This window comes from Vipera berus (assembly GCF_964194415.1).
Source record: "Vipera berus genome assembly, chromosome: 1".
In the NCBI taxonomy this organism is placed as follows: Eukaryota; Metazoa; Chordata; class Lepidosauria; order Squamata; family Viperidae; genus Vipera; species Vipera berus.
The window spans coordinates 207729737-207873915 of record NC_138202.1 but is presented as its reverse complement, the minus strand read 5'-3'; the positions used below and the strand labels follow the sequence as shown (position 1 = coordinate 207873915).

General features: G+C 39.8%; 4 protein-coding genes across 8 annotated transcripts; 2 read left to right on the top strand and 2 right to left on the bottom strand.

Moving 5' to 3' along the window:
• Nucleotides 1-29003: 29003 nt before the first annotated feature.
• On the bottom strand, nucleotides 29004-63567 carry COG6 (component of oligomeric golgi complex 6). Its single transcript, XM_081323611.1, has 19 exons — nucleotides 63342-63567; nucleotides 59574-59717; nucleotides 57338-57409; nucleotides 56830-56888; nucleotides 54231-54342; nucleotides 50641-50723; nucleotides 50380-50450; nucleotides 48889-48982; nucleotides 43864-43992; nucleotides 43680-43771; nucleotides 43361-43425; nucleotides 42954-43045; nucleotides 41460-41577; nucleotides 40516-40647; nucleotides 38841-39008; nucleotides 36377-36484; nucleotides 32783-32836; nucleotides 30708-30787; nucleotides 29004-29412 (listed from the first exon to the last, which is right to left on the bottom strand). The coding sequence occupies exons 1-19, from the start codon at nucleotides 63513-63515 to the stop codon at nucleotides 29265-29267; spliced, it is 1995 nt and encodes a 664-aa protein (XP_081179737.1). The 5' UTR covers nucleotides 63516-63567; the 3' UTR covers nucleotides 29004-29264.
• Nucleotides 63568-71327: 7760 nt separating this feature from the next.
• On the top strand, nucleotides 71328-98449 carry LHFPL6 (LHFPL tetraspan subfamily member 6). Of its 2 annotated transcripts, none has more exons than XM_081319302.1 (4): nucleotides 71328-71612; nucleotides 73414-74012; nucleotides 95396-95494; nucleotides 98297-98449. In XM_081319302.1, exons 2-4 carry the CDS (start codon nucleotides 73616-73618, stop codon nucleotides 98413-98415), a joined length of 615 nt encoding a protein of 204 aa, XP_081175428.1. In that variant the 5' UTR covers nucleotides 71328-71612; nucleotides 73414-73615; the 3' UTR covers nucleotides 98416-98449. The 2 variants fall into 2 exon arrangements, with proteins under 2 accessions (XP_081175428.1, XP_081175429.1); XM_081319303.1 differs by lacking the exon at nucleotides 71328-71612 and adding an exon at nucleotides 72406-72591.
• A 4309-nt stretch (nucleotides 98450-102758) lies between these two features.
• Nucleotides 102759-119037, bottom strand: NHLRC3 (NHL repeat containing 3). The gene is made up of 7 exons (XM_081314986.1): nucleotides 118921-119037; nucleotides 114324-114476; nucleotides 109021-109174; nucleotides 106874-107074; nucleotides 105326-105417; nucleotides 104767-104879; nucleotides 102759-103321 (listed from the first exon to the last, which is right to left on the bottom strand). The coding sequence occupies exons 1-7, from the start codon at nucleotides 119023-119025 to the stop codon at nucleotides 103093-103095; spliced, it is 1047 nt and encodes a 348-aa protein (XP_081171112.1). The 5' UTR covers nucleotides 119026-119037; the 3' UTR covers nucleotides 102759-103092.
• Nucleotides 119038-119193: 156 nt separating this feature from the next.
• On the top strand, nucleotides 119194-142860 carry ESD (esterase D). Of its 4 annotated transcripts, none has more exons than XM_081315032.1 (9): nucleotides 119194-119330; nucleotides 128444-128516; nucleotides 130042-130130; nucleotides 131641-131739; nucleotides 133638-133762; nucleotides 135149-135268; nucleotides 137537-137635; nucleotides 138637-138804; nucleotides 142570-142860. In XM_081315032.1, the coding sequence occupies exons 2-9, from the start codon at nucleotides 128449-128451 to the stop codon at nucleotides 142648-142650; spliced, it is 849 nt and encodes a 282-aa protein (XP_081171158.1). In that variant the 5' UTR covers nucleotides 119194-119330; nucleotides 128444-128448; the 3' UTR covers nucleotides 142651-142860. The 4 variants fall into 4 exon arrangements, with proteins under 4 accessions (XP_081171158.1, XP_081171157.1, XP_081171159.1 ...); XM_081315031.1 differs by having other exon boundaries at nucleotides 128441-128516; XM_081315033.1 differs by lacking the exon at nucleotides 119194-119330 and adding an exon at nucleotides 127657-127796.
• Nucleotides 142861-144179: the final 1319 nt, after the last annotated feature.

The following is a 144179-nucleotide window of genomic DNA, read 5'->3' as shown; positions in this document are numbered from 1 at the left end:
CATACAAAGCAAAAGAAAAGAGTGACTAATGAAGGAAGTGCTGGCTAAGATTAAATTTTGCAAAGGAATTGTTAGCCAGATGCCTTTGAGTAAAATGTCAGAGCTACAGGGCCATAGTGCAGAAATAGAAATTGAGTTTAGTAGATTATTTAATATCATCATTGGTTGTTTTTGTCCTTGTTTTTAACTTTGCCACGGAGACATCCACAAATTTACACAGTGCCTCCTGGTTTGGATGGCGGTGATGAGGAGAAAAAGTCACACAATGATAATAAGTAATCTGAGCTATTGTGTTACTTTTTGAAGGTCACTCAAAAGACAGTTATTCAATGTATTGTTTGCTAATAGGGTAATGTTTATAGTGTGATGTAGACTCAACAATCTGGGGTTATTGTGTTTTGGGCAATGCCTTAACAAGAGCAAAAATGTGTTTATTATTCCCTCAAAGTCCAATATAACTATATAAAGCATGTGTAAAAAAACATCCAACCATGTTTTCATCACTGTTATTTTTCTCACAACTAAGCGCTGTTGCTATATACAGTACCTTTAGACTGATTTTGTGATAAATAATAAAGCTTATACATTTGGGGAACACTTCCAGAAGGGGTTTAATCCAGGTTACTTTAGTTTAAAACAGAATTGGTCATGCAACACTTTTTGGGTAGCAAAACTTTAATCACCTGCTTTATTTAATAATGCAGAGTTATTTCTTTCAAAAGACAGGACCTATCTGCTTTATTAATGCATTGCGCAGGATAGGACTCTGAATTTTCACACTGTTGGTCTAGACTGAAATTGAACTGCACGAGCATGACAGCACAATCAGAAAAGTAGAGGCACAACATTTGATGAATTTTGAAATTCACAGGAAGGTTTATTTTCCAAATTTGTACCAGGATAGTGTAAAGCATTCAGGAGAGATGGTCTACAAAGAACATTGCTGTGAACAAAACACTCCTGAAAACACTAAAGCAGCTGTATCCATAGGGAGACTCAACTCAACTCTTTGAAGATTTCTCCCAGTTAAGCCTGCAGTCATAGTCGTGTACAAAAAACACTTCTGATGGGGCTGGGACTGAGTTTAATGACGAGAGTAATTAATAAAAATATCCTTTCTATATTTTCTTCATGAGTTTTGCTCTTGAAATCAGATTTCTATCCAGAATATGCTTTGAGAAAATTTTAAACATTAACCGTTATTGCTAAGTAAGGCTTTTAAAATATTATCATAAGATTCTTCCTCTTTTTACAATGAAAAAAAATCATTTACTTATTTTAGAAACGTTTGCGGCTGCTCATCTTACACATGAACTCTGGGCAGCTGACAACAAGCTATAAAAACAACAACAATTCTAAAAATGAAGCAAAGACCAAAATGAAAATAATCAGAGTACAACAGCCAAGACCACTGTCTAACAAACTAAGCCACTCAAACCAGACTTATATTAGGTTCATCTCACATCAGAACCTATTACTGTGACTAACAATGGGATTAATTACACTTAAATCGCAAATATCTGGAATGATTTGTTGTGAAATTTTAGATTCTTTTAGTTTCAGAGCAATATTGCATATTACTATATGTATTATATTTTTGTGACTGTAAACTGCCGAGAAGGGAAGGGAAGGGAAGGGAAGGGAAGGGAAGGGAAGGGAAGGGAAGGGAAGGGAAGAGAAGAGAAGAGAAGAGAAGAGAAGAGAAGAGAAGAGAAGAGAAGAGAAGAGAAGAGAAGAGAAGAGAAGAGAAGAGAAGAGAATTCATGAAACCTGGATAATATAATTGGTATTGTTTTGATATGCGATAAACCTAAAGGCATCCCTCAAAGGGAGGAGGATTATGACATCTAAATGGGATGCTGCTCTACTCCTGGTTTCCAGGAGGTCATTCTCATGATGTCTGGTTGGTCCAGGCCACGGTGAGAAAAACTGCAGAGGGAAAGTACCTCCAAAAAGGTGAGTTTCACCCTATCATACAATTTCCAGTTTCTACATGGAGAAGCTATAAGACGCTCATTTTATGCTTCACAGCCTCTGACTAGGAAATTGTACATCTCATATTCATTTAATTCAGGCTTACCTCAGGTGTTTGGTGCCAACTACATGAGATTTAGAGTTATTGAAGAAGTTATTAATTAGATCAGATTCCTCAAGCCAAACCTCTTCCAGATGCGTCAAGTCTCAGAATTCCCCAGCCACTATAGTCATGGTTGACATTGCCAGGAAACAAGGCCCACTGATCTGGATAGAATTTACTGTGGAAAACTATATTTCATTAATTACTAGTTGGCTGTCTATTGTGTCTGCTACCAGAAACAGTATACTCACATCCTGTTTTGGGCAGCTGCTGCTGATGAACTTTTCATGACGATTTGTCTGCCGTGGTGGAAAGACAGTGCTGGTCTGATCCCATAAGGTGTTTACATTCTAATATCAAATGTGTATACCAAATGTGGAAAAAATAACAAAGGAGAAATAAGGCCTACGGTATATTATGCATCTATATTTAAAGCCCTAATAACTAAGGGATTGGTGTTGACCCCGGAGAAAGAGGCACAATTGTTCTTGACTAGAGGATCAAGAAGGCAGAAAAATATTGGCCATAGTTGAAAATAGGGCCTGTGACAGCCTAGATATGGTACAGAGCTGAGGCTTTTCCACAGCCTCTTAGGCTCAGCATTTTTAAATTAGTTCATCAGGTCAATGCCTTGGGTGAAGACAAAGTAGAAAATGGCTTCCTCCAGTTTAGTAATCAATTTCCATGAACTTGTGCATTGCAACAGTATTCCAGTCAATGGGGACGTTCATCTCTTCAATGCCACTGCAAATCCCCAGCCCTTCCATGGTGACTTCATCATCCAAAGTCCATTACAAGTACTTACAACCATTCATTTAGTGACCATTCAAAATTACAATGGATCCAAAATGATCTTGACAAACTTGAACAATGGGCCCTATCCCATGGGCCCTATCCAACAAAATGAGTTTTAATGTGGAGAAAAGCAAGTTTTACATTTAGGCAGGAAAAAAAATCAAAGGTTCAAGTATAGATTAGGGAAGACCTGGCTCAAAAAACAGCAACTGTGAGAGGGACATTGGAGTCCTAGTGGACGATCACTTGACTATGAGCCAGCAGTGTGCAGCAGCAGCCAAAAAAGCTAATACAATCCTGGGTTGTATAAACAGAGGCATAGAATCAACATCACACGAAGTATTAGTACCGCTTTATAAAACCCTAGTAAGACCACACCTGGAATACTGCAACCAGTTCTGGTCACCTTACTACAAAAAAAGATGTTGAGACCTTGGAAAAAGTTCAGAGAAGAGCAACTAAAATGATCTAAGGCCTGAAGACTAAAACATATGAAGAACAGCTGCAGGACTTGGGTTTGACAAGTCTAAAGAAATGAAGGAACAGGGGCAACGTGATAGCAGTATTCCAGTATCTTGCCACAAACAAGAGGGCGTCAAACTATTCTCCAAAGCACCAGAGGGAAGGACGAGAAACAATGGTTGGAAACTGATCAGAGAGAAGCAAACTAGAATTAAGGAGAAACTTCCTGATAGTGAGGACAATCAACCAGTGGAACACCTTCCCTCCAGAAATCGTGGGCGCTCCATCACTGGAGTTTTTTAAGAAGAGACTAGACATTCACCTGTCTGAGACGGTATAGGTTCTCCTGCTTGAGCAGGGGGCTGGACTAGAAGACCTCCAAGGTCCCTTCGAGCTCTATTCTATTCTAAGGAATACGCTCTCCTACAAAAGTTACTATCAATAATTTTACGAACAAAACCTACTGAAGTTATATTTAGCAGTTTATAAATCCAAATTATTTTCATTTTCAACTGTTTCCCTACCTCTCCTTTTTATGCCATTATAGTTACAGTATTCTTTTCTGAGATTGTATCAAAAGCAAGTCAGAAGCTTCCATATGTCTTGAAAGCCAGTTTAAAGTTAGGCATCATTTCGTTCCTGCTGCAACCCATTAAAATACAAAGAGGCTTCAATTTGTTGCACGTTAAAAAAAAAAGAATTAAAAGCCACTGTTTTGGAAAAGGTAAGCGCTTTGTGCATGCATCCCACTTCTCACAACATGGACCCAGGAATGGTTTTTGTTAGAAGCACATCATTGAGGTTTATGGCATTTCCATGATATGTGATTTATTTACATATACATAAAGGCTGAGCATAAGGTGAAGGTTCACAGCATTAACGCTTCACCACTTCCTGTATTGGAAACAAGCAATAGAGATGAGTCAATATTAGTGATATGATTTCATGCTGGAATGGAAAACGGAGATTAAGCATTAGAATATTTTTGGTCTGTCCGGAATTCACGTTACCCAACCTGTTCTTATCTGGTTTCTATCCATTATTACTGTTAGAAGCCATTTTCTGGGGGTTATCATCACCCTCAGATTTTTTTTCTTATTGCAGACATTTTAACAGAAATATTTCCATAATTTAAATATCACTTTAATTTTAAAAATTCAACATCAATGAATGAAGGCGTGTCCCCAGGATAATGTTTGCAGGATCCAACCTGGGTTGGTCACCGGGACTGGAGATTTTTCTTCTGAGCTTTTGGACTCCTGCTGCAGCCCATTCTCAGGGAACCTCTCTCTAGCTAGAGATGATTGGTTCACTCAGCGTCAGTCACTATCTGAGAAACCTGAGTTGCACAGGAATCAGAATAAGGCACTTGATTCTTTCCATCCAGTCTCCAAGACTCAGCAGCTCCCTACTTCATTTTACGATTCATCTTCAACACTGTCTGATCTTCTGCTTTGTGCACTGTGTTCCGTCACCTACGTACATCTCCATTTCTACTCAAGTGGAAGGAAGAATATATTACCTCTTCCCATTATTTCTCTCTTCTCGTCAGGATCCTACTGCCCATTAGACTTCTAGATTGGACTGAGGGGAACTAAATTATAGAACTAAAAAGAATGCTCAGCTTGGTTCCCTCCAAAACCGAATGTGTGAACTTCCATTCCCAGAATGTACCAGCTCTTTCACTACCATTTGGAGATAGTCTCTACTGGGGAAAGTTGCAATAGGATCATCTCAATTTAGCCCTCAAACCTGTAACACCTGTTCAGACAGAATTATTCCTCTGCTATTTCTCCATGTAGTCTGAAGAGAATGCAGACAGACATCTTTGGATCTGATTTACCTTCTGCAAATATGACCTGAAGAAGCGGTGATTGTCTACATTGTGCTGAAGGTGAAGCTCCAGGAAATGAAGAGCTTGCAGGAAGCTTCTGGGTAGCTCTCTGAAGGATATCTGCCTCCTCCTTGAATCATCAAGCGGAGGGGAAATCCCTGCCAGTGCCAACAATATGCTACAATCAGGGTTTATGCCTTCCCTTGAACTTGCTGCTGTTGTGTGGCTGGTGTAATATCCTGAAATATTTTGGACTGGTATATCTTGCTGGGCAGAAAAGAATATTTCTTTTTCTTCTTTAAGGTTCTCGATTTTTATGCATGTGTCTGCCCTGCCTGCTAAGTTTTTTCGAAAGCTCCACAATGATTGCAGCCATCTCAGCTGTCATTGTGGGCCTGCTGCCAAAATGAATAAGTCATGTAAACTGCTGGCAGATATATTATGTCAATAAATAACTGCTCCTGATATTGCTTGATTTAACTAGCTAGGCCTTGCGGCTCTTCTCAGGTAGTCACTCTTTCAAATATATATGTCAACATTTCCTGCCAGCAGGTAATTTCTGCCACAGGGTCATAGGATTTTCAATACATTGGTGTCAAGAGTGATTATATGCGATGTTTAGTCTAAATCCTCTTTCTACCCTGGGTTTCCTCTCAATCTGCTTGCATGTTGATGCCAGCAAACCTGCATTGTTGGAAACCAATGTATGTGGGTGCATTTCAGAGAAAACAGGGACCTCTGAACTCAGGAACTGAGAAACCTGTTTTGTAATAAGTTAGTTGAATTAGTTAGTCTTCTTGACAGTGATTAGTAGCAACTCCCCATGGTACCAGAGGTTCTTGGTGTTGAACTTAATATCTTCTACATGCAGAACAGGTACTCTACCATTGAGCTACAATCTTCCTCCACAATCTCATACCTGACAGCTTAAGTGGTTTAGCTACTTCTCAATAAGTAATATGAAATATGAAAGCACCTTCTGTTTTCTGTTTGGCACATCCAATATATTCTAGAGGCATCTCAGTAGTCCACATGTGGAGGAATCATTTTGTCACTGGACCCCATCCAAGTCAGCAATAGATATCATTCAGCTTAACCCCATGAGAATGTAGCGTTGGGATGGGCTCCAAAGGAAATGGTGACAAAAGCTGTTAACTAGGAGCTATTCCCTTTGATCCCAAAATTGCATTCGCTCCATTCCAAACATATCTGTGAACTAAAAGATACATAGTGTGATGTTGTGTGTATTCCCCGAATTCTAGACTACTTTCTCCCTGACTTTATGACATGAAGAAGATAGCCGGCAAAAAAGAAGAAGAAAGAAGAAGGAGGAGGAGGAGAAGAAGGAGGAGGAGGAGGAGAAGGAGGAGGAGGAGGAGGAGGAGGAGGAGGAGGAGGAGGAGGAGGAGAAGAAGAAGAAGAAGAAGAAGAAGAAGAAGAAGAAGAAGAAGAAGAAGAAGAAGAAGAAGAAGAAGAAGAAGAAGAAGAAGAAGAAGAAGAAGAAGAAGAAGAAGAAGAAGAAGAAGAAGAAGAAGAAGAAGAAGAAGAAGAAGAAGAAGAAGAAGAAGAAGAAGAAGAAGAAGAAGAAGAAGAAGAAGAAGAAGAAGAAGAAGAAGAAGAAGAAGAAGAAGAAGAAGAAGACAACCTTGTGTGGTGAAGAATCTGAGTCAGGGATAGTTTTTTAGTCTCCAACTCTCAAGTTCTAACCTCATTTGTCCTGGGAAGAGAGCAAAATATTGTATATTATAAACCTAGGACTGGGCCTGTTCTCAGGCCCAAAACAAAGAAGGGCATCTGGTGATCCTTCCAAGCTAAGTTCTTTATTGTTTTAACACCTATAGACAAAATCTCGCCAGATTAAAGACTTTATTATCTGCTTTTACAACTTATTCTGTGAACTATGAGGGAAATGCTGTCTTTCTCTTACGCATATCTGGACTGAATTGCCTCTTACTCCTCTGGCATGCACCCCCTTCCACCTGGCAATCCACCTCCTTACTACATTGCATCACATCTGGAGACCATACGGCCTTCCAGTCCCCATGTGTGGTTCCACAGACACTCAGCCACCCATCACTTTTTTTTTATTTTGACAGTTTTGAGTTATGGGGTAAAAATGTTGCTTTTCTTGCAAAATTCTACAGAGCCTGTTTCATCCCTACCCCCACACATACACTGACCCCCAAAGTGGAGTAGGGTTTCTTGGTTTGGGAAAAAAAGGTTAAAGGGCAAAAAGGGTTACAAGATGGCAATGCCACAACCTGAAACTTTCAACACCCACTCCATTAAAACAGTCCAAATCTTTTGGTCATGATCTGCCTGGATCTCAAAGAGAAAGTGCTGCCCCCTGCAGTAAGACCACCATAAAAGAATAAAACACTAAGGGTGAGGAAAAGAGGAGAATGCTATAAAATACAAGAAAAATTGAAACATACACGCTTCCGTAATCTAATGGGAATGTTTATTAAATTTATTGGCTGACCATCTTACGAGAGGCAACTCTGAGCAGTTTACAATCATTTAAAGACACAAACAACCATAAAATTGGAGCTGCCTCATTCATATTTTAAAAATGCTGTTTCCTGAACCCATATATATTCATTTTTAACATTGCCACTATATAAAAATTGCTGTATTTCAACTTTCTCACTATTGTTTTGCTTTGGGCTGGGGAACAACTGAGATAATTGAAGTCAGTCTGTCTGTCTGTCTGTCTGTCTGTCTGTCTGTCTGTCTATCTATCTATCTATCTATCTATCTATCTATCTATCTATCTATCTATCTATCTATCTATCTATCTAATCATTTTTACATGGGTAAATCAGCCCTTATCTTTCTCCGGGGGTTATCCTCACATCCCTCTAATCAAGAGGCAAAGTTGATTCACTAACCTTTCTTAAAGGACAGCTCCTTAGGACATTTCCTTTATCTCATCGCCAGCTTGCTGTAGAAGCAATTTTGCTTCATCTTTAGTGGTTCTAGTTTGAGGGGGTTCCATCTTTTCCTGACACAAATCTCGCTTTGTGAATCATCTACAGGGCATTATTGCCAATGGGGACAAAAAAATTGAAATTTGCCCAATTCCTATTGATCACTTTACACTGGTGCCAAGAAGCCTCTTTCCTTCCACTGGTCTTCCACGGCTTGTCCTGCAAGGCAAAAGACAAGACACCTGGAGTCCGCAAAGAAACCAACCCACAGGATGCTGAGCCTGACCAACATTTGCACATTAACTGTTATATAGGTGCCTGCTGAAAAAACCAGGACAAATCTCTCTTGATCAAGTGCTAGTCCTCAGAGATGTGTGTACTTTTGTGTGGCCGTCATAGGCCCCTTTCCCCACTCCATCCACAATCCCCTTCCTGTACAAGAAAATTATACTTCTGAATATTCCAAATCCCACAGTCAGAATCCTCATTTCTGGGGGCGGGGGGGAAGACGTCAATCATTCTCAGTCATAGCTGCCTTACAGGGATGGCCCAGCGCTATGGACAGCATGCTGTGCTCTTGCATGTGAGGCAGGATACCAATACATCAAATAAACAAATCTGTACTACATTCAACTAGAATGCCACAAAATAGCAAACAAACTTTCAAATTCTCATTGAATGTAGATTCCATGCCTTAAAGGATGACCAAAGTACAGGGGAAGAGACAAATACCCACATAATCATGGAAAAGGTCCACTGAGCTTACTAGCATTTGCTTTTAAGTTATTTTAAATAAGACTGTGCTATTAATGTCATTAAGTTGTATTAGGTTTTAGATTACAGTTAAGGTTGTTGAGACTAAGAGCGGTTAATCATTGCCCCATTAAATTTATTTGACTTCCTCTAGGTCTGGAGATAGCAGAAAAATACGCTAGCAAACTTTGAACTGTTCTCATTATATCATCATCATCATCGTCATTACTATTATGGTGTGTCACACGGACAGATGTTAAGACTGGATTTGGCATTAATATTATTTTTAAAATGTGAAATCACAGCTACCAGTTCTTTAGCTGTGTTTGCCTCCATACACATTGAGTTCTTTCCATGAATCTGGGATGTCATAACATATCATTGTAGTATATGTGAGGATCCAAGTATTTTGGCCTTTCTGAAATGATAGAATGAAACTTTATGAATGTGCAGATTTTTTAAGTGCCATTCAAGATTTTTTTGGTATGGCACCCAATGTACTGATTAACCAGTGGGACTATACAATCAGTTTATCCATAATCTTTTGACTTCAATTTTCAGATCTTGATGCTCTGTGATCTTCAGTGCTTTATCTTCTATTCCACTATCTCAAGGTATTGCCACATTGTTATTCACATTTTCTTCCACAACTAAATTGGGTGTGTTATGAGCCAAGACTTCGTATTCAGAAATCCCACAATATTTTAACCTGATCATTTTGGGCTACTATTTCAACTCTATGTTTCCACCAATTTTTCATTGCTGGTACATGATAAATTCTATACATGTTCCAGTGAATCATTTAGGTGACTGTGTTATGTTGTTTATAACAAGTTTAGGCAATCTTGCATGAGCTGAGTATATGAGCTATTGTTTCTTCTGCCTCCTTGCACAATCTGCACTTTGAATCATTTAACGATTTTTCAATTCTGGCAATTATTATTATTGGTCACACAGTCAGCCAGATTTTTGGACTGGATTTGGTATTTTTATTCACCTACTGAGTTCTTTCCAAGGACCTTGGATAGTTTGATTATTATTATTGATATCCTGCCTTTATTTTATGCAACTCAAAGTGGCATGCAAAATGGCCCCTCCTCCTATTTTTCCCACAACAGCAATCCTGTGAGGTAAATGGGGCTGAGAGAGAATGACTAAGTCATCCAGCTGGCTTTCTTGCTTAAGGGCGGCCCAGAACTCCTAGTCTCCTGGTTTTAATCCAGTATCTTAATTACTGCACCAAGCTATACCCTTTTCTGCCTGAGTTAGGAATTGAGGCTGTCTTTACAATGTTATCGGGGACAAAGAGCGACTGGTGGATTTCCTTTGTCTGCCTCCCACCAAACATCACCAGCTGGTGAGAAAAGTAGCAATCAATTGCACTGTTAACATGGGAAGGAGATTCTGACAGAGAGCTAAATTACAGTAGTCCCTGATTTACAATAGTTTGTTTAGTGACAGTTCAAAGTTACAGTGGTACTGAAAAATCTGAGTTATGACCATTTTTCACAGTTACGACCTTTGCAGTATCCCCCATGATCATGTGATCAAAATTCAGATGCTTGGGAACTGCTTCATATTTATGACTGTTGCTGTGTCCCATGGTCATGAGATCCTCTTTTGCGACCTTCTGACAAGCAAAGTCCAATGGGGAAGCCAGATTCACTTAACAACCGGGTTACTAACTTTTCAACTGCAGTGACTCACTTAACAACTGAGCCAACTGGGGCAAGAAGGGTTGTAAAATGGGGCAAAACTTAAATGTTTCTCTTGCTAAGAAATGTGGGGCTCAATTGTGATCATAAGTTGAGGACTACCTGTAGTGGCTTTTGCTATGTGTCACCGTTTGCTTTGGTTTTGTACACAGGTTTTTCATGATTGTGTTCAACCCCTTTTGGGCCCGGTTTAGTGCTATTCTAGAATAGCAGTGTTGTGAAATAACATAGGCTCATTCTTTGTTATAAAAAATGGGATCTGGGTTCCATTCCAAAACCCCGCCCCCTGATAAGCAAGTCCTTATACTCTCCAACTGGGATAGACTCCAGCTAAGATGTTGAGTGGCATCTTTGGTCTCTCTCTTATCCAACTGGTAAGTCTGGTCTTAAAGAGTAGCTGAATGGAGGCAAGGAAAGACATTAGACCCCTGTAGGTTAGACATCAACACATCTCCTCTGACAGCTAATCCTGTCTGGAGCATGCTGCTGTTTGCCTATCTGGCATGTCTAAAAGATCCACAAAATTATAATAATTCACCCACTTTTCTCTCTTCTGCAGCACCAACACCCACACTCACATTGTGCCTGCTCTTTGCACTGGCCAGACGTCGCAACTAGAGGATCTAGTCCCTTCCCACTCTTATGTCAATAACTCAATGACTGGGGAAGTTGAAGGCCACTCATTAAAAGAGCCCAATAAGCACTCTGAACTGATGGTGATTACTAAGAGCTGCATCATGCAACACATCTGGTTTTGTTTATTTAAGATGCTTAGTGTAGCCATGTACACTATCTAACCTTAAGGAGTAGACAACTAGTTTCCTATCCAACTCAGGTTTAAAGACAAGGGCCCAAGGAAGGGAGAGCAAGCAGATCACTGACTTGCCCATCTCCAGAAGTGAGAGCAGACCCATAAGTCCTTTGTGCCCATCTTCCTGCTACGCCAGGGGTGTCAAACTCAATTTCATTGAGGGCCGCATCAGCATTGCGGTTGCCCTCAAGGGGCCAGGTGGGTGTGTCCAGGGTGGGCGTGGCCAGGGTGGGCGTGGCTAGAGTGCGTATGACCTACTGGGTGGGCGTGGCCAGCTCTACATCATTCACATCAAGGGTGCCTATGGGGGCCTGGGCAGGAGTGGGACAGATCTGAGGGTCTCTGGCAAAAGGAGGGTCTCTGGGCCAGGGCCAAGGCAGTGGGGGCCATTCCCTCACTGTTTCCAGGATGGCTTCGCAGGCCACATGAAACCACATCGCGGGCCACATCCGGCCCCCGGGCCTTGTGTTTGACATGTCTGTGCTACGCTGATGTATAATTTCTGTTTAACTGATAAATTGTGATTAACTAATAAACGCCAATGTTGTCCAAATCTGTGTTTCTATTACGTTTTAGTCCATGTTTGTGGTGAGGAAGGTCATGCATCTTTTCTGGCTGTGATGAAAAAGGTCATGATCTCTTCTGGTGAGCTACAGATGGCCACCCTATTGTCCCACCCACTCATTCGCTCCTGTTTTTATTCTCCTCTGGTCTGCCATTATCCTTCACTCAACAATTTTCTGCATCACTCTTGAAAACTAATTTACTTAGATCCAAGAATCCCTAATTAAGCAACATCTGCACATAATTGGAGAAGAGGAAGGGTCTTAGATGACCTGGTCCTGCTAATAAAACAGACAGGTTTTCCCAAATATGAGGCATTCCAGTCGTATTAGCTGGGAAAATCAAACAGATCCAGAGGACAACAAGTGAGGGAGAGATGTGTTGCATCTTGGCTTCTTTCTATTAGATAAAATTCTCTGCTAAACTTCCTGCAGGGCTAAGGATAAGACCCAGAGGTTGAAAAGGCTACTACAGGCATACTACAGTTGAAATGTGAAAGAACTGGTTGGCTAACCTCAAGTAGCCAAGCCAGACAAACTGGGATATGAGGCTGAACTATCACACCAACTCAATCCTGTGCAGCTAGCAATATTTACCATGACCCTGGAATTTAGAATGTGTCAGAAACATTTCCATTGTCCATCGAGTATTTCTTTCACCATTTCAAGCACAGGATCAAAGAGAACTTCAGGCTGCCAAGGGTCAGGAAGGTCATGAGTTCATTGGAAGGAATATTTGTTATGTGAGGTGATGTAACTTGTACAGTTCATTTCTAAAACAAGGTCAATTGGCCTGAGCTTAATGAAAAGATCATTAGTACTTCAGGTTACTTTTCAACAGGAATCTGTTCTGAAAGCGACTAGATAATGGATATATAATGCTCTGCTCCTGGGCGCAGGTATGTCCTTCCGCCTATTTCAGACTCAAGCTGCAAGACTGAAAACAGCTTTTAAGATTCACAGCTCTGCCTTAGAGATGAAAGCTAAAGAGATCATGAAGTGGGACACCACTGAGACATCAGCTCATGCACTCGTCTTTAATGTCCCCCCATCGAACAGCAAGAATGCTGCCATTTGGGTTAACGTAAACAGTTTATAATGGATAAATACATTTATATTCTGCATTTTCAACTGTTCTTCCCTACACTAATTAACCAAAATTAAAAACAACAATAATTCAACCAAATACCAGCTATCCGGTAGATACATGCAAACTGTGTAACAATGCAAAGATGCCAAAGCCAGAAGAAACACTGGGGCAGTGCATAGCAACTTACCCTCGCCAATGTCCTTTGGAGCAACTTAAATCCTTTTGCTTGAATAAAGGAACTCAACATAAAACTCTTTTAACCCAGATACCCTAGCCTAGAGCACTCTATCCCTGTTATTTTTTTTAGAAGAGCTGTATGAATTTGGCACCTGGGGATGATTGAATAGCAATGCATCAGGTGCTTATCTATTTTCTTTTAACCCTATTGGTCAGTTGGATAGTTACTGGGGGATTGTACCTTGTGAGCTTATAAGCTACTTAGAATCTTGGGAAAAGGAGCGGAAGGAAGGAAGGAAGGAAGGAAGGAAGGAAGGAAGGAAGGAAGGAAGGAAGGAAGGAAGGAAGGAAGGAAGGAAGGAAGGAAGGAAGGAAACTCTACAACTTAATACCAATGCCGAAGAGGCTTTGAACTGAACACAGTATGTTGCCCTTTCCTATAATACAATATGTTCAAAAGTGATATTTTTTTATGCAATTAACAGTAAACATAACTCTGTCCTAATGTTCAGTTTCATATTCTGTGTTGGGACCAATTAACTCTGCTGCTCTGAAGTTCCTTCGTGGGGATGTGGAGGGAACTTCTAGTCCAACTTGGATGTTTTTCTCTTGTGTATGGAATTCTCTAGCACCAGCACTGAACTCTTTTCTGACAAAGCTGTGTGTAATTGTCTTTGGAAAATGGCAAGTGAACATTAAAAAAACTGGTTAGAAGAAACACCCACCAAGTCCAGCGTTCTGTTTCCATGGTCCTACTGAACTGACCATGAAATCCCACAAACCAGATGTGAGCACAACAGCATCTTCCACTTGTGCTTGCGAGCACTTGGATCTGAGTTGGTTGGACATCATAGCTGCATCCCACAAAATGTTTATCCTGGTTGGTTCCCGAGATAACACATTTTCTGAATTTGCACAACCCTTTGAGCTATAAACTAACCTCACACAACACACTAGGGCCACAAAAGAGCTTTGGATTATTAGGCCATCTACCAGTACATGAGCTGACCTGGCAAAGAAGAAACCAACCCATCGGTGACTTAAATTTACAATTGTTGCATTTCTCACCAACCTTTCAGTGCTTCCTGTCAGCTCTTAATTCTGCCAGGCAATTCGTTTTTCTCTCCTTAGGATGTTTTTCTCCAGAAAAACTGAAAGTAGGCAGAAAGCAATGGAAATTTGGGCACCTTGAAGAAGATTCCTGTTGGAACCTAAGTAAAATGGGCTAGAAAATTAGGGTTTGTGTGTTCAACATTGCTCAACCTTACCAGATCAAAGGCTAGCATTGCTGCCCATGGAATTCTTGTTTAAATATGACATTTGTTTGTCCCCCTCAACTTCCCTGAACGTTTGCTCATGCTTAGGCTATGTATGTCCCTTGCTTCTTGTTCCTCTATTAGATTATCTGAAGAACTAAGTCGTATTAGAAGGACACATGCAGGCTGGAAAATCATTATACAGCAGCACTGTTCTTCTAAACCAGTCCCCCTTATTGGATGACACAGGCCAGATTAGGGCTGTGTTCTTATGCTGTATTTAAACAACAGCTCTTGTTGCTGATTGAAACTTTCAAAATGCATTGGGCTATATGTCCCATAATTCCCATCCACCCAGTGGTGGGATTCAGCCAGTTGTCCCCAGTTCAGCCGAACTGGTAGCTATGTTTTTGTTGCCCAGGCCCAGAATGGACTTTCGGAAGTGGCATCAACACAGAGAACCGGTTGTTCATATATTTGAATCCCACCACTGCATCCACCTGCATGCCATTGTTGTGTGATCCCACCTTCAATGTCTACCTGATTATTAAAAAAAATGTTAATAAAACTTTACATAAGTCAATTTTATTTTATTTTATTAGTTTTGCATACTTTATAATTTTGAAGAATAGTTTGGTCTTCTGCCTTTTGCACTTAAACATCAGAATAGTAATTATTACATTAAATATTTCCTCCAACTCCAAATATTCTGTTAGTAAGGCTGGCTAGCAGATGATAAGAGTGTCTGTGATGTACATTGGTAGCCCACACGCTGTAGATCAGTGTTTTTCAAACTTAACAATTTTAAGTTGTTTGGGCTTAAAAGTACTTCTGTCTGTATGGACTCTCCCTCCAAAATGAAAGAAGTAATTCTGTCACAAGAAATAATGATTTTTGTCCCATGCTAGACTTCCCTAACCTGTTGACTTCCGTGTGCATTAGATTACATTTTGATTTGACCCCGCTGATTGGAAATTCTGAGTTCTTAATTATTTAGAGTATTCCCAATTGAGAAAATCTCAACTTCTATTCCTGGGTTATGTGTCTGAACGAGGGTGTGTATGTGGCCAACCTGGAAGCCCTATCATATCCAGTAGGCCTCTGGTTTAATTGGTATTAAATATACACAGATTCTTGTCACCATCTAGTGGCAAACTCTAAAATAAGCACTATTCTTTAAGCCAGGGTTCTCTAACTTTATACTAGGGCAGTGATGGTGAAACTGTAATGTATTGGGATTTTACTTGAACTGCTTTTCACATGTCTTTTGAATGCTGCTTAAGGTTGCTCAATTGAGGTGTCTGTGTAACGGTCTCTGGCTAGCCAGACATGCAGTGTCCAAGAAGATCATTGGATGATTTGGGGCGGGAATGGGTTCCTTTAAACCTATTGGCCGCCGCCTAGTGGCCAACCGTTAAGTAGCTCCGCAGAAGCCTCTGATTCAGTTCTGTTCCTGTTTGCCTAAATAAAGCAATGTTCCTATTTGAAACCTCTCGTCTCACTTACTGCCTCCAAAGAACTCACTACACAACAGAAACCTTTGGGCTCAGCATGTCAAAAATACAAAAAATGCCTAACTCTGCTGATGTGTCACCCTCCCCCCCACAAAGCAAAAGATAAACAATTCTTTATGTGCCCCCAGTTAGATCACCTGGAACAGCGGCAGTTGGAAGCAGCAGAGTGGCTGGGCCTGAAGTTGAGGCCCAGGCTTTGGCTTCAGCCCTAGCAAATGGCTTCTGCCATTCTGCCCTGCCCCATTTATTTTCAGGCAGTGCTCTCTTTCCATTGACAGGTTCCAGAGGCCTTTTCAGTATCATTCTTGAAGCAGCTTCAGAGAATGCCCTTCTGTGGCCTCTGGACCCTCCAAAAATCATGCAAAAGCACGCTCTGCTCTCAGTTTTCAGAGGCTCCAGAGGCCATGCAATAGAAGGTCTGGAGGCCGCACAAGAGCACACCCCCATTCTCACGCATCCTATGCAGCCTTTAAAAGTTGCACAAGAATGGGGCGTGCTTTCAAGAAAAAATGTCGGGGTTGATGAACACTAGTGTGTCACCCTAAGTGTAGTGGCATGTCACCTTTGACACATGTAACATAGATTTTCTATCACTGCACTATGGCACCCTCCAGGGCAATAAATGAAACTTCGTGATACACCCTCCCCCCTGTCATCACCATCAGCCATTCAGTCATGTCCAACCCTCAGCCGCTCTATGGATCAGCACTCTTTTCATACTGCCTCCTTCAGATCCTCCATGGTCATCCCAGTGTCATCCTTTATACTGTTCAGCCAATGAATACTAGGACGGCCCCTTCTCCTTTTTCTGCTGATCACTCCCAGTATGATTAACTGTTCAATTGAGTTAGCTGACATGACGTGGCCAAAATATGGTAGCCTTTGTTTGGTGATCTTGGCTTCAAGTGATATTCGAGTGACACACACACCGCCACCTCACAGATTAATTGGATTTCATTGGGATTGTTGTTGTTGTTAGCTGCGAAGTTGTGTCCGACCCATCGCGACCCCATGGACAATGTTCCTCCAGGCCTTCCTGTCCTCTACCATCTTCTGGAGTCCATTTAAGCTCACGCCTACTGCTTCAGTGGCTCCATCCAGCCACCTCATTGGGATTCGGAATGGGCAAACAATGCACCGCTTCTTAAAAAATACATGACTTTTAATCATTTTCATGATTGTTATTAACACTGCTGGTGGAGTGGCCACTGAATATTGAACTCCATTAATACATTATATACTCTTCTGTAGATATACTTATGGGTTTAAAGATCACTCAAATCTTGCTCCAGGTTTTGTTCCTCACTCTCCCTATATAAGGCCACATTGGTATCATTCCTGCTTAGTCTGTATAAGCCTATCAGTTTAAAACAAAATGGTCTCCTTCTGAGTTGCTCAACACTCCCTCAGGTTTAAATTGACCATCCTGCCTTAAGCATTAGAAAAGCATCATTTCAAATCTAAAGATAAACAGGGACACAAACCTAGCTTGCTTCAAAGGTTTCAACTGTAGCTTGAATTGTATTACTTTGGTTACCAAGATTCTTTGCCATGCTGCTCCATTATATCACCATACAGCCTTCCAAAGGAGAAGTCACAGTTGTGGACTCATGTTTGCACTGATGAAGACCTTTCCTCACTTGCCTCTTACCACTTGTACAGTGGTAATTTTGTTTTTCTGCCAAATCCTGATGATTTTGTTTTCATCTGGTTTTCAGACTTTCGGAAAGCCATTCTCAAATGTACCAGTGTTAGATTAGTATTGTCCCCTTTATTTGAATGTTTTTGGAAGGCCACCTCAAGTGACTTGTCTGCAGTGGCTTGGAAACAAAAGTGGGATATCAGTCAATAATGGGAACAGCAAAACTACAACTCAGCAGTGGAGAAATATTGAGTTGAGAAGAGCTGTCGATGTTGACATTTGAAGACAGAATAGTTATCTTGAAGCATTGCTTCTCTGTACTCAAATAACTGCAAGTATGAGGAACTCTTAAATTTAATTTAATAATTTAAGAGTTTCTCACTCATTTTAATTTTATTAGAAGCCTATTCTAGATTTTTTTAAAATGATAGCATATAAATCTTGAAGAAAAGTATTAATGTTTCTATTAATGTTTGGGGGTTTCTGTGGACAGATGAAATATGGATAATATAATTTAATTATGCTTCACAAATTGGAGAAAGTCTGGATGGCTATGACAGAAAAGCTAATCAAAGTTTGAAAAAAAACAGGGGAGCACATATTTAGCTAAGAAATCTCTTACTATTTCTGCTGCAAATAGTAATAACAATACATTTATGTTTCTTGTAGAGGGACCAAACAGTAACACTGACTAATAAGATTAGAGACCGAGAACATCTAAAGGGTAGCAGAAGAATCTTACTTTGTGTTTTCCCCCTACTTTAAACATTCTCTGTTTTGAAAGAATATGGGTCAAATCTGTTCATATTTTAGGATCTGTATCTTCCATTGTAATATAGTTGAAATGAGGGATTTGGGATGGATTGACGAAGTCCTTGAGTCTTACCAGAGGGGAAAAAAACCTCAGCAGATAAATCCACACAACATACAAAATGAAAAAGTAATTGGTTAATAAAAACACGTTCCCCCCTTAATTCCTGCCACTTGCTACTCTTTATTTCAGGGCTGCTAGATCTAGGTTGCAAACATCTATCTGGATGGCAGCAACATTTAGATTTTTTTTTCTTTTTGCTATCTGACAGTCATCCAGATGTTTGCAGTAAAGTAAAGCTGTTAGCTTTACTTTCACTAATCTTTATAACTTATATCATCTGATCCTGAAACAGCCCATCAGTTTGAGGATTTGAAAACTGTTTTAAGGTCCAATGCCTATGACAGGATAAGAGGGCACCCATGCTTGTCAACTATTTTTAAGGTTAGTATGTCATACAAAGACAGCCAGAGATCCAAAGTAATGTTTACTATTATTTCTGCTTTGCTGCTTGTGCGGTTTCAAGACCAAAGGACAGAACAGAGAACACACATGCTCAGCCTTGCATTTTCTTTCAGTACCATCAGATACCGGAAATTGAAATTGAGGTACAAAAATGAATTGAAATAGCAAATGGATAAACTTCTTCTTCTTAGCTCCTGAATTAAAGGTAGCTTCAAAATCTACCAGATGGGCAACAAGTAGCAGTGTGAAAGGCATATAGAGTAGTTCTTCAAATAGAGAGATTTTACTATATATATAATATGCCTTGCTGAGAGGCTCTGTCAGCCAGACCTAAGATTGACTTAGTTTATTAGTCAACAATCAGTGAATGGATGAATCAATGAACCATCAGGCTATGTTCACACAAATGCTAACTCATAAAGCACAACTTGTTGCCTTTCATACAACAGGATAAATCAAAGCAAAGAAACCATCTTGCGGCTTAATAAGATGGCCTGACTCACTCACATCTCACATTATGATATACAACTCAGATACGAGATCAGGTTCGTTTGCTTTGAATTTAGCTATTGTAGCTTAGTAATCACAGTTTATAGCATATTGTACAAATAGCACCTTCAAGACATAAAACAAATAGAATTGGCATCTGCTTGAATGTTGCCACTTTTTAAATTAATGCAGCAGAAACCACATGCTGAACTGGCTGGCTATTCAACATTAGAGGCTGGACATCAGATATTTGCAGACTTGAAGTCATGAATCGGTCAGCTACATGTATGTGTTTGTATATATGTGCTCCACTACATTGAGCTACTCTAGCTCAGGGGTGTCAAACTGCCAGCCCACGGGCTGGATGCATCACCAGGAAACTGCACCTATCTCATTGCCGGCAATGGAGAAAAAACTCTGATACGTCGCACGACATCACGTGATGTTGCGAGTTTGACATTTCTGCTTTAGCTCATAGTCTCAAGCAGTTCCTACACTAATGGTAGTAGGTGGAATGCCAGGCCTATATGGCTACAGAAGGGGATCTTCCTGTGGGGCAAGTGATCAATTCCCACTGGTCTTCTTTTGTGTGCAAATGATTTCCTTCTGTCAGCTCTGATTATACCACACATAACTTTCCAACCCAGCCTAGGAAAAGAGCTTGTACTTTTTACCTCCTGCTGCAGCCCTAAATCCAACTGGACCATTTCCCTTCTGGGAGCAAAAAAATAAAAATAAAAAATAAAAAATCCTCCTTCTATAGTAGAAGCACATCGCTGTTCTGTACCAGCCTGCTACCGGCCTTGCAGAAAAGGCAACCCCTTTACAGACGGCAAGAGGCTGGAATACGTCTGCCAAATTTATTACAAAAACAAACAAGACACGAACCAAGATACCGGAACTTTGAAACACTATCTGAGCGGTTGCTTTCAGCAAACCAGCCCTCCCCACACAAGTCCTTTATAAAGAGTTCAGGGCGTGGCTTCTCTCTCCCTCCTTCCGAGAAGCCCCATTGCCTTCCTCTGTTTACTCCTACTTGACTGCCTCCTGCGTCGGGCGTCCTTGAACAGGGCCAGCTGTGGGTCATCTTCATCCACACTGTCAGGCTCACACAGCTGCGTCTCCATCGTGACCAAGTGGGAGGGGCCTGCCTGAGGGCTATCATCAGCAAGGTCTTCAACACCCCCCTCCTCCTCTGAGTCGTCCGACCCAACAGCCGAACCCACAGGCTGACCCTGAATCACAACAATCGCTTACAAATTGCCTTTTGCTAGATGTGGGTCCACAGTACCTCCAACTTTGCTCATTGGTAACATAGGAATCTTCCCTTAAAGGATGCTTAAGGACAAAAAGCTGGTGCCTAGTAGAGCAGTTCCTTCTGGAGGTTGTGGGAGCAAATTACCAGTGTGCCAGCAGATGCTCTTGGTGCATTGCTTAGAGCAGGGTTTCCCATCTCCAGCAATGTTAAACTAGCTGGGCAATTCTGCGAACTGAGGTCCACACAACTTGACATTGCTCCGGTGAGAAACACTGGCTTTGAGGACTCGGAACAGTTTTCAAACATTCCAAATTTTCCATGCTGTTAAGAGACACTGCGGTTCAGATAACTGACTGCCAGGGAATCCAATTCAAACCTGCATTGAAAGGTCTTTTTAATTGAGGGAACATCCTCCAAAACTGTTTCCAGTCTCGAGATTCACCCTAAGGCTAGTTTCTCTGGATTAGCTTGTAGAAATCAGGGATAAAGAGCAAAGAGCTGTGGATTGGAATGCAATGTGATATTTGGACAATTTGTTTGTTTCGCTCACGTCTTTCTCCCATTCGCTAGCTCCCCACTCCCTCAGTCTCTGAGCAATGGCAAACAAACAAACTACTGAAGACACTATTTGAACGCCCCTTGTTGACGTAACTGCAGTGACTTCCTGAACATATTGATTCTGTTTGGGGAGTGAAGCCAAAACCTGATGTCAGCAAAGTTCATAGGTTTTTGCTACCTTCCCTGTGTGGGTGGCTATTCAGATGTTTGTTCTCTGGAGCAGTCGGCTGACCGCATCTACTCTGCTCTAATAGATTGAATAGATGACCATTAAAATAGAAGGGCAAGCGCAGCTGCTCTTAATTTCTAACTTACCTTAAAAGCATTTGCTCTTTAGTTATTAATTAAGGCTCTCGTTCTAATAAAGCATCCAAAGAATTATTTTGTTTTGTCCAGCGGCCAACTTTATAGGCATTTCACTTTAGCCATTTATTTAGTCTAATAGGAGTTCATGACGAATACAAATTACCTCCTAGCAGAAGGGGAAAATGACTGACATGCGATGTATCATACTGGGGTAAAAAATAATTATTGTGCCATTTATTTTTCAAGGACAGGCATGTTGTGATGCTGAAGTCTAAAGCAAAGTACATTGATTTACAGGAAATTGTCCACTTTCTTGGTAGTCATTTACAAATGTACTTTTAGAGGCCCACTCAAATGCTGATAAGCTTTGTACTGGTCCAGCCAAGTCGTCTCCAATAACGTCAGAGGCTCTTTAGGAGCAGTTGTGCCTACTGCTGGCATTCAAAGTTCAGGAAAACACTACCTTTACAATCTCCTCATGTAGACAAAACCCAACTGCTTTACAGAAACCTATTTAGAATGGAGAGCAGCTTTCCCTATTCGGGTGCCCCCCTCCCCCAATAGCTATGTTTGGTAGAGATAACAAAGTCTGCAGTCCAGTGATGGTGAACCTATGACATGTGTCAAAGGCGACATGCCATGTTTTAGGTGACATGCCAACATTCAGCAACACCCAACAACTATTCTTGAAAACATGGCCTGTTCTCATGTGATTTTTGGAGGCCATAGAGGCTGCATGAGAATGAGGTGTGCGCTCGCGCAGCCTTTGGACCCTCCAGAATTCAAGCAAGAGAACCTGGAGCACCGAGGAAATAGCTGAGGATTGGAAAAGGGCTGATGTGGTTCCCATCTTCAAGAAAGGGGAAAAAAACAGATCCAGGAAACTACAGACCAATCAGTCTAACATCAATACCTGGGAAGATCCTGGAAAAGATAATCAAAAAACAGATCTGCGAACAACTAGAAGCAAACAAAGTTATAATTAGTAGCCAGCATGGGTTTGTCAAAATCATGCCAAACCAATCTTATTTCATTCTTCGATAAAGTGACTAAACTAATAGACCAGCGAAATACTGTGTATGTAGTATACTTAGACTTCTGTGAGGCATTTGATAAGATAGACCACAATCTATTCCTTGGTAAGCTAGAAAAAGGTGGAATAGACAACATCACCACCAGATGGATCTGTAGCTGGCTGACAAACCGTACTTAACGAATAGTCCTCAATGGCACTACATCCGCATGGAGAGAAGTAAGCAGTGGGATACCACAAGGTTCCGTCTTAGGCCCAGTACTCTTCAATATCTTCATAAATGACTTAGATGAGGGAATTGAAGGGGAACTCATCATAATTGCAGATGACACCAAACTGGCAGGAATAGCCAACACCCCAGAAGACAAACTCAGGATCCAAAAGGATCTTGACAAACTTGAACAATGGGCCCTGTCCAACAAAATGAGTTTCATGTGGAGAAAAGCAAAGTTTTACATTTAGGCAGGAAAAATCAAAGGTACAAGTACAGACTGGGCGAGACCTGGCTTAAAAACAGTAACTGTGAAAGGGACCTTGGAGTCCTAGTGGACAATCACTTGACCATGAGCCAGCAGTGTGAGGAAGCAGTCAAAAAAGCTAATACAATCCTGGGTTGTATAAACAGAGGCATAGAATCAAGATCACGTGAAGTATTAGTACCACTTTATAAAACCCTAGTAAGAATACTGCAGCCAATTTTGGTCACCATATCACAAAAAAGATGTTGAGAGTTTAGAAAAAATTCAGAGAAGAGCAACTAAGATGGTCAAAGGCCTGGAGACTAAAACATATGAAGAAAGGCTGCGGGATTTGGGTTTGGCTAATCTAAAGAAAAGAATAGGGGAGACATGATAGCAGTATTCCAGTATTTGAGGGACTGCCACAAAGAAGAGGGGGTCACATTATTCACCAAAGCACAAGAGGGGAAAACGAGAAACAATGACTGGAAACTGATCAAAGGGAGAAGCAAACTGGAGAAACTTCCTGACCGTGAGGACAATTAACCAGTGGAACAGCTTGCCTCCAGAAATCGTGGGCACTCCATCACTGGAGATTTTTAAGAAGAGACTAGACCGGGGGTAGGCAACCTTGGCTCTTTTATGACTTGTGGACTTCAACTCCCAGAATTCCTGAGCCAGCCATGCTGAGGGGAAGGGAGAAGTTTCCATGCTGAGCCATGCTGGCTCAGGAATTCTGGGAGTTGAAGTCCACGAGTCACAAAAGAGCCAAGGTTGCCTACCCCTGGACTAGATAGTCACTCCTCTGAGATGGTATAGTTCTCCTGCTTGAGCAGGGGGCTGGACTAAAGACCTCAAGGGTCCCTTGCAGCTCTATTCTATTCTATTCATGCTCTCATGTGGCTCCAAGGCCTCTGAAAATTGTGCAAAAACGCTGTGTCCTTTCATGTGGTTTTTGGAGGCTGCAGAAGCCACAGAAGACCATTCTTTGAAACTGCTTCAAGAATGAAGGCTTTGTTTGCTCTGGAGCAGCCTCGGGTAGGCCCCTGGGGTCTGTCAACAGAAAAGAGAACATCACTTGAAGGCAAGTGGTATGTGGCAGATTCTAGGGAGTGCCAGACTGTGAGGGCAATCATGCTGTTCCCCAAGGTTTGTATGCTTTGGAGAATATCGTAAAACAGCCTTTTTGAATGGTAACAGTATTGCTAGGGTTGAAGCCAAGGCCCAAGCCTCATCTTCAGGCCAGCTCAGCATTGCCAAGTGCTGCTGTTCAGAATGGCCTAGCTGTGTGTGTGTGGAGGGGGGTGGGGGAATATAATTGTTTTTCTTTTGCTGGGTGGGAAGATGTGTAAAACATCAGCAGAGTCAAGTTAGGCATATTCCAAATTTTTGAGGTGCCAAGCCCCAAAGGTTTGCCATGACTGCTCTAATCCAAGGCATCTGGAGATAATCAAGTTGGAAAAAGCTGTCACAGAGAGTAAAATAATATTCTGAAGAGACAGTATTACTAGATTTTAGGCAGTTTATTGTTAGCATCATCATCATCATAGTTGAAAAGCAATGCACAATCTTAGAGAAATAAAGTTGATCGTGACCAAAACAAAATTAACTATCATGCCTGTCCACAGGTGGTGTTTAGTAGATTCTCCTATAGCCTACAGTTAATATTACAAGGCTCCAGTAAAAAACTGTGACCTTACAACTGATGTCCCTTAGTAACCCATAGACGTTAGTAAGCATCACTGATCTCTTACATAATATAGTACTATGTACATAGTATTGGATATTTTGGTCATTTAGGGCAAGTTGTACATCTGCTTCTCATTGCTTTGTGATCTAATCCTGCTCACAGGCAAAGGCATGATGATGTATGTGACATCATTAATTTCACTTACTTTCCCCCATGGATGTCTACCCCATCTCATAATGGAATGGGCTCCAGTATGTGAGACAGTTCACCTTGCCTTTCAAAATTGTGAGAAAATATATTTTCTTTGTAAAACCTTCCCTCTATGTAAGAAAAAGTTCAAGACTTTTAACAAGTAAAATGTATTTACATAGATTTTAGTTTATTAACATGAATAAACTTAATGAAGTCACTAATTAAGATGACTAACTTTTATTACAAAAAAACAGACACTTCAAAGATTTGGCTTAAATGTTTTTAGTTTTTGAAGTCACAGACGTTTGTTACTTCTTTCAGCGGTCACTAAAATTAATGAGTAAAACAAATGCAATATTATTTTGCAATATGCTTTTGTTATGTGTCATTATTTACCTTTTAAACAAAGAGTGAGTACTGAGGTAGAAACATTTGTATTAACAATAAAAATTGCACTTTAAAAATCATCTCTTTCATTCCCCCCCCCCCCTGATTTTTGCAAGTTTATTTTTTTCTATGGAGATTCTCAGTCATCCAGGTCATAGTTATCATAAAGATGTTTTTTCATGAGGCAAAAACTGGACTTTCTTGTTTTTCTTTGAAGACATTTCACTTCTCATCCAAGAAGCTTCTTCAGCTCTCACTGGATGGTGGGGAATGGGAAGTTTATTTTTTGTTTTTGTTTTTTTCAAATTGCCAGCATATTTCAGCTTTGGCATAGTTCTTAAACAAGATGGCTGAGCTTGTTTCTTGAGTGGAATCCTCTTAGATTGTAGGTCAATACACAACTGATGAAATACCTCCCCATAATCAATTTAAAAACCTCATCAAAGATAAACTACATGCACATGGACAAGAAGTTTTCTGGAAAAAGCCTACATGAGTCCTGATGTTGGGAAGAGATTGGGTTTAAAAACCCATAGGGCTTTATCAAAATCACAACTGGGCATTATGAATTGAGAATAAACATGCAAGAATTCCAACAAAAATGTACAAATGCATTTTGCAGAAATATCAAGAAGTTTCAGCAGGACTGGACCCAGTTTTGTGTTAGAGAATTTGAAGCACTTAATACACAGAGCTGGTTGGATGGATGTATACACTTTGTTAAAGTTTGTATAGAATCTCTTTGGTTGGTATTTTGCATTTTGTGTCAGAGAACTGTAGCTAATACACCCAAGCTGACGGTTAAGAATAATGCTGCTGAATAACATTCACTGCATGGTATTGACTTAGTAAAGTTTGAATTGGACCTAGTTGATAGTATTGATCTCAAGACTTTTTATTCAGGAAAAGCAAAGACTAAACAAGCTGTTAAATACTTTTAAGAACTCTTTAAAAAAACAGGTGTGAATAAAATTCATTTTGGTGGGATGGGGCAGGTATTTTTACCAACACCTCCACCATTTTCCTCAGAACACAGAAGGTAGCAGACTGGGGATGCCTGGGATAGGAAGAATCAGCACTTGGTTTCTATTAGCAGCCGTTTCTCCTGAGTCAGAGGCCTTTATTTTCCCAGAATGGTATTTTGGGATGCCACATGGGGCAAATCAGTTCAAATGTCTTGTTTAAAAAAAAAATCACCAGCTGGTACTGTCTTTGGCTGATTAGACTGTTTGTTCAAACACTATAAACAGCAGCAGGTTCCTAATTTCTTCCTGCTAAATCTAATGTGTGCTGGAGTCAACTGAGCATTTTTTACTGTCCAGCGCCACCACACACAGGAAGGAGATTCACAAGGTTTACTTCAGCTCTAGGTGCAATAGCAACTTTTCTGGATCATAAATCCTTATATAATTGTGGTAGCTTCTTCTTATACAGGTAGTCCTCGACTGACAATGGTCGTTTAGTGACCATTCTAAGTTACACCGGCACTGGGGAGAAAATGACACGACCATTTTTCACACTTATGACTGTTGCCGCATCCCTATGGTTACATGTTCAAAATACAGACACTTGGCAATTGACTCATATTTATGATGGCTGCAGTGCCCTGGGGGTGGTCATGTGATCACCCTTTGCGACCTTCTGACAAGCGAAGTCAATGGGGAAGCCGGATTCACTTAACTGGGTTACTAACTGAACAACTGCAGCGATTCACCTAACCACTGGGGCAAGAAAGGTCATAAAATGGGGCAACGCTCACTGAACAATAATATTCCCAGAACATATTTTTGCTCTTCCTGGCTTTATTTTTTGGCATGGCAAAAAAAAGGCATATTATTTTGGTATGAAATATAGATCGTCATTTTGTCTCAATTTATGTAGAAGTTCAAACGTTAGAATAACCTTGAAGATTTTAAAGGTCCCTTTCAACTCTGTTGTTCTGCTATGCTCCCTAAGTTATATATTGGGAAGTGCTACTCTGGGTGTTGGTTTTGCATCTCATACCCTTTCACCCTTATACTAACTCTTCTGCTTTTCTTTAGCCCAATCTTCTCTGCTGCAGGCAAGCACTGTGAAATGAAGCAGAAAATCACCCTAATGGGGATCAGATGAATCAAGAGGTCCTTACATAACTAAATGCACTTTAGCAGATGGCACAGAATACTTTAAAAAGGTATTTCAGCTGTTACACGAAATTTAGGATGACATCTAAAATTGTGGGGGTTTTTTAGCTCTATAAAATTCTTCATCACATCCCAAATGATATTTAAAAGGACATTTACAGGATGAGAACTATTCTGGTGCTCTTTAACCAATTTTGCTGAGAAGTGTAATCCAAAAACAGTCCACATTTTATGCCAGAGAAGAAATAGGCCTCTCTATGCAATCTTTTTTCTACAGTTCCATTTGTGCCAGGAAGGGGAAGGTTAGTTGCATTAACCAGACCAACCCTTCTTGTCACCCTCACTCTCCTCTGTTCAAAGGAGGTTACAGATCTACATTGGGGAATCTGCTGCACTTGGAAATGTATCCCAGCATTTTCAAGCTAGGCGGCACAGAATTACACAACGGGTCTACAAGGAGGGGAACAGGCTTTCCAGGAAGGCATTAAATTCTCCAATATTTGGGGGACGAATTGGCACATTGGGAGAGCAAGCCACGAGCAAAGAAATTAGTGTTATGTGGGCTTACCCATTAATATTTACTTACCAGAATGCAAGCTAGCAAAAATGTTGCTTTCCATCCTTTCTAAAGCCCTAGGTGTATATTATCAATGCTCAGTTGAATCTACCTGTGCTTTTTTTTGACTATGTAAGCATATTCCCAAACAGAGCCCTCACAGGCATCCATTCCTCATTTCTATTTACGGTATTAAAAATGCTGAGACTAAATTCTGTTTTAATTTAAAGCATGCCAGCTTCCTTACTGATTTTGACAATAATATAATCCTTTACAAGATTAAAAAAGTAAAAGGGAGCAGAGGGTCTAGTTTAGTAAGTACCAAGGGAGGATTTAACACAGAGAAAAAGCTGCATTTGACTTGGAGTGAACAAGGAATTATGTATTTTCAGAAGTGTTCAATTTCTCCATATTTTGAGGTACTCAAATAAATATCAAAATCTGCTTTTCACGCACAGCATATAACATTTGTGAAACCCTGTTCAGTGTCACTCCTAAGCTATGGAATCCACACCTTCAACCTTCTCTTCTGGCTTTCAGGAAAGAACTTGAGACCTTTCTCTTCAGCTGCACCTTATTAGTTGTTTTCGTAGTATTAATAGTTTTAAATTTTAAGTGGTTGTTTAAAATTCTCCATTGGTAGCATTTTGAATACTTGACTGTAGAAAGGATACAACCTGCGTGATTTTTTTAAAATAAAATTTCTGAAAAGCTATCCCAATCCGTGCCATTAAAAAGATAAAACTCATGGAATCCAGTCCTTCTTCCAAAACTTTTACTCCCACCAGTTTTCTTTAAAAAAATTTTTTTTAACTCAATAAATCAATAAGAAAAGATTTTCTTAAAAAATAAATAAATCTGGGAGTATTAGCACTGAAATTTTAATCAAATAAACCAAAGTGTGGCTTGTGCACAGGCTCAATATAACTTACTAAAAACTCTTGAGGAAAAAAATAGGGCAATACCAATATTGGTTAAATCACCAAAATAAGAAAATGCTTTGGTTCCACCATTTATTTTACCATCGTAATAAAAAGTAATCTGAATTATGACAAAGCTTTCCCAAGTTGTAATAAATTACTTTAAATGCTGTCATGCAGCAAAGCTGTCATCCAGCAATACAATTTAACACACACACCCTCAAAAAAAACAAAAACCCATCAATGGGATTTCGGCTAACTACACATATAATTGCAACCCAAGCAGCAGTCTTCTGCAGGACAAAAACTCAGTTGTCCTTGCCTGTTTCAAACTTGTATATGTCCGGTCTTGTGTAACGGAGTCAGCGTATTAAGTCTTTTTTTTTTTTGGCTATAAGTTTAGGAGAGCAGCGACTGAACTTGATGAGGAGATCTATATAATATAGTTCCCGGGTCTTTATATGCATTATCAGGATTCATCACAGCTGCATACAGTTCACTGTAAGCTCTGCAGATCAGTTCTGTGGATTGTTTTATTATCTGCTGTCTAAAACACAACCAAAGTTAGACATATAAATATACAGCTGATGATAGAAAGTGTCTTGATGAGCAAGATCCTGTCCCCTTTCTTTGCAGGAAGAAAAAATGTAGGCCATTCTAATAGCCTTGGTGGAGCAGTGGGCTAATGCCTCCTTAAGTAACACCAGCTGCCTGCAATTAGTGCAGGTTCGAGTCCCACCAGGCTCAAGGTTGACTCAGCCTTCCATCCTTCCGAGGTAGGTAAAATGAGGACCCAGACTGTTGGGGGCAGTAATCTGACTTTGTAATAATGCCGCTTGGGGGGGGCGAAAGCCCTAATAAGCAGGCATATACATAGAATGAAGGCTATTGCTAAGCACATTGATTTGTGCTTCTTAGATTGTAAGCCGCCCTGAGTCTTTGGAGAAGGGCGGGATATAAATGGGATTTTTTTAAAAAAATAGCTCCCTGCCTCTACTCACTATAAATGAATACAACCTCTTGTATTCAGATGCTCTTGGGCAGCAATGGCTGGAGGGCCTGAGAGTCTACTCCACACAATGCAAAGTTATGTGGCTTCCGGGCCCAACTTCTTCCCCCAATTATTCAGCAGCAGTGCAGGGGCTGTGCCGTGACCTCTGAAACAGCCACAAGGTAAGTCTTTCTTTTATGAATTTTTATACACCCATCCCTATTAATGATGATGATGGAAATAAACTGATGTGATCATTAATCATTCTTCTGGGATTGCCTCCCACTCCCCCACCCCCAAGTCCCTTTTCTATATAGGTACAGTACACAATTCGCAGCTAAACATGTGGATGCAGCTCCGTTACCCCTCAAACAACTGGTTAGCTGTAAAATAGCTCTGCAAGCAAAAATGGCCACAACCAACTTCCTGGCAAAATTACTGCAGTATACCCATTGAAAAGAAGAGTTTTTCAGCCAAACAACCTGTTTCCAAAATAGTCCTGCTGCCTGCCTCACATACTAAGAACAGACTATGAATCAGTAAGCTGTCGTCCTCTAGTGCAGACATGTCAAACCCGCAACGTCACGCAATGTATCGGCACGGTTTTGCCACTGCCGGCAATGGGGTCGGCACGGCTTCTGCGTGATGCGTCTGGCCCGCGGGCCAGCAGTTTGACACCCCTGCTCTAGTGTATCGGCCAGTCAAGGGAGGAGCACTATAAACATGCTTAGTCCCCAAATCAGCCCTCTTATGTTTGAGCCTTTGACTGTGATTCTTACATGACTCACACGCAAAGGAAAACAATGAATCCCGATCCTATCAAAGACAGGAAAAAGAAAAACTTTACTTACTTAACAGATGTGCTGAGGAGAAAGTTTATCTGTGGCATTAACAGACCATCGGGGGCAGACAAATAACGATCAAATTGGACCTGTCACACACAGAGAAAGGGCAGATATGAGTCAATGTGTTGTCCTCAAAAGACAGGCCCACTGCTCAGGAGGCAAGAATTAGACCCAAACATTCTCCAGATGTATTCCGATGCTCCAGGGAAGGGAGAATCCGGAAGCACAAAAAGACTGCTGACACCCAATATACTTCAACCGAAACTAAGCTGTAGCATGGAGATGTTTCACCCTAGCCCAGCACTTGCACTAGGTATCAATCATTTGTATGAGGAAAGGGGGTCACTCCAGCCTATCTAAATTCTTATTCTTTCTGCTCTCTTCTCATTTGCCTCATTCTAGTCACGGCTCCTTGTTATATGGGTTAGATTACCCTCACAGAAAAAAAAATCCCTGGTTCTTAATTGTAATCCTTAAAGTCTATAGATGTCGATTATTATTTTTTTATTTTATTTTTTATTTTATTTTATTATATTTGTATACCGCCCTTCTCCCGAAGGACTCAGGGCGGTGAACAGGGCACATATAAAAATACAGAGTACAAAAATTAAAAAAGAATTAAATAGGAGCCCGAGCTAAAACAATAGAATATAAAAATCCACAATAAAAACCCCAACACATCCCCCATCAGGCCAGGCCGGCTTGTTCAAATAGATAGGTCTTCAGACCGTGTCGGAAGGAGCGAAGGTCAGGTGCCATCCGGAGCTCAACCGGCAGCTGATTCCATAAAGCCGGGGCGCCCACAGAGAAGGCCCTCCCCCTGGGGGCCACCAGCCGACATTCTCTGACCGGTGGCACCCTGAGGAGGCCCTCTCTGTGGGAACGCACAGGGAGGAGGGAAGTTGACGCCGACAGCAGGTGATCCCCGAGGTACTCCAGACCCATGCCATGTAGGGCCTTGAAAACCATTACCAAAACCTTGAATCTCACCCGGAAGACAACTGGTAGCCAATGCAGCTCGCGGAGCAAAGGTACCGGGAAACTCCCAAGACAACTGGGAGTACCGGGAGTACCGGGAAACTCCCAAGACAACTCTCACGGCTGCATTCTGTACCAGCTGGAGCCTCCGAGTGGTCTTCAAGGGAAGCCCCATGTAGAGAGCGTTGCAGTAGTCCAGACGAGAGGTCACGAGCGCATGAGTGACCGTACACAGGGCATCCCGGTCTAGATAGGGCCGCAACTGGCGCACCAGGCGAACCTGGGCGAAAGCCCCCCTAGTCACAGCCACTATATGATCTTCCAAAGTAAGCCGCGAATCTAGGAGGACTCCCAAGTTGCGAGCCCTATCTACGGGGGGTAAAAGCTCACCCCCCGTGGAAAGAGGTGGAATATTCTGAATATCCCGGGATGCCGGGATGCACAGCCACTCAGTCTTGTCGGGGTTGAGTTGAAGTCTGTTCCTCCCCATCCAGACCCGAACCGCCTCCAGGCAATGGGACATCACGTCGAGGGCATCACTGGGGTGGTTTGGGGTCAAAATGAAAAGCTGGGTCCCAATTTGAATTAAATTATCAACAGCTGTCAAACTTAGACATATCTTGAAGTGACACAGTCCAACTTTTGCCCTAGAATGCAATTTCTGAAGTCTCGAGTTATAAAACAATACCAAATGTACTATATCAAAATAATGTATTTGAAAAAAAAACCTGATATGAAAATGAACATGAAATCTGAATCAATGTTATGTCTTCCTTAACATTACAGGAAAATTTATGGCTCTGTGGTGGATTGACTAGAATTAATTCTAGTCAATTTAGATTGATTTAGAATTAAATTCTAAAATTCCTTTACATTACAGTGAAATATTACACACCTCTGAGTTTCCACGATTTATTAAACCCACAGACACCCCCAACCACCCAAAAAAGGAACTGAACTTTAAGAACACCTGGCTTCCTTTTTGCTTTTCTTCCTTTCAGTCATAATGGAATGACAAAGAAAGTAAAACACCCACTCTCTGAAAATCCTATCAGTTTTCCCCTCTTTCCCTGTGCAAGACAGCTGAAAATGATTTATCTCACCATTGCAGCTTTTAATGACATAGAATCCATACTGGGTACATTAGCCAAGGGACCCTAAAATTAAAGGAGAGATAAATAAATGAATAATTACAAAGAATCAATGTTTTAATAAAATCGAGTCAAAAACTATTTTGCAACAAAGCCCTAAAACTGTAGCATGCTGTGGATATTTATGGAATCATGCAATGATTATAGTGACTGAATTTTGGAGACCCTCAGCTGCCACAAATCTCTAGATCAAAATCTGAAGTTAATAACTTACTTATCTGGTGAAAGAAAACCAAATTAAGAGCACTAAACAGACAGCCCATTGACTTTATGGAGGACAACTGACATAAATCCACTGACTAATAATGTTTTTGTGGGTCTATTCATGTCTCGTGAAAAGGAAAGAATATGGTGGGGTTTTTTTGTAAGTTCCTAAAGCAAAATAAAATGTGAAATAAGGAGTTTAAATAGAAAGAAGACACAATCTAAAAAAGAGAGGGGAAAGATGATCATTCAGGCAATTTGTGAGAATTTAGGATGTAGGACATGTGATCAAAATTCTAGATGATCCAAACTGGGAGATCAGGCAGATCTCTTAATCCCCCAGTTTTAAGAAGGTCAGAGAAAAACAACATTACTTACAGTAGTCTGGATCACTTTATAGCACAAAACTAGAGTGTGTGTTATATAATTCTGTAGTACGACTTATTAAACAAACTAGCAAAAGCAAAATTGAGTATATCGCAATCAAAAAACTCTATCAGCTTATGAATTACAAAGTCACACTATTTTTCACAAGATAGCTTGGTGCACTCAAACTAAAATAATACATTTCTTTTCATTATTCAAAAACTGCCAAGGACACTAGTAACCACTGCTTATCTTTTTGAATGGGAGATTAAAAAACCTAATATGAAAATTACAAACAAAGCAAATTCCTGGTCATGTATGGGTAACCAAATAGAGACAACTCTATCTAATAGAAGTTAAAACTTTAAATAAAACTCCAACCACTGAAATCCAATCTATTCTTCTTAAGATACCACCGCAGCTGTCTCTTTTTCAGATAGGTCAGGGTCTTGTGATTGCCTTAAAAACATACTTGTTGACATCCTTTTGAGGTCTCCTAAAATTTTATGAATAATCTGTCTTCCTCCCAACATGTTTAGATTGGGTCCATTTGGAGTTATTTTTTTATTAAATAATTCTATCTGCAAGTCTGATTTCATTTGGCTGAATAACAAGTTTAAATGTATTAACATGGAAACTATATTAACGTAACTAATTTTGATAATATGAAACTGGGTCTTGTCTCTCACCAAAATCTCAAAAGTCTTAAGATATTTCTGTTCTGAAATTCTGAATTATATTTATCTCAATAAGATAAAACTTTGCCTCAGTGAAAATGTTCAGCAGGCATATCAAACTCGCGACGTCACGTGACGTCACGTGATTTATCGGGACTTCTCCCCCAACGTTGAAGCATCAGGCCCGCGAGCCGGCAGTTTGACATGCCTGATGTAGAGCAAAATGCTCTATCATATATAATTCCTGTGAAGGAGCATGAAGATAACTCATTGATGAAGGAATGCAAGAAACATTAAGAGAAAATAAATAACAACTGAGTTCCAGAACAAGAAAAGCGTAAAAAACAAATGCAAGTTAACCCTGTCTTAACTGTTTTGTTTAGTGTAAGAAGAGGGTGAGGGAAATTCCTGGGGGCTTTCAAGATTCTGTCATTATGGCCTGCAACAGTAAAGTAACGTTCCTGAAATCTTTACTCAGTATGCTTTCCTCACCTGGCCTACCTTGAAGGGCTGATCGTTACAATGTAATGTGCTTGATTGCACCTGACTCCATTATAAATAAAGTAGCCTGAAATAGACAGCCTCCCATTAGGCCACACTTTCAATTATGATGAATGTGCTCCAACAAGCCAAATTGAAAGCAGTGGTTTCACTAGCTTACAAACGCAAATATATTTGGACATATTAGTGAAGGATGAGAGAAGAAAAGAAGTGAAAGAAACAAGTGTGAAAGCAGAATACTGCAGGAAGAGAAAGTACAAGCCGTGTATGAAAATAGATTAGAAGATTGGAAGCCACCCAGAAGATGGGCAGCTATATTGTTTTAAATAAACGAACAAACAAATAAAATAATCTCAAAGAATGAAAATTAATACAAGGAAAGTGGTTACGGAATGCTGTTTAGAACAGACACAAAAATGTTACGCTACACAGAGTGCCTCAGGTTAATGAGTTGAATATAAAAAAAGGAGTGTATTTTTATTTTATTATAGAAAAAGCAACAGGCTTGAATTATGGAAAGTTTTGTGTGAGTGTGGAGTTGAAGGCTGGTTGTTAAAACTTCCATGATGGAAATAGTATCTATGAACATAAATGGAATGTTTAATGAGAGGTTTAACATACAGTAGGGTGTACACAAGAAGACAGGATGTCCCTTTAATTGATTAAGATATTTATGGATAAACATATAAAGAATACTTGTAGCAATGGAAAAATGTGTTTGTTGGGGCATGAATATAGTGCACTTTTGTATGCAATCAGCGTTAGCTGAGGACTCAAAATTATTTGTAACAAACCTGGGGAATGGAAAAACAGACACAAAAATTGTATTATATATGAATTTTAGCAGAAAGATAGTAGACAGTATGTGCCCTGATGTAAGGAATGACTGTTTATCAAAAGAAGCAAAAAGGGCTATGTGGGACTGCCATGACGGAAAGGAGATCATGCAAAATTATTGTTGGATGGTACTGGTGAGTTCCTCAAAAAGAGGGAAGAGAGATTAATGAAAGGGCAATGTGGATGAATATGCTGCAAGCAAGAATAATTGGCAGCTGTAAATGGAGAGATATAATGAATTGTGTTGGTGTAAATCAAATTTAGTTCTATTTGTTTTCTTCTTATCTCATGCCTTTAATTTTTTTTTTTGGCTTACTATTTCTTACTCTTTCTGTGTTTTGCGAAATATTGCTTGCCATGAAAGGAAACAGTAGGATGGGTTTGCATGTAGGTAATTATATAACAACTCCTTTTTGAAACTAAAGCTTTCAGAAACAATTGTCCTTCCTGCTAAGGAAAAAGAAACCGGGAATTTTGAAGTATCCATTTAGATTCCAACTAAATATAGTAGACTTACATTTGCAGTTCAGGGTATCTGACTGAATGTGGAAATATTGGCTTGAACAGCTATCGGAGTTTCCAAGTAACACAAATATGCAATCAAAAATAAGCCATTCAGTAGCACTTACTCAGTACTGTGGCAGTATTTGCATCTCATAATTGTCTATTAAAGAGCTAAGTAACAAAGCCATTTGGCTAGTGTGCTGTATACTCCCATGGGCTCCTTCCAGGAATAGGAAGAATGGTGTATCTTCCACCCATGCTTATAAACCATTCCCAATGGTTGAACATGTCATTCAAATGTAGGATGGTGGGAATTGTAGCAGGTTTCTTAACCATGAGTACATTTCGCAGCCTAAAGCTGCTCACATGAAAAGCTTAAATGCTGGGCAAAAAAACATCAACAGAGACTTGTCAGAAGTGGGTATTGATATTGATAGTTTCCAAAATTATTGCTCACCTGCTCCATCTTGTGTTGCTGTACCATGTTATAAATATAACTTAGACCCGCTCTAGTTAATACGTAAGACGCTTGTTCATTTACAAGGGTATCCAAATGTGCTTCAATCTAAAATAGACAGTGAATTTTCACTTACTGCAAAGTATTTAGAAATATCATATGTAATTTATTTGGCACAATTAAAAAAAAGTAGCAATGAGTTTATGTAAATTACATGTTACGAGTCTATGGATATGTAAATTCAATCTCCCAGCTAGATTTTTATGAAGTTTTGAATTGTACTATTTTGCACAATCATCCTATCAGTGTTACGGTGGCAATTTGCACAAACTGACTAGCCACAAAGTTAATTCCATAGCGAAAAGTTTTGGGGGACCTGTGTCTGGAGATGGAGCAAGCATCAATGAAGAGTGCACATTTTTAAATTTTAAAAAAATCCAACAATATTGTTTAACTGCCAAAGATTAAATAGGAGGAATACATAAATGATAAATTGTATTTTTCACTAATGGACATAATCTTTATCGAGGTCAGCAAAGTAACCTTACTTGTAAATGACTGCTATTCTCCAAAATGGATGAAAAGTATGTTTTCGATTCGGTATTGAGAACAATTCATCGTATCTATTTATTAATTTTAGTATCACAACAGGCTCTGTTCAGATAGTATCTTAGCTTAGGTAGCTGATTCTATTGTCTACATGGGTAGCTCTATCTTTGCATTTTCTTGGAAACAATAATAAAAGTTGGGGAAGGGCAAATTCTTCTGTGCATCAAACAGCTGTTTTGCAATAACCCATGTCCAGATTGAAATATGCATATTTCAGACAGTATATAGGACAAAATGTGGGTTGTTTTGTGCCAGGTAAAAACTGATAAGTTACTTTGCCCGGGGCGGGGTGGGTGGGTAAGAATAGGACAAAGGAAAGGCCCAAAGTTTCCTTGCAGACATCATCGGGGAGGGAGACAAAAATAATATTGGGAAAATTGGGGTGTAAATAGGTTGGTGGGATTTTCTGGGCCCAGATATCATTAGATAAATAAATATCAGCTTAGCTCTTTGAGAGACCATGGGGTTAAGAAAAAAAACCCTTCAAGATTACCCCCTAGATTTTCTTTAGCTTAAGAGGGGAGAGAATCCTTGTCAGGCTTTTAAGAGAATGTTATTGTACTTTAGTGTAAAGAGTAAGGGCTATGACCATAAGGCAGGGGTCTTCAAACTCGGCCCTTTTATGATTCATGGACTTCAATTCCCAGAATTCCTCAGCTAGGCATGAAGTCCATGAGATAAAAGGGTCGAGTTTGAAGACCCCTGCTGTAAGGAAAATAGGCAAGAACTGTTATATTAGCAAAAACAGTAGGAATATTTTTTTTAAGTCCCAGGAAACAAGATGGAAGAGTCTCGGGCAGACTCCTTCGTGATTCATTGGGCTACAACAAGGAGAATAAATCACAATCAGTTTAAAGCATAATCGGGTTTTTAAGATTGTGTTGCTATAGTTTATCTCAATAAAATATAGCCTTACTTTCCCTCTGGAATCTGGTCTAGCCCAAGGGCTGACATCTTAACAGTAAAGCAAAGTGCCAATCGCTCATGTGGTGTCTGCTTCCTGATCTTGTCTACCTCAATGGGTTGACAGGAGGGAAGGCACTGGGAAGCCTGGAATGCAGGAGACTGAAGATAAATCATTTGGAGGAAGTGGGGAGAAAGTGGAAGATGTGCCCTAATCTTGTGCTACTAACTGAGAAATAACACTAGGATCCTTCTAGGTTTTATTTCAACCAAAACCAAATCTCCACTTTTTGTTTCTGACGACAAAACATTTAATCAGAACTTTTGGGACATAGTGGTTGATTTTTGGAGTTAGAAGCAAAACCTGTTTTCTGTTTTGCACGCACCCCTAATTAGATAAAACTGGGTTTAAGCATGACTAAAACAAAGTAAGAAACCATGGAGCTGCAAGCCAAAAACTTGTTTGCATCTTGGCTTAATAAGCTGCTATAAATGTCATTTAATAAAGTTAATTGTAGGATAGTTATAACCAGATAACCCCTGTAATTCAACCATCTATTGCCAAACACAACTCAGTGATACCTGCTCCTCCCAACCTATCTTATAGCTTGATCTAGAAAAATCTAAGAATTTCATCTCATTTCGATGTAAAATTGTTTAAAAATGAAAATTCCCTCTAGTAAATTATCCAATGGATAGCAACTGCAATTTATGTGTGCTGTCATTTAAAAAAAAAGCTTGCAAATGTGGCTCAGCTTTTTACGTTTCACTGCTTTGCTGCATCGGGGTTCTTAACCCCCATTAATGATTTTTTTTGTGGCTGCATGCGCCAGTGTTTACTTTAAATATAAAGCTGTGAGGATACACACATTTAAGAAGATTGTGTTGTATTTATTCCCTGTTAATGGTTAATGGCAAAGAAAACATCAGAAGATTGACTTTGGACATTTACCTGGTATTGTAACATTTCTAGCCTTTTATCTGTGAATTCAAACAGAGCCAGCATTGTCTTCATCATATGAAGTGAATTCACCATGAAGGTTGCCATGTCAGCAGACCCCAGGTTACTGGCAGACATAGTACACATCTGCAACAGGGGATCCAGCACACAAGAAAGGACCTAGAAGAAAGCAGGAAGAGCAATATTCTGACTCAGAGTGACCCTTGGGTATTTTCCCATTCTATTAACTCCCCCAAAAAGGAAGTTAATGCTGAAAAAAAAAGGTCTGCTGGCCTTTGAACACAATTTCAGAATATATAAATAATGCGCTACCGGCCACTTGCTCTTCTAATTTCACATTTCAATCCAGTGTGTTGCCAGCTGCTTATGCAACCACTTCTACATTTAGTTGGTCATGCTTATTTGTTAATGCCAGAAAAGGATGTTGCATAGGAAAGTTGCGTAGGCATAGCCAGTTCAAAGCAGAAGTGATACAAACATAAGACAGCTGATGAGGCATGTAGTGTCCAAGCTATTCGGGGTGGGTGGGGTGGGGTGGGGGTGGAGCTTGAGGGAAGGTTCAGATTGCAAGAATGCAGTTTTAATGTAAATGTTCCAAAACAGCTACCTACTCATTCAGCATAGCAACAACACAGGCTGCTTGGCAAAGGTGGGGATCCTCTTCCCCATTGGAAAACTCAACAAGCATCCACCAAGGTTGCCTTTTTAAGAGAGTGGGCTTTCTCACTGTGAATGGAGTCAGTATGCTTATTCCAAAACTTTATTTCTAGTGTTAAGAAAAGGGAAAAAAAAGCTAGAGTGCAGGTAGTCTTTGACTCGTGACCATAAAGGTCATCTTACAACCTTACTTTTTCTTTCTTTTTTTTTTTTGAGGTGTTAAACAAACCACCATATTCATTAAGTGAATCTGTGGTCTTTGAGCAAATACCGAGGTTGTGAAGCAGACCTATTGTTTGCTATGGAGTGTTTTAGCCAAAAAAAAAATAGAAATGCCAATTTTGGGCAAAAACCTAATAAATCATAGTCCTGTTGACAGCGGGATGCTGCAAAGACCTATACATGTAGGCCAGCTGTCAAGCACCCAAAGTGTGGTCACATGACTGAGGGGAGGGAGGTCGAACTTTGGAACTGGATTTTAAGTACCTTTGGGGGAGGATAGGTTGTAACTTTAAACAGTCGCTAAGGGACTGGTCGTATGTCAAGGACTACCTGGAGCCCAATTTACATACTTAAATTTTAGGAAATGACAGTGTTAAACCAAACCTACAAAATGTACTTGAACCAATTTGAAGAAAGGCTATTGCTAGAAAAAGGTTAAGTACACTATGTATTCTGGAGACTGTAATTTAGCTTTAAAAATGAGCTCAGAGAAGTTAGCATCCACCAACAAATACGTGTCTTATTCTACTAAGAGATGGAATGGAGCCTGATCTTCTGGGTTACGGGAGAGAAGAGGCTTACAGCTCTCTTCCTGAGTTTGGAGAACAGAGAAAGAATTCCAGAGTATCGAAGTAGCCTGCTTTTGTAGCCAAAGAGGAGAGAAAAGTAAAATATAACATTCAAAATACTGAAGCAAATACTGCCATCTTCTCCACATCCTTAGTAAAACCACTGGCAATTAGCAGGATTGCATTCATACACATAATCTACAATGAAATTAATTTACTTGTCCAAAGTCTGTTTGACGAGTATCCAAAGGAATAACACAAGAGTCATGGGATGCTAGTACTTCACGCAGCAGAGTAAGTGTTTGATTCAGTGTAGGACTTGGACCAAGATCTGCAGGTGGCAGTTCAACCTACAAAAGAAGCCAAAATTTCTGAGCTCAGAAGATGTGTTTATATTGAAGCCTAGGTACACAGAGGAATAGAATAGTAATCAAAAATGCCACAAATAAATATACAGTATATGGATTATTAGAACAATGTTCTCCAATCTGGTGTCCTTTAAAAGATTTGGGCTTCAACTCTTAATAATTTTCAGCTAATGTCGCTTTTCAGTTTGGGAAGATAATGGGGTAATACAACATGAAAATGGTTACGTATACTTGTCTGCTTACAATTTTTGTAATCTACTCCAATCCAAACAATCTGGTATCACCGTCCTAGACAAGCTAATATGAAATCTTTAAGCAAACATGAAATCTAGAAGGCTCCAGATTGGGGAAAAGAAATTACAACTTTTAATATATAAGCAACAATCCTTCCACTCCCACCTACCTTGAAAGAAAAAAAAAGTGGGGAAAAGGGAAGCCACGTTGCTAGTGTCAATCAATCAGGTTCTGTCATGCCTTCAAACAGCCCATCCCAAGCTGCTTTTGCCATGGTTGCCACCTCTGTAAAAGAGGTGAACTACAGTGTAGAAATGAATTGGAGAACAGGATAGATAAGATTTGTGACTGACAAGCATGCTGATTGACACGAGAAACGGAGGTATGTAATGCAAAATAAATGAGTTTAGAGATCACTTCCCAGCAAAGCACAGATCAGGGTTCCCAAAGCAAAGGATCTGTTGCTGATTAAGAATGAGAAATGCAGCCCTGAAGTCAGCCTTTTGTAGCCCTACATATTTAGCAGAAGAGCATGTATGTAAACTGTTTTTCAAACAGACCTTATCCAGCAGTTTACTCGCGTGGAGACTCAAACTATTGAAGAATATCTTTTTGCTCAAAAGATGCATCTCTTCTATCGTAGTTAACAGCATGGCTGCGCTGTTTCCTACAATATTACTGAAATTGGAAATAAAAAGTATGCATGTGAGAGAGGAAATAAGAGAGATTTTATTGGATTCAGGGATTAGCAGGCGCAACTATTCTGCTTAGGAAAAGGCTTTAAAGCAAAAGGGAACTTATATTTTAAAAACGCCAGGCCTTGCGATAAAGAAAAACTGTCTTTCCCCTAAGTCCTTCCTTTCTATGTTTCTCAAGAGCCAGAAGGAAGTTCACCCTGGGAAAACTACTACCTCATCGTGAGGCAAGACCGTGACTGAAGCTGGGAGAAAGTTGTAGGGGGAATAAAACACAATAAGCGGCACCATCTCCATTCCAAGGTAAAGCAAATCTGCTCACAACTGAACAGATTTAAAGGACACTGAGACAAATGACCACCCCCTCAGAAATTCCTTAGGTAAAAAAACCAAGTTCCTTTTCTCCTCAGAAACAGAAAAGCGGGATATAATCAGGGTGGAATTTCAGATCTGTACCAAAAGGTAGACTATTTTTTTTTCCTTAGTATTTTCCTCGAAGTGCAGTTTTTTCCCCTCTGAATCTTGGTCCACTGTTTCAAGTACTGGCCCACTGTTTGTGATAGGAGTTAACCAACTGCCTTGTCACTCAAGCCTTATATAATAGGATGAGAGAGAAAGAGAGAGAGAGCAACTGGCCCAAAGTCACTCAGCTGGCTTTCATGCCTAAGGCAGGACTTGAACTCACAGTCTCCAAGTTTCTCACCTGGTGCCTTAACCACTAAGGCAAGGGTAGGCAACCTTGGCTCTTTTATGACTCGTGGACTTCAACTCCCAGAATTCCTGAGCCGGCCATGCTGAGGGAAAAGGGAGAGGTTTCCAAGCTGAGCCATGCTGGCTCAGGAATTCTGGGAGTTGAAGTCCACAAGTCATAAAAGAGCCAAGGTTGCCTACCCCTGCACTAAGGCAAACATATCTCTAAAACTCCTTCCTAAAAGTCTGCCTTGTTCAATAGTACCGGAATACATTTTATACCATTTGCTAAAGGTATCCATTAAGGCTCGCCACTCTCCTCTTAGGGACCTCTCCTAGAAGGCCACAGAGAAGCTACTTCTTCCCAAATCACAAATTCCTACCTTCAGTTCAATGAGAGATGGAAGTATATGGAACAGTGAACAGTAACTAATGGGAATTATCCAGTGAGGTTCCATAAGGTTCAATAGGGTCACAGTTGCTGTTTCAACCTGATCAGAAATGGCTGCTAAGTGCTGATGGCCTCAAGCCATGTAACAAATGAATAACTTTTCTCAAAAGCCAGATATAACATTGCAAAGCAGTACAGTGACACTATATTATGCTACAATGTAACTCTTGAACACAACCAGTTCTTCTCAAAACAGTTTTTTTTTTAAGTTTGCTTACCTAATGGTGTGATGATAAAATTTGAGAAGATTAGAAATTTTATACAAAAGGACTGCTCCGGGTTCAGCTATGATCACCTGTTCAATTCGAACCTGAGGAAACATTTTAAGAACACACTGTTCAAATGCCCGCTTCACCTTCGAGACAATAACAATATACAATTTTAAGATTATTGTATTCCTTCTTTAGGCTGGCAACCGCTGCAGGGATATATTTTAAATACTGCACATTCATGATTCAATTTTGTTTCATACGATAATGAGAAATGCAATCTCCTTGGGAAATAAGCAATCAACAAGGTTCCTTTTTATGCAAGTAATTATGCTATATATGTTATTATTTGTAAACTACTTTTTCAGTTTTTCCAGTTTTAATACCAAGGGCTTTCATAAAACCAAACATTTCACCTTGAGTGGCCGACAAACACCTTCTGTGATGTGCCCAACTATTTCTTGCATATTTTCTTCCACTCCTGAAAACAAAAACAATGTATATTAAAAATAGGAATGTTAGTTCCTGTCATTTAGACAGAAGAAATTCAGCCACTGTCTTTCCCCCCCCCCAAAAAAGGGCTTCTCCTAAAATGGCTAAAATTCCATTCTCCTGTAGCACTTGGCTTCACCCCGTATGTAATCTATAGGACAGAAAACTCCCAGATGAAATTCCCCTCCTTGGAATCTTGGCTCAGAAAATCCCAAAGCCACAGTTCTTAGCTCTGTACAATACCTTCTGTGGTTATGTGTTTCAAAAGAGCCTCCAGGTGCTCTTTTTCCGAAGCAGTAGCCTGATGCAGCCAAGCCAACATGTCTCCCGCATATCTAAAGCCAAAAAAATAATACTCTATTAAGAATAAATCTTCCTATTCATGGTAATTAATGCTATACAATATGCATTGCCACAAGTAATGTACCTCAAAGGATCATGGGAATGCATTTCAATTGGTCGAGGTGTTCCTCCAGGACCTCCTCTAGTAAGAGCATCTATAAAGCCCCGGACCACAGCACTTCTTCTGGCTGTTCCAAATTCATCAAGGATGTATCTGCAATGGGAAAAAAATATGCACCTACAAGTTGTGGACATTTTAGTTACCCTCCCTGGTGATCAAAGTGCCTTGTTTAATGGAAATGCAAGATTATGCATAAAATTCAATTTCCTAAATAATTTGCCAGCAGATGCCCAACGCCAACATATTTTTAATGGCCACCAAATCATCATGTGAAAACTTTTGTTGTCATACTTCAGCATGCAAACAGAGGCCTATGTTTTAGAACATAAGAAAACAAACGATTTATTTTGTTCGAACTATCATTTTCATTAGGATTCAATGTAAGACGGAAAATTACAGAAATTACACAAACTAAAGAACATAGGCATTCAGGTTACTATCAAACTGCCTGAAAACAAGTAAAATGATTTATTTACTTGCTTTAAAGCAGTGGTTAATAAGCCCACTGGAACAAGTTGTAACTGTTATTTGTTCTAGCAATAGCCAGGACAATTCCAGAAGAAACATTTAAAAGAGGAAAGTATACTATAAAAAAGAGAAAGGACTTTTGTTATATGTTAATATTTATATTAATAAACAACACAATTCCACTTTTAAGTCCATATCAATTCCATAATTCCAATTGTAATTATAATTCTGCAGAAAGCATCTATTAGGGGGGGAAACCCAGTCTATACTTTGATTCAATATCAAAATTCTAAGTTTTTTTAAAAAATAGCACAAATCCCTTAATCATTTTGAGTGACTGCACTGTATGTTGTATGTGAATATTGCCTGATGCTTTGTTGATGTTGCCAAATGGATGAGGAGAACCAAAGGAGAAGTGACTGTAGTTTTGGTGAGGCACTTTGTGCTGCCACCACGTGGCTGTTTTGGGAAATTATACATTATGCTAATTGGGTCAGCCAATACCTCCCCTTTTGTGATGTATTTCCCCTCTTTCTGAGCTAACTTCCTCCTTCTTGTTGGCTCTGTGCCTGATATCCTCCATAACCAGCAGACATGTGATAACCAGCAGACATGTGCTCCAGGCGCTGTGAGTTATTACCATCTTCTGACCTTGGAATACTGTACAATATCTCCTAACTCACCTTATCATGCTGTAATCTACGCTACATGCAAATAAAGGTACCGTATTTTCCGGCATATAAGACGACTGGGCGTATAAGACGACCCCCTACATTTCCTGTTAAATTATAGGGTTTGGGCTATACTCGCCGTATAAGACTACCCCTCTTCCAACGCACACCAAATAAAAATTAAAAGCATCAGATTTGATTTTAATATGGTAATTTTAATTCAAATGCTTAGGACATGCAGGTACTTAGTAGGAAAACTGTCACTTATAAACATAAGGCTGTTTGTCATCAAACATGTAAACATAAAACAGTGCAAGTGGATTAAACTTTTCCTAATTCACTCTAAAGCTTTCCCTGCGCAGACCAAATGGGAGATCCGCTCCAGGTTTTCCAGCCAGCCCGCCCAGTTCCTTAGTCAAATGTGTCCTTAGAACTAAGCAGTTGCTCTGACTGCTGCATTCCCCACCTGCCTTTCAAGTTGGGATAGACTGCAGCTGCTCTTCAACTTTAGAAGGAAAGATGCCCAGACCCCAGCCTGTAAAAAATCAGACTGCAGCTTCTTCTCCAATTGGTCCCGCTTTCCCTGTGCAGACCAAACGGGAGATCCGCTCCAGGTTTTCCAGCCAGCCCTGTCCCTAAAGTTTCAGCACCCGGCATATAAGATGACCCCTGACTTTTGAGAAGATTTTCATGGGTTAAAAAGTCGTCTTATACGCCAGAAAATACAGTATTTCTGGATGATCAAGGTATTTGAGTTCAGCTATCTGAAGAGAACTGTTAATAGTGATAATATCATCAATCACAATACAGCAGCTTGATTCAGAATAGTCAGAAGATGGTAATAACTCAGCAGCTTGATTCAGAATACACTTATCACTTTCAAACCTTTGGAATTCCGAATACCAAGACCCCTTTCCAGTATTAAAAGTGAACATTTTCACAGGAAGAAATGTCAACTGGGCAGAAAAGTAAAGGAATATATCTGAGGGAAATTCACCTTCATTTCTAAGATGCCTAAGGAATATACATATCATTTTCAGTGAGTTATATATTTTAGTGAGGTACACTGTATCAAGATAAGGGAGCTGCTGCCCTGGACATGGTAGACATTCCAATATTGCCACCTTGTGGTAAATCTGAAATACATCTATATTCTTCTCACAAGACGTCAAAAAAGAAGAGATCAATTGTGTTACTCATAAATAAGCAACGCAAAGCACATCATTAGACTTCTGGGCCACTTCTATAAATGCCTTCATGGTGACCCCTAAATACCCCCCAAAATTATCACTAATACAGAAAGTAATGTTACAAAGAGGAACCGAATGAAATAACTAGGGAAGTAATATTAACTCCCTTTGATTGTTAATTAACGAGTTGGATTTTAATACAAATTATATTAATTATTCTTGACTTTTACACTTCTTTCTTCTTCCATTTCTATTTTTGGGAATGTCACGTTTGATATGTGATCCCCAGATTAAAAAAAAATCTCATTCATCCCAGCTTCCGGAGTTGGGGGTGGGGGATGGCAGATTGATATGGCCCTATGAACAGTGGAGACAATGTTATGGCAAATACCAATAGCCTGGCATTAAATCCAGGAGACTGCTCATTTGTGCCCCACCAGAAAGCCCACAGGCATCCCATGAGTTTGATTGCCAGGAGGCATTGTGGGATAGACAGCCACAGATCAGCCTACATAAAAACATGGCTTTGCACCCTCCACAATTTTCTTAAACACATTTGGAAGACAATTGTCTTTTTTTAAAGTATCTGTGGAGTAGCAGAGTACAATAATAGTATCAATAACTGCTTATGTGAATGTATCATTTAAAAGAGATCTGAAGGAAGAAATGAAAAATAATTCTGAAGAATCTGCAGGACAACTGAGTAGAGAGGTGAAACAAATTAAATTCAAGGTGGAAATTTTGGAAAATAAAGCAGCAATAATGGCAAGAGAATACAAATATCAAGTCAAGAGATGAAAAATAGGCAATGGACTATTACTGATTTAGGAAATACAGAATCTTGTTTGAGACCAGGGGTTCATAGAGATCAACTTGGTGAAAACTGTAAAGAGAGCATTATTGTGGTCTAAAGAACATTCTGATATTATCAATCCTTAATTTGATATTAAGAGATCATAGGACCTGATCTCTATCACTACCTTCTTCTAGAGATAGAGATCAGGTCCTATGACCTCTTAGTATCAGGTTAAGGATTGATAATATCAGAATACTGCCTAAGAAAAATGAATTCAAAATTAACTTGTATGACCAGGTTAAGTATTTTTTATAAAATATTGGAAACCATTTATGGACTTTCTGCTGAAAACGGATTAACAACTGAGTTAATGACTTGGATTTGCCGTAGAAAAGGGCTGGAGATGGGAAGAAGCGATCTATAGTATGCAATGTAATTTCCAAGGGGAGGATTTTTGTTTGTTTATAACAGCTCTAAAGCTTAGAAATCACTTATTTAAATATCTTTTGATTTTTTAAATTTTATGTATTTTCTATTTTTCTATTCTCTATCTTTTTTCTTTTAATTTATTTTTTATTATCTTTTATTTTTGTTTAAAAAAATTCAATCAAAATTACTTTTTAAAAAAGCTAACCTGTGCCAAAAGATCATATACCCTTTTCAGACACAGACAGATTCAAGGCATTCAAAAGTTTGAGGAAATTTCTGAAGTTATGCCTACTAATATCAAACATTTTACAAAATACCCACAAACTCAAGTCTTTCCTCAAGACTTTAACAGAAAAGGTATTTTTTGATCTATGACCAGTCACTCACTCACTCACTCAGCCTCTGAGTGAGAACTGAACAAACAAAGGTTACAACCAGTCTACGGATTTCTGGCTGCCTCAGCATGCCCACAGTCAAGGGATTGCAATCTGGCCACTTGGCAACAGGATCACAGTTGCAACTGGTTGCAGCACCCTGCAATCACATCGAGCTCCTCTTGCAACTTTTCCTGATAGTCAGTGGGGCAGGGAAAGTTGCAAGTCACTTGGAATAAGTCCTCTCCGATTCTCACTACACTTCTCTCATACCTTGTTTGCACACCCATGCATTCTTCCCAGTCTGCACCCTTCCCAACCCATGCCTCTTGTGCACCCTTGTGCACCCATCCTGACCAAACTTCTTGCACACCCCAACACCCTCATGTGCATTTCCAACCTGCACCTCCTGCACAACCTCACATATCCTTCCCGATCCCCACCTCTCTCACACCCTGTCGTTCCCTTCCCTATCTAGCAGCAGCCACTTACCCTACTTGCCAATTTCCTGCTGGCTTTCCCACTGACTATGGTGACTTGCCTGAGCCACTTTCAAATCATTTACCAGTGCTCTATGGCAAATTCATGCGTTTTCTCACTCTAAACTTAACTCTAAAATCCCAGGATATCTAACCAAAGCATGTACCAATGACATTCCCAGCCGAACCTCCCAAATGTCCATGTAGCTCATGCAAACACCTTCTCGTTGTTTTGAGAACCTTCTGTTATCTTCTTCCCAGCAGTTAGAATGTCCTCAAAAAGTTTCCATACATCTGTGTTTCAACCTCTGCAGAACTGGAGAGGTTTCCTTTCTCTCACTAACCCATTCGAAGCCTCATCTCCTCTCCTTTACTCTAATGACAAGATGAAAACAATAAGGCACGTAGCTACCAGGTTTTCACTCTTGATGGGTAGCCCTGGTATCTTATTCTGGAGGAATTCTATCTAAATGGTCACTTAGAATTGAGACCAACTTTATAACGAACACATACACCCCACCATATTCGTATTAATTTTCTCCACGTATTCATGCTGTGTGCGTAACTATAGCAGAAACTTACTTGTACAGAACAGGCCTGTCTTGCAAAGCTTCCATTGCCTGAGCTAGAACTGGAGAAACATCACAGGTTTCTTGTGTTAAAGCCCTGCATTCACCTGTAAACAAGCCAAGTCTTATGTCAGTATTGCTAAGGATTTGACAACATGTCTCTCCTCATTTCATCAATGACATTGAACCCTAGAGAAAAGACTGCATTTTTATAGTGCCCTTTCTTAGAAGCCAACGTCTGAATTCAGCTGCCCTGGTGAAGTCTGGTTAGATACAACTGTACTTTGCCACTCTGGCAGAAGCCCTCTGTATATTTAGGAGTAGTTGTCTACCCTTCACGTACGTACTTATTATGGGAAATACAGCGACAGCCACAAAGTAGCTGTGGAAAACACCATGGCTATATAAAACAAGCAAGGCGGGGATGCAGAAATTTTCTGTCTAGAAACAGGCAACAAAATCAGACTTTTAGGGAAAGACAATGGCAGTGGTTGCTCCATGTCTAGAAGACAGAGGGGAAGAACATGTGCAAATTGACTTCAAGCGGAAAAGCAATAGTAACAAACCATCAATATAAAATCCACCAATTTTAGGGTGAGAGAACTATATGACTGACAAAGCAGAAAAGTAAGAACCACATGACTAATAAAGCGGCTTTAAATTCTACTGTTATTTAAAAACAAGAAAATCATCCCTGAGTATCAAAATATTATCTTCTTTAAATAAGCCCTGGTGGTACAGTGATTAGAATGCAGTATTGCAGGCTAACTCTGCCAACTGCCAGGAGTTCAATCCTGTCCGGCTCAAGGTTGACTCAGTCTTCCATCCTTCCAAAGTCGGTAAAATGAGGACCCAGATTGTTGGGGGACAATATGTTGACATTGTAAACTGCCCGGAGAGTGCTATAAAGCGCTATGAAGCAGTATCTGTTTAAACACTATTGCTATCTTTTTAAATTCCACAATATGTGCTTCTAAACTTTGATTAACTATGAAACCTAGGTAGATTACTAAGTACAGAAAAGTAGCTTCCGAGATTCCTAAATAGATTTCAGATTCAGGATATACCTGGAGCAAGTATGAACTGATTTGCCAGAAACTGCCTTAACAAGCAATCTTATCCACTTTGAAGAAAATATACTGTTGAGATTGCTGTAATTGAGCATAGAGCAGAAGCAGGAGCTACCTTTACTCATGCTATACAGACTTCTAAAAGCCACCTATCTCCATCTGCAACAGGGGGAGTGAGGTAATATTCCAGGGGGTGCAAAAACCTGGGTTTTCAAAATTATAACGTATATGCATAATTCGTTGCAGTTATTTCAAACTTTTGTAAGGGGTGCGAGAATATATCAGAAGCATTTTAGGGGAAGAGGGATAAAGAAAAGGTTGGAAGCCGCTGATCTACAAGAAAGAATATTTAAATGAAAATAATAATAATTAATAAATAATAATAATAATAATAATAATAATAATAATAATAATAATAATAATAATAATGATACCTTGTGCCCAACGATACAGCTGTTCGTAAGAAGTCTCCTGGAGGAGTGCCATCTGTTCCATAATCTCCAAACTGCAGGTTTAACATGTTTAAAGTCTTTACCAAAAAGTGAATTAAAGAAGCAAAAATATCTAAGCCCGTATGAGTTTACATTTGTCTTCACGTTTTTATTTTCCAATGTAAACCTCAATATGTTAACAACTCAATTTATGAGGTTTTACTCAGTTGATGGTTCCAGTTGTTTTAGACAGTGCAAACTTACCCTGATCTTTGTTGACTGGTGCGCAGAAGAATCTTGACATCATTGTGAATTTGCTTTATTCGCCTCAATACTTTAAAAAAATCCTTTAATTAAAAAAAGGATATGTCAATATGTCAACATATTGTCCCCCAACAAAATTAAAAGCTGTGATAATTTAATTCAAACTAACTTTGTTTACATAGCTATTGTACATTCAAATAATCATACCACAGCACACCTGGTACTTATATTGGAACTATAACTTTCAGAATTCATCTCCAGCAGGCTGGACATTTGGGGACTGCTGTTTCATGCCTGCAGTATGACATTTAAAACTCAAAATAGGGTATTATAAATTAAAATGGATTTAAACTTGAAACATATTGTACGTTTATAGCATAGAGAGAAGCAGCTTCATACACAGAGGATCTTAACTGTGTTTAATGTACGGTATGTTACTTTAGATGGTGATAAAAATATATTGGTTTTGCTCCCTTTTTTCAAATAGTGATGGCAATATATACAGGTGAAACTCAAAAAATTAGAATATCGTGTAAAAGTTCATTTATTTCAGTAATGCAACTTAAAAGGGGGAACTAATATATGAGATAGACTCATTACATGCAAAGCAAGATAGTTCAAGCCTTGATTTGTCATAATTGTGATGATTATGGCGTACAGCTCATGAAAACCCCAAATCCACAATCTCAGAAAATTAGAATATTACATGCAATCAATAAGGAGTGTACATAGAACAATATCGGACCTCTGAAGAGTATAAGCATGCATATGTACTCAGTACTTGGTTTGGGCCCCTTTTGCAGCAATTACTGCCTCAATGTGGCATGGAAGCTATCAGCCTGTGGCACTGCTGAGGTATTATGGAAGACCAGGATGCTTCAATAGCAGCCTTCATCTCTTCTGCATTGTTCAGTCTCATGTCTCTCATCTTTGTCTTGGCAATGCCCCAGATTCTCTATGGGGTTCAGGTCAGGTGAATATGCTGGCCAATCAAGCACAGTAATCCCACGGTCATTGAACCAGGTTTTGGTGCTTTTGGCAGTGTGGGCAGGTGCCAAGTCCTGCTGGAAAATGAAGTCAGCATCCCCATAAAGCTCGTCTGCAGAAGGAAGCATGAAGTGCTCCAAAATCTCCTGGTAGACGGCTGCGTTGACCCTGGACTTAATGAAGCACAGTGGACCAACACCAACAGATGACATGGCTCCCCAAATCAACACAGACTGTGGAAACTTCACACTGGACTTCAAGCATCTTGCAGTGTGTGCCTCTCCGTTCTTCCTCCAGACTCTGGGTCCTTGGTTTCCAAATGAGATGCAAAAGTTGCTCTCATCAGAAAAGAGGATGAGAGACCACTGAGCAACAGACCAGGTCTGTTTTTCTTTAACCCAGGTAAGACGCTTCTGACGTTGTTTGTTGTTCGGGAGCGGCTTGACAAGAGGAATACGACATTTGAAGCCCATGTCCAGGATCCGTCTGTGTGTGGTGGCTCTTGATGCACTGACTCCAGCCTCAGTCCACTCCTTGTGAAAGTCCCCAACACTTTTGAATGGCCTTTTCCTGACAATCCTCTCCAGGCTGCGGTCATCCCTGCTGCTTGTGCACCTTTTTCTTCCACACTTTTCCCTTCCACATAACTTTCTATTAATGTGCTTTCATACAGCACTTTGGGAACATCCAACCTCTTTTGCAATTACCTTATGGAGGGTGTCAATGATGGTTTTCTGCACAACTGTCAGGTCAGCAGTCTTCCCCATGATTGTGATTCCTACTGAACCAGACAGAGACCATTTAAAGGCTCAGGAACCCTTTGCAGCTGTTATGGCTTAATTAGCTGATTAGAGTGGGAAACTTTGAGCCTAGAATATTGCATCTTTTCACAATATTCTGAGATTGTGGATTTGGGGTTTTCATGAGCTGTAAGACATAATCATCACAATTATGACAAATCACGGCTTGAACTATCTTGCTTTGCATGTCATGAGTCTATCTTATATATTAGTTTCCCCTTTTAAGTTGCATTACTGAAATAAATGAACTTTTGCACGATATTCTAATTTTTCGAGTTTCACCTGTATATTGTCTAAGGGAAGAAAGTAAAGAACAATAAAACCTTAACAAAAAAGTAAAAGAAATATAAGAAAAATTGTTACACTGGTATGTCAGTATAATAATAGTTACAATTCTTTCCGTATTTGTCTAATGCAAATATTCAAGTATGTAAATATTTCTAATATATTTATATGATTATTTTTTAAAAAAAAATCCCATATTTCATTATAATTGTCTATACAAATTCTGTAAGTGTAATCTGCTCATGAGTGACAAATGCCATTAGGTCTTCATTGATTTTGCTCCCTTTGGAAACAGACTCTTCAAACATGAGGGACCATAACGAAGACACCATCTCATTATATATTGGATGACTGTGAATTCAGAACTATCATTCAAAAACATACAATTTAGAAACCAAAGTAAACTGACTTCACCCATTCCAAACGTATTCAGTGTTGTATTCCAAATAGGCTGTACTGAGCCAGAGTTTTGTAGTTTAAAATAAAGATTGTTGTACAGCATACTTGTTTTGTGCCACACTATTTGCTACTGTGACTAAAGGCTAAGCATCCCATAGCATTTTATCGCTGTTTACTAGGGAAAGCAATTTCCATAACAGCCTCTGTTTGAAGCTGATTATTTTATTAGATACAATGAACTAGCAGCAGGAAAGAGAAGACACATGGAACAGTGTCACCCAGGTGGGCAATTACACAGTAGGCAATTACAATCTAAACAATGATTTCCAAGTATACAACTAAACAGTATTATATAGTATCAAGCTATTTTCACCACTTCCACACTGGACATTGTGAATATCAGTGATGGCCCTTCTGTTCACAAATGATTATAATCAGTTCTCATGTTATGAACATTTCTTTGTCTCCTAACTCCTATCTCTGGATTACAGAATATTCTTTTATGCAGGCTCTTCTAGCTAGAATCTTTGCAAAGGATTGTTGTTGTTGTTAGCTGTGAAGTCGTGTCCGACCCACTGCGACCCTATGGACAACGTTCCTCCAGGCCTTCCTGTCCTCTACCATCTTCTGGAGTCCATTTAAGCTCACGCCTACTGCTTCAGTGACTCCATCCAGCCACCTCATTCTCTGTCGTCCCCTTCTTCTATTGCCCTCATCCTTTCCCAGCATTAGGCTCTTCTCCAGTGAGTCCTTCCTTCTCATTAGGTGGCCAAAGTATTTGAGTTTCAGCTTCAGGATCTGGCCTTCTAAAGAGCAGTCAGGGTTGATCTCCTCTAGGACTGACCGGTTTGATCACCTTGCAGTCCAAGGGACTCGCAGGAGTCTTCTCCAGCACCACAGTTCAAAGGCCTCAATTCTTTGGCGCTCAGCCTTTTTTATGGTCCAAAAGGATAGGTTTGTGTTTTTTTTTAAATCTGCCCTTATATGTCTGCTATGGAAAGTTTTACTGCAAGTAGCACGATTATTCATATTATCCCAAGAGAAAATGGTGATCAGAAAAGGAAGTCTTTTTATTCAATATACTAAAGAAGGTTACCGTATGTATTTTAGAGTGCTTACTTCAGTAACTGGCCCATCTCTGGCGCTTCGAAGGACGTTCATCTCCTCTGGAGAAAGTTGGAATTCTGCTATGAAAGCATCTGCTATCTGTGCTTTTAATTCTAACCTTTGGCTGCAATAAAAAAAATGATTTAGTTCATGACCATTATAATTTATTTCGCATAGGCTTAGGACACAGGTCGGCAACCCACGGCTCTGGAGGCCCATGCGGCTCTTTCAGCCTCCTCCTGTGGCTCCTAGTCCTCCTCTGCCATTTGCAGAGAGAGACAGAGAGGCACTTGCGCTTCCCTTCTCTCTCTCTTTCTCTCTCTCTCTCTCTCTCTCTCTCTCTCTCTCTCTCTGTGTGTGTGTGTGTGTGTGTGTAAAAAAGAGAGTGGCCTCATGCTGCTCTGCTGTTCTCGGAGAAGCTGACAAGCTTATTGGGTGGGGCTCCTACCTTTGCTGCGTCTCCACAGGAAGCAGGAAGCAGCAGAAAGCAGCAGCAGCTCAGGAGAGTCAGCCCAATAAGAATGTGTGTCAGCTTGTCCGAGAACAGCGTGAAGCTAGCTTGCCAGGTGAGCAGAAGATCAGAGAGAGGGATGGGGGGGGGGAGAGAGAGGGAGGGAGAGAGAGGGAGGGGGAGAGAGAGAGAGAACTCATGCACAGCAGCCTCTATTTCCTTTTAATTAAACTCTTCAATTAAGCTCTCCCCCTCACGTGCGTGCAAGAGTTTTGCGGCTCCCAGTGTTTTTTTCCTCTGGGAAATGGGTCCAAGTTGCTCTTTGATTGTTGCTGACCCCTGGCTTAGGAGATGGCAGCCATTCAAGCAGGAAAGTCTTAAGCAGGGCACTTTCCTCTTCGGAACAGAGGAAGAAAAAGGAGATGAACATAAGGGAGAGTAAGTAGGAGGTTATACAGGTAGTCTTTGACTTGAAACCAAAACTGAACCCAGAATTTTGGTTGTTCAGCCAAGTGGTGGTTAAGCGAGATGACACAAGTGGTCTGTGTCATCTCCCTTAACTGCCTGTGTGGCTGCTCACTCAAGGACTTCAAATCCAGCGGTCCCATCCGCAGTTGTTAAATGAGCCTTAGATTGTTAAGCTAAGTCCCAAATAAGAAGCATGCACTGCCTTGGGGAGGGGGGGGAGGGGGGGAGGGGAGGCCCGGCTTCTGATTTTTACCTTCTGGGGGAAGAGATACTTTTATGTGACCTGTGCCAGGCCTCAACGGGCCTCCCCCGCCCCAAGGCACGCTACGCTGCTTACTTTTGCAGCTCTATCTATCCTGCTGCCTTTATTGCTTACGGGAGGGAACTCTCCTTCAGTGGGGTACAGAAACAGAACTCATCGGAATGTGAGCTTGAGTTCTGCAATCTGCAGAAGGACGTCGTCTCTCCTTTGCGCACAGAAGGGAATCTCTCCCAAGGGGTGCAGAGACAGGAATTCAATTCATCCGGAACTGAACTCCATTTCTGCACCCCATGAGAGCTTGTCACCTCTCCTCTGTGCTCGGAAGACAACTCTTCCGAGGGTTCAGAAGTGGAGTTCAAACCATCGGAATCTGATGTCAAATGATGGCTTCAGTTTTCAAAAGTGTTTTTTTAGCATGAAATCAATTCAAAAAACTTTTAATGTTATCATTTGTTAAAAGAGACATAAGACATCCAGAATACAGACATTTTATCCTGTTAAAAACGCTATACAGCAATTCAGAATATACATACGTCTCTCTTAAAACAGCACACATGAACAACAGGGAAGGAATCCATGAACGAACAGGAGAAAGCAGCTGATCAATAAACTAAATGTCTGGAAATACTGGGCACTTTGTGATTGTTCAACCGGCCTCAAGTTTATATCTAATTACTGGTTTCATAAAAAAGAAATCACAAAATTTTGAACCACTCATGACAAGCACTTATGTATTTGTACTTAAAAGTGCAAAAGCCAAGTTACTGGAAGGGTCAGGCCCAATAAATGGAGGACTCTGTATCAGAACATACTTTGTACATTATTTTCAGATAAAAAAATCCAGTAAAACACAATTTATATATGCTCTATAGCAGAATAGAATTTCCCCCCCCAGAAAAGCCTACTTGAAACTTGCATTGTGGCCTTTTCATTGAATATTAAATTATTTTTATTCTTTCTATATACAACAACACTGCTATAAATAATATTTTATATAATTGCATAATTGCTGGCTTATATTTTGGGTTTATTCCAGAACTGCTTTAATGCCAGTTTTAGATTTTAGAATTTAACGTCTTTGTATTTTATTGATTTTTCTCTATTCTGTCACACAGGTTCATCTTCTGTAAAATTTTGAAATGCAGTTAGTAAATGAAATTTTGAAATCAATCTGTTCATTTTATTTCCTTCTCATATGACATCCATTTTTAAACCTATTACCTAAATTCAGATATAAAAACAGAACTAGTAGATTTTCAGGATGCACTAATTTCTTACCATAGCATACAGTGGAAATTATTTCTCTAGGAACAGAGAAAGCTGCACCTAATAAAGCAAAGTAAAGTAGCTCTAAGATTATTATTCAGAATAAAAGTGAATGATTGAATCCACAAAAAATTTTTCATTTATCTTAAGAGGAAAACGTTTACCTCTCTGCTTGAAGCTTTGTTGTTTTGACAATTAAATCCTGAGTTTGCTCCTTAGTTGCCTGGAAGACATATATGGATAATTAAAATGAGTTGTCATTAAGGACATAGTTTTACTCTTAAATATACTATATGGTACTTAAATATGGTAAGAATGAATAGAAGAGCATTTTAAAGAGTTTAAAATTTCCTGTTTCTTCTCACTGACAGGGACACAGGCTGAACATTTTTTAAAAACAATTATTGCACGTATATTGCTTTCTTAACATTTGAACTGGAAACAAATTCAATATTGCCAGGCTAAAGAAAGGACTACTCTGGGACAGACCCAGATACATTATAGATCTGCTTCAAAAAAATCATCAATATTTCTTTTCATGCAAATCTTTTAGCACCTCTATTCATGAACAATCTTTACAGTGCCATAAAAAATGCTGTGTAATGTCGTACTGCTTATAAGTAACATTTCCAGAGGGAAAAATGTGCACTTTCCCCATCACATGCACAATACCTTCAAGTGATTAGTCATTTCCTGGCAGCAATTGCTCATTAACTGCACATCTTCACTTATGTTTTCAAGCTCCTGAAATTGCATGGAAATAGACATTATAACAGGTGGCCTAAAATATTTATTAAATTTATATGCCGCCCATTTCACCCATTTGAGGTGACACTAGGCAGCTTGTAATATAATAAAATACAAAGATATAAAAAATTATGAGTGTAAAAACAGATTAAAATAACAAAAGATTAAAAACGGACTAAAAGACCATGGGTTTTGAATAGAGCAGCAACGAGGCCTTCTTTGTCACTGCACCGACCGCCTACAGCTTCTCCATCAAAGCCTCATGCCATCCGGCATAGCCAGGTTTTAAGGCTCTTCCTGAAGGCCAGAAAGGTAGGGCCAGATCTCACCTCAAGTGGCAAGATGTTCCAAAGGGCAGGGGTCATTGCAAAAAAAAAAAAAGCCTCTTTTCCTGGATTCCTCCAGCCAAAATTCCTTGGCTGTTGGGGTCCTTCTGCCAGAATGAGTGGGATGGGCCAATATTATATTTGGACTTTACATACTTTTTCCTGAACCCATCTCCTCAAATTATTTTGACAGTTTTTTCAACCAGCACATTTCCTACAGTTCTACTGTACATTACTAGGAAACAATAATCAGCAATCAGCAGTTTGCTTAATTTTTCCCCATGAAGTATGACTTTTGGATTCCCATGTAGGGGCAACAACCCCTGGATATTCAAATATATAACTGTAAGGTAAAGGTAAAGGTAAAGGTTCCCCCGCACATGCGTGCTAGTCGTTTCCGACTCTAGGGGCCGGTGCTCATCTCCGTTTCAAAGCCGAAGAGCCAGCGCTTGTCCGAGGACGTCTCCGTGGTCATGTGGCCGGCATGACTAGACGCCAAAGGCGCACGGAACGCTGTTACCTTCCCACCGTAGTGGTCCCTATTTTTCTACTTGCATTTTTACGTGCTTTCGAACTGCTAGGTTGGCAGAAGCTGGGACGAGTAACAGGCGCTCACTCTGTTACGCGGCACTCGGGATTCGACCCGCCAAACTGCCGACCTTCCGATCGACAAGCTCAGCGTCCTAACCCACTGAGCCACCGCGTCCCTTCCTATATAACTGTAGAAATGTTTTTTCTATTTTATACAGACTTTGCAGCCTGAAATAAGAACACTGCAGGCTTCAAAAATCTTTGGAAATGCAGGTTTTTGTGGACATTGTAATAATGTTAATGGAAGCTGAACAAAATAAAACTGTCCAATGAAAGAAGAATGATACTAAATATTTTTCTGGTGCTCTTTAGATTTCAGAACTCTATCAGCTTGTCCCTTAATTACTGTCTACTTTTTTATTCTCTCTAACCATTTTCATTCTCTCCATCCATAAACGTGTGGGATCATACTAGCAATTTTCTGTTTCACTGGCACATTTCTTCCATTTTAGAATATGAATTATTAGTACAACTCTCTCCATAATTTATTCTTCTGGTGTCTTTATTTGGATTTTTGTATGTCAGCATATGAGTTGTAAGTATTGGGCTATGAGCTATCAACCTAAAAGTGCTAGTGCCATAGTTAATCTGAAGTCAGATTTCCCCAATCTGATAATTCCAGATGTGTGGCAGCCATTAGCCTCTTATTTCCCAGATAGTAAGACCAAAGATCCTGGCTGCTTTATCCTCCCTACTTTCTGTTCATATAACATATACTGGGATTAGTTACTGAGAGAAATTTTCCTTTTGTGCCTTAAAACAAGGTTTTAGAAAAAAATATAATTAATACATTTGTTTAAATCAATAAATAATAAGAGCCATTAGTATTTTGGATTAACTATTTCTCTCAACAAATTCAAGATTACTTCTATCAGCAGAATTGAAAAATTTCCCTTGCCATGTAAAATCCTTGAAACTTGCTCCAGAAAGTTGGGGAACCTCCAGAACAAGTGGGAGAAATTATGGGAGAAGAAAAAGAGATGGGTGTCCTATTAGAGAAAAAAGAGCTCCTGCTCAAACATACGGTAATTTCATCTTATATCTTTTGATTATATGAATAAATTTGTCAAACAATGTACACATGGTTTCATTAAACTGTATTTTCTAAACATAGTAAAAAACTTAAAAGAAAACATTAAATTATGCATAAGAAAAACAGTAGATTGTATAACAACCTGCAGCACAGCAGCTACCAGATGAGTTTATCTTGAGAATGATTCATTTTTTCCCCATTTTTTCTATACCTCTTTCACTTGTTTGAAAATGTAGACAAATTCTTCGTTGATAGCTAAACTACGATGCTCAATATCCCCACGCAGATTTCTTCTAGTGCGCAAGCTGTTTTCCACGAAAAAGTCTGAAAGAGTCTTGAGTGCTTCTAACATTTCCTACAAAAATATGTAATAAAGACAATGTTGACAATTCATGCATAAAAAAGTATTCTAAGAAATACCTAGTTCTAGGTTTTCAGTCACTAAACTTGTTCATGTTAAATGATGCAAAATATTTAATATAAATATAAAATTCACTTTATCCCATATTCAATCACTTCTAACCATAGACTATTTAGTATAGTGTAGTGTAGCATAGTTTGGCTTGTTAACACATCTTAATTAACAGAGCACGTTATTAGGTAGGTATTATATTTGCTATGGTAGCAATATTTGGCCATTTGAAACATGGCCCTAACCAGTCACACACACAAAAAAAATCAGGTATGACAGAAATCTATGGTAGAACTGAGGCAACATCTGCAGGCCTTCTGGTTCCATGGATTATACAGGGGAAACTTTGCTGTAGAAAAAGCTTTAGTGCCGCTCAAGTGGCAGAAAACAGCACCCATTCCTTTCTACTTCAAAAGAAGCACTTAGAAGCACACAAAGAATACACACAGAATTGTCCTGAGGGCAAGACAAGAAGTAATGGATGGAAACTAAACAAAGAAAGAGAAGCAATCTAGAACTAAGGAGACATTTCTTGACAGTTAGAACAATTAACCAGTGTAATAACTTGCCTCCAGAGTTGTGGGTGCTCCATCATTGGAGGTTCTTAAGAAGGGATTGGACAGCCATTTGTCTGAAATGGTATAGGGATTCCTGCCTGAGCAGGGGATTGGACTAGAAGACCTCCAAGGTCCCTTTTAACTGTTATTCTGTTACTATGATACAAATCTGATACAAAGGCAGTTTCGTAACTTAAAACCTGCTCTCTCATATAGATTTCTCTTGCTAAGTAATCATATACATCACAAGATCTGTGATTTCACAATGCAGTTTGTACTCACACATGTAAGTTATGATTAAATAATAGATTTGTTATCTGTTGCTATAAATACTGGGTGCATGCTTCACACCTAATTCTGGTAGCACAGCAGCATCAATAAGTCTGTGAGCATGAAATAGACCAGCAGTTGGAAATATTTTTGTGACTGTGCATACCAATTGTGAGAATCCATGCCTCACAAAATACAGCTTTTTGTACACCATTTATGAAGCAAATTCAAGGCTGATAATGCCACCTGTTTGTAGAGAGGTGAGTTTCTTTTGTAAAGTATCTGTATACATTTAAGAATACATAAAGATTTTTCTTTATATTTTTGCACTAATCAGCAGATGTTGAAATAAATTTGAGGGTGGTTTTTTTGGTCAATATTAAGAAAAAAAATCTATTCTATAATATGTTTAATAAGAACTGTAAACAAAGAATGGAATTTTAAAGCCTAGGTGTACATATTATGAGATTCCTGGTTTAAATGTGTGGTTTTGGCTGTATAGCAGACCCAGGGAACTTTTCTCACTGTAATCTGTTGCCACAAACTGTGGTTATAAACTATGAGTGTCTATGTTAACTTCCCCCCCAATCCATATATAAGGCGTGTCAAACTGGTGACCGGATGCATCACGCACAGGCCATGCCCACCCTGGCTCTGCAAAGGGGGGAAAAAGTTGCAATACGTCATGATACGTCACATGATGAGATCGAACTTTGCTACTCAAAACACTATGTTGAGGATTTTATAACAACCATTAATGTAAACTTTACAGCACCACAGAATTTATATATAAAAACATTAGGATCTGTTAAGGATTTGTGCCTTGGATTTATCAAAACAACACCATGAAACAGATAGTCCATTTTTGTTATACTGTACACATATCACACAGAAGAGCTGTGAGTGGAGACTTAATTCATATCCATCTATTTGCAATTATTTTTGGAGAGCAATATGTAACAGTGATTCTGTGATATCCAATGTGATAAAAGCCCACAAACAAATTTTGCCAGAACATTACATTATAAATGCCATGCATCTAATGCTTCAGTGTCCTCACAATATAAAATCTAACCCCAAGGGATAGGTTAGAGTTTTGTGGGCAATTTTATTTATTTAATTCATAGTCTACCTTTATTATTTCTTTATAAAGAACTCAAGGCAGCAAACATATACAGCTAGTCCTCAACATGTGACAATTGAGCTCAAAAATTCTGTTGCTACATGAGACGTTTGTTAAGTGAGTTTTGCCCATTTTATGACTTTTCTTGCAACAGTTAAGTGAATCACTGCAGTGTTAAGCTAGGAACATGGTTCTTAAGTGAATCTGGCTTCCCCATTGACTTTGCTTGTCAGAACGTCACAAAAAGTGATCACATGACCCCAGGACACTGCAACGACCATAAATATGAGTTAGTTGCCAAGTGTCTGAATTTTGATCATGTGACTGTGGGGATATTGCAATGGTTGTAAGTTGAAAAATGATCATGTCACTTTTTTCAGTGTTGTTGTAACTTCGAATGGTCACTAAATGAACTGTTGTAAGTCAAGGACTACAGGTATAATACTCCTCCTTCCTCCTATTTTCCCCACAATAACAATTCTGAAAGGTGACTTGGGCTGAAAGAGAATGATCAGTCCAAGATCACCCAGATGACTTTCATGGCTAAAGTGGGACTACAACTCAGTCTCCAGGTTTCTAGCCTGGTACCTTAACTACTAGACCAAAAAAAAACATTTATTGATTATTATTTTTTATCATTCTTCAGGCTACAGCTGATGTGGCAGTTACCTGAGGAAGTGAGATGGAAATTTCTAATTTGTAGGATGATCTAAACTTTTAAAAAGTATGTCAAACCTTCTAGAAACATAACATATAGATTTAGCTTCTTCAGTCCTTCTTCACACAACTCAGGAAGCACACATCCATATTTCAGCATTTTAGTAACAACTTTCGCAATGTAATCTGAAAGGAAATGTTCTAGGGAAGGTAAATAGGGGGGGGGGGGACGACGACAGACTGCCCAAATTTTCAATAAGCAAGAACCTCAGGATTACTTTACAATAATAATCTGACCATCTCATATATTATCATATGACTACTAATTCTGCATATTGCATTTGACTTATTAATACATTGCAGTGGTCCTGCACTTGATAAATGCAACATCAAATTTTAACTACACATCCTGTGAATATGTCATCATAGACATAATGCAACGGAAATATCACTTTCAGAACATGTTTTTTAAAAACAGCAGGTTCCTCACCTGCACATTTCACTTTCCCATCACATGATACTGTGTTTAAACTGCAGCTATGCCATGAACAAAGTCACAAATTTAAAATCACTCTGAGATTCAATTCTCACATCTAGTCCTTTCAGAAACTGGATACTGGGCATTTAGGTAGCAATTTCAGGGTGTCAAATTACAGGGTTGAGGGGAGATCCATCATGGTTTTCGGAGTGAAAATCTTACATTTCTACCTTCATCCGGGATGAATCATAGGGAATCCTTAGCCAACTTGCCCTTTGCAGTGTGTTCAGTTACAGCACCCATCATGCCCTGCAGCTAAGTCGCTGGGGATGATAGAAGCTCAATATAGCCGGTTGGGTGCTGTTTTCTGTCCTCTAGTCTAGACGAGACAGAGCCGGCCTCAGACACGAGTAGACGCTATTTTTCAGAAAAGTGGAATTTGGAAAAGGAGAAGAGGGAGGCGACGGATCAACCTGACTTACTTTGTCCGCCTCCAACCGCGTCTCTAGCACTTTGCGGAGCTTGCGTGACAGCGGGTTGGCCCCGGCCCCGCCGGACGGCCCCTGAGATAAACTCCCCGTCGTCGGAGTAGCCGAAGTAGCAGCCCCAACCGTAAATGGGCGCTGCGGCAGGTGTTCTTCGGATATTGCCGCCATTTTCTTCCCTGTCCCGAAACTGCCGCGGTGGCAAACGCAGCGCCGGGACCCGGACAAGGTGCGGCGGCGCACAGATTCCCTTCTCTCCTCTTCCTCAGAACTGTAGTTCCGCCTGTTTTCGTTCTCCCCGAGCGCGAGACCCTCCCTAGGATCTGAAAGCCTTTTGTCTCTGCAAGACCGGCAGATTCCGATGAGGCGCCTCATAGGAGTCGGAGGGAGGCTTTGCTTTTTCGCGATTGCGACAATTAAAGCGCAGTTTACGCTTCTAACTTTAATCGCAATGATGAATTATTCCATTCATAGGGTTCTTGCATCCAGGAGATATTTAGCTTTAATTTTTGGTAAGACTGGACTCAGGTTTTCCTCCTTTGTGTGATTTTCTCGCAGTCTTCTTCAAAATTCGGTAATTAGATGACATGCATAAAACAATTAACTCTCAAGACAGAAATGTGTGACACAACTGACAAATGTGGCTTCTAGTTGACAACATTCCGAGTTGATCGCAATTCCCGGTGATTCAGTGGCCGCAAGCATGTAATTTTCTTGCCGTTTGTCATAATTTTCTGGGATGCTTTTTCGTTCCCCACTGTAAAGTTCTGGAATTCCCTGGTAGTTTCCCGTGTAGATGTGTAGACCAAATGGTGTTTAGCTTTTTTTTTTCCTGAGGTGTCCTTGGTACTCTGAACTTGATTGTCGTTTTTTGCAGACGTTTCATTACCCAGACTGGGTAACATCGTATCAGTGCACTGAGGTTGTTACCTAGTTTGGGTAATGAAACGTCTGCAGGAAAACAAGCAAGCTCACAGAGCACCAAGGACCCCTTATGTAAACCCTGAGCTACAAATATTCTCCTTTATTAGCTTTTTTTTCTGCTTAAATTGGCCAGCTGCTGCCACCTGCTGTGCTCTGGCAATTTTATAGCAATAATTTGTCATAAGACTTAATTCTGCAGCGACTTAGTGACTTATAATGGGATCTATATTTTTGCAATGCCTTTTTTGGGCCAGCCACAATTTTTCAAGTTTTATTTTATTTACTTATTTTAATTCCATTTATATCCCGCCCTTCTCCAAAGACTCAGGGCGGCTTACAAGCTTAGCAGTAGCCTTCATTCTATGTATAGTTCTCAGGATCTTTTTACTCAAAGAAGATACATGACTTCTCAATGCCACAAACTTTGTGGGAGATGGAGAAAGACGAGCTATATCTATCTTATCTATGGTAGGTTACGAACCATGTTTGTGAGAAGATTATATTATTTGATGAAGATAAACAGTCTCCATAATTGCAAAACTAAGTTCAATTATACAAATTGTACAACTGGGACAAAAGTTGCTCAGAAGACGGAATAAATAAACACTGGTTTTAGAAATCTAAAACCCAGTCTCTTGCACAAAAGCAATGCTATTTTGGTTAATTGGAAATGCATAGATCATTTGAAATGTGGAAAATTATAATACTAAAATGTATATATTTCTATAACATTTTCAAAGTATTTTTTAAAAACTATGCTGCGCTCCCATATTGCTTGGGGAAAGGAAGGTTTTGCCTACGGCCATCAAACTGATTTGGGTCAAAAGCACAGTTCAAATCATATAAATCCTGAGTTGTTTGTTAGCCATATTTTATTAAATCTGTTCAGTATACTCTTCTAGCCTCAGGCACGTTTGGTCAAGGATCTCCATTAACACCTACCAGAACCTCCTTATTTGCATAACCTCCAGGCATTTTTGGAAAGGTGTTTTCTTTTAAAGGGCAGTTGACTAGAGCAGAGTGCTTTATTTGTGAGTATGCCATGTGGGTGGGGTGGGGAGATAAACTGAGATTATTTAGAATACATTGTTGGGGTTTAGAAAAGATACCTTGACTTTATAATAGGTGGGGGCAATGCCCATCATAGCCACCACCATTTTGTAAGAGTCCACAACATGCTCTCAAAATTGTAAATATATGAATTAATGGAGAAAAATTGCCTACCTTAATTTAATCCTTCAGTCACTTTTCACAATTTTTGGAGTGTCTTACATAAATCCTCAGGAATTTGTGTGAACTCTGATGCTGACTAAACTCATGAGTTCAGTCACCCCAAGGGGTCAATTTCGGGCAATCATTTAATAAAGCACTGACCTGAGATAAAGAGCAAGGAAACAACAATGTCATTCTGCAAATGCCTTTTACATTTTTAATATTTTTGGGTATTAAGGATGATATCTAAAACTCTGACGTTTACAGTAGGAGATGACTTATTTGATTGTCCAACATTGTGAATTCTATCATGCAGAAAACTAGTTGCCTGACAAGAGCCAGAGATATAATGCAACAGAGATCTTATAAATAAAAAATATGGGCAGAAAAGTAATTGGGAACTAAAGAGATACATACTGTGGGATCAGAGAGACTTCTCAGCTGCATTCAATAGTACCAACCCTAATATAATAAGAATAATAAGAAAAAGTAGTAGTAGTAGTAGTAGTAGTTGGAAGGGACCTTGGAGGTCATCTAGTCCAACCCCCTGCTCAGGCAGGAAACCCTATACCATTTCAGACAAATGGCTGTCCAGTCTCTTCTTAAAAACTTCCAGTGTTGGAGCATTCACCACTTCTGGAGGCAGGTTGTTCCACTGGTTAATTGTTCTAACTGTCAGGAAGTTTCTCCTTAGTTCTAGGTTGCTTCTCTCCTTGACTAGTTTCCATCCATTGCTTCTTGTCCTGCTTTCAGGCGCTTTGGAGAATAGCTTGGCTCCCTCTTCTTTGTGGCAGCCCCTGAGATATTGGAACACTGCTATCATGTCACCCCTCACCCTTCTCTTCATTAAACTAGACATACCCAATTTCAGCAACCGTTCCCTATATGTTTTAGCCTCCAGTCCCCTAATCATCTTTGTTGCTCTTCTCTGTACTCTTTCTAGAGTCTCAACATCTTTTTTACATCGTGGTGACCAAAAATGGATGCAGTATTGCAAGTGTGGCCTTAACAAGGTGTTATAAAGTGGTATTAACACTTCACGTGATCTTGATTCTATCCCTCTGTTAATGCAGCCTAGCACTCTGTTGGCTTTTTGGGCAGCTGCAACACACTGCTGGCTCATATTTAAGTGATTGTCCACTAGGACTCCGAGATCCCTCTCACAGTTACTGGAACATTTGGTCAGTGGGACACCCGGGAAACATTTTTTTCTTGGTTTGCAATGGAACAAGCCCACTTGACTGTGCTCTCCCTAAAACACTCCCAGCAGGATTGGTGCTTAGCAGTGGACTGATGATCCATAGGATTTCCTGGGGCTTCAATTGTCCCGTTTTCATCTCAGGAGAAGATAGAATACTGTACATGACAGTGATGTGCTTGTGGACTTTCTCCTCAATAGCTAACAGGCTTTTTCTCAACCCAAATACTTTAATGGTTCATTTTCAGACATACATAAAATAAAATTACCATATACAAAAGAAAAACTTTAATAATAAATTTGAAACTCAAACAAAAAATATAGTTACAACTATATCCCAAGTTCACCTGATCTTTAAAAAAAAGAAACATTATTTTTTTAATATTGACCATGAATATTCAAAAATGTTCCCGAAAGGAAGAGATAATGTGACATTTCCTGATTAACCAAATATATAATTTTCTCAAACGTTGCTAAATCATACATCTCTGAAGTCCATTCCTTCATACCTGGAATTATAGTATCTTCTCATCTAAGGATTATATTTTTTGTTATTGTTAAAACTTGAAAACCCTCCTTTGTTCTGAACATGTTGAATTCTAAGTAATTGGTGGATAAATCAGTACAATGCAGGCATCTTTAAAAACTAGTTTTCTCAATAATTCTGTCAATGCAATTTGTAACATTACTCCAAAAAAGGTGTAAGAAAAAATATGGCCTTAACATATGATTGAAGTGTCCTCAAATTTCTTGCAATACCAATACAAATAATCATTTGTCAATCTTTTATAAAACATTCTAGATGGTGTCTAGTACATATGAAAGCCAATCTGTTGATGAATGAATTTCATTTTTAAATCACAGGACAAGCCTTTTTCACTATCTACCTCCTTATGACCCTTAGGCAATAAAAATGAAGTGTTGGGACAATCTGAAAGCACAGTAAAAGGACAGGTATTCTGATGGAGAATATCAAGGGATTTAGCAGGCTACTAAACTACATCACATGTTCATCTTCTGATAAATGGTGTTTCATAGCTGTCTGTGTCCACCATAGTAGCATGACATGAATTGGTAAGAGGAAGTGGTCTAGAGCAGATGTTTTTTAATGTCTTCAGAGTATGGAAACCCTAATTTTTTTAAAAAAAAAACAAACCCAACAAAACAAACCTGGAATTCCTGAACAAAAAGCATAGTTCTAGTGACAGAAATTTATTGTGTTGGAGATAACTATTTTTTATCTCTAGTCTCTCATGGAACCCCCAGCAAGTTCGTATAGTATCCCAGGGTTCTGTAGAAGACAATTTGAAAAACCCTGGTCTAGACTTGTGGAAATGGGACTCACCATTGTGCTGATGCTACCCAGCTGCATCTTTCTTTTTAGCTGAAGCAAGACTCTTGAAGTTCTGAAATGTTGCTTGGACGTAACGATGTATGATGTGATTAATAGGTTGAGGATCAGTCCATACAAAAGATTGGTTCAAAGAATAAAACCTGAGAGATATCTTTCTTCAGTTTATTTAGATACCAATATTCAAAAGGTACTAGATCAGTCATGTCAAACACAAGGCCCGGATCCGGCCCGCGAAGTGGTTTCATGTGGCCCGCGAAACCATCCTGGAAACAGTGAGGGAACGGCCCCCACTGCCTTGGCCCTGGTCCAGAGACCCTCCTTCTGCCAGAGACCCTCAGATCTGTCCTGCCCAGGCCCCCATAGGCACCCTTGATGCAAATGATGTATAGCTGGCCATGCCCACCCAGTAGGCCATACGCACTCTAGCCACGCCCACCCAGTAGGCCACGCCCACCCTGGCCATACCCACCCCCCCCCCCAGGGCAACCGCAATGCTGATGCGGCCCTCAGTGAAATTGAGTTTGACACCCCTGTACTAGATGAAGCAGATCCCTGAAATTTTACCCAACAACTGTCTTCTGAGCTTACAGTAACATTATCTTCATTGAATTAAGATCCCCTGCCAAATTCTGTCTGAGCTCAGAGACAGCTATGGCACAAGGCAAAATAAAACTACCAACTGTTTTAGCATTGTGAGAGAGGAGGCTAACCACGGTCTAGCCCTCAACTCTGAATTTCCCCAACTACATGAAATTTCACTGGGGCCTGTGCAGCTGTCTGGTAGATAATGCTTGATGTGCTAGTAAAGTATAGTCTTCAAAAGGTTTTGTTTCAAGTGCTCCATCTGCCATCTATTTAGCCTCTTTCCTTCCTCCCTGCGCAGTCTAATTATAGGATTGGGATTTATATTTGGAATGTAGAATAATTCTTCAGATGTACGCATCCACATTCAACCTGATTTCTCAAGAGTTCCTGGGAAATACTGCATCACATTTTGCCATTTTCTATGCACTTCCAATATTGGCATTACCATCGCATTCTTTTTTCAGAGATCATTGGAAGGAGTTAATCACCTGAAGAGTAAGAACTGACCAACTTGAGGTCCCAGGACTATATACAGTCCCTAAAAGCCTTGATGGCAGCCTTCAGAGAGCATCAAAAGTTATTATCAAATTGTAATTTTAATTCAATAGAAGGGAAAAATTGTGTATATGATTAATAATCATGTGAACAATAATTATATAATAATAAAAATAATAAATAGGTTTAATGAATAGGTTAAGAGTTCAAATCTACTGTAGGTAGCAGCAGATATTACTTTCCTAGGGCTCAAAGAAAAAATATCTGCTGCAAACTCTGTGTGGCATCAGGAAGGGCATCTGGCCAGTAAACGCTCAGCTTCATCCAGTTACCCTGACTAGCCTGAATTAATGGATTACAGGGTCATAAAAAAGAAGGGTTTTAATGATCCCTATATAAAATAAATCAAATTTAGCCCCGCCCTTACTATAATTACTTTTCAGAAAGTATTGGAGTCCTCAGCAGGCTATCAAAGGCCACATTTAACTCTTGGCCTAGAATAAGATGTGCTTATGAAAATGTTGGAAATCATGATGGCACAGACATTCAAGATGATAGTTTAATGCCTGCACCTGTTTTTACATTTTAACACAGAATTATGTCATAGATATGCACATCCAATTTCTATTAACTTAAAAAATTGCATGTGAGGTGCAAATTTGACACATTAAAACCAAGGCTATCTTATTTTCTATCAATATTACTTGATTCTGTGAAAATATACTATGATTCTGGAAAAAAATCTTCTAAATCAGATATATTTACCTTAACAATTTATATCCTGAAGTAACAATGGCATATATATATATATATATATATATATATATATATATATATATATATATATATATATATATATATATATATATATATATATATATATATATATATATATATCACGTTAATGTTATAAGCTATATATAACCACTGCAACATTTTTTCCAACATCCAAAATTTGTTGAGTTAAAATACTTAAGCTCAGCAAACAGTTGGTGTTTTACTATATTATTACAGAATTATTGCAAAGCATAAGTCTCTTTTGATTGCAATGCATGTAAGTCAAATAAATACATGAATCTAATGTGTGCTTAATGAGACTTAGTTGTTCAAAGCGGTGCAACTTTTATGCCAAATACAGCACATTTTAATATTGAAAAAGTAGGCTAGACAATAAATCAAAACCATTTTTACTGGAATCCTTAAACACGTAACAGACAATAGTAGGCAATTCTCTATATTGACTTTTTAAGAAAAACAACACGTTGAAAATGATAAGTGTATTAACATTAACATATTGAAGAGCCATGCTCATAAATTCAATCATTTTTAGCTGTCCAAAAATAAGGGGCCGGTGTTCTCAGAGCTTGCTTGTTTTCTTACAGATGTTTCATTAACCAAACTAGGTAACATCGTCACTGCTAGTACTGATGATGTTACAGAGTTTGGGTAATGAAACATCTGCAAAAAAACAACAACCAAGTTCAGAGAATACCAAGGACCTTTCATTTCAACCCTGAGCTACAAATATTCTCCTATATTGTCTAAAAATAATTGATTCAAATGTCAGGTTTATTTAGATGGGTTGCCCTCCATTAGTCTATGATTAAATTATAGCTCCAGAAGTTCCATTAATTTATGATTGAATTATAACTTCAGAAGTGGTAGGTGCTTCATCACTGGAGGTTTTTAAGAAAAGACCCGACAGCCACCTATCCCAAACGGTATATAGGGTCTCCTGCTTGAGCAGGGGGGATGGACTAGAAGACCTCCACGGTCCCTTCCAACTGTATTCTGATGGGATTGATTGAATTTATGAAATGCATTTCCGAAGCTATAAAAGGGAAGGCTTAATTTGCTCATCCTATCCTTTTAAGAAACCGAAGGACCAAGAGATTCCCGGGAGCCCCTCCTCTCTGCCAGACAAATGGATCCATATTTTCAGGGATCTGGGCGCCGAGCCACGCCCCATTCCCTTTGCTCCTTCAGACTTCTCCCGCTGAGTGGTAACGGCAACGTGACACTACCGGCTCTTCCAAAAGTGAGACTATCGCAAGTCGGCCGGGCTGTTTACACACCTCTGTGGGCCACACGCCCCTCCACTTCGCCTCCCCGCCACCCTCAGTCTCCTGCGCGGTCCTCCTCCTCCTCCTCCTCCTCCCCCCCCTTCTGCCGGGATGCTGGAGAGATGCACTTTCGTTTTCCGCCTCGCCGCGAACGCTTCTCTTCGGGTGTTGTCTGTCCTCCTTCGCCTTACAAGGCTGCGCGCGAGGCTTCCCCCCCACCCTCCTCCTCCTCCTCGTAGGTGGCAGGGGGCGGAGCTCCTTGCGCCGAGATTTTGGGACCCCCGCTTGGCTCTTCCCTCCTAGAACCGAGCGCGGCGGCCGCAGCTGGTTCTGCGCTCCGGACCAAGCCGTCCGCCGCCCCGACGCGTGCCGAGCAGCTGCAGAAAGGCCGCGCTTTGCAGCTTCCATGTGTGCCCGGGCCGGATCGGCGCAGGCAGGTCGGTAGAGGCTCGGCGTGGCCGGGGGCGGAAGGCGATCCTCGTCCGCTTTAAGGAAGCTGTCGCTGCCCAGCGCCGTTCAGTTGGAGCCCAAGGCGGTCGGAGAAGCCGTCTGGGGCAAAAGGCGCCAGAGAACCCCTTGCCTGCCCCGGATCTTAAGAGCAGGGGAAGGTGGGGGTGGTGGGGGGGGCGGCGGACCCCCGCCCGCTTTTGCTGCGCCTTCCCGACACCAGCCCCGGTTCTTCCCGCTGCCAGATCGTCCCCTTTCGAGGCGGCGGTAGGAAGCCAAACTTAGCGGCAAGTCCAGCGGGGCAGGCTGCCAAGCGCCTTTTCGGCGTCGACGCCCGGCCGTCCGGAGAAAGGCCGTGACTCAACAGTGTGTCTGTGTGTGTCTGTCTCTGTTTGTGTGTACCCCCTGCCCACCCCATTTTCCCGGATTGACAGCCAGCGCGGGAGACTTTGCAAAGAGCGCCCCCCCCCTTGCGCCTCTTCTTCCCAGTCGCTGCCCGTCACAGTTGCTTTGATCGCGTGGAGTGGGCGAAGCAGGCACCCGGGCGAGTGGGGAGGGTCGGCGTGCGCCTCGCTTTAACGTGAGTGGGGAAAATCTGGGGATGCTGGAAGAAGGCTCCTCTGCCTGATCCGGGCCTCCTCCTTTCCCAGGGGTGCAGGCTGGGTTTTGTTTTTGAAAGGAGTCGCAGATTTTCCTCCTCCCTATTGCCAAATGCGGTCAAGCCCATTCTTTTTTCCTTCCGTTCTGAAAGGCGATCGGGTTGGGTTGGTGTTTGTTCTCCTAGTTGGGACCTGGGCAGATGTTCATAACTCTGAGGAGAAAAACAGCGGAGGCAGAAGAGCCTGATTTGCGAAAGCTGTTAACTTCCCCCTCTTACCCGCCTCTTTTAAAGGCAGGAAGACCATTTGGGTTTTTGAAGCTCAATTTGTTCCTCCCCTCAAGGAGAAAGAACAGGAGGCAAATGTCTTGGTAGGGGGGTTATCTTATTTCTCTTACCTCCAGCTTTTTTCTCTTCTAAGGATTCCGTAGAAATTCCAGGGATTGTTACTGGCACTGTGTTATTGGGCACTGGTTTGCAGCCAACTGAAGATTGAGATTGCAAGGCTAACTGGGCTGCAGAAATATGGATGACCACTAAAGAGCAGCAGCGAGAGCTTTTAGTAGCTACTTGCTGCCCTCGACAGTCACCCAGATTTTTTAGTAGTTCTCTGCTGTCTCAGTCGGAAGGCAAGGTAGACGTGGGCTGCCCTGCTGACTTCTGTGACGTGGCCATAGGCCTTGTTGGGTGGTATTTCCAGGCTCCATAAAGCTTCCACTGCTCACTTCTCCATGTCAAAAGGACAAGAGAGCGCTTTTTTTGTTTGTTTGCCAGCTGACAACTAGATGTGGTAGGGAAATGAGAGGGGGCTGACCAGTTCTTTAGCAAACTAAAAAGTGGGGCTTTGTGATTCATGGGTTCATTTCCACTTGACACTGAAAGCCACAAGAGCAGTATCCAGAGCTGGACCTGATCATCTTCCTGCAGCTTCCCCCAGCCTAACTCCTGGCAAGACTCATCCATCCTGTCATTCTGATCATCTTCATTAGAGGGTTATCGAATTGGAACAAGCTATGCTTGCTGGTTGTAGTTTCCATCCTGTATTTCTTACATTGCCCCCCTCCCAGCTTGGCTTCATAGTGAAACTTCATTTTCATTGCTGCTTTTCTTGCCCGCCTTCCCCATGTTGAAAGAACTCATGATTATTTACCTCATCTTGCTCCCTTCCTTAATGCTTCTCATTACAATTACAGCTTCCATTGGGGATGAAGAAGTAACAAGAAGAATTTCCATCTCTGCCATACCAGGAATCTTAAGGATAAAAGAAGTGAGTTTGACAGCGCTTATGGAAGATTTCCTTAGACTCCAAGGTTCCTGGGACTGAGGAAATATCCACAGATCTCCAAAACTAGTATATCAGGTGGCGGATTTTGTTCCAAGTTCCTTTGGGTCATCATGACTGGGAAAATGGCCTCTAGCCTGACTTGTACCGGAGTGATCTGGGCCTTGCTTTCCTTTCTTTGTGCTGGAGCCTCCTGTGTGGGTTTCTTCATGCCTTATTGGCTGCTGGGTTCTCAGCTGGAGAAACCAGTCTCTTTTGGCACTTTCCGGAGATGTTCCTATCCTGTTCGAGATGACAGCCGCCAGATTACAATAATGGTGGAGCAGTGTGGACGTTACGCATCCTTCCAGGCCATTCCGAGTGTGGAATGGCAGATCTGCACAGTGGTGACCGGTTTGGGCTGTGGCCTCCTCCTTCTAGTGGCCCTCAATGCACTTATGGGATGCTGTGTATATGAGCTGATCTCCAGGACGGTGGGCAGGGTGGCTGGAGGCATCCAGTTCTTAGGGGGTAAGTACCTGCAAACTCCTGACCTTGGAGCCAAGGCCTGCCAGCACACAGTGCCTCCATTGTTCTTGCTGAATCAAATTCTTTCTTATATTCATTTTTCTGCTAAGGCCAGCCTCTACAAAATGGGGTGGTGGTGTATTTATAAAGAAAAAAAAGACAGTGAATGGAATTTCGAATGCTGAACCCTTTAATACAGTATTGTCATTTTCCTGTGGGGAAAGAATTGTTTCAGAGTTCACTCTAATCTCTTGTCCCTGAAGTAGTGAGATTTTCCACCCATTACTTGCAGGGAAAGAGTACTTGACTCAGTCATGTTTTGCCTGAAGGAAGCCTTATTGTTTTGGTGAGAACACAATACACCACAATTCTAACCATTTATACCGAACAGAAAGACCATTGTATTTCTTGGAACATCCCCTCAACTGTTTATATTAAAATGGGAAACATAACTTATTAGAAAATAGATTTTTAGATTGGCGCTCAGATCATATTTTGAAAGTTATTCTCCCTTCCCCAAAGTCTGCTCAAGTCTCAGAAATAGTTTCGTCTAGTTTATTGTTTCTGGCCATATGGTTTTAATTCTAATTTTTCCTTTGTGTGTGTCTGTGGCTGTACTCCCTCTTTCTTTGTGTGTGTGTGTATATTTGCAGCTGTTTTCAATTCTATCTTCTGCAGCTGTGAAGGGGGAGAAAAAAAACAACAAGAATTATGCAAGAAGTCAGATTTAGTGACATTTTGTGAGGAGGTAACGCAAAGCCTCCCTTGAGCTGAGCCAAATTTCTGGCTGTTACACATCCATGCAGTTTTCTGGTCAACAGAGTAGAAGTGATTTTCCATTCCCTTCTCTGGCATAGTTTTTTTGACTTCCTCAATTTTGCCTCCAGCCTTGGAATACCCTGGTGATATGTCATCATAGCACTGATGATGGTTTAAGCTTGCTTTGCTTCCAGATCTGGATATGTTTGGCCAAGTGCTGCCCCCTGCTGAGATGAGCTTATGGGAACTTTGTTTTCTGACAGTGAGGTAATGGTGGTAGAAGTGGAAATGGCTTGCTGATAATGGCCTTAACTCCTCCCTTATAAGCATTCTGGGGAAAAAACCACGATGTTGCAATGCAGAACTCATAGAGTATATCAAATTTCTATTCTGATGGTGTAAATTGAAAACCAGGATCCACAAACATTGGCTGGCAGTCAAAGGCCACGATCCCAAATCCTTAAATCACTATCCACACCGACGACACCAACAGCACCAGTTTGATTGGGGCAACATAAAAATCATCGGCCATGCTATCATCTGCCATGCTTGTGAGGTCATCGAAGCCTGGCACTCCACAAGCAGTTCCATCGACAGACACATTGACCTACAACTAGCCTACGAACCCCTCAGAATCCAAATCAACCACACAGCCAACCAGAGACAGCAATGACCCTCAACCAACTTACACAAGCCCTGCCCTGCCACCAGCAATTCACCTCCCAATGACCCTGACCAGATGTAACCTCCCCATCACAAAACCCATCACAAAACTCATTGATGACACACCTAGCCTATCACAAGACCCATCACAGACCCTCACGTGACAGCCCCCACACCTGAAGCCCCTATAATCAGAATAACACCGTCATCCCCTAAACTCTGCTGAAGATGTTACCCAGCCTGGTAACAAAACATTCGGAAACCAATCCACAAGCTCAGAGAACGAACCTTCATCCTCATCCTATAGCCGAGCTACAGATATTCATCACTATTGCATAAGTTAATACTAATGGTTGCCTCTGCAATTCCTCTTTAAAGCCACATCCATCCAAGCTGATTAAAATTATGAAGATATAGGATGGACTCCACTGTCAATAGAAAATATTCCACTCGCCTATTTTGGGGGGGATTTCTTCTTTTACTTTACAAGCATACTTCTCAAAGTGTTTTGGGTGGTAAAAAAAAATAATAATTAACACAAACTTGGTGTAAATTCAATTGGACAGTTCTAATTAAATTCTAATTAACTCTTCCAAATGACTTTTATGGAAGGAGATAAAATTAGGTGCAAAATTCACACATGCTAAAATTAATGCTGAAATGTGTAGCAGTATCACTTATTTTTCTTAATTAGGGAAGTGAACTCAATTAGCTATGTTTAAAATAATTATAAGCACTGTAATAAAATAATTCCCAAAGAAAGGTTTTAATCTAAACATAACATATTCATTTTTCTCCCAGTTTCCTCTCTTTCTGCCAAATAAATTATTCAGCTATTAGTAAAAGATTTTTGAGAAATTTGCATAATATTCATAATTAGCTTTGTCTAAATTAAAATGAACCTGGTAATATACATTTTTCCGTTGACTGAGGGTACTGGAAAACTTTCTTCAAAAGATTCTAATGTGAAGTCTTTCAGAAAACTCTACTAACAAAGAAATTGGATGCTTACGCAGTAATACTTGTCTGCTTTTGAAATTAATCTTGCCCTCATTTTCTACTACCAGTATAATGTTGGATAATTTTCTGTACAAGAGTTTCATTTTGTGGCTGTTTTTATCAAATTTCATCATTCTCATTAATGAAAAATCTTACTCTCAACAATTTGCATTTCTCTTGCAGTACATGTCTTTCAGTAGCTACAGTGAAAAGTTTTGATGTAGTCAAAATGATTGGAACGGTAGTTCTTTGCACTTATCTGTACATTATGTAGTGCCAATTTAGCAACTTGATTTTGGAGTATGTGTGTGTTAGTGAAAAGCACTAGAAATATATCTTAAGATGGTGAAAAACAAAGAAAGCATACAAAGCATTAAATGCTTTGTATGCTTTCTTTGATTTTCACCGTCTTAAGATGTGAATTATGCCAATTCACAGTGAAGCACACAAAGCATTAAAATGCTTTTTATGCTGCACCGTGAATTGGTGTAATTCAAATCTCTTTTATTATCTTATTAGTTATACGATTAACATTAAGAGCTCAGCTGTCCTCTTTACTTGACACATTGAAGAATAACTTCTATTCCAGAAAACAGATTACAAATTCTGGTTACTTCATGAGGTAATTATGAATGTTGAATTGGGCACTCCCTTGCCCAGTTGTCTTGTTCTCATAACAGTAGCTGGCCACTGCTATTCTGTGTCTTGCTTAGATGGTTGGTGGAGAGGAACAAGTTGCCCCATGCAAATTAGTTAGTATCCTAGGATCCTTCATTCAGCAGCTGAACAATGTGACAAGGATAGCAAACGTGGCAACTATAACTACTAGCCAGACAGAGACTATTCCCTCTAGTTGCAACAACAGGGACAGACTACGCCCCTAGCAACCCTGGGGTACAAAGCTCCAATCAATAGGCCCAACTTGGACAGCAACTCAAACTGATGACGCTTAACCCCTGCTTTCCCCCCCTTCCTTAGGCGATGGTTGGGGCTGAAGATTAAAAAAAGGCCTTTTGTATGATGTGTTCAGCTTTTGACTTGCAGCTCCATGGGGGCAGAGGGGAAAACCTAGACCAGGGGGAAACTTAGGCTGAAACTTTGCATCACGTTTTGACACTGAAACAAAGATAAGACGCACCGAGAGCATTTTGATGTGTAATTGTGCAGAAGGCACACAACAAGTGAACTGTGGAAAAGCAAGGCGTTGGAGAAATAAAATAATGGGTGTATGTATATGCCTTTTTTAACCTCGTACAGAAGGGCTATGAAGGGAAGTTACATTTCTAAGGAAAAATCTAACCTAACCAACGGAAAAATGGATTTAGTTTATTAACGTGCAGCTTCGCTGAAAGTTTATGGTAATGGATGATTCATTCATTCATCATTTCTCTTTGCTCCCCTTTTTTCATAATGTAAACCTTTTTCAGTCTGAATTAAATTTTGGCCTTACTACTGTCCAACCTGCTGGCCAGTCTCTATGAAGAGCAGCAGTTGCTAAATTATTTCATAAGGGCGATCCCTACTGGAGCCAGGATGAAAAGAAAGGGCCAGAGGCACACTTCCTGGGAACCCTGTGTTTAATAAAAAGCAAATTATGCTTGTAGTCCAGGCATGGCCCATCCCAAAGGTTACACATTTCACAGATTTAATAGCAGATTTAAAAGCAATCGGAATGTATGGTCTGTCCCCCACATGCTGTATTTTGCAGTACTATTACATTGGCTGTTCTTAAACCTTCTATGGAGTGGATTGGCAGATCATTTCATGTAGAGAAAAAAAAATTGGTTTGATTTATACCTGCCTCTCTGTTCAAGGCAGCTAAGACAATTTCAAATCAGACAGATTATAAAGAGTTAAAATACGGATTAAAATCCACAATAAAAAACCCTAAAACCATAATGACTGCGCAGTCAGTTTTGTAAGGTGTTTAAGGCTAGAAAGGTCAGTGCCAACATCTTAAATGCTTAGTGATTTGCTCTTCTTGTAATTAATGCCACAGCCTATTTAAGGTGTTACTTTCTCTGTGCTCAGTCGAGGAAAATTCCAGTACTATATAATTTTTCATTTTGGAACTTCTTATGACTTGATATAATTAATTTGAACGAACGTATTGGAAGTTTTATTATATCCGTTAGCAAGTGTGACTGTTCTTGATTTGCTCCGTCTCTAAATTGGTTCGTCTTTCTCTCTCTCTCTGCCTATGGAGATTCTCAGTCATCCAGATCATGGTTGTTCCAAAAGGGCTTTTTTCAAAAGGCAACCCGACTTTGTTTTTCCTTGAAGACATTTCGCTTCCAGAAGCTTCCTGGATGAGAAGTGAAACATGTTCAAGGAAGAACAAAGTCCAATTGCCTTTTGAAAAAAAAAGCACCTTTGGGGTTTCTCTCCTTCTCTTCAATTGTGATTCCTAGTCTGTCCTTCTCTTCAAATTCTTTGCCCTCTCCCAGCTTCATCCTCACTAGTCTGATCTGTCATTTAATAGTAGAACTCAATAATGTTCAAGTGCAGCCTAAAATACATTGGAGGACTGCAGCCGAATGAGACCCAAAAGTCTGGAAAATGTATATGATTGTAGCTATTTCTAAAAGACTTGTTCCTGCACCTTCCGATGTGAAAAGATGCCAGAATCTCATTCACTTCCATTTTCTCTTTGATGTATTTACCTGACCTCTGTTATGAGAACTAGGTGGAAAATGATATCAATTTTTCAACTTCAGATACATTATTTGTGTACCATGTGTCAGGGATCTGAGTCATTCGCTTTGAAATAATAAAAAATGGGGTATATAAGTGTAATTGATCCATTGGGAAGTTCCCTAGCAGCGGAAATAAGTCAGTCAGCTACCGTAGTCCTGAGGCTTATTATATATAAAACAAGTAACAAACTCCAGTTCTTTTCTGCAGGGTTAGATGTTTGTCTTAGGAATTCCCCCATGGCTCATTAAAATGTGTCAAAGCAATGAAACTCACACAGCCCTAAATTGTGTTGCTGAGGTGATCGCTGTTTGTTCTTCATTTGAAGTGTTTGTCTCTGTTATACTATATTTGTCTCTCTTTCTTGCTCATCACATTTTGTTACTGCAGGAGTTTTTGAGCCATTATTTTCCCCAATGGTATCTTACAACAATTAAAAATCAATGCGTGGTGACTATGGAAGGGAATTGTGCATGATTGCAAATGTAACCCACGCCTTTTCCTCAGGCTTTTCAGACAAAAAGACAAGACATATAAGCGATGAAATAATAGGAGAAATGGAAAAAAGACAGGAGATAGCAAACTATCAAATGTCTTCCCCTGAATCAAACCTTTCCTCGTGTTGCCAATGCAGGTGGCCAGCAAATTCTGTCTGCAGACAACGTTGTGAGTTACAAGGCAGACAACCACGTGTTTAGCATAGTCTTTGGTGCAAATCTAGCATGTAAGTTAGCTTATTATTCAATTTACAAAATAAATTAAGCATTTAGATTAATTACACAAATTACAGTGTACAGTGCGTGTGTGATGTGAACATTGACTGCATTTTCAAAATTTTCTTTTTTTTTTTTTCCTCTCCAGCCCTGCCTGGACTTGCAGAAAGACAGAGGTGAAATAGCAGGAATAAAGCACATGGTTAATTTTATTTCGCGGGTAGTAGAAATAATGTCAAATAACACTTTTCCTTTCAAGTAAAGAGCTACCTGACATATTCAGGCCATAGCATTTCATACGTTGATGTGGAATGAAAGTTTATTACTTAGACTTACGAAGTTTATGAAATGTATATTGTTTAAACAATATTGGTCAGGGTTGCTCGGGTAATACTCTGTTATTATTTCAGTTGGTTTTCTCAAATCTCTTAAAATATGTTCTTGGTGAGGTAGAGTAGAAGTCTCTGAACTATTTCACATGCGAGTTCATTTATTTTGTGATGCTCTGCAATTTAGGCACAGCCTGCAGTTGTTATTTTATAAATATTTTTAGCTCAACTAAAAATAATTTTCCTTTTTCCCGATTCCTTTTTAAATCGTGACTTGAGTACCATGTAAATCTCCTGGACCGCAATACTAACTAATTTCACCAACAGAAATGACTGAAAGGTAAACCTGTGGGGGAAGGTAGGACTGGTATGTAATTGAATACCAAATTTATTTACAGGTTCTGGATTCTGTCCAGGGAATGCATGGATACAAATACTAGCACAAAGGGGGGGGGGGAAGGGAACTCTCCATCATCCTACAATCCATACACGGTTCAATCTGAAAATGATAAATCAGGCGGCATTTAATTTATTTTATTTATTTATTTATTTATTTATTTATTTATTTTATTACATTTATATACCGCCCTTTCCCGAAGGACTCAGGGTGGTTTACAGGGTGATTAAAAACAAAGATACAAAAGTTAAAAACAGATTTTTAAAAAAATTATATTCGTCCCTGCATAAGTAAAACCCCAGTTAAAATTAAAATTGAAACTAAAATTAAAATTCTCAGCCTGGGCCAGAATGCTCGAAGAGCCAGGTCTTCAGGCCCCGGCGGAATGAACGGAGGTCAGGGGCAGTCCTCAGCTCCACTGGCAGCTGGTTCCAAAGGGCAGGTGGACCCACTGAGAAGGCCCTATCCCTGGGTGTCGTCCGCCGGCAATCTCTTACTGGTGGCACCCTGAGAAGACCCTCCCTGTGGGAGCGCACTGGATGAAGGGAGCTTGATGCTGGCATTTCCTCACCTAAATACTAAGTGCCATCTCGGTGCAATTGGCTTCCTCTTATCAAAGTAAACAAGCTCCTGTAAACTTGGTATATAAACGTTTCTGAAGGATCCATTTAAGCTGCCAGAATACTGTTGAGCCCAGATAATGATACATGCATGACTGGGGATCAAAAAATCCGATTGATTTTGTTCTACCTGTTTTCCTGCCAATCAGCCCATTGTGATCTAGCGGCACTCCTTTGAGGATGTTCTGCTTGCCAAGAATTCTATTGCAATTATCCAAAAAGAAGTTCTCTTTCAGGGATCCTTCCACAAATACCTCCCTGCACCAATTACAGCTTGATGCAAATGCATTTTCTAGCACCAGGTTGAAGTCATCTGCTCATGCGGGCTTTCTGTTGAATTTAGGTAGCTGATAGTACTGGTTTTAGCTGCCATCACTGCTGCTGCTGGTCTCGCTGTCTTGTAAAATGAATTTTACGTTTTTGTAATGTTGTTAGTTATATCTCTGCTTTGGGATTATAATTATTTTTTTTAGCAAGGAAACTCTTACAAGGATATATATTTAGTATGTCAATTGGACTATGTATGGTCATAGGGAAGCACGTGTTTGCTTTATTTTTCTTCCTGAAGTTCTGTGTTTCCTGTTCAATTCTTGTGTATGGCATGTAGAAACATTGGTCAATGTGTGGTTTCTCTTTCCACTGTGGGGAAGCTGACATATCTTTAATCAAGTTCCCAGGTATACTTCAGGTATATCTTTAACAAGTAAGCTGTAATGATTGCTCAGGTGATTAACTAACAATTGCTCCAGTAGAAGGAACAGTGCAAAAGTTTCCAAACCGATTAAGCTTTCATTAGTTTTTTATTTATTTATTTTATTTATTTTCTATTATTTATTTATTTATTTATTTATTTATTTATTTATTTATTTATTTTCTTTGAACCTTTTAGCCCTTTTCTCTTTTTACATAGTGAACGACAGATGCAAAATGTCTGAAAAAATATATACCAGCTCGATAATGTATTGAATTAAAAATAAGGCTAAAGATTTTATTGCCTTCCACATTTCATGAGAATGTGCGGTCTATTAGCAACATCCCTGAGTGCCATAAAACATTTCTGACAAAGGACTTTTTTCTAGTCCCCACTTTTGCAGACATGGCTGAAAGTTCCTTTTCCCATTTATGTATTTATTATTTCGATTGATATAGCCACCTAGAGTCATGTATTTGTCGTGTGTGAACACATTTCCGTGAAATGTGAGAGACGATAAAATATTTAGTCGTATGTCTAATGTTCTAAGAAATGGAAAATGATGGATTAATCCCTTGCAGGCTGTCATTAGTCCACATCTGCAGACTATCATTCATGTTTCCAAACTGCCGGGAGTAGAGATTCCTCTCATTGCAGAAAAATAGCAGGGGATCATAATAATCCCTTGCTTCCCTTTCCAGTAATCGTATCAGCCAGCTTAGACTAGGGCCAGACATGCGTTTGGCACTCGTGCTGCCAGAGAATATTCCTGGCATCAGCAGGCACAGCTTTGATATAAAGAGTGAGCAACAATTTGTTATCCTAGACCTAGAAAATCATTTCTTGGAGTACTGCATGCACAAAGTCCTTGACTCAGGGCCATTCGTTGGATGACAGTTCAAAGTTACTCCTCATAAAAACAAAAATATTTACAATCTTTCCTTGAAGTTAGGACGGTCAACACCACCCCTGCAATTACAGGATGCAATTTGAACGCTTGGCAACTGGCTGACATTTAAATACCGGGTTCAGCATCGTGCAGTTATGTGATTGTGGTCTGCAACCTTCTTAGCTGGTTTCCAACAAGCAGTGCTAATTGGGGAAGCTGGATTCGCTTAGCAACCATGTGGACTTGCTTAACAACTATGGTAAAAAGGGTTGTAAATTCAGGTCTGGTCAGGTGGTGACTGGCCTTATGGCCACACTGACTGACGATGGAAATACCAGTCCCAGTTGTGGTTGTATGTTGAGGACTAACTAGAATAGCCAGAAAATGATCCAGAAAGTTAGCTGGTAATCATTTATGATATTTTTTACTTTTGTACCTTAGACTTCAGTTGGGATTCTAGGACTTAGTCAGTCATTTTCTCTCCCTTTCCTTAAAACTGAAATACTAGATAGATTTTGTTCAGAGACATAGTTCTTATTGTTGCCCAATTTGGAGGTTCTTGCTAGGCAAAAATACTTTTTTTCCTTCTTTTCTAATTTTGGCAGCTCATCCCTCTTCCATAGTTCATTAGTTCCCTGAGTAGCTTCATGTTTATAATGAGATACAGATGACCTCTTAGTTTATTCCAATTTTTATTATATTTTTCTTAAGGTAATCGTGAACCATGGATGGATTTAAACACATACTGTAGACACCCACGCATGATGTAGCTTTGTATAAACCTTAACAAATAAAATGCCGTTGAAGTTCAATATTCTTTGGTTGGCTTAACTCCAAATTCTAGATAACCAGTCCAAATGGGCAAATCTTGCCAATTCTTTTGAAAGCAACCTTGAAGGAGACAGATTTTAGCGAAGAGACTTTAGGAAATTGGGGCAGGGAAAAGAGCCATCAATAATACGTTGTCATGTTCTGAGCTTCCCGGTGAAGATTTATGGAAGACAGCATTGTGACAGAGATTGACAACCAGAAGGTGAATTCTGGCCAGTGTAGTCTTTCTGGACAAGGAGAGATTGTGACATCACCCACTCCAAACAGCTGTTCCTTGTGAGGAGACTTCAGGAACTGAGGTTTTTTGGTTGACTCATGAGTCAAGCAGCTGGGAGTCAAGGAATTTCAATTAAGCACAGTCATAATGCACCCTATATGAACACAATATTTGCCAAAGTCTCACTTTGGTAACCATTTCTGGATGTAATCAATTTACAGCTAAAGAGAGATTTTCTGAGTGGCAAGATAAGAGTAATCCACTTGGTGGGTCAGCATTCTTATTGAATTAAAAAAAATGGGGGGGGAAGGAGAGGGGGCTTCAAAGATTTAAAAACGTTTAGCAAAAGACTTAACATCTGCACAAGTTGCAGATACTGAAACCACAAAAGAGAGATACTGCATTAGTGGATAATGTGGCTGTGCAAAAAATCATTTTATCAATATTATTCCAGTTTGCATAAAGGACAAGATATTTCTCTGGAAAAAAATAGATGAATACTTTAAGAATCAAAATTTACTTCAGACCACAGAGGAACAAAAACAATTTATGAATGGATCTGGGGGGGAAGGGTTGCGAAGCTTTAAAAAGTATTAAAACTGGAAAGACGATTGGACTAGACAGATTACCAGATTCTTATTATAAATACTTTGCAGATGTCTTTTATGATCTTTACAAAATGCAGTGAATTCTAGTTTACAGGGAGGAAGGATGCCAGAGAGCTGGAAAGAAGCCAATATAGAAATAATATAAATGGTAAAGAGGGACAAGATTTTATTTTAACAAGAAACTATGTAGATAAATATAATTACTGAAAAATGCCTACAAGTTTAGAACAATTTTGGCTGATAGGTTGAAAATAGTTTTACAAGAATTTATTGGATCAGTGAGGATCAATATGTATTTTTACTTAAAAGACAGTTACAAAATAATATCCGAAATTTTGGAGTACTTGGAACAACACAACGGAAAACTAGCATTGATTTTGTTAGTTGCAGAGAAGGCCTTGCACTGGGTTTTCTTGTTCAAAGTTTTTGAAGGTATGAACTTTAGAAAGAACTTCATAAAATGGATAAGATCAATTATAATTCACAGAAAGTATATAGTTGTAGAGATCTATACATAATGGAGATCTACCAAAGTCTAGTGAAATACAAAAAGGAACAAAGCAAGAATGCCCATTGTCTTCTCTCTTGTTTATTTTACTCCTTAAAATATTGAATAGAGATATAAGACAACATGAAAGAATTGTTATCTTCTGGCTGGAAGACAGCGTGTTGAAACAGTTGTCTGGAAGAACCCTGGAGTAACAAAAGGGTTTTTTAAAATTCCTAATTATTCCTAATTATTAATGAGAAGGAAGGACTCACTGGAGAAGAGCCTAATGCTGGGAAAGATTGAGGGCAAGAGAAGAATGGGACAACAGAGAATGAGGTGGCTGGATGGAGTCACTGAAGCAGTAGGTGTAAGTTTAAATGGACTCCAGAAGATGGTAGAGGACAGGAAGGCCTGGAGGAAGGTTGTCCATGGGGTTGCAATGGGTCGGACATGACTTTGCAACTAACAACAACAATTATTTGCAATAAAAGCAACAAAATAACTCCCCACCCCCAATAAGTTGCTGAAATGAAAAAAAGCCTAAAGCAACTCTTTATGCAGATGTAGGAAACTTCTGGCCGATACTGCTAGCAAACTCACCAGATTACTCCTCCTATCCTGCCTGAAGGATTTCAACTTAAGTCATTTTCACTGTTGTTTTTTCCACTTGTGCTTTGAGGAAATTGCTAGGTGAGACCTATCAATCTATTTACCATCTACCCATTTTTCCCCTTTGGGAAAACTTCCAGTGTTTAATGCAGGGCATAACCATAGTTCTTGTTTAGAGCACTTTTCTCCATGTAGGAAGATACTCTGAATGATTACTTCAGATATTCTACATGGAGCATGAACATGTTATGCACAATTCACTTGAAGAATTCTAACGTCCTGATTGATAATGAAAGTCCATGGAATTCCTTTATTGAACAGACAGACATCTCCAGGTTAGGGAATAGCATCCTGAGAAATGAAATATTCCATTTGTAATTTTGTGGATATTGCCTATTTTTAATCTCAAATTAATGCTCGGACTTTCTGTGCCCAGCAGCACCAAGCTGAACCTGAGCAGTCTCAAAAAAACTAAATGAGGTGGGACCTGGTTAGTTCTTTAATACAGCAAATTGTAAATCAAACTAAGGATCTGTTAAAAATTGTGGAAGAAGGAAATGGCAAAATTACCTCCATATTGCTGCCAAGAAAACAGTGAAATCTGTGACATCTCCAGAAGATAAACTTCATTTGAGATTCTAATCTTTTTTTTGTAAACATGCTCCAGTTTCCCCAATATTAAAGCTGCTGACAGATGATTATGCATAAAATATTGAAAGAATATCCCAACACAAAAGGATACCCCACAGTAGATCTGCCTGTGTTTAAGATGCCGCAAGCTTCTTGTTATTTTTTGTGACAACAAATCTTTATTCCTACTGTTCTGCACGCTACCCAGAACCACATGGCAATTTTAAAGCAGACCGTCGATATTTGGGAACGCTGGGGTTTTACACAGACTCTCATTGTCCAGGAGCAAGAAAACAAGCCACTGAAAATAGAAAGCTTCCCATTTCTGTTGCACATGAGTGGATTGATTCGGTCTGCTGTCTGTGATGAATGTAAGCAATCAACTGTATGTATGTTCTGCCCGTGAGGCATTGTCAGAAGCTTCAACTCTTGCGGATGAAATGGGGTTGGCAGAAACAAGCAAGACCATATTTGGTAGTCACTGCCCTGGCCGTCCAGTTTCCAGGCACAGAGTCAGGGGTCAGATTGTCCTCTATAAGACTCTCGCAAGTTCCTTTCTTGTGTTAAATAAACTTGCTTCCACTTCTCTATCAGCTTTTCCCTGTCTGGCGTCCTGTGGAGGCCGCAGCATAGTTGATCAAGGAAAGGCTGATCAAAACAGAATTTCAAGTAGAGCTAACAGAGTTTTGATGGCTTTGGCTTTGTGAAAAACCCTCCCAAAGGACCCCACTTTTTCAGGATTTCAAAAGGGCTAAAACCATCCTCCCCCCCCTGTTAAAATAATTGTCCGGGTTGAACGTTTAATTGCATTATCAGATTGTGCTCCTTATTCTTGGAATGTGCACTTCTTGTTAGAATGATAGGGGTTTAATTAGTTATTTTAGATGCAGTTTGAGCAGAGCAAGGCGGTGTGTAACCTTTATTATCAATTTAGTGGATTGAAGAGTCTTGTTGTGAACACTGCGTTATAAAACTTCTTTGTGAACAATGGTCACTTGGGAAGTAAGCATTGCTCTTTGCACAATATTTAATCATTAGGCTGAGAGCCAACAGAGGCGGGTTTTTTTTTAAATAGAGTCCTAACATTGCTTTGCAAATTTAATAGTAGCTTGGGTGTCAGTGGAGCTTTAAAAAAATCAATTCAGCAATTACTGGCACAACCTTTATCCTCAAATGCAGTTGCTTGTGTCCCTCACAATCCATGAATATATATTACTAAATTAATTCCTGCTTTCTTGGACCCCCACTGTTCAGAAATAATTGTTTCAATAATAAAGAGTTACATTCTTGCAGCTGCATCTAAGTAGCAGATCAGATAATAGCTAGGTCACTTCTATCCCCAGGCCATGGATTCTTGCCAAAGATATTGTGTGTGCTATATCAACAACAGTCAATGTTTTCCTGTTCAGCTGTAGCTAATTTTTTCATGAACCCTGGGCAATTTGCCTAATGAAACCAGGGCTGTCTCACAGGCTAGCTTGCAGTGTTTGCATGCAAATCTTTAGCAAGATCAGTGAGAAAAGAGAGATGAGCAATTCACTTTGGATATTTAAAAAAAATGGAATTGAAAAGGCACATGATGCTTAAATGGCCTTAAGCTGTGCAGTTAGGCTACTTTCAAGGGTTAAAATAGTTTTACGGTGATGATATGGTTGCATCAATTAAAATTGCATAAAAGTGAAGGGAAGACACTTCTAAAATGAGCAGAATACGATCAATCCTTGAATACAATTTAAATTATGAAAAATTGCTTTTAGAATTCTGATGAAAGCAGAATGCATACCTCCCTTGAAAATCCATTGCAACTATGTATATTCCTTGGTTTTTTGGTAAAGACCAATATCTTGCTGCTTTGGTTCTGCCTAACAAATTATTTAATTCTGAAACACGTGCATATATTTTTAAAGCTATTCCACCTAAGGAATGTGTGTGTGTCTCTGTGTGTGTGTACATGTACATGCATGTGCACACACACACATGCACACACAAACTTTTCCCCCAGAGCATCTCAGAACTTTTTGCGTTATACTTTTTTAGTCACAGCAAAATGTGACTTGTATTTTCCATTCCTTTCCTGTGTGATTGATGAAGCTTTTACAAGCAAGTATGTAGCAGCTTGTGAATAACTGTACAAGAAGGAAGACTAGAGCAGGAAACAGATCTTTCCTAATTGTACAGAGAAGATTGTGTTTTTGCGTGTGCATCTGTATCTGTGTTTGTATTACTAGCTTAGGAAAGAATCTACATATCTCTCTAAATACTAGTCCTAAATGTTGTGTTCAAAAGATTATAGAACATATGTTAAAACAATTCTACTAACACCTCAAGAGAGAACATGTGAACGTAGATGTTAAATAATATCTACTGCTTCCATTTCATCAGAATTTGAGTCCAAAGGAAGGTATAGACACCCCTACTTATTTTATACACTAATTTTTGAGCCTGTATAATCTGTCAGTACACATGATACATGGGCAACCTTAGACATGATGATGCCAAAATAATGTAATGTGAAATGGGACATCATTTGGTACTTCCATTGTCACATGGAACACAAATACACAAAAGATAGACTTGCATTCTTTCCCATTCAGCATTTCCCGTTTTATGTACAGTATTACAGATTTTCATTATAAATAATGAAAATAATGTAGTGGCATGGAGACCAAATCTTCTGAATATCAATTCCTATGTTTCATGATGATAACAAACACCATAATCTTAATACAATAGAATCTTATTGAAATGCATTTCCTGCATCAGACGAGGAGAGCACATCTTTCTCCTATCCTGGCCACTTTTTACAGTGGCACAATTGAGAACATTTTAACAAACTGCATCGCTGTTTGATTTGGTGGTAGCAGTGCCTCAGATAGAAGAAAGGGAGAGTGGTAAGGACAGTCAAGAAGATTATAGGAAGCCCACTTCTCATTATTCAGGACACTGCTTATAAGCGCTTTGTGCTTAGAGCTCAAAGCATTGTTAGAGACCCCACACATCCACTTTACGGTCTGTGTCTGTTCCTCCCCTCTGGGAGGAGGCTTCAAAGTATTTCCAGCAGGACTACCAGATTCTGTAACTGCTTTGTTCCCTATGCCATCCATCTGGGAAACTCGCAAGATTCGTTTTTCTCGCAACTAGACTATGTTGTTTCTCTGTGTCATAGAATATATGTGGTATATGGGTGTGTGTGTGTGTATATATATATATATATATATATATATGTATATATATATATATATATATATATATATATATATATATATATATATGTATATATATATATATATATATATATATATATATATATATATATATATATGTGTGTGTGTGTGTGTGTGTGTGTGTGTGTGTGTGTGTGTGTGTGTGTATATACACATACACACACATACATATATATATATATATATACATATATATGTGTAAATTACTAACAAAGAATTAAAGGGAAACTGAAATGCATTTCTGACTCTTTAGTCTTCATCAGTCAGCTATACCCTTCTGAGATTCGAACCTGGGCTGATTGCATATTAGGCAGTGTTTCCCTTTAATTCATTGTTAGTAATTTACAGAAATATATGAACTGTCCGGTGTGACTACAGCCTGTTCGATGGCCTTCAAGATAGGCTGAAAACAGGAAATAAAGATTTGCCCCATGTTTGAGGCCTAGCAAGGTAATCTAAATAGTTAACATTTGAAACATACATATATATATATATATACACATACATATATATACATACATACATACATACATACATATATATATATATATATATATATATATATATATATATATATATACATACATACATACATATATACATATACATATACATATACATACATACATACATACATACATACATACATACATACATATATATATATATATATATACCCTGTCATATTTATGTAGTGTATTGGATGTGGTGACCCTTTGAGAGCTGTATGCAATGAAATTTCATTTTAATTTATGCCGATTAGTGTACATTTAAAGTGACAATAAAGTCTATTCTATTCTATTCTATTCTGTTCTATTCTCTGGGTCATCTCTGGGTCTACCTAAGTTTTGAAAGTGTCTTTGAAGATTTCTTAAATATCTTTATTGTATCAATTCTATCTCCAATATAAATGTGGTCTTCAGATAACAAAGAGCACTAACACTTATTTCCTCACATTTTAAATAAGACTATGACCTTCTTTCTCTACCAGTATACAATCAAGCGCCAGTATACAATCAAGCACTGTGCTACAATCAATAAATGAAAAATTAGATTGAATTGCTGTCTCATTCTAGTATGTTCGATATTCAGGTGCGCTCCTATGCACTATTAGTCAAAAGCCAGTATCACTCTTAATAGTCCATTGTGTACATTCATTATCTCTAGGATTTTAGTCTTAGGCTTTACTAATATCACTTAAGGCTCCAGTGGAACTGAAATATCAATTATATCCTTAATAATATCCATGCACCTGTTCCTAAACTAGCTGAACAATGCCATCCTTTAAAATAGGACACTATCAGCAAATTTAATTAGTACATCCCCTCACCCTAATACTTCATGCTGGCCAGCTGAGGTTTTTTAATCATTTTCCATCAACTTTAATCATTCTCCAAAAGGGAATAGTGTGATTATATGTATGTATATCACTACACTATACCCTTTGGGGGCAAACTATGTTTTTCCAAGTATAAAAAGGAAGAAATAACAAGCTGAAAAATCTTAAATGCATAAGAAAAAGAAATGCAGGTAGTCCTTGGGTTACAACCACTTGTTCGGTGTCCGTTCAAGTCATGCTACGCTGAATGAGGAGACTTCGGAGTGGTCCTCAAAGTTCCGGCAGTAGCACCATCCTTACGATCTTATGATAATTATTCAGGCAGCATGATATAGTCAAGTGATACAGACTTGCAATCTTCTCTATTGGCTTCCCACAAGGAAAGTCAGTGGAGAAGCTATCAGGACCTGTACATTGCTCCGACTCCTGATGCTTTTTCTCCAGAGGATCCCCTGGGTGAGCAGGCAGCTGCTGAGTTGCACCAAGCTGCAGCAGCAACCCCTGTCCATGCCTCAGATGCGACACTTGCCTTCTCTTGCGTACACTTTCCGCTGACCTGCCTGCAAGCTGCCTAAGAGAAGCCTTTCATGATTGCGAGTTGCAACTTTTTACTGGCTTTCTGATTGCCCCTGCTTGTTGGAAGCTGGCAGGAAGTCCCAAACCTCAGTCAGATGAGATCCTTGCTTGACAACCTGTGATCCTTGCTTTACAATGGGAACAGGAACTGCTGGGATTGCAGTCACCAAGTAATGTGGTCACCTGATACTTGTACTTTATGTCCACATTGCTTAGCGACAGAATTTCCAGTCCCGATTACTGTCATTAAATGAGGACTACCTGTAAAACAGCTAGTTTATACTTACCCCATTTACTATATTATTCCATTCCTTCCTATTCTTTCAAACTACCAGTTTTGGCTTCCACCAAATCCATATATTGCTTTATATGTTGCCCTTTGTTCTTTAACCTTTTGAGGATTGTATGCATTTGGCCATGATTTTCTCTAACTTCATTTTCCTTCCCACCCATTCATTCTTGTTCCCTAAGTTTATTTTGTAATTTAATCTTTATTCGTTCATCTTGAAACTGGACGTTAATTTATATAAACAAGATTAAATTGCTGTTGATTGTATGGGATAGCTTAGCCAGTGGTTATTTCTTTACATTCTTGAAGCTTATTTCAACAAGAATTGCATGTGATTTATGTGCTGTTCCTTTGTTTGAATTTTCATGAAGTTCTCCATATGTTGTTCGACCTTTAGAAATGCTTCTTTTTAGTTGTTTATGTTCTTGCTGTAACTGGAAATACTGGGAACAAAGAAACAATTTTCTAAATAGCTCTTCCTGTATATAAGTCTCTCTTTGTACTATTAACTGTTCTAATTATGATTCCACACTATTAAAAAAAGATTCATAAGGAAATATCTTGGGGTTTCTGCCATGAATTCTGCAATAACCAGAATTCTGCCATAACCAGTTAAAATTTAGTTTCTTTTTAACTTTTTTCCACGTTGGGGGCAGCTGCTTCATCCATTCATTTAGAGCTTGAAGATGGATTACATATTACTACACAGACCCGTACCCATAGATGACTTTCTGCACTCCTCCTAATTTTTTTCCTGTAATCCAGCAGTCCCCAACTTTTTTTGGCACAGGGGACCGGTTCTGTGGAGGTGTTTCTGTGGGCCAGAAGGGGTGTGGTTTCACATGCTGCCTCCATCCTGTGGATGGGGCATTTGTTTGCATGGCCCGGAACCAGTCCCACTGACCTCCCAGGGTAATCCCTTACATCCAGGTGGTGTCAGGGCGACTGAATGGAGCTGAACATTTGCTGGCCAGATGCCCTTCCTGACACCTACACAGAGTTTGCAGCAGACAATTACTCATTGTGCCCAGAGAGAGAAATCTCTGCCACTACCTAGGATCAAACTCACAGCCCCCTGATTGTGAGGCGAGAGCGCCACCTCTAGGCTACCGCACCGCTCTTCTGCATTCCTAAACGTTTACAAATCATTTAAAATAAGTGTACTGCCAAAGTGAGGTTTTCTACAGGTAGTAGAACTTCTAATACCATTTGTTTAATGACCGTTTGAACTTGCAATGGCAGTGACAAAAGTGATTTATGACCGTTTTTCACACTTAATGAGTGACAGCATCCCCTTGTTCACCTAATCAAAATTTGGACACTTGGCAACTGGCCTGTATTAATGAAAGTTGCACTGTCACTGTCACTGATCATGCTGAAACAGGCAGTGTGGGGGTACCTTTACCAGATAAAGAAGCTGCCTTACCCACTATCAGTGAGATTTCCAACGTTTGCTAAGGAAATGCACAAAGAAGTTAGCAAGACATTTAGCCAATTTCTGACACCCACACTAGCAAAGGTAGTTGATTCTAAAGCTGCCCAGATGCATTTTTAATCACATCCAGGATTTACAATGCCTCACCCTTCCCAGAAGTTCCTGTGTTCTTGGGCTGACCGCCCTATTAATAGAGATGCTGAATTCTGTTTTGTCTGCAAAAAGATTCCTGTGGTAAAACCAGAATAGGCTAAGTGGGGGAAAAAAAAGAATATCCAACATATGAACCTACAAACTTATACCTATGTCATTTGCACCAACCCAACGTGGTCATCCCAGCCACATGACCACATGGAAGCGCCTTTAGACAACCCCCAGCTCCCTTGGCTAGGAAATGGAGATCAGCACTGCCCCTTAGAGTTGGACTCGACTGGACAGGGGAAACCTTTGCCTTTACTTGTCATCCTCCATTGATGACCACACTTGACCCCAGAATTTCCATTTGCTAAGCAAGAGTTTGTTAACTGAATTTTGCCCCATTTTGCAACCTTCCTGGCCACAGTTGTTAAGTGAGTCACTCAGTTGTTATGTTAGTAACCCGGTTGTTAAGCGAATCTGGCTTCCCCATTGACTTTGCTTGTCAGAAGGTTGCAACAGGCGATCACATGACCCCGGGGACCCTGCCACCGTCATAAATGTGAACCATTTGCCAAGCGTCTGAATTTTGATCATGCGACCACGGGGGTGCTGGAACAGTTGTAAGTGTGAAAAGAGAGTCGTAAGTCACCTTTTCCAGTGCCGTTGTAACTTCAAAGAGTCACTAAACGATGGCTGTAAGTCAAGGACTACCTGTCTTTTCTTGTTTTGACATTGGCCTGAGCTGCTGTATACCTCTGACTTCTTCTGAGTATCCCGTTTTCTTCTGGTTCAGCTGTAGGGCGGTTCAGATTGGAAAACTTTCCATCCTGAGTTCCAGAGGGCTCAGGAACCAGATGGTGTTTTTTTTCCCATTCGAGGAACTCTTGTTGTTGAGTCTCCTGGTTTCTAATTCCACAACTCATCAGTAGATTAGATCTTATGGATGCATATGATTTGAATTTTGCCATTCAGTTCCTAGTCAGGTTCATATCTTATTAAAAAAATGTCCAGCTTCATTTCTTATAGGAGCAGTCTACTACCCCAGGGGCTTGCCTCATCCCATCCACTTAGCCTCTTAGGCTCAAATGAGCCATTGTTCTCCCATCCCACTCACCCAAGCAGAGAGACGACACAGCAATCTCTAGCCATATATGTAGCTGTCTGGAACAGCGCCTGGTTACAGAATGATGGTGCCATTGCAGATTTCAGCAGTTTGTATTTAAATGTAAGAAGAAAGAAATCTTGATGGCCAGGAGCCCTCTTCTTCTTCCTCCCCCCCCCCCACAAAACACTTGAAAGGAATAACCAGTGGATAATCTGTCTGAATAGATTTATTGATTGGATGTTAAATACATTGCATTTACTGATGGCCGTGCCTAAGGAATTGCTTCCAAGAGCATAAATTAAAGCACCCAATACACTTAGATTTAGATTGTGTGGGAGTCCTGTTTTTTTTATTAAGTTCTGCCTTTAGTGTGTGTGTGTGTGTGTGTGTGTGTGTGTGTGTGTGTGTGTGTGTAGGGAAAATACTTTTTAAAGACACATGTACATGTATTCTTAGGTGCAAACGCTTCTGAAGAATTTATCAAAGATACCAAGAATCATAAATGCATGCATGGGTGCTGGGCAAGGTGAATAGCAAAAATAATCATTATATACAATTGATAGGATAACATCTTCCCTTGGATTGCTGACATGTTCTCCTTTTCAACATTTGTATTAGTATTTTGTGGGCAAGGAATCAGAGCAGCCTCAGCAGATAGCAAAACTTGGTTGACCCTGTCTAGTCTGAGAAGCTAAGCAAGATAGAAACTGCGGTCATACTTGATGGGAGGTTTTCCAGAAGACCCCAGAGCTGCAAGCTGGACTTATATATTCTGGAAGAAGATAGTTGTGAACCATTTCATATTGTCCTTAGGAAGACTACATAGATGTGCCCATAATATCACCTTGAGATGAATTAAACGTGACGGAAACTCTTAAAGAGAGAGCAGCAATTTGGTCTGATGTAATTTTTCTCCCTCCCCCCCTCCGCGTCGCTGTCAATATAGCACATGATATTGTTAACTCAAATACTTTAATCTTTCTATAAAGTCCAAAGATGTACATTATATTTGAACTTTTCTTTGTTCAGTAGAGGAAAAGTTAGAGCACTCAAGGAGAATATGAGGTCCGCCACAAACTTCGTTCATGCCATTTGTTGACTATAGTCCAGCTAAAAATGTGTTGCTTTCTTTCACCTGTAGGTTTGTTGATTGGTTCTGGGTGTGCTCTCTATCCTCTGGGCTGGGGCAGTGAAGAAGTCAGACAAGCCTGTGGCAATCTTTCCGACCAGTTTGAACTAGGTGAGTAATCCTAGTCCTACGGAAAATGGCCTTAAATGAAATGGATTCGCAAATGCTCAGAGTGTTCACAAAACAACACCAGAAAGAGAAAAACAAGAATGAAAGATGTTAAGGCTCTTCTGTTTTTTAAGAAATGGAACAGCTGCCCAGCCAAAATCTATACCTATGACTAAAGTAAAGCCACTTCAGAGGCTTATGCCTACATGCTAGTTTAACTGTGGTTTGGTCTTGGATGTGTTTCCATAACATGCTAAGATGCAAATCATCTATAAACTGCAATTATTGGGTTTGCTTAAATTATAAAGCAATAATAATAATAATAAGTGGACAAAATTTCCCTCTTTTGATTACAAGAGGCCACACAGCTTGGATCCACACATATACTATGCTGACTCATCCTAGGTCCTTGGGGAAAAACTCATTGCATATGAAGGTCAACACCAGCTACAGAGCTGGCAACTCTGATTTCATATTGTTGTGTATATAATTTTTAAATTATATAAATTATGGTTTAGACCATAGTGCGATCTGTATCCTTAAGTATATTTTCTTCCCTAATTTCTGCCTGCTCTACCACCTTAAGTCGTGTAATGTGAGTCCTCTAGACTGTTAACTTTAACTCATGTTGAAATGGTCATCCTAAGTTGAATGTGAGGATGTTGCATACAGAAATCAAAAAGGACTGGGTCCCCCAAACCATAGTGAAGTAGAGGAAAAAATCCCCCCCTTTTTTTCAGATGGTCCTTGATTCCTGAAGGTATACCCAGGTGCAACCTGGATAAGGAAATAAAATTCACTTAATGCTGTGTGCCCGGTATAACTGCTCTTTGTTGAATCCCACGGGGGTTACTTTAACAGAAAGTACAATTCATATATATTTGCCCAGACTTTCTGACAGGGCAATCTAGATTAATGGCAAGTCATCTGGAACGTGATCCTGGTTTGCCCCAGTTACTTTGTATAAACCAAGAGGCATTAAGTCTATACAAAATGATGAAGATTTGAAAAAATAAGTGTCAAATGTAGTCTAGTGTCCCTTGCTTGTGTGTCCACCTAGGTGCCTTCCTTTTATGGTTTTAAAAACCATGGATTTCACATGCTGCTGGCAGCTCCCGAATGAAAGGTAGAATATAAATTTAACAAACAAAACAGTGAAGGCTAATTTATTCTGTATATAGCAGTTGTCTGGCTTAGTGCCTGAATTAAAAAACCTTTGACTGTTACCTAGAGCATCTGGTTTCAATTATTCAGAGTTTTTCAAATATTTTTCTCATATATCTGAATATTTATATCTCTTCCGCATTTCCCATTCTCCAGAATTTCCAGTCATTGACAAATTGATATACGCAGTATTCATTGAAAGGAAAATTACCTTGAATCACCCACCCCTAAAAGGAAGACTAGAAAGAAAAAAAATGAATTACCCTCAGTGCAGATTTGCTAATCTAAGACAGCTTTTCTATTTTTATGTCAGCTATTCAGGAGTGAAAATTTCTTTCTCCAAGTTACTAAAATATTCCTAGGAAATGAAGTAGATTGATGATTAAATACACGTTATTAATATAAATGTGTTTAGTAGGGCGTGCATTTCTCAGAAGCCATTACTGAGAGTCTGGGCTATACCACCATTTCAAACCAACAACGTTGTCACTTTCTCTAAATCCTTTAATTCAACATCACATACATCTAGTTTGGTATTCATTGCTTCTTCCTCTTCTCATATTTTATTGTTGCCTTTGCAAAGCTGGGCACTTTCCTGCACTTTGCCCAGTTTAAGAACATTTTTCCTACCTACTTAACAGCTCTTCTCAGCATTAGTGAGCAAAACAGTCTGATGATTCATTTCGAAGGTTAGCCTAGTCTGAGTAAGGGGCCAGGTGCCTTTGGAAATCTCACCAGTGGCCAACAAAAGCAACTGTACCCTCCCATTCCACAGGCATTTATGTCCAAGTACGGGAATGAAAATTGTTCAGGTTCTCCCTGTGTCATTTGTGCTATTGGCTTTAGAGGAAGCTTCAAAGGCAAAGGTTCCCCCGCACATGCGTGCTAGTCGTTTCTGACTCTAGGGGCCGGTGCTCATCTCCGTTTCAAAGCTGAAGAGCCAGCGCTTGTCCCAGGACGTCTCCGTGGTCATGTGGCCGGCATGACTAGATGCCAAAGGCGCACGGAACGCTGTTACCTTCCCACCGTAGTGGTCCCTATTCTTTTACTTGCATTTTTACATGCTTTCGAACTGCTAGGTTGGCAGAAGCTGGGATGAGTAACAGGCGCTCACTCTGTTACGCGGCACTCGGGATTCGACCTGCCAAACTGCCGACCTTCTGATCGACAAGCTCAGCGTCCTAACCCACTGAGCCACCGCGTCCCTACAGAGGAAGCTTACATCAGTCCAGATTAAGTAATGAATTCAGCAAACTAAACTAGGTTTATGGGCAGATATCTGGACACAGTTTTTGAATACAAAAGGAGTTTTTAGTCCCTAAAAACTCCAACGAGTGCCTGTTTTTATACAACCTTCCAAAATCCTAAGCACTTGCTCTAAAACAGGCATCTCTTGAAGGTAAGAAAACTTGACCTTTGCCTATCCTCATACCAAGGAGCCAGCATGTTTACACACTTGATGGGCAGGGAACAAATAAATATGGCATACGAATACTTGCATTTTCCTTCAATTATTAAATACGGCATCAAAATACTACTGTTATTCCAGTGGTGTTGGTGGTTGGGTGGGAGAGATTGAGAAAAGGAAGACCGCGCTTGCAATAACACTGTCTCTGTTTGTGTCTTTTGTCTCCCCTGTAGGCACCTGTGAAATTGGCTGGGCTTACTATTGCACAGGAGGAGGAGCTGCAGGAGCAATGTTGATATGCACTTGGCTGGCCTGTTTCTCTGGCAAGAAACAAAAACAATATCCTTATTAAAGCCAGAACAAAACAGAACAAAACAAACCAGTGGTGAGGGTTGGGGGTGGGGGTGGGGGAAACAGTTCGTATGTTTTCTTGAGAAGATGCATTAACTCTTTATAGTAGCCAGATAAATGCAAACGAGTCAGTGAAGTTGGAACTGATGTGTGATACTGTGAATAGGAAGGAAGTTCTCTGGGTCTTAAGAACCTCAGACTGAGAATGTTAAGGAGGCTAGGTTGTAACTGTATTCTTCCTAGCCGGCCGGTTATGGGCATCGTCCAACCACATGAAGTATCCCCTCATGAAGAGTGAGGAGAAGCAATGGGATTTTAGCACACCGTCAGTTGAAAAGAGTTAAAGAACGTTGTCTTCAAACACGAGGATTGGGCCTCAGAAAAGTTTCTCAGCAAATAGAGAAGAAAGGGTTAGGGTTTTTCCCCCCTTTGTAACCTGCTTGTCCTGTGAGCAAGTGCCAATTTTCTCAGAAGTGTGGCTGCCACTTGCGTATTTATAGGGAGACCTGTTTTTAGGCCTTAACACAGTTTGCCTTTAACGGCATCACGGGCTGGCAGATTGGCCCCCTGCAAAGTATGATTTTGTTTTTTTAAATTTAATCCGAAGTAGTCAGAGGCCTTCTTTGTGAGACTTTTTGAAAGCACAGCTTCCTACATTTGCACAGACACTTTTCCCTCAAACATACACAACAAAGGTTAGCCTCATGGATCAGGTTTTCTTAAAAAAAAATGTACAGCCTTCAGGTATTTGACCAATCTGCCTGTATATGTGTGTGCGTGTGTGAGTAAAACAAAGCAGTTTGAGTAGTAAATTGCTGTGGCAGTTACTGTTACTCAGGCAAATTCCGAAAGCCAATATAAATCTTGTCACCTCTGCCTAAAAGCACAGAAATCCACTCCAGACGCTTCTTTGTCTTCACCAAAGCATGTTACCAGCTCATCGTTTCATTTACAGATTACATGCACATTTGGCCAAATTACCTATTTTATAAGTCTGGCTAGGTGAAATACACCTGCTTTTTCAAATGAAAAGAAAAACTGATTTTAATAGATAGTTGGAAACAGCAAGTTGGTGGGTGTAGAATGAATTCAACACCACACGAACATATTCTTCAACTTCCAAATGCCTCCTCGAGGCAGATCTTCACATCAGAAATATATGTCACATCATGCACCTATAGTGTGAAGTGTGATCAGCCCTATTTTTCATACTACTGTACACATCCAAAAGACTTTTCATCCAAATGTACAAAGCCACATACATCGTTCTAATGTATCTTCCCTTGAACTTCCTTTCCCTATACATTTAAAATATTTACTAAGATTTTTTAAAAATAGATTTAAAGACAAATTTTAAAAAGGAAAGAAATGCAAAAGAAAAAAAGGAGGGGGAAAACTAAATTTAAAGAATATATGAATGATTTCTGACCTTTTCAACAGATAATCATAATCTTAATATCCTTCCTCCCTCTTAGATACTATATGTACCTTCAGCTGCTTATTTAATCTATGTCTTAATCTTCACCAATATATTTTCCCTTGAACCTCCATTTTTATCTACGATCAAGCATACACACTCTATGCCTTTTTCTTAAGCATGGTGTGCACAAATCTCCTTCATCAGGAAATTAAAACAAGACAAAGGGAACATTTCCCCTCCATTCCAAGCTTTCCCTCTTCCCCTTCCCTTGGAGAGAATTAACGTATGGTATAAATATGTCCGTTTTCTCCTCTCTTTCCTTCATATATTCACCGGGAAGGACAGCAGGGAAAGTGCCACTACCTCTGGGGCTGCTCATAACTCTCATGTGAAGGGAAGGGTTGCACAGTCGCACTGCAATGCGAAATCTGTTTTACGTGGACAGAGCACACCTATTTCGGTGATGCACAAGGCCACAAAGGTCAGGTCGCCACTTTCACTGGGCCAGTTTTATTTCTTTGCAACCACTACATTCTCTGCATATCTTATCATTGCTAAGGGATGCAAAGGTTGGAATGTTCCAACCCGAATATTTCAGAAGGGATCGGATCTGCAAACAGCCAGTATCTGAGCTGGAACATTCAGGGACAAAAGACTTTGCCTCTCCCACTCCACTGCGTTATGGGGAAAGACCCCCTAATACTAGTACTGTGGAGTAAAGCAATTGCAATAAGTACTCTGTGCACTTAAGTTTGGTTTGTGTGTGTGTGTGTGTGTGTGTGTGTGTGTGTGTGTGTGATAAAATTTGAATTTCAGTATTATGCCACATTTTAAACAAACAACTCTAATGGACTTACGGGCCATTTTCCCCCCAGTATTTTATATAGTGTAGATGTTATCTCAAGTTTTACTGTCATTTTCAGAACTGTATCAATGTTATTAGTCTCAACATTTTCAATGTTATTAAAAATGCAATATTATACTCAGCATATGTAGCCTTTTAGATAAGAGTATTCATACAAAGGGACACTTTTGTCCAGTGACACTAATGTGTATGGCACAGTAGAATATTACTACTTATGCAAGAGCAATGAAAAGCATCTTCCAGGTTTTATTACTAATGCTGTTAGTAATTATTGTTGTATTGTGCTGTATTGTTTATTTTAATATTCATTTTTATAATGCAATATAAAATGTACTATTTTGTTAGTACTTTAGAATCTGTATAAATAAATGTCTTCTTCAACTGTACATTTCCCTCTCTCCCCCCCCAATATAATGAAGCATTTGGCTTAGTCCTAAATCTAAGAAATGCTAACTGCCTATGGTTTAATCTTTCCCTGTGTTGATCATAGGAGCAAGATATTTGCAAACACGATGCCACATGCTGGAACAGAACTCAACAGAATAAGAGGGAAATTGGGGGCTTGCTTCCTTTTACAAAAAAAAGGGTTCGGATAAAAGGTCCCAGCCACTTACGTCTTCTAATGCAAAGCTGCCTGGCTCCTCTGGTAGCAGAGAAGAGGTACCAGCAATAGCCCTTGTCTCTGAACGTGGAATCAGATCCAAAACGGTCATATAAGGGGAGTTGCGTCCTGTACAGCTGCCATTCTATATGCCATGTCTTTGGGCCCTGAACCCATAGCTCTTTTAGCTGTAGTACCTGAAATATCAGAATATATGTGAATATATTGAAAGAGTGTACTATAAAGGGGAATTATTCCAGTGACCAGAGCAACTTTCATTGAAATAATATGGAAGTGTTCCAGAATTAAGGTAACAGATATTTCTCATGCAGAGGTCAATCCCCAGTGAGCAGAAGCTCCATGCTGGACTTTTATTCGCGGGTGGTGTTATAATATAGACATGATTTGCCATTGCCTCCTAGGATTCTTTTACCTTACCATCCTGCGATTTCAGGTTCAAAGCAACGTAGGTCAACGTTGTTAATATCCTAATATCTTGCAGGAATTTTTGGAGCACAGATGCAAAGTTCAGAGGAACGATGTTAGTTAACTGATAAGACTGATTATGTGTTATCGGGTTTTTGATTCCTAGCGACCACATCATAATACAGATGCATCTCAACATTTGAATACCGTTTACAAAGCCTTTGTGGCTGCTCTACGGAATTCCAATCTGTAGCATTTCTCTTGACTGCTTATTCCTTTACTAAAAGGCAGAGGCTATCCACTATTTCGGTATCTTTACTGTCAGGGTCGCGATGGGTCGGACACGACTTCGCAACTAACAACAACAACTATCAATTCTAAGGTGGTGGTTCTACCTGCTGTCCTTAAGTTGGTCTTCTTTACATCACAATTTTTTTATATATATAATGCTGTGTTTTAACGTATTTATAACACGTCAATATCCAAAACAATGCTTTTCTGTGCAGATGATAAATTGCTGTTAGTTTTGCTCTGCTTAAAAAATAACGGATGCGTTCATTATTCAGAAAAAGCTTCTTTAAAAGATAAGAACCGTGACAATAATGAGTAAGGCAACTGAAATATATGAAATTGACTCGGTAGGCTGAACAATCACAACATACCACATATTTTAAAAAATATTCATTTGAGAATACTGTACCAAAATATAAGAGGAAAACGGATCAGCAACCGAAGGAACGCTTTGAATAGGGGCTGGGCTTAGAAAAGCCTTCAGCGGACAGGGACTGCCACTGGTCCAGGCTCCGCTAATGCTGAAGTGCAGTCGTGTTTTTCAAAGACCTTATCTGCTCATGGAGCAAGATGTGCTCCCTGAGATAACTGCAATACCCTTCCTTCCTTTCCTTTGTCCCATCCATCCATCCATCCATCCATCCATCCAATATGCTGTCGTCTCCCATTGGCTGTAAACAAATTTAAGGCTGGGTGATGACACCACTGCAAGCACATAATTCTGATTACATTAAAAGAATGAACAGTAAAACTCTTGGAATTTTATTACCAGAGAAATAATTTATACGAAAAACCAATTAAAACACGGTCTGTAAAACTTGGCTAAAATAACGAAAGGCAAAACGAACCCTGAGAGAAATGCACAGAATGCATCATTAGTTATTTCAAGTATTGCACAATCTCCCTCTAGAGAGAGCAGGCAATCCAGTAGAGCAGAATCCCTCAGCCAGCTACTGTCTGCTCCTGTGGACACCCCCCCCCCAAATCAGCACAGCAATCATCTGTCAGACAGAGAAGAGTGTAAAAGCTGCAGCCCAATCCGTCTGGTTGTGCTTGTATGGCCTGAAAGATACTGTTAGTCCAAAGGTATGTATTTCTGTACTTGTTCAGCTCCAATTTCTGCCACATAAATGGCTCCAGTACTTAAGCTGACATCCAGAAGATGAGGCTTGACTTCCTTAGCAAGCTGGATTGTGTCCACCACAATGCAATCCCCAATTAATCCTACCGGTGGGGCAGCCAAAATAGAAATCTTATTAATATTTAGGTGGGCCACAATTATATACCGCTGATCAGGAGTAAATCTGTAAGTGGAAGGAGAAAAAAAAGGAAACATTGAATCTTAAAAAGATCTTTCTGTTGGGATCTGAGGCAAGGCTGCTGTCTTTATAGACACCAACATTGTCTGAAATGCTGTTCTAAGAGCTTTTTGAAAATCCTAGTAAATCCTACTGTTGGGATTCAGTATTTTGGAGCCAATTTTCAGTAGGAATGTTTGGGACAAATAGAGAAAAGTGACAGGTGCCCTTCAATAACAAACATACTGCAGTTCTTTGGACACAAATTTCAATATTCAGAGGTATTATCTGAATATATGAAGTATGGGTATTTTTGCATTTTTTTTAAAAAAAACCAATAGTACTAAGAAAGTGTAGTCCACAGACTGGTGCTGGTCTACAAACTGTTACTGGCCCATGACAAGATGCAGTCCTTTTATACAGTTCCAAAATAACGTGAGATTATTCCACATGAAAGGGTATGCCAATAAAAGAATGCATAAAATCCCAGTTTAATCCTCTTCACTGCAAGTATACATTTAAATAGAATGGAAATTATTCAAATTGCCTAGGATCCAAAAAAGGCTGTGGGGGTTTCTCCCTTAATGAAACAATTTTCATCTACATCTTACCCTTCCTAGAGCTCAACATTCCCCTTCTGGCAACAATAAAACATGTGGGGAGGAGCGTGTGTGGTCTCTCATTCTAGCTCGTTTCTAACTCCCCTTGCTGAATACTTGGATCCCACCCAAATGCAATTTTAAAATATCGGGCTCTTTAACGGTATCTTCCAGAAAAGTGAAATTGAGCTTTTTAAGGTCCAAGTCACAGAAAAAATGCCAGGGTTACTAGTCACTGGCAGATCACTTTCAAAAAGTATACTGGCTATGGAAAATTTATAATGAAAGTAATCGCATTTCAAAATTAGGGGGATGTGAATTTTTAGTGAACCCTCTAGAGCAGGGGTGTCAAACTCAATTTCATTGAGGGCCGCATCAGCATTGCGGTTGCCCTCAGGGGGCAGGGTGGGTGTGGCCAGGGTGGGCGTGACCTACTGGGTGGGCGTGGCTAGAGTGCGTATGGCCTACTGGGTGGGCGTGGCCAGCTCTACATCGTTCACATCAAGGGTGCCTATGGGGGCCTGGGCAGGAGTGGGACAGATCTGAGAGTCTCTGGCAGAAGGAGGGTCTCTGGGCCAGGGCCAAGGCAGTGGGGGCCGTTCCCTCACTGTTTCCAGGATGGCTTCGCGGGCCACATGAAACCACTTTGTGGGCCGGATCTGGCCCCCGGGCCTTGTGTTTGACATGTCTGCTCTAGCATTCAGGGTGCTACATAACTCTTACTTGGCTCTATCCTAGGAACTGAAAACTTCATCAGAAATCCTATCTAGAAATGGATTCTTGTTCAACTAACTAGTTGAAAAGTTTTCTATCCAATGGACACATTGGCATACATTCACACAGATACTATACCTTACAGAGTAAGGGCCATCTTCTGTGAAACAGTTATCCCAAGATCCTAACCATTCCCCAGTAGTCTTTTCAAAAACTTGGATTCTCCAGTTGGCTCTATCTGCAACCCAGACCTGGTACAAACAAAGACGCTGTTTTAAGCACTGAGAAAGAAATACACACAAACAAAAATCTAACTTAAATGGATGGCTCTCTAAATTAATAATCAACATCTCAATGCTTTATGTCAGGTATGAACCAAATCTTTATATTCAAGCAATATGTATAACTCTTTCATCCATCCAAATGGTTTGAATAGCCACATCAAGACAATTGCTCAACCATTAATTTTAAGGGTATTGGGAGTGAAGGGAAGGCTGGGGATTAAAAAACAACAAGTTGGGAAACTGCACTAGTGAAACCCCACTCCTTTTGTATGTGTGTTATCTTGTGCACATACAAAGTGTTGAGACAATAAAACCTAAATGGTTGTTAGCTCAGCCAATAGTATCCTCATCAATGTGGTCAGTAGTACTCTAATGTTTTATGCCATTATGTCAAAATTATCACTGCTCCTTACCCGCCCAACCGAATCCACAGTTACACTGTGTGGAATTCTGAACTGTGTAGGAGCAGTACCGTTTTCTCCACGTAGCCATAGAATCCTTAAGTCTGTGAGTAAAAAGATGTTGATCAAACATTATTTCCTGCAATGAGCTTACAATAAAATATCAGAATTAAAACGAAAGCAGGAGTAGAGAACTCACAGTCCAGGAGTATATATGGACCTTTTGAAGTACTAATTCATACACCTCGTCATATTAAAAAGATGTAAAGATGAGTGCAATCAGACACTTTGAGACTTTTAACTCAGTTTTCACTTTAAAAACTACCAAACTGCTTTTGAAAAAGAAAACAAAAAGATCAAACATTTTTGCCCACATCTGCAACCAAAAAGATTGCCTCGCAATATAAAGGGAGTTTAACATACTGTATGGCACAGCCCTGCTATTCTATCACAACAGGTCTGCCTGAGGAAAACTGAAGAAGGCCTAACATTAGGAAAAACAAAGCAGGCATATCTGTGTCATAGAAATTCAGAAAATACCATGCTGTATTTCACCGCTATGCATTAAATGATATAATCTAGCTTTCCATTGCAGAATACATTAGGATTTCAGTTTCTGACTATTAATATAATATCTGTTTTCATTCTGCAAAATCATGCTGTTTTAAGATATGTTTAAGATCTTAAAGTATCATCAGAATATTATTGAAAAAGTATTAAGGGACGCGGTGGCTCAGTGGGTTAGGACGTTGAGCTTGTCGATCAGAAGGTCGGCAGTTTGGCCGGTCGAATCCCGAGTGCCGCGTAGCAGAGTGAGCGCCTGTTACTCGTCCCAGCTTCTGCCAACCTAGCAGTTCGAAAGGACGTAAAAATGCAAGTAGAAAAATAGGGACCACTACGGTGGGAAGGTAACAGCGTTCTGTGCGCCTTTGGCGTCTAGTCATGCCGGCCACATGACCACGTATTAGTATTAGAATCTTATAAAAAGTTAAGGTACCAGTAAATTTCCAGCTTTAATTGTACGCATATTGGTGGCTTATGTCTGCAGATCATAATCTATGAGTCACCAAGAATTGATGCACATGGGAGAAGACACCATTTTCTCATTTAGAATCTCATAATCTCTGTAAATGTCTTACAGCAAGTGGCTGCACCTCCCAAACCTTGGCTAATCTCAAAAAAAAAAGCTAAACAGGCTTGAACCTGGTTAATGCTTGAACGAGAGGCTACCTGGAAGCCCCATCATTGTAGGCCGGACTGTAAAGTTTAAAAATAATATTCCCAAGACAATGTCGGCATATTGTTGCCCAGAAAACCACCGACGTTCATGTGGTCAACAGCTAACGCTGACTGCATCAAACACAAACCACTTAACCACTCCTAATGTGTTCTGTTATCACAGAAAAAGCCGCTAATGCAGCTTCCCAGTCTTGCGTCCTCCAGATATGAGTTTCATATTCTGTAAGTCGTAGTCCAATCGACATATGAAGTTAGGAAACGGTACATCAGCTCATTAGAAATAAAAGCTGGCATCAACATTTTAGACCTACATTTGCTTACCTTCTGTCAATTTGAGCAAGCGGTTATTTAGTCCTCCATCACCATCCACGATGTAAATTTTTCCTGTTGATTCCACAAAAACCTCTGCTGGCTGGTCAAACTGTAGCGGGTTTGTATCAGAACCTGCTGTACCTGGGGTGCCTATAACTCGAAGGAGTTCACCTAAAGGGCTGTACTGTTTCACTGTATGTCCATATTTTCCTGCATCGGGAAGAAGTTGACACTTTCCAACAAAGTCACAAGTATCAGTCTGACAAATAAAATAATTAATTCCCTACCAGGGGCAAACTGGTAGAACTTCTTGATTCTAAGTACAGGTAGTCCTTGACTTATAACCATTCCTTTAGTGACTGTTCAAAGTTACGATGTCACTGAAAACAGTGACTTGTTGTGACCATTTTTCACACGCTTACAACCATAGCAGCATCCCCACGGTCATGTCATCAAAATTCAGACACTTGGCGAAACCAGCTCATATTTATGACGGTTGCAGTGTCCCGGGGGGTCACGTGATCCCCTTTGGCGACCTTCTGACAAGCAAAATCAATCGGGATGCCAGATTCACTTAACAACAGTGTTACTAGCTTCACAACTGCAGGGATTCACATAAGAATTGTGACAAGGAAGGGTGCAAACTGGGGCAAGACTCACTTAATAAAACTGTCTTGTTTGGCAACAGAAAAAATTGGGCTCAATTGCGGTCGTAAGTTGAAGGCTACCTGTATAGAACCTTGCATCATGGACTCTCACTAACCCTTCATTGGCCTCTCCTTTTCTTCTTCATTCTCCCAAAACTTTGAATAAATAACAAGATCTGCAGAGGTGTGAGAAGAATGTGGCCAAATCTCCATTCAAGAATAGGGTGCAAGCTGCAGATATCCCAAACAACCGAATTTTAATCAAACAATGCTACCATATTTCAAAGCAGATATTTTTTTTTGGGGGGGGGGGTCAGGCATAAAAAATGAATCCGGTTGCAATCATGTCAGTTGTAGTGTCCTGCCGGTGAAGACACCGAAAGTGGTCTGCCACAGTGCCACGTGTCTTTTGTTCTTACACTGCCCAAAGCCTTCAATGCTACTTATCGATTCACAATCCTCTTTCTTCCAGTTCTGATGGAGAGAAATGCTTTACTCAAATGGGAATGCAGCCAGCAGCCATTTGCACCCCATGCTTTGTATGAGCTGTATTTGTAGCCAAATTGTACACTCATTTGGGCATTACTTGCAGAACCTTTCACAAAAATGTGTGAGAGATTCTGGGGCTTGCAGGGATGTGCCATCACCTCTTCTCATTCACAGAATTTCAAAAAGCATACCGGGTGCTGATGCCAACTCCCATTAGTATCCCTACCATATTTTTCTATCACTGAAAACCCATTATGGAGATGAAACAGATACATCAATCAATTTTGATTACTGTGACTAGAAACCTTCTTTGTGGAAGCATGCTTGGCTTGCTACCACTCAGATGAAAAGAACATTATCCCCTTTTATCTGAGAAAGGAGGGATAGTGGCTTAAGAACATGGAAGAAAATCTTTTAAGAAAGAAACTAAGGGGGTTAGGTCAGCCTGGATCAGAAGTAAGCTACCAAACCAACTGTTGAGTTTTGAAGACATTCACTCTAGATTGATTATTGGTTGTACTCAGTGGTGGGATTCAGCCGGTTCGTACCAGTTCGACAGAACCGGTAGCTATTTTTTTGTTGCCCAGGCCCAGAATGGACTTCCGGAAGCGGCATCCACACAGAGAACCGATGGTCGTCACATATTTGAACGCCACCACTGGTTGTACTTCTATATGCTGATTTTAATGGTGACGGAGAGGTTCTCATTACTCATGCTTTTTAAATTAAATATTGGTATGATGTCTTAAAATGACTCTGTTTTTCAGATTTTGTTGCCATTGTTCACACTCACTTGGACTTATGGGATTTGAAAACTGAAATATATCTGATGAGTACCAGACTGATATATGTTTATTGTAAATATATATATGATCTATATGTTTAATCGTGGATTCCAATTTTTTTGAGGGAAGGGCACCATCTCAACTTAAAATTCAGTCCAAAGTAGACTTCAGTTGCAAAACACAAGACACACAACAGCATTCTTTTTCCATGTTAAACAACAATTTTTCTACGCACCATTTCCTATATCTGTGATCCACACAGAGCTTCCATTGGATGTGCTCAGGGCAAAGATTCCGTGGGGCATCTCAATGGTGGTTGTTTTCCATGTTTGTACAAGATAACCTTCCTCAGAGTATACTGAGACCTTTGGCACATCATCATTACCTCTCTTAACAAAAAAGAGAATCAGAGAGTTATGGCAGACAGAAAAAACCTAACCATTTTTTCATTACAGCTCTAGAGCCTTGGTGGAGCAGTGGGCTAATGCCTCCTTAAGTAACACCAGCTGCCTGCAATTAGTGCAGGTTCGCATCCCACCAGGCTCAAGGTTGACTCAGCCTTCCATCCTTCTAAGGTAGGTAAAATGAGGACCCAGATTGTTGGGGGCAATTAAGCTGACTTTGTAATAATGCCGCTTGGGGTGTGTGTGTGTGAAAGCCCTAATAAGCAGGCATATACATAGAATGAAGGCTACTGCTAAGCTTGTAAGCCGCCCTGAGTCTTCGGAGAAGGGCGGGATATAAATGGAATTAAAATTAAAAATTAAATTAAATTAAATTAAATTTATACAGTAAATAGCCTTAAACATGATCATACCGTAACTCCAAAGATCTTGACCAAGTATAGTTACCTCCAAAAAACAACCAAAGAAAGGAAATATATTTAATAAATACTAGTTAATTCGTGTCTCTCGGGTTTCAGAGTGCGCCAGTGCAGCTATGTAAAAGGTAAGTAACTGGTGGCTCGAAGGAGACCACAGAAGCCAATGTTGCCGGATAAGCCGATATAGCAATACAATAGATGACACCCATCATTTTGTGTGCTGATCGAGAAAATTATTACAGCTGTTTTGGGAAGATTAATCCACCTTTCCCTAATCCAAGCATCCTTCAATTATGCAGACATTAACTTTCAGAATTTTCAACAATTGCCATGTTGGCTGGGAAATTCTGCATTTGGAATGCCAAATGTAAGAAAGGCACCCAAGTATTTAGCACAAGACGTTGTCAAAAGACACAGAAAAGTACTTTCAGAAAGCTTTACAGCAGCTCAAGAGGACAATGGCCTTTCCCTCCTACTTGTTCTCAGCATTTGAACATTTGAGATTCAGGCACCTAACAGGAAGGTTCCAGTAAATCCAAATGTAATCTATTTCTTTCGCTATTCAATGAGAAGCCTTTTCTGAAGGACAAAAAGGCTATAACTAACCACAAGTCCAAAAAAACCTAATCAAATATCCCGAAAGAGCTATTAAAAACAAGAGAAATACTATATATACAACATTTAACAACAGAGGGTACCAAATTAACTTTTGCAGAACTAAAACAGGGTAAAATAAAAGCACAGTAAAAAAAAGTTAAAGTATCATGATATATTTTTAAAAGATCCACTTATTTTTAAGTCCTGTACTTGGCTTAAAATACCTCAAACTTGGCACCATGCAAACATGCCCTTCCATCCATGGATATTTCATAAACAGAGAGCAGAGATCAGACTATTTCCAACCAGTACTGCTTTATTTATTCATTCCTCAGTCTGTCACATTCCTGCCACATAAATGCACTTTTTTTAATGTTTTGGAGTCACTGCTGACTGCTGGTGATTGACTGGACTAAAACCTATAGTTTCCTTGGCAAGATTTTGGAAGTGATTGGTCACTGCCTACTTCTTAGGAATAAAAGAGGGACTGGTCCAAGGTCATCTGGCTGGCTCTGTGCCCAAGGCAGGACTAGATTCATGGTCTCCTGTCCAAGGTCTTAACCACTACACCAACTTGGCTCTCTTTTTAAAATATCCACATAAAAATGAAACACATTTCAACCTGTGTTGTTTTTTTTAAAATCACAAAGTACGCTAATGCAGAGGTCTCCAACCTTTTGGGCACCAGGGAGCAGTTCCGTGGAGGAAGGTTTTTCCACAGACCGGAGATTGTGTGGTTGTGTGTGCTGCCTGAGGCTTTGCTTGCTTGTACGGCCCGGTTGTTGGCAAGCTGCAGCCCGGTACCGGTCTACGCACCTGGGGTTGGGGAACCCTGTGCTAATGTATTTTAGCTTAATAAATGGATAGGTACTTCTCCCAAACTGAGAATTTTGTTATACAATGCCGAGATACGAGCAAAATGAAAGGCAATTTCATTCCAACTTACACATCAGCCTGGTTGGTGCTGCTGATCATATTGCTTTAGATTCTGAATGCAGAAAGCCTAAACTTCCCGTGAGCATTCCCGACAGAGGGTGATGACAAAAAAAACCCCTGGCTCTCCTAGCCACCTGCCATACTCCTAAGAATGGTTCAATGGGTAGATGTGGGGGGCTTCCAAGTACAAAGCCCCCAAGCCAGGAAGTACTTTAAAGATTGCAGCCAGTTAATTTTTAACTGCCCCAAGAAATTCACCAGGAATCCCACAATACTGGCTTAGTACATATATATATAACGCTGGATTTTGTTGGAACTGTTGTACTAAACTGCAAATTCCTTGACTATTTTCAAAAAGGCAGCTCTACATATGTCTCTAGCTGACAGTCACAAAGTATTTCCTGAAGCAAAGCTCTTTGCAGCAAGGCAGCCACCGCTGCTTCTGCCACGATAGTACAATCTGTTAAAGCTACAGCTGGGAAACAGATCACGTTTTCCAGCAATTCATCAGGGACACAGAAGTCGAGTTGTCTGGCCTTCAATTTTCTTTATATCAATCTGTCTTACCCTGGCAGTCTTTCAGTAGTTTGAAAATTCAGGCCGATTTTAATTTTTTTACAATCATTTTATTAAAGGTTGTAATTACAACCGTGGGAATTCAGATTAATTACAACGCTTAAAATTTCAGAAATTACACATTTCTGGTTTTAAAAGAGCTTTAGGCTTCTGATCTTTAAATGCTGCAAATATACAACACCCCTGTCAAAGTTTGTTTTTAGCCATTGCAGGTTGAAAAGTATGAGCAGGTTGAAAATTATGATTCAAAAATACATGTAGACCTGCAATGTACTTATTGTTGTATTTACATGAGAAAACTAGACATTAGGACGGACTACTTGAGGCTGTCCCTATAAAGAGACTGAGCAAACAGTACAGAAGAAGCTGGTTCACTATTTTAGCATTAGATTTTTAAGCTACTAACAAAGTATACAATAAACTTTAAAATAGGATGTACACTTATGCAAGGTTTATAAAGTCACTATATACCTTAAAGAAACAATCAGATTCCTCTTGGGCAACATATTGAAAAAGCCAAATATGGCATGCCATGCTTTACCAGTCTTAAGTCAGAATTTCTGCATTTTTTATGCTGGCTGAATGACCAGCCTTCCTGATTTATTTTCATTTTTTCCCCTCAAACTACAAGCTTGTACTAATCCAACTGCGGCTTGTAGCACAGCATATATAACAAGGGAAGGGTAACTCACCCATTCCTCTGTGTCCCTAATTCAATTTATATTCATGTAGGATTAGCTCCAATTTATTCCTTCTACCCTGCACCATTTCTTAGAAGTCCAAAGTCTACATGCTAGCATATGCTTCAGATGACAGACTTGTTCTGTACCAGCCTGCTACCGGCCCTGCAGAAAAGGCAGGGACAACCCCTTTTACAAGAAGGCAAGAGGCTGGAACTAAGCCTGCCAAATATATGGACACAAAAGCAAACAGAACAAGACACGAACCATGAAACAGGAGCTATTCAAGCGGTTGCCTTCAGCAAACCAGCCCTCCCACGCATTCCCCTTTTATACAGTTCAGGGCGTGGCTTCTCTCTGCCTCCTTCCAAGGTGCCCCATTGCCTTCCTCTGTTTACTCCTGATTGACTGCCTCCTGCGTCGGGCGTCCTTGAACAGGGCCAGCTGTGGGTCATATTCATCCACGCTGTCAGGCTCACACAGCTGGGTCTGCGTCGTAACCAGGTGGGAGGGGCCTGGCTGAGGGCTCTCATCAGCAAGCTCTCCAACCCCCTCAGCAACCTCTCCAACACCCCCCTCCTCCTCCTCCTCTGAATTGTCCGACCCAAATGCCGAACCCACAGGCTGACCCTGAATCACAACAAGACTGGACCATCATTGAATAAACTAAAAAAAAAAGTCATGATTTCAGATCATGATCAACGTGTCTTATGGTCTGGATTCAAGTAGTATTTTAAGCCAAGTCACAATAATGTTATGCAAACCAGGCCAGAGACTTCAAAGAAAAAGTGTGAGAACACTCCGCACATTTGAGCAAAGTACTATCAGATGCTGAAACAGGAGAATCTGGGTGCAGTCCGAAAAAAAGCTGGCAAAACAAAAACACAGTCACATCTTTGGAGTTATAAAATCTAACATTGAAAGGATATCCATTTTTTCAGTGAAAACCATAGTTTTATAAGACAATAGACAATAAAGTGAAGTTATTGAAAAAGGTTGGATATTAATAAGGCTGGGAATAATTTTTGATATTGCATTAAGGAACCCCAGACGCCAGAATCCAAATAAAGGGCTTTACAAAGAATTGGAAGAATAAATATTTTAGATAATCTCAGATGCGGTAAAATTCTGCGCTGTAAAATTGTGCTATTGAACTGCTAATTTCAAGTACATTTTTGTGTGTGCGATTTTTTTTTAATCCCATTTATATCCCGCCCTTCTCTGAAGACTCAGGGCGGCTTACACTCTAAGAAGCACAAATCAATGTGCTTAGCAATAGCCTTCATTCATTCTATGTATATGCCTGCTTATTAGGGCTTTTGCCCCCCCAGCGGCATTTTTACAAAGTCACCTTATTGCCCCCCAACAATCTGGGTCCTCATTTTACCTACCTCGGAAGGATGGAAGGCTGAGTCAACCTTGAGCCTGGTGGGACTCGAACCTGCACTAATTGCAGGCAGCTGGTGTTACTTAAGGAGGCATTAGCCCACTGCTCCACCAAGGCTCTTTGGAAGAACTATAAGAAAAAGGCATGCAATTTTTTTTTTTAATGTAATTTTTTTAAAACTGTATGATACTGCCCAGGGTCATTTTGGAACTGAGCAGATTGGAAATATAATAAAAGAAATAATTAATCAACCCAATTAGAACATCATTACTAAGCCAAATCAAGATAAAGTTACAATGCGTAAGCTTTGAAGATGGTAAACCAAACCAAAAAGTGTGAATGAAAAAAAAGCAATTTATGATCAAGCGATAAATCTGCACTTAATTAGCTTTTTTCTGAAATAAAAAGTGAAATAAATTGAAGGAGCAGCAGAACCATTACAGGATTACAACACTTTATTACTCATCTTCTTAGTATAATAACCACAACTTGAGTAACTGTTGTTACTTCTCAAACAGTTTGATCCTGTTCTTTCTTACCTGTCCCACATAGACTAATCCCTGAAGATGATCAACAGCAACACAATATGTTTGTCCAATAAATTCTTCTGGAAACTTTGGCCACTCTAGGTCAAGCTTGTAGAGTGGTTTCTGTATCCGCCACAACGAATAAGTAGTCCATTGATTTAACACCTTCCAAATCAAACACAAAAACAATAGTTAAATGGTGGTCAGATTTACTGTGAAGCATCGTTCCAGTCACTAGTAAATGGACCTGTCCAGAAAGTGATAACTCCACCTCTTTGTGAGATTTATATGCTGCATTATCTTCTCTTTTTCCCAACAACAATAGTGTGAGGTAGATTAGGCTGAGAGAGAATTAAAGGACAAATGTTTAGGTCCAGCTTGAGGGAACCCCCTCCTCCTTCAATCATATGTATTAATTTAGCTGACGAAAAAAACACCCTTGAAACAACTTTATTAATTTGCAAACAAAAAAAACCCTTCAAACAAAGCATTTTCAATCAGCTTTACCCAGACAAAGATCAGGATTAAGTAAGTATTGTTTCCTTCTAAGTTTTGAGTTCAATTCCTCCTCTCCATATAGACACATGCATACAGGTAGTCCTCAATTTATGACCACAAATGAACCCAAAATTTCTGTTGCTAAGACAGTTATGTGAATTTTTGCCCTATTTTATAGCCTTTCTTGCCACAGTTATTAATTGAATCACTGATAAGTTAGTAACATGGTTGTTAAATGAATCCTCATTGACTTTGCTTGTTAGAAGGCCGCAAAAAGTGATCACATGACCCAGGTACACTGCAACTGTCATAAATACATGCCAGTTGTCAAGCATCCAAATGCTGATCATGTGATCATGAGGATGCCACAATGGTCATAACTCACATTTTTAGTGCCATTGTAACTTCGATCACTAAACAAATGGTTGTAAGTTGAGAACTACTTGTATACCTGGCGATAATATGGAACTGATTTTCCATTCTTATTCTTTGAAATTTTCTCAACTTCCTAGTCTAGTTTACAAGGTGGGGGTGGGGGGGGGAGTATCTCCTGCACAAGCTAACTTGTTCTGCTTTGCAGAAATCAGCCAATGACAACAACGCAGACAAAAATTGGAATGTGTCACTATCCATACGCTCATAAACCATCAGTATTTATACTGTGAAATCCAATGGCTTGGCTTCTCTAGTTGGCTAGAAAAGATCAACATCACTCTGTTAAGGTAATTCCTGTTGGACAGCAGCACATGAATAGGGATTAATCGGAAAGCATGCTTTATATACTAACTATAGTTTTCAAAAGATGCATTTGAACTGCATTTCCCATAATTTCCATATTATGGAAATCTGGTTGAGACTTCTTGGGAGTTTCAGTCTCAGTAAAATTAAATTATATGCAACAGAGGAAGGCTAGTATAAATAGAAATTCTTGAAGGAAAGAAAACAATGCAGGCTTTTGAAGATCTAACCAGCTTATTTATGCATAAATAATTCAGAATTAAAAAGGAAAGTGAGTGTGTTCAAAAGGTTCCCTTCAAATTGGGAAACTGAATGTTAAAAATAGCAGATACGATTTGCTAAACAAGCGTGAATCTTGCACATTAGCACAAAACCTTCCAACATCGGAGGTGATTCAGGGAGGTGCTCTGAATTATCAGTTACGACTGATCGTGAACTTTTTATTTATAAAAAGAACTACTGCAAGTTAACACTTTGGCCAAGCTGTTTCTCAATATGCAGGGCACTCAAATAGCACTTATCGTCAATACTTCAAAGCAAATATGCATAGCCGCCGGACACAGGTGCTATATTAGTTGAATTCACAACATAAAACTTTTAAATATATTATACTGTTGGATTTTGCATGGATGTGCTTTGTAATCAGTTTGATGTAATGAGTAAGGCATCAGGCTAAAAACCAGGAGGCCATTCTCGTCCTACTTAGGCACAAAACCAGCTGAGTCATGACCTTGAGCCAGTCACTCTCCCTCAGGCCTATGTAGGAGGCAGTGGCAAACCACTTCCCCAAAACCTCGTCAAGAAAATGGCCGAGACTTGTCTAGGCAGTTTCCAAGAATCAGACATGATTGAATGGAAGAAAAAAAAATGTAATCACATGTAGAATATTGTACAGTACAGTATACAGCTTTGGTTACTGCATTGACACCCCCCCCCAAAGAAATAAATTTAAGAACCATAAAAACAGCACAAAGCATCAACCAAAATTATCAAAAGACTACAGCATCCTTCCTTTGAATGCCCTACCTTTATATGCAATGTTATATGTTATATGTTCAGCAATAATCATCTTGGCTGATTAATTCAGAGAGTTATAATCTACACATTCTCGGCAGAGTTGGAGCAATTCTCTTTGAGGGACTTCTGACTAGGGCAGGCGTCGGCAACCTCGGCTCTTTTATGACTCGTGGACTTCAACTCCCAGAATTCCTGAGCCAGCTATGCTGGCTCAGGAATTCTGGGAGTTGAAGTCCACGAGTCATAAAAGAGCCGAGGTTGCCGACCCCTGGACTAGGGCATATCTGGTTCTAGAAAAGCACTACATGAAAAAATGTCAAGAGGTACAGAAAAGTGTGCCATGTGGACAAATCTAGAGGCGATAAAACTGGGCAGTGATTCAAGAACAGGTAAAATGAAATATAATTTTATACAGAACCTATTTGAATAACGGAATGTGCTACAAGATGTAGTGATGGTTGTCAACTTGGACAACCGTAAAAGGAGAGCAATCAATTTTATAAACAAGGATCAGCCAAACAATAGCTACAGGTTATGAGAGAAATACACTGTCTTCCAGAATCACAGACCATTTCATTTTGAATATCACGAATTGCAAATCATTTCATTTTGAATATAAGGATATGTGGCTGCTGCAGTCAGGCCCTTTTTTAGGGCTTCTTACCCATATCTGCTCAATAACTGTGGAATGGAATTTTGGATTATTCAGGCTTTTGGTATTATCCAGCTGGGCCCTCCGTAAGTTCTTATGACTGTACTAAATTATCCTTATTTGGGTTAAAATAGGCTGGACCAGCACTTGATGAAAGATGAAGTCTTAAATAATATCCTTAAACTATTCCATTTCAGAAATACAGTTCCATTTAAAAGACAATGGAAGACATCTTCCAGGTTAAGCAAACTATATCCCATTGGTATCTGAGGGAGATGGGCAGTTTAGAAATAGGAAATATAAATAAAAATAAAAATTCCTTGGATTAGATTTCAGTGTATGGCTCTCACTGTATTCATTCCTAAATGTCACACACTGACTCAGATTTTCCATAACTTCAACTTGAATGGAAAAGGGAAGCTGATGCCACTACATTGTACTTCCTCAGACTCTAAAGCTTAGTGTAACAAAAGGAGTGATACCGTAGATACGATAAAATGGAATGCTATAACTATGGGAGAAAAGTAAACAAAAACCATTTATGGATAAGCATAGCAGCTGGGAGAGATATCCCACAAGGACACTACTCTCTAAATGGCATCAAGAACCTCAGAAGAGCCTTATAAAGCTAACCAAAATGAGGAAATGATCAATTTTTTTCCTCCTCATACTGAGCCTCTGCAAGTGTCTTAAACTGTTCAGAGAATTGCCAGCCTCAAACAATATTTTTATTTTTATAATTTGAGCAGGGAGGTATGTGGAGAGGACACAGGTTTTCCTCTTCTCCTGAAATATAAAGAAGGAAGTTATTAACTTTTTATTCTGAACATTCTGAATATAAAGAAGAAAGTTATTAATTTTGCATTACTTGCCCTAGCTAACCTCCAACTATTTCTTTTCTCCCAGCATTAAGAATATTTATTTAAGCTCCCAAGAGCCCTAGGCAGTCAATTCCCACTCTTCTCTCTGTCTCATTTCCTTTTTTGGTGTTATTTTCAGCTGACACTCCATGACACTTTTCAATTAACTCATCTATTGAATTTTTTAAATATTTTTTTTCATTTCAGCTATCACCCGCATTTCATAAACTCATAGGTTGGCTGATATTTTTTCTTTTGAATATCAAAATTAATATGTAAAGTAGGTCCAAAGAAAATACTGCTTTGTTTGTCCTTGCTCCATTTTCCATTGACACAATGAACTAAATAATATAATTATTTGAGTGTGTGTTTTAGATGTGTTATTTTACGCCACAATATTAATCCACTGATCATGCTGCCTGAGGGTGAGGGCAACTGTAATTCAACACATCTTCAAAAAGGGTAATGGCATATTTGGTTTTTGGGGGGTTGACTGGACTCAATATCCAAAATTATTTTACCAGAGCTTTCACCTTGTTCAATGATTCTTAATCAATTGATAATTTAAGAATGTCAAGAGATAAGACAATCATTTTTTTAATATGTAATTATTTGCTCAAAACCTACTTAGGGCAATCGCAGACCCACTGTTAGAACTATCAGGTCTGCGATGCAAAAATCTGGCAGCCTTATTTACAACTGAATCTACCTCTGAGCGAATTAAAACGTAAATACGGTCTAAAAGTGGCATAATCGCTGCATTTCTACAAGCGACAAAGCCTTTTGAACACTGCCATAGAGAGGCATACATAACTGGCTGTTATTATCAGGCTTGCCAACCCACCTCCAACTCAGACCCGACTCTATACAGGACTATCAACAACAGGAACAAACCAGCCCCTCCGAGTCCTGCAAACAGCCGCAGCCGAAAATGATCGTGAGCCCCCATTGCAGCACTGCAGCGGCCGTCTATGAAAACAGGCACACTGACTTGCGCATGCTCAGTCCGCAGGGACCACGGGATCGCGAAAAGCTTCTTGGGAGATTGAGTGCTCGTCTTCGTTCTGAATCAGGCAAACAAAGGGTTTAGAGAACTACGAGTCCCATAAAAACATTGGGGCTGGGTGGGTGAGTCTATCCGGAGTGAGGAAGACACTCTAAGCAGGGTCCTATAATTCAATCACCTTGATTCTTTCCATCGGTTCTGGAGTGATTAATTCTAGCGCAAGCAACAATTGCAAGTCCGTCAAAAAGGTGAGCGCTTTAGCAGCGGTGTGGGTTTCCCCCGTCTTTTCATAAAAAGATTAGTGAGCTGAGTTTATGTATTTAAAAAGGAAAGGGGGGGAACAATATGTGCACGCTCCAACTTTTGAGTTGTATAAAAGGGCCAGGGATAAATTAAGTATGTTTTCACCCGCTGAGCTTCTTTTAAACAGTTTTAGTAGTTGGGATAAATTAATGATATCCCGCTAATTTTTTCCACGTGATTCTTAAAAGATGGACGTTAGCGTTACAAGGCTATTAAAACGAGAGATTTCAGCTTTGCTTTTAAGTAGAGGAAACTGCAAATGGAGAATAGCGATAGCTGTCAAAGCTCCCCGGGCAGCCTGCAGTCTCCCCACCGTTTTGTTTTACAAATGCATACCAATTTAAATAAAACTAAGAAAAGAAAAGAAAAGAAAAATAATACAGATTTAGACATCGGTCCTGCTCACTTTTCAGCATTGCCTGTCTCACGGAGGTAATGCCAACTCACAGATGGCCGTGCCTGTTGAAAATGTGGCAGCTTACAATTTAAAACAACACGTGCACATACAAATGAAAAATACATAACTGAAACAAGTACATAAAGATGCATTAATGAAATTGGATTCTATACGTAATAGATACTTAAGCAGAATTGTGAGTTATTTTTATGTTGCACCTATGATGGAATCTCCCCTTGAACTAATTATAGAATACTGTTGACTTTTAAATGCTGTGTTGTCAAATTCATATGGCCAGCCAGGTTGTAGTGTATGTTGTTGTTTCAACCCATACATTTTTCTTTCTAGTGTTTTTCCCACAAGTGGAAGCCCTGCTTTTATTTTTTTAAGAAAGTGTTGATCCATTGGTTACAACAGAAAATGACTGATTGGTTTGCTGCCAAAGCCTGACATTGAGCCTGACATCATAGGCCAGACATGTCAAACACAAGGCCCGGGGGCCAGATCCGGCCCGCGAAGTGGTTTCATGTGGCCCCCCGAAGCCATACTGGCAACAGTGAGTGAACGGTCCCCGCTGCCTTGGCCCTGGCCCAGAGACCCTCCTTCTGCTAGAGACCCCTAGATCTGTCCCACTCCTGCCCAGACCCCCATAGCCACCCTTGATGCCAATGATGTAGAGCTGGCCATGCCCACCCAGTAGGCCATACGCACTCTAGCCACACCCACCCAGTAGGCCACGCCCACCCTGGCCATACCCCCCCCAGCCCCCTGAGGGCAACTGCAATGCTGATGTGGCCCTCAGTGAAATTGAGTTTGACACCCCTGTCGTAGGCTAAGAGAAAATGACTGGCCCAAAGTCACCCAGACAGCTTTCATGTCTATGGCAGAACTAGAACTCACAGTCTCTTGGTTCTAGCGGCCCATAAAATTACATATAAAATCTGTGTACATAACTTCTAATATGTGCTCGTCATTCCATACTGGACTAGGGAAACAAGTATGAAAAAAAATCTAGTAGCAAGAATATATACTTGCTATAAAAACATGGATGAATTTTTTACTGATGAGAAAGATTTTTCTTATTTGAGCATTTAGTTTCTTTAAAAGAACTATTCAAATCTCATAACACATAGACTCAATCTAATTGTTTTCATATCAAGTAATATGTGTGGGCAATGGATGTGGAGATGAAAATGTCAGTTGGGATAGTACTCACTTCAACCGTTTCCAGAAAACCTATACCTCTTCCTGTGGTCATGTGGAAAGACAATATTTAAAAATGTCATTAGCAAGTTGTGCAAGGACTCTTTTCTATCTGTAGAATAATTTTTAAAAGAACAATGAAGAGTGTACTTCATGGACTTTTTATTGAATAAAGTCATTCTTACGATCTATTAAAGGAAATGTAAATTGCACTAAAATCCTTACAGTGTAGTGTCATATACTGGACATTTAGTCCTCACTTCATGGTACAAATTCAGTGCTACTTACTATACAAGGCATCAATTTGTACGTACTCATGGGAATACAGGTAGTCTTTCACTTATAACAACAGTTCATTTAGTGACCATTCAGTTACAATGGCACTGGAAAAAGTGACTATGACCAGTTTTCACACTTAACAACTGTTGTACCATGTCTATGGTCATGTGATCAAAATTTAGATGCTTGGCAATTGACTTATATTATGACGGTTGCAGTTTCCCGTCGTCGCGCAAAATTCCCTTTTGAAACTTTCTGACACGCAAAGTCAATGGGGAAGCCAAATTCACTTAACAACAGTTTGACTAATTTAACCACTACAGTTATTCACTTAACAACTATGGGAAAAAAGTCATAAAATGGAACAAACTCACTTAACAAATGTTTCACTTACCAACAGGTATTTGGGGCACTATTATGGTCATAAATCAAGGACTACCTGTATAGGATAACACTGGCAGAGATTATCATCTGTCATTTCATTTGTAGATGGGAAAAATCTTAGATTGTCCCATAGCAGCCTGGCATATGAAAATTAAACAAGCTGCTGATTAAATAAATGGTTCAGAGTTGCTAGGAGTTGGACGTCATATACATTTAATATGGTCCATCGTACAGTCAGCCATTTGTTCAGACTAGATTTGGCATTTTTGTCTACCTATCAAGTCCTTCCCAAGGACCTGAGATACGTAGATGTTGTTTGATGGTGTTAATAGTTTCTTGCAGGATGTAAGCTGTTCTGATAAAATTGCCTTTTGCAGTTATTTGATGGTAAATTTGTAAATGCTAATGGTATTCAAGTGGTGCTCCAGAGATTTTGGGATTGCACTCAAGGCACCTATTACCATTGGTACTGTCTTTGTTTTCTTTTGCCATAGGTGTTCTACTTCAATTTGCAGGTCTTTGTATTATGTGATTTTCTCCAAGTCTTTCTCTTCTATTCTTCTGTCCCTGGGTATTGCAATGTCCACTGTCCAGGCTTTTTTGTCTTTCTTATCAACAGTTGTTAAGTCTGGGTTGTTGTATGCCACATGCTTGACTGTTTGTATTCTAAAGTCCCAGAGTACTTTAGCTTTTTCATGTTCTATTAATTTGTCTCTTTTGAGGCTTTTACTAATATTATTATAAGCCCATCCTTGTCAAAAACAAATCTTCTTGGACCCCAGTAATTGTTACAAACATAGGACATAGAATAGTGTTGGAAGAGACCTTGGAGGTCTTCTAGTGCAACCCCCTGCTCAGGCAGGAGACCCTATATCAATTCAGACAAATGGTTGACCAATCTATTTTTGAAAGCCTTCAGTGATGGATCACCCATAACTTCTGAAAGCAAGCTATTCCATTGGCTATTCCATTGGTCTCACCATTAGGAAATTTCTCATTAGTTCTAGGTTGCTTCTTTCTTTGGTTAGTTTCCATCCATTGTTTCTTGTCTTGCCTTTCAGTGTTTTAGAAAATAATTTGACCCCCTCATTTTTGTAGGAGCCCCTCCAGTATTGGAAAGAGCTACTGTGCCCCCCCCCCCCGTCTTTTCTTTAGACTAGATATACCCAATTCATGTAACCGTTTTTGGAATGTTCAGCCTCCTAATCATTTTAGTTGCACTTCTCTGAACTCTTTCCAGAGTCTCAACATCATCTTTGTATTGTGGTGACCAGAACTGAATGCAGTATTCATCCTCATGCAGAAAAGAATCTTATAAGTCAGAGGCTTGTGGGAAAGAAAGATGTCCTGGGCCTAGCAATATTGTCACATAATTTTTTCTCTTGCTCTAATCTGCATGATTTGGCCTGAATGTTGGTATTCTGCAGTTTGTGTATAGTGCAGTATGCTTCCTTGCTGAGTATCATTTTCATACTTTTCTCTTTACTTCCCCATACTTGCAAACCTGTCATTGTAAGAGCCAGGAAACTGTAAGACAATTTATTTGCTTTAATGTCACAGTGTAAACAATGCTTGCTCTTTCTCCTGGTAACTTATGACCATTATCTTACATTTTAGATGTGAGATTTGTTTGCCATATCATTGCATGAAATGTATATGTGTGTGTATTGCTGTTGATAGACATGATGATAGCAGCGCTATTATAACCCACCTTAAAATCAGGCTTAATGTAGTTGTGACCTTGATTCTTCAGTTGAAGACCAGTTTCCTGGAATCTCTTGCTGTTGTCATGGTTGGCTGATTGTAATCCTATGGTTCTTCATTGGCTTATGGACAAGGATATTTTGCAGACTTCCTAGGGAAAGAAAAAACAATTTAGTCTTCATGTTCAATTTCCCTCTTTATTTTCTTTTTTTGTGTGTTTGGAGAAAACCAGAATTTATCTGTGCGTCATGCTGTAATTTGGAATGAGAGAAATAGGAGACACCAACGCCTTGACAGAACATGGATGTACCATACTCTTGCCCCTGCTTTTGCCAAGACATTGCCTCACATAAGACTTTGTGCTCTCGTGTTGCACTAGCACCATTATAAACAACTGAATAATTCAGCTTCTCTCCCTATTACATTCTTATAGCCGTGTTCTCAGATATGGCACTGAGATTTGCAGTGCCGGTATATCTCAAGCTGGGGGGAAGCAGCCTAAGGGTGCTTTGATGATCTTTGGATGTAAACCAGCCAGATGATGAGATTTTTTTTAAAAAAATCAAGAAATGACAAGACTAAGAAAAGGGAGACATGATTTTCTTTTTCTTTTTTAATTGAAAAGTTTAACAAAATTTTTAATAATAAACCCCCCCTCCCCATCAACCCTCCCCCCTTCCCTCCCCCCCCCCCCCCGGACTTCCCAAAGCAGAGTACAGGGTATTATTACATATAGCAATCTTATGCAAACATATGCTAAATATCTATTACAATGTTAACAAACCTTCTACCCTTTAACTCCCTTGTAACAAAACTAATGTAATTATAATAACACTTCTATAATTGTAAAAATTATTCATATGCTATTTGAAACTTTTTAATCCCATATTTGTTCTGAATATAATCAGTCCATCTTTTCCATTCCAAAATATATTTTTCTTGTGACTGTTCTTTCAAATATGCTGAAACTTTTGCCATTTCAGCTACGTCCATTACTTTAAGTATCCATTGTTCTATTGTAGGTAAATCTTCTTTCTTCCAATGTTGCGCCACCAACAGTCTGGCTGCCGTTATTAAGTATAACATTAATTTAGTTTCTATAACAGTACAATCCGAAATAATCCCCAATAAGAATAGCTGCGGAGTAAATCTTATTTTTTTCTTAAAAACTTTCTGAAAAATCCACCATATTTTTATCCAAAAGGCTTTAACATTTTTACATGTCCACCATATATGATAATAAGTTGCCTCTTCGCTACCACATCTCCAACACTTAGGTGGTTGATTTGGATACATACATGCTAACTTTTTAGGATCTAAATGCCATCTATAAAACATCTTGTAAAAATTCTCTTTTCTTAAAGTTGAACAATCTTCCCATATCTAACTGATTATAGGTAGTCCTCAACTTACAACAGTACATTTACTGACCATTCCAAGTTACAACGGCACTGGAAAAAGTGACTACTTAAAAAAGTGACTACTTAAGGAGGCTAATGCCTCCTTAAGTAACACCAGCTGCCTGCAATTAGTGCAGGTTCGAGTCCCACCAGGCTCAAGGTTGACTCAGCCTTCCATCCTTCCGAGGTAGGTAAAATGAGGACCCAGATTGTTGGGGGCAATTAAAGCTGACTTTGTAATAATGCCGCTTGGGGAGGGGCGAAAGCCCTAATAAGCAGGCATATACATAGAATGAAGGCTACTGCTAAGCTTGTAAGCCGCCCTGAGTCTTCGGAGAAGGGCGGGATATAAATGGAATTAAAATAAATAAATAAATAAATAAATTTTTCACAGTTACAGCCTTTGCAGCATCCCCATGATCATGTGATCAAAATTCAGATAGTTGGCAACTGGTTCATACTTATGACCATTGCAGCATCCTGGGGTCATGTGATCTACCTTCTGATAATGGAAAAGACAGATTCATTTAACAATCAGCTCAGTAACTTATCAACTGCAGTGATTCACTTAACAACTGTGGCAAGGAATGTCTTAAAAAGAAGCAAAACTCACTTAGTAAATTCTCACTTAACAGCCAAAATTTTGGGCTCAATTGTTGTAAGTCGAGGACTACCTGTATAAGATTATTTTTTTCATCAGAACATTTACCCCTTATTCTTAATATACCTAGTTTTTCCTAATTACACAGCCTGTATTCTTGCATTTAAGTGTAATATGAAGGTGCAAAAGCTATAAATGTAGGTGTTTAATTGGTAATCTTATTTCTGATGCTGCTCATTCTGTCCTTGTTGCATCATGCCATTTTAAGGAATCTAAAGAGCAGAGTTCCAAGCTATTGTGGATGCTTTGGTTCCCCTCTTTGAGAGGTAATTCTAATGTCAAAAGCTTTGAGCCTACGAAAAGCAAACAGGCAGAATAACATCGTTGAAAACTGAACTGGGGAATTTTCCATTTTCAGTGGTATTTATTTATTTATTTTATTGGATTTATATACCGCCCTTTCCTGAAGGACTCAGGGCGGTTTACAGGGTATTTAAAACAAGAAATACAAAAGTTAAAAACAGTTAAAAAAAATTACATCAATCCCTGAAAAAAGTAAAAACCCCAATTAAAATTTAAATTTAAATTCTCAGCCTGGGCCAGAGAGCTCGAAGAGCCAGGTCTTCAGGTCCCGGCGGAATGAACGGAGGTTGGGGGCAGTCCTAAGCTCCACGGGCAGCTGGTTCCAGAGGGCAGGCGCACCCACTGAGAAGGCCCTCCCCCTGGGTGTTACCCGCCGGCAATCTTTTACCGGCGGCACCCTGAGAAGACCCTCCCTGTGGGAGCGCACTGGACGAAGGGAACTTGATGCTGGCAGCAGGTGTTCCCTCAGATATCCCGGACCCAAGCCATTTAGGGCTTTATAGGTCATCACCAGCACCTTGAATCTCACCCGGAGGGCAACCGGGAGCCAGTGCAGTATCTTAATCAGAGCTGAGTGAATTATATTTCCTTTCGTGGTATGGATCCTGCTTGCACAAGAGAGGATTTAGGATGTTTCTGCTCATTTCATCTACTTGAGAAAAATAGGCATTTTGCTAATCCAACCTGTGATTTATTTTATTTTGGTTTTGGTTTAATGGATTGGGCAGACTCCTACTATTGTGGCTTGCAGTTCATGGCTTGTTGCTCAGCAAGCCAATCAACAGTCTGGTGTTATGTAGCTTTAATTGTGCCGTGTTAAATGGATGAAAATGATGGAAAAGTTTTAAAATGCGTGTGTTAAACGGCTCAGGTATGACAGATGAACAAAATCTATACTAAGCTTTCATTTTGTAAACGGTTTTTCCAGAAGTAAAACTATAATTTCTAGGTAAAGTGGAGATGAAGCATTATTATGACATTCCCCCCACCTTCCTACGAACAGCAATTATAGCAAAAATCATTTATCAGATTCAGTTTGCATGGAGCACAAATACTGGTAGGAAAAGTCAAAAGTAGTGTTGGTTCATTTTCTGCAAAGTCTTGGGAAGAAATTAAAATGAAAATAATAGTAAATGGATGTAAGTACTGTGAATGCAAAAGAGCTGAATTTTCGCCTTCCCTCTGAACAGCATTTTTCCGTTAGTTTCTTGGCAGGAACTTCTAAATGGAATTCAGTCTGATTTCTGGCATGGACCTCCAAAAGTAAACCACAGGCTAATTTGAGTTAGGCCTTGAGCAAGGCTGTGTTCCAAAACCTCTCCTCCTTTTCAAGGGCTTGTAAAGCAATTGTAAATATTAATATAAGAGTGCTTCCCCACCTGCCTGAAGGGCCAAGGATTCTGACTGAAGCAATAAGAGTTTCTGTGTCAAATGTAAGCAAAGCACCAGGTCTGATAACAAAAAAAACCCAAAAGGAATCTGACACATGTAACTAACACATGTTATTAAAAGGCATACGTTGTGAGTTGTAACTCACTTCATCAGATCCACAGAGTGGTTTGATTCATGTAGACCAAGGGTCTTCAAACTTGGCCCTTTTATGACTTGTGGACTTCAACTCCCAGAATTCCTCAGCCAACATGCCTGGCTGAGGAATTCTGGGAGTTGAAGTCCACAAGTCATAAAAGGGCCAAGTTTGAAGACCCCTGATGTAGAATTTAAATTAGGATGGGGAGAAGGCAGAGAAGGCTATCCTGATAGATAGCTCATGGAAGTTTAAGCCTTTCAGTCTACTATATGGGTTGGAAAAGATCTGCAGTACTGGAAAAATTCTGCTTTCTAAGCTTTCTTTTATCTAATTTAGCGGGTGATTTCTATTCCCATCTTCTCTTCCAGAAGTTCAAGGTAAGAAGCAGTGTGGCATAGTGGTAAAGATATCAAACTAAGACTCAGATTCTAGTTCACCCTCAGCCACAGACTTTTACTGGGTAATGTTGGGCAGTTACCCTTTCTCAACCCACCTCACACCAAGAAAAAAAAGAGGGAAAGAAGTCTGTATCGTTCTTTTCATTTTGAAATCGTAAGTGAAAAGTGTGTTATAAAATAATAAGCAATAATAAAGTGGGTATAGCACTCCTTTGCTCAATTTCCCCTTAACAGTAGATCTAAACCAGGGGTAGGCAACCTCGGCTCTTTTATGACTCATGGACTTCAACTCCCAGAATTCATGAGCCAGCCATGCTGGCTCAGGAATTCTGGGAGTTGAAGTCCATGAGTCCTAAAAGAGCCGAGGTTGCCTACCCCTGATCTAAACTAATCCAGTCAGTTTACATTGTTGAGGGTGGACTTGAATTTGAGTCTCTTTCATCCTAAATCCAGTATCTTTAGTCCTACAAGCCCTCTTTATTTTAAAGTAGCTACTACTCGTGTCTTCCGCACGTCCATTTATTGACTTACTGATTTATGGAAGTTTCTGCTTAACAAGAAATACTGTATGCGATGAAAAGAGTTTTAATTGTTTTCAGCTGTGAATAGGAAGGGAGAAAAATGAAGGTTGATGGGAGATAATATCATTTTAAATGTTATGTATGTTTTCACGTTAGCACTTTAAAGCAATTTTGTTATTTCAAAATCTATTAAAATATTGCTAACGTGTTTATACGCAAGTGTATATGGTTTGGCTGAAGAAAATTAATTTATGAAATTTATTTATTTTTTTCTCAGCAGAAATCATGGCCTTGAAGGAAGTTTCTAGCAACAAATGCTTTGGAGGTTTTCAGAAGGTGTTTGAACATGACAGGTTAATATGCTATTTAAATATAATTTTATACTGTCTTCTTGTTAGCAAACTGATCACAAGATACATAGACAGACAGATAAAATGACTCAAACACTGCAGTTTTAAAAGTAGCAGTGAAAACATTTGGATACAAAAACCTGAAAGAGAATATGTTTCTTTCAAAATGAAGAGAACAAGCAAATTTCCCTTGTAAACAGAATTCATCCAAAGGAGAACACTAACTTCTTTCATCCTTCTCTTCAGGAAAGATGTTTGGCAAAAAAAAAAAGGCTAAAGTGAGAATTAAGAAACTAGATGATGGGATTTACCAGAGAGAATATTTAAAAATTAAACATTTGTTTGAATATGGTTAAAGAAATAGAAAGAATTTGGATATAAATGAAGATTAGGTTTATGCTGCTGTTTTTTTAAACTAAGTCTCTTCCTAGCTCTTTTCCTTATAGCTTAATTCTGTCCTTTAAACCCATTAGAAATGTGCTTGTCATTTTTCCAATAACATGTTGGTAGTTGTGATATTAAAAGAATAGTTAAATATTATTGTGTGCTCTTTAATGACATTAATTTTTTAATCCCACCTTTACTTTTTTTATAAATAACTCAAGGGGGTGAATATACGTAATATTCCTTCCTCCCCCTATTTTTCCCAGAATGACAACTCTGTGCGAGATGGTTGGGCTAAAGAGAGGGTGACTGGCCCAAAGTCACCTAGCTGGCTTTCGTGCCTAAGGCAGGATTAGAACTCATGGTCTCCTGGTTTCTAGTCTGATGCCTTAACCCCAGCGCCCCAAACTGACTCTCTATTAGCAGTTTTATTTTCATGCTACATCATTTTGCCTTATTAGGCTTCATGGTGCAAATTGCAATATTCAAAATGTTGGTTGGCTTGAAAAGATAACGTGTTATTTCTGATGTGGTGCTCCTACTCTGTTCCATTCAACCTCTGTGCTGGAGTGCCTCCCACTCCTTTTGCAAGTGTCAATAAGTTAGTATTTTTCCTTAATTATTTTCTGCCAAATTAGTTGTATCGTTTCTCCCTGCAAGAAGATGACACTAAATGATAAAAAGATCTGGTTCAAACATGAATTTTTAGAAATTCTATTTTAAATGCATGATTATGGATTAGATTAGATTAGATTAGATTAGATTAGATTAGATTAGATTATTTAGTGCAGGTGTGTCCAACCCAGAGTACATGGGCCACATGCGGCCTGGGACAGATAATAATGAGACCCCCATAACATATAATAAAAAATATTAAAAAGTAAGGGAAGTTTGTTATTTATATACATTAACTATATTATATATTTTATATGTGGCCCAAGACAATTCCTCTTCATTCACAGCGGCCCAAGCAAGCCCAAAGGTCAGACGCTCATGATTTAGTGTTTATTATATATTAATCAGCCCCCAAAGCCAGAGTTCTCTGAGCAAACTGTAAAACTGCTGAATTAGTAATAAACGGGCAAGTAAAAACATTAGACTTAAAAAAAATGTTCTGTCTTAACTGAAATATTGTTGCTAACAGTGTGGAGCTGAAATGTAAAATGAAGTTTGGGATTTATTTGCCACCAAAGGCAGTAACTGAGAAATGTCCTGTGTTGTACTGGCTGTCAGGTGAGTATTTTGAAGTTATTTTGTGGTTATGATGATTAAAATTCAGTTGTCTATTTGGCATAACTAAGACAGCTCTTTAAAACAGAGTAGCATGTGGCCTTAGGTTAGAAATCTTTGTGTGCCTTTTATATGTGAATCAGTATCAAAGAAGACAGATTTTCTGTATTGTAAGCTGAGCCTCGTTGAGCATTAGGCCGAATTTGAGATCTTTCTAACACTGGCTTGTTGGAACAGATGTTTATACCTGGGCAACATAGAGATAGAGACAGACAGACAGTATCAAAATCCACTTATATCTCATTTCTAACTGTCTCTTCTGTGCAAAACTCAAATCTCATCCCCCCTTCCCCGCCTTGGATTCTGCCATTCCCAAGGAGGAGAGGGAATTAACAGTTATTGCTTCCACTTCCTTTCCTTAGATGTAACTTTTGTTTATTTCACCTGGCTGTTACCCATCACAATAATTTCGATGAGAGGCATTTTCCCTCTCATCTTATGGGCAACTAAGAAAGGGGGTGGGGGAATCTGGTTTGTTTCTCAGGATGGAATGTGAAGGGGTGGGATTGATTCTGCTATGAATGGACTGATGTTTCTCCTTTTCAGCCACCTGGAACTTGGCCGATCCGGAACTGACCCAATGAACTGAGGGGTGGAGTTTGCTTGGGGACACTTTAAAAATATCGATCTGTGAGGGGATTCTTCAGATCCTGTCTATCATACCCTCTATCATCTATATTTTAGTAAAAGTTCCCGCTTGAATAATGTTGTCTCCAAGAGTCTTTCTTTCTTAAGATGTGGATTGAAGTGGGTTCCGACAGACAGACATGAAAGGCATCCTTGCTCAGGAGATGCCTTTCCAGATTTGTTTCTCTTTCTGCTGATCTGTCCCATGTTGAAAAGCTTCCCTACAGTAGATCTCTTATCAAAAGGGAGCAATACATCCTCTCTGTTTGTAGCATCAAGGAATTAAAGAAAGACACTTGATTTCACTACTGACCTTCTCTGCATTGAATGCTACTTCTCAATCTAAATTATTGTGTACAATTGAGTATTTATTGGACTGAAGTAGTTCTGATTTGGAGGGGGGCAAGGGGAGTTACTACTTTTTCATTTTCCTTATTTTAGCTTGCACGAGAATCATTGCAGCGGTTCTGGGAGTTTTAGGAACTTTATGTCTTATTTATGATGACTGTAAACTAGCCAGAACCTGGTGATTGGAGCTGTATATACAGTGTTTCTCAGCCTTGGGAACTTTTAAGATGTGTGGACTTCAACTCCCAGAATTCTTAAAAGTTCCCAAAATTGAGGAACACTGAGTGTATAAATACTTAACGAGATCTGGTCATTGGAATCTAGAATCCAAATAAGAGATTCATTTTTCCCCCCTATGAAATGAAAATGTAACCAGGAATGTTCTCTTATTTAGGCACAGAGAATACCTTCCTGGCCTTGTGATAAAGAATGCTGTTGGCAGTGCTTGTAATATTAAGGTGCTCTGCTCTCTTCTCAGGACTAACGTGTACAGAACAAAACTTTATAAATAAAGCTGGTTTCCATCAAGCTGCAGCTGAACATGGGCTTATTGTGGTCGCTCCAGATACCAGCCCACGTAAGTGGTTTATGAAAGAGAACCAGCTTTTAACTGGTTTACTCATTGCTTTGATACAGATGTTCTGACTCTAGTAGACTTAATCCAGGTTGTACAGGTGATCCTCAGTTTACAACCAGTTATTTAGCAACTATTCAAAATTACAATGGACCTCCCCGGGGTTACTTAGAACTCAGTTCCAAAGTTCCAATGGCTGCTGTACCTTCATGGTCACATGACCACATACCTAGTGTTTGGCAACTGTCCTACATTTATGTTTCCAGCATCCTGTGATCATGTGGGACAATTCGACAGTTTTGTGGAAAACTGGAATTTATTTTCAGTTTTCAGCAAAACTGGCCCCATAACAAACTATTGGTTCATTTAATGACTGCTGCAGTCACTTAACACTTGCTCCAAAGTAGGTTATAAAATTGGGTCAGTCATGTGGGTAACCTAATTTATGACTTGGCAGGCTTCATTACGGTTGTAAGGTGAGGACTATCTGCAGGTACAAATACATGTATCAATAGTACTTTTTTTTTGTCTGTTGAAAATTTCATGTTTAGGGTATCTGCTACTACTTTTGACAATAACTGGTTTAAATTTTCTCAATATTAAGAGCAGAAATTATTATCCTCCTGCCCTGCTTTCCCTACATTTTGCTCCTGAAATGAAGTAGCTGTCATTGAGTAGCTTGTCTAGCAAAGAGGCTGAACAGCAGATCATTTTGGGGAATGGGCTTCTTGTGTATAACTGTAGCCAGTTTATCAGTGACTGGGTGATCCTGCTCCACTGGCAGCCATTAAGTTTAGCACATTGGGGGTCTTTCATCAATATGAATGGCAGATTTTGAAGGAGGTTCTGTAGGTATAATTCTAAGACTAGGTTGTGAACTATAATGGCTACATAATGGCTACATAAGATGAATATTTTCCTAGTGGGCTCTTTCTGGATTAACAGAGATCCAGTCATACGGTAACATTAAGAAAACCAAGATCATGGCATCTGGCTCTCTCGAATCCTGGCAAATAGATGGGGAAGGAATGGAGGTAGTGACAGATTTTATTTTCCTGGGCTCGAAGATCACCGCAGACGGGAACTGCAGCCAAGAAATTAAAAGACGCTTGCTCCTGGGGAGGAAAGCTATGGCAAATCTAGACAGCATACTAAAAAGCAGAGACATCACCCTGCCAACAAAAGTGCATATAGTCAAGGCCGTGGTCTTCCCAGTTGCAAAAGTTGGACCTTAAGAAAGGCTAAGTGCCAAAGAATTGAGGCCTTTGAACTATGGTGCTGGAGAAGACTCCTGCAAGTCCCTTGGACTGCAAGGCGATCAAACCGGTCAGGCCTAGAGGAGATCAACCCTGACTGCTCTTTAGAAGGCCAGATCCTGAAGCTAAAACTCAAAGACTTTGGCCACCTAATGATAAGGAAGGACTCACTGGAGAAGAGCTTAATGCTGGGAAAGATTGAGGGCAAGAGAAGAACGGGACGACAGAGAATGAGGTGGCTGGATGGAGTCACTGAAGCAGTAGGCGTGAGCTTAAATGGACTCCAGAAGATGGTAGAGGACAGGAAGGCCTGGAGGAACGTTGTCCAAGGGGTCGCGATGGGTCGGACACGACTTTGCAACTAACAACAACAAGTCATAGGGTAATAAGTTTTTCCAAGAAGTTGTTGTGTTACTGGGAAAAAAGGTGCACCTGCATTGAATATCTCTCATTTCTTACCAAACAAGGCCAGATCAGCAAAGTTTCTGCAAGGTAGATTTTTCTGCATAACAGTTAGTTACAGAAGATAATGATTTTGAGATAGCTATTTTCTCCCTAGCCCTGTGGTCAGCCCTCCTCCTCATGAAGACAAAGTATTAGCCTCTATTTCTGTACTTTGTTGATTTTGTGTTTTTCCCGTGGCAGGTGGATGCAATATTCCAGGAGAAGATGAGAGCTGGGATTTTGGCACTGGAGCCGGTTTTTATGTAGATGCCACAGAAGAATTATGGAAAACAAATTATCGCATGTACTCTTACATAAAAGATGAGGTAATTAGAATTACATTAATCTAAATCAGTGATACTGCCCTCTGGAGGACATTTGAATTATGCAGAGGGTCGTTAGATGAAAGCTGGGGGGGCATAAGATGAAGAGAGGGTAAGAGGAGGGGGATTAGTATAATAAAAGCAGAAGATTATGCATCACTTATCCATCAAATGTTATTGTGTATGTAAAACTTGCACTTCGATTATTATAAATATATCAATAGATGCTCAAAATAGTATCACGCTTTGGACTGCTTTGAGTGCATGGTGTGACTCATACGATTGTGCTGGCTATTAGTGCAACTAAGATTCACAAAAGCATGTGTGGACACTTGGTTACACATTAAACATTAAAATATTAGATTATTGCTATGATGACTTGTATGACTTAATAGTATGTAATTATTAGCAAAGAAATAAATGTGCAATAAATATTTTTTAAAAGAATTGTTACTCACAAACACAGAGAGGACAGCGGGTGTTATGAAGAATTTGAAACAAGTTAAGGGGACAGTGACTCCCAAAAGTTTGAGAAATGCTGATAAAAAATGAATTGAAGAAAAAGAGAGGGTGGGAAAAAAGTGGAGGGTGGGTGGGAAAGAGAGAGACAGATAGATAAATCTACCATAGTATAATTACAGACTGTAGTATAATATTAGTAAAGATGCGCTTGTTCAATTTTCTCTCTCTCAGTCTGATCGCAGACCAGTGTGACTTTCTGGTTTACTTCAATGAAAGAAATACAACATATGTTTCACTGAGGATGAAAGGTGTTACCATGCTTCTTGAATGCTCCCTTAATATATTAACGGCTTTAAAAGTACATCTATGATAAATTTACTAATGATTTAATCATCCGTATCTTTTAAAAAAGCCTTGTATGCTGTAAACCTGCCACTTTTAGACATAGTGATTGACAAAAGAACCATTTATTTCTATGTAAAAAAGGTAAAGGTTCCCCCGCACATGTGTGCTAGTCGTTTCCAACTCTAGGGGCCGGTGCTCATCTCCGTTTCAAAGCTGAAGAGCCAGCGCTTGTCCGAGGACGTCTCCGTGGTCATGTGGCCGGCATGACTAGATGCCAAAGGCGCACGGAACGCTGTTACCTTCCCACCGTAGTGGTCCCTATTTTTCTACTTGCATTTTTACGTGCTTTCGAACTGCTAGGTTGGCAGAAGCTGGGACGAGTAACAGGCGCTCACTCTGTTATGCGGCACTCGGCATTCGACCCACCAAACTGCCGACCTTCTGATCAACAAGCTCAGCGTCCTAACCCACTGAGCCACCGCGTCCCTTCTTATTTCTATGTAGATGAGAGTAAACGTGTTTTCATCTTATGCAGGAGAAAATGTAAGCATGCTGAGTTTTTTCTTCTTCTTTGTCTATTAGTTACCTAATCTGGTCAATGCCAATTTCCCAGTTGATTCTGGAAGGATGTCAATTTCAGGCCATTCCATGGGAGGCCATGGGGCTCTCATCCTTGCCCTCAAGAATCCTGGAAAATATAAAGTAAGATTCAAACTATTAATGTGTGAAATTAAATCAAGGAATAATTGATAAGTCAGTTTTGGTCTGGCACCTGGTGGGGGAAGGGTTGTTTTGTTTTTATTCTGGTTTTTACTGGTTGTTTAACCTCCTTGGGAGCTCTGTGTGCGATAAGCAGCCATGTAGGTTAAATACACAAATACATACATAAATACAGTAATCATGACAGGATGAAATATTGTTGGTTTTGGGAAGCTTTGAGGCAAAGGTTTAAAAAAGAATGTGGCAAGATTGTAAATATTTAGACTGTGTCAACAAAAGTCTAAATAAATCAGTTCAACGGATTTAATAAAATTCAGGGAGTTAAATGCCCCCTAAATGGGTTTTATTCCTAAAATACAATATGAAGAGGCTATGAGAAATATTTAGAGAATGGTGTACTTGGGCTGAGCTTGCATGCAGACCCCAGTCATTATGATGTACACTGCCCAGAGTCACTTGTTGAGATGGACAGGTGTAGAAATCAAATCAATAAATAAAAGTTCTCATTTCTTGGAAATGGGACATCTCCCTCTTTGGAGCCAGATGAAGTTTCTTAGAAGGGCCACCTATTACGTTGCCTTATAATGAAGAATGGCAGGCATCCTTGTGTAAAGGAAAGGAAAAGATGTTTTGTGAAATAAAGTTAGAAACAACTATAATGTCTCAAATTAATCGTTCAGATATTAATTTTTGCTACCAACTGGATTAAACTTTTTCAAGAAGCAGCTATTTCTTTAGGTAGAGGTGTCAATGCTGTTATAAGTATGAAATTGGAAAATTGGTATTACTAATTTAGGTTTTTGTTCAGTTATCTAAATTCTGCCTTAATTGTATATTCAACTCAGGGCTGAGTGATTAGAGCGACTTCTTAAACATACGGAATATATGGGCTTTATAATTAAGATAGGATGTGAGACATCTTATTCAAGATACGATTTGGATAGGTGTTTTTGCCATGTTGAATTGTATGTGATATACATAGAAAAAGTTAAATTCAACAATAAAAAATGTTTACTATGTCCTAGTAAACACTGGAGCTTTTTAAAAAGAGATTGGACAACCATTTGTCTGAAATGGTATAGAGCAGTGATGGCGAACCTTTTAGAGACCGAGTGCCCAAACTGCAACCCCAAACCCACCTATGTATCGTTGGGTACCAGGTGGGCATGGCCCATTGGGTGGGTGTGGCTGCGGTGGTAACGGCAGACTGGGTGGGATTAAAAAGTTCAATCAATCGATTCCAACTTTGCAAGATCTTTTTTTTTTCCTGCGAGAAGTTGAAATTGTTTGATTGATTGAACCTTTTTTTTTGCGCACGGCGGCAGCTGTCTAAAATGAAAAGGGTTTATAAAACCCAGCTGAAGGCCTAGGACTGGGGCGACGGTGTACATGTCCACAGAGAGGGCTCCGCGTGCCACCTCTGGCACGCGTGCCACAGGTTCGCTATCACGGTTATAGGGTTTCCTGCTTGAGCAGTGGGCTGGACTAGAAGTCCCTCCCAACTCTGTTATTCTTGTATTCCCATATATGTTTTAAAATAATTTAATTGAAATTTTTTACATAATTAAATGATAAAGAATAAATGTCTAAAAGAAAAACAAAGCAAGATAGAAAAAGTGCTAGAAACAAAGAGAAAAAAGAAAAGTTAAAAAAGCAGTTTCCAGGTTTTTTTTAATTGAAAAGTTTTAAAAATACATTTTTGAATACAAAAAAGGGGAAAAAAAACCTCCTCCCCCCCCCCTCTCCCCAACCCCACCCTACTCCCCCTTCCCGACTTCCCAGAGCTGAATACAGGGTATAAAAATACAAACAAACATAATCTAAAATATGCTAACAACAATAAAACATTAAAGTCTATCGCACTTTAACTCTCCATCGTCAGAATAATAATAAAATAACTACTAACTAGTTATACATCATATAGCTCCACTACTTATTCAAATGCTAAATGAAACTTTTTAGTCCCATATTTATTCTGGATATAATCAATCCATTTCCTCCATTCCACAATATATTTCTGTTGCGATTGGTCTTTCAAATTGGTCTTTTTTTACATCAGTTACAAACAAGCTTTTATCATTTCCCTCTTTAGAACTATGTACTGTATATCTTAACATATCTAAGTGAGAAAATAAACAGCTGTGTTCTGGAACTCTATAAATGGCAACTTCATAAATGTTTATTAGAAGCAAAATAATTTCACACTGCAGTGCAAGAACTTTGAATCTTTAATCATCAATATTTAAATAGTCTGTTTCAGCATTTGCTCCAATCTGCAACCCAATGCAGTGTCCGTGGGGGGAAAAGGCTTTTAGTGGATATCTAGGATCGAACACAACGAATTGGGAAGTATGTACTGAAAATATCATCTCGTATATAATGTGGAATAAGTTGCAGTTGTTTTAAAAATGTCAATAAACTGTTTCTACCAGTTCAAAACTAAGCATGCAGAGTCCAGTTGTGATTCCACCAGCAGACAAAGGTGTACAAATCAGCTTTCAGCACTCAAAAACACTTGTTACGTCAGTTTTGTTAATGGTGTGCAGTGTTTCAAATTCAGATCATTTCAAATTTGAAACTCCCATTTTGAGTTGCAATCAGTTCCCCATTCAAAATTGACTGCTTTGATCATTTGGATGTGTTTTGCACCCAAAAGCAACTCTGGTTTCATTTTAGAAAAGCCCTGTTTTCGGGTACAAGTGTTTCCAACGTTGATATGGTTGGGAATAGTTTGTTTTGAAAGCAAAAGATGTGTTTTCAATTTGAAAATATTTGTACACCTGTAGATATTTCTTATTCATCTATTTTTGACTGACTTTTTAAAAGTCATTATAACTATCGTTTTATAGCTAGCAATTTTCAATCTGGATGTTGACTTCTGTTTAATAATTCCAGGCTGAAAGTATTTTATTCTTCCAGCTGGTAGTGGCTGCAAACGAAAGGGAACTTGTTCCCTTCTTGGGGCTTTTAAAACCAAAGAGAATTCACATTAGATGCATTCCATTGTAGCCAATAGATGCCAGGTGGTTATAAGTCCATTGTGTGAAACTGCCTTTTGTCTGCAGTCCCCTTGTCTTTCTCACCTTATATGAGCCATGGTGGCGCAGTGGTCAGAATCCCAGCAGTTCAGCAGTTCGATTCTCACCGGCTGAAGTTTGACTCAGCCTTCCATCCTTCTGAGGTTGGTAAAATGAAGACCCAGATTGGTGGAGGCAATAGGCTGACTCTGTAAACAACTTAAGAGAGGGCTGTAAAGCACTGTTAGTAGTATATAAGTCCTGTTGCTATTGCTCTTAATCTGGCCAGGCTGATGCTATTGTTAGAAGTTAATGCATTTTTTCTTCTTGCAGGCCTACGATGCCACACACATTGCAAAAACCTATCAAGGCTCTCCTCTGGATATCCTAATAGACCAAGGCAAAGATGATCAGTTCCTTACAGCAGGACAGTTGCTACCCGATAATTTCATTGCTGCTTGCACAGAACAGAAAATCCCAGTAGTTTTTAGGTTGCAGCAGGTAATGCTCTGAAGCTGGGTTTTAGTTTGTTTCCATCTAGTGCTTAAATCTGACTCGGAAAGGGACAGCTAAATAAAAAGTGATTATTTAATTAAATGAGTTTTTAAATGACCACGTAGGTTTCTAGAAACTGAAAATCTAGGAGGTGTTAGAACTGTGCGTGGATCATACAGATTTTCCCGTCTCACTAAATGTTGAGCTAAAGCGTCTAGGAATGTTAGTGGTTAATCAGCCTTTTTTCTGGGCTTTGCTCTACACCAGACATGTCAAACACAAGGCCCGGGGGCCGGATCCGGCCCGCGAAGTGGTTTCATGTGGCCCGCGAAGCCATCCTGGAAACAGTGAGGGAATGGCCCCCACTACCTTGGCCCTGGCCCAGAGACCCTCCTTCTGCCAGAGACCCTCAGATCTGTCCCACTCCTGCCCAGGCCCCCATAGGCACCCTTGATGCGAACGATGTAGAGCTGGCCACGGCCACCCAGTAGGCCATACGCACTCTAGCCACGCCCACCCAGTAGGCCACGCCCACCCTGGCCATACCCACCCGGCCCCCTGAGGGCAACCGCAATGCTGATGCGGCCCTCAATGAAATTGAGTTTGACACCCCTGCTCTACACTGACAAATCCTGGCTTGCTGATAATCAGCTGCATGCTTTTGTCTGCAGCCTATTCACTCCCAGTAACATGAATGTTAAAGAAGAAACTCTTTGTTCTGGCTGGTTGCTCCCAAACCAGTTGGAAATCATAAAAAAAAATGTTTGTACTTGGATTATGATTTCTGTGTCTTCAGTGCAGTACTACCAACTAAAATAAAACCTTTTAGAAGGGAGGAACAAAGTAGGAGAAAAAGAATTACATGTTAGGAGCTAATTCATAGGAAATCTTTCAAAAGCCCACTTGCAGTGCAGTGTTGAAAGAAAAGCCACTGCCTGATTAGGTTTAGGATTGACAAGGCTTTAAATAGTGGCTTTAAAGATTTGGAATGTAATTTTCTGGGTTTGCAATATCAATGAATGAGAGACTACTATGAGGTTAAATATTGTACACAGAGGAGAAAACTATGGGTGTGGAAGAGTTTTCAAATTCAGCAGTTGTTTACAGTTTCAAATGGGTCCTCCACCTTTTCCCGAAGAATTTTGACTGTTTTGGAACCATTCCAAATTTGGAATTGCTGTTTCAATTTACAAGTATTTGGAACATTTCCAGAATGACTGGAACAAGGATCAGCACACACACAGAAAGGTTGAACAGGTGTTCCATGTTTGAAACATTGTGCACCCAATTGGCCATAAATTAAGTTTTAAAAGAAATATTAAACATTTATACTACAATCCTATGCTTTCTATTGAGGCTTGTGTACAGCTGGGTATGTACAGTTGCAAGAAAAAGTATGTGAACCCTTTGGGATTACGTGGAGTTTTGCATGAATTGGCCATAAAATGCGCTCTAAACGTCATGTAAGTCACAACTATAGAAAAACACTGCTTAAAATAATACTACACAAACATTAGCTGTTGTCATGTTTTAATTGAACATAAGCTGGAAACATTCACAGTGCAGGGTGGAAAAAGTATGTGAACCCCTAGCCTAATGACTTCTCCAAGAGCTAATTGGAGGCAGGAGTGAGCCAACCTTGACTCCAACCAGTATGATGATATTGGATGTGTTGCTGAGAGCTGTCCTGCCCTTTAAATACACACACCTGTTTTGGGTTTACTGGTCTCAAGAAGCACTGTCTGATGTGAACCATGCCTCGCAGAAAAGAGCTCTCAGAAGACCTACGATCAAGAATTGTTGACTTGCATGAAGCTGGAAAGGGTTACAAAAGTATCTCCAAAAGCCTTGATGTTCATGTGTCCATGGTAAGACAGACTGTCCACAAATGGAGAAAGTTTAGCACTGTTGCTACTCTCCCTAGGCGTCGTCCTATAAAAATGACTGCAAGAGCACAGCGCATAATGCTTAATGAGGTAAAGAAGAATCCTAGAGTGTCAGCTAAAGACCTACAGAAATCTCTGGCACATGCTAACATTTTTGTTGACACATCTACAATAAGGAAAACAACAAGAATGGAGTACATGGGAGGACACCACGGAGGAAGCCATTGCTGTCCAAAAAAAATATTGCAGCACGTTTGAAGTTTGCAAAAGAGCACCTGGATGTTCCACAGCACTACTGGCAAAATATACTGTGGACAGATGAAACCAAAATTGAGTTGTTTGGGAAAAACACACAACACTATGTGTGGAGAAAAAAAAGCACAGCACACCAACATCAAAACCTCATCCCCACTGTAAAACATGGCGGAGGGAGCATCATGGTTTGGGGCTGCTTTGCTGCCTCAGGGCCTGGACGGATTGTTGTCATTGATGGGAAAATGAATTCCAGAGTTTATCAGGACATTTTGCAGGAAAACCTACGACCATCTGTCCGCCAACTGAAGCTCCGCAGAGGATGGGTGATGCAACAGGACAATAATAATAATAATAATAATTTTATTTATATACCGCCCTTCTCCCGAAGGACTCATGGCGGTGAACAGGGCAAGAATAAAAAATACAAAGTTACAAAAGTTAAAAAAAGAATTAAATATATGCCCACTAAAAACAGTAAATACAAATATTAAAATAGCAATAAAAAAAACCCCACCAATCCCCCATCAGGCCAGGCCGGCTTGTTCAAATAAGAATGTCTTTAGATCGCGACGGAAGGAGCGAAGATCGGGCGCCATCCGGAGCTCAACCGGTAACTGATTCCATAGCTCTGGGGCGCCCACAGAGAAGGATCTCCCCCTGGGGGCCACCAATCGACATTCTCTGATCGGTGGCACCCTGAGGAGACCCTCTCTGTGGGAGCGCACAGGGCGAAGGGAAGTTGATGCCGGCAGCAGGTGTTCCCTAAGGTACTCCGGACCCCTGCCATGTAGGGCCTTAAACACCATTACTAGTACCTTGAATCTCACCCGGAAGACAACTGGCAACCAATGCAGCTCATGGAGCAGAGGTGTGACATGGGAGTATCGGGAGACTCCCAACACAATGACCCAAAGCATACAAGTAATTCAACAAAACAATGGCTTCAACAGAACAGAATACGCCTTCTGGAGTGGCCCAGTCAGAGTCCTGACCTCAACCCGATTGAAATGCTGTGGCATGACCTTAAGAGAGCGATTCACACCAGACATCCCAAGAATATTGCTACACTGAAACAGTTTTGTGAAGAGGAGCGGTCCAAAATTACTCCAGATCGTTGTGCAGGTCTGATCTGCAACTACAGGAAACGTTTGGTTGAGGTTATTGCTGCCAAAGGAGGGTCAACCAGTTATTAAGTCCAAAGGTTCACATACTTTTTCCACCCTGCACTGTGAATGTTTCCATCTTATGTTCAATTAAAACATGACAACAGCTAATGTTTGTGTAGTATTATTTTAAGCAGACTGTGTTTTTCCATTGTTGTGACTTACATGACGTTTAGAGCGCATTTTATGGCCAATTCATGCAAAACTCCACGTAATCCCAAAGGGTTCACATACTTTTTCTTGCAACCGTATTATATGCGATTAAAGCCTTAGATTCTTGTTCATTTGAGAAACTCATAAGGAGATGATTTCAGATCTTACCATGTGCTTGTGAATCAGCCCCCCCCCCCTTAGTGGTAGAGAATATCTTTTCCTGCCAGAGTGATAGTTGTAAAAAAGTCTTACATGCATATGCTTTTGACACTGTTGTTCGTTTTTTTGAAGCTATCTGGTCTTTTTCTCTTTAGGGCTACGATCACAGTTACTACTTTATTGCAACGTTCATTAATGACCATATCAGACACCATGCCAAATACCTCAATGCTTGACCGAGTCTCACTATGGGAACGTCTCACAGTGAAAAATCTTGAAGAGATCAGTGGAAAGAAACAGCAAAGATTCTGCCTGTGATTACTATTTCTACAAAGTACAATGAAGTCCTGATTATTCAAAATAAATATTTTTAACATTCTTGTCCAATTTTAAATGAATTAGATCATCACTCTTTCAGATACACAAAGCAATAAAGGCTGCAACTGTAATATAGATGTATAAATTTATTTATTTTATTTATTTATTTATTTGATTTGTATACCGCCCTTCTCCCGAAGGACTCAGGGCGGTGAACAGGGACATCAATATCAAAATACCCAAAATACAGAAATTAAAAACAAATTAAACCCTAGTGCCCAAATGCAGAAAATAAATTACATTAAAACAATAATTAAAACAAAACCCATCAGACCAGGCCGGCTTGTACAAACAAATAGGGTTTTAGGTCGCGACGGAAGGAGCGAAGGTCGGGAGCCATCCGGAGCTCAACCGGTAAACGGTTCCACAGGTCAGGTGCACCCACAGAAAACGCCCTCCCCCTGGGGGTCACCAGATGGCATTCTCCGAACGGCGGCACCCTGAGGAGGCCCTCTCTGTGGGAGCACACTGGGCGGAGGGAAGTTGATGCTGGTCGCAGGTGCTCCCTAAGGTACATACTTTCTTTCATGTTCAAGTCCCCAGGTATACCTCATGGTTGTGTCTTACTACAGGACAGAGGTCTCCAACCTTTCTTGGCTTGCAGCCCGGAGGGAAGGAGAGCAGCTTCCAAATTGATGTACACGCACACAAACGGCCACATGCAGTAGCATGGCACTAGCAGCCCCATTTGCGCATGCGCTAGTGCTGTCCACATGCATGAATGGCTGCACATCCCCCACGGCAGCTAGCGGCCCCGTTTGCACATGTGCAAACGGGCTGCACACACTCAGCACTAGCAGTCCCAGTCACGCACGCGCGCATGTGCAAATGGGGCCACGGGCACTAGCATGAGTGGAGGGAATGCACACCCATGTATGCATGCACCGGCTAGCCATTTCCGTGGCCCGCTGGTGAAGAACCCACGGACCGGGATCAGGCCGCAGCCCATAGGTTGGGGACCCCTGTCTTGCTATATGTATTTTTGAATGGAAATGAGAAAATGGAAACATCTTAAGTTTTTTCAGCAAAAGACCATTACTTTCATTTAGTGTGCAGTATTGGCAGGGAATATAATTAAGCACTTCTGCACAGCTGCAGAGGTTCTGGAGCCTTCTGCTGTTTCTTCAGCCTTTTATAGCTTGTCATAGCAAATAGCATTGAGTCCTGATTTTATTGCAGCTTTATGGAAAGGTTTGTTTTGCCAGATACATAATGGGCAAAATAATAATTTTAGACCATAGTGTTGTTGTTGTTAGCTGCAAAGTCGTGTCCGACCCATCGCGACCTTATGGAAAACATTCCTCTAGGCCTTCCTGTCCTCTACCATCTTCTGGAGTCCATTTAAGCTCACGCCTACTACTTCAGTGACTCCATCCAGCCACCTCAT

Excerpts from the sequence above, each read along its gene's own strand:
- COG6 (XM_081323611.1), bottom strand. The coding sequence starts at position 63,515 with ATGGCGGCAATATCCGAAGAACACCTGCCGCAGCGCCCATTTACGGTT. Across the intron at positions 50,451-50,640 it reads ACCAGTCAACAAAGATCAGG|TTTGGAGATTATGGAACAGA; the intron begins GTAAGTTTGCAC and ends TTAAACCTGCAG. Across the intron at positions 32,837-36,376 it reads AGCAACACAAGATGGAGCAG|GGTCCCTTGGCTAATGTACC; the intron begins GTGAGCAATAAT and ends CTTTAATTTTAG.
- LHFPL6 (XM_081319302.1), top strand. The coding sequence starts at position 73,616 with ATGACTGGGAAAATGGCCTCTAGCCTGACTTGTACCGGAGTGATCTGG. Across the intron at positions 74,013-95,395 it reads AGGCATCCAGTTCTTAGGGG|GTTTGTTGATTGGTTCTGGG; the intron begins GTAAGTACCTGC and ends TTTCACCTGTAG. Across the intron at positions 95,495-98,296 it reads TTCCGACCAGTTTGAACTAG|GCACCTGTGAAATTGGCTGG; the intron begins GTGAGTAATCCT and ends TCTCCCCTGTAG.
- NHLRC3 (XM_081314986.1), bottom strand. The coding sequence starts at position 119,025 with ATGGGGGCTCACGATCATTTTCGGCTGCGGCTGTTTGCAGGACTCGGA. Across the intron at positions 114,477-118,920 it reads GAGTCGGGTCTGAGTTGGAG|GTGTTAAATCAATGGACTAC; the intron begins GTGGGTTGGCAA and ends TTGATTTGGAAG. Across the intron at positions 103,322-104,766 it reads GATGGCCCTTACTCTGTAAG|ATTTACTCCTGATCAGCGGT; the intron begins GTATAGTATCTG and ends TTCCACTTACAG.
- ESD (XM_081315032.1), top strand. The coding sequence starts at position 128,449 with ATGGCCTTGAAGGAAGTTTCTAGCAACAAATGCTTTGGAGGTTTTCAG. Across the intron at positions 130,131-131,640 it reads TGTGTTGTACTGGCTGTCAG|GACTAACGTGTACAGAACAA; the intron begins GTGAGTATTTTG and ends CTCTCTTCTCAG. Across the intron at positions 133,763-135,148 it reads ACTCTTACATAAAAGATGAG|TTACCTAATCTGGTCAATGC; the intron begins GTAATTAGAATT and ends TTTGTCTATTAG.